Source organism: Schistocerca americana, chromosome 8 (assembly GCF_021461395.2).
Source record: "Schistocerca americana isolate TAMUIC-IGC-003095 chromosome 8, iqSchAmer2.1, whole genome shotgun sequence".
NCBI lineage: Eukaryota > Metazoa > Arthropoda > Insecta > Orthoptera > Acrididae > Schistocerca > Schistocerca americana.
In genome coordinates this window covers 489,964,524-490,108,702 of record NC_060126.1, presented here as the reverse complement: position 1 = coordinate 490,108,702, position 144,179 = coordinate 489,964,524, and the positions used below count along the sequence as shown (strand labels likewise).

The 144,179-nt window shown below is 44.0% G+C and overlaps 1 protein-coding gene across 1 annotated transcript; it reads left to right on the top strand.

The window, feature by feature from the left end:
• The first annotated feature begins 38,757 nt into the window (after positions 1-38,757).
• Positions 38,758-122,176, top strand: LOC124545431 (fibroin heavy chain-like). Its single transcript, XM_047124350.1, has 4 exons — positions 38,758-38,825; positions 89,889-90,183; positions 111,118-111,379; positions 118,362-122,176. Exons 1-4 carry the CDS (start codon positions 38,802-38,804, stop codon positions 120,520-120,522), a joined length of 2,742 nt encoding a protein of 913 aa, XP_046980306.1. The 5' UTR covers positions 38,758-38,801; the 3' UTR covers positions 120,523-122,176.
• The last annotated feature ends 22,003 nt before the right edge of the window (positions 122,177-144,179 follow it).

Genomic DNA, 144,179 nt, shown 5'->3' with positions numbered 1-144,179 from the left:
ACCAATATCCCAGAGTATGATTATTGTTTATCACAGGCGTGACTAGGATTATGACAATGATGACGATGTACAATTAGCATTGAAGTTGTACTGGGAATTTTATCTGTTATGCATCAACAATGAATTTTTTTTCGTTTTTAATTTTGACTATGTGATGACTACTTACTGAAGTATACACTTTTGAAACAGTACTAAAAGACTGAAATTTTGTCGATGCTACGAGCTGTTTAATTTCGGGAAATCATTAGTATTACCATCGAGTAACGATATGCATTCTCTGGAAATATTCTTGTTTACTCGGTGACTAATATTTTGTGGATAATGAACTGGGTTACTAATATTTCGCGGATAGTGAAATTTGACACCTTGCGTGTTGCTCTCTCAATAATGTTTGCACTCAGAACAATTTATTAACGTATTGTATAATTTATTAGGGATGAACTGAATTAAGCTGATGGCAACATTACATAAACCTGTAAGAAAAGCTTGATGGAATCTTACATTATACTATCAAAGAAATCTGGTGAATAATTAGAAATAAGGTTTGTTCATAAGGCTAATAAGTTTGACTATATATCAATAAAAGTAAAGGACCTAGATGAGGAGGAGGAAATGAGGAACCGAAATGAAATTTCACAGATTGGGTATACATGATGACATTTCAGTGATTACAAAATTGAGTCAAATTTAAATGGAACTGGACACAGCAGACCCACTTACAGCGCATCTACACCTGTGTGACTTCCTGTGCGCACAAGACGCATGTAGCCGTTGCATGAAGGGGGAAAGAGGCACATGCAGCTCTGGAAAGTCATGCAGGCCCATCAATTGTGCACATGGTTCACTGTGTACAGATGCTGGGGTCTCCCCATACCATACAGGGGCCTCTACTTGCGAGTGGGGCAAGCACAGCCACATGGTATGAATGCACCTTTAGAATGACACGGAGCACTCTAGATATCCATGATATACCGTTGTGCCATCAGAGTTCCCTCATCAGTACCAGCAGTGATTCGATGATAAATACGATGACTCCTTGTCCCTCCCTGCCAGTGATTGAAAGTGCTGCGTCTCTCCAAAACGATGGAAGAATGAGATCTCTCCCCAGGGTGCTGGCATACTTGCTGACAATTGCCATCTGGGGTTGTACAGAATAACGTTTCACTGTTGAACACAACACAATGGCATTCATCAGTAGCCCACGTCACACAGTTACACCGTAATATCAAATGCAGCTATTTTCAATGTGGTGTTCATGGGAACCTACGCATGGGACAATAATTCCCTAGTCCAGCTGTTTCTAATCTCTAACTGGTGGCGCAGGGTGGCATAAAATGCTGCAGAACTCAATTAGCACCTATCACATGGCGGGCACAGATGTGAGTGTTATGTTGTACTCGATGCACAATATGGCGAACCTCCCTCGTGTTTATCTGACCAGAACATTGACGACGAGCATTCCTGCCCTCATTTTCCAACGCATTCCAACATCAGGCAACTGCCACATGGAAATGCCTCACAAATCTAGATACTGCTCGATTAGACCAACCGGCCAAATGTACAACCACAATGAGACCCCTTTCAAACACTGTCAGGTGCGGATAGTCCTGACACATGAGCTCATGGGCATCTCTGCTCCTTCCCTCTGGCCCACATTGAGGATGGATGACATGAAAGTCCCTCAAGAGGCTGTGCTCTCAAGTTGTAAGGTCCAAAGAAAAGTTTTGGAGATGATGCCTTCGGGACAAACAGACCTGACTGTGGACACCTGCTGACTACAACCACCTCTTACAGTGAGAGCTGTGTTCAGACACTGCATTATCGAGGATCTACACAAGGCTAACACAAATGTGTCTGATGTTGCCAATTTTTTATCAAAGGCAATGTAATACAAAACAATATATATATATATATATATATATATATATATATATATATATGTGTGTGTGTGTGTGTGTGTGTGTGTGTGTGTGTGTGTGTGTGTGTGCGTGTGTGTGTGTGAAATCGTTAATTTCCCCTTAAGCGATGAAGTGGAATCAATTTTCAAAATTGGTTCAAATGGCTCTGAGCACTATGGAACTTAACTGCTAAGGTCATCAGTCCCCTAGAACTTAGAACTACTTAAACCTAACTAACCTAAGGACATCACACACATCCATGCCCGAGGCAGGATTCGAACCTGCGACCGTAGCGGCCACGCGGTTCCAGACTGTAGCGCCTTTAACCGCTTGGCCACACCGGCCGGCAATCAATTTTCATGGCATATTTTTCTGTCTCTTCTGAAAATTGGTTTGATGCAGCTCTCCATGCTACCTTATACTGTGCAAGCTTCTTCATCTCGAAGTACCTACTGCAGCCTATATCCTTCTGAATCTGCTTAGTGTATTCATCTCGTGGCCTCCGTCTACGATATTTACATCCACGCTGCCCTGAAATACTAAATTGGTGATCCCTTGATGCCTCAGAACATGTCCTACCACCGGATCCCTTCTTCTAGTCAAGTTATGCCACAAATTCCTCTTCTCCCCAATTCTGTTCAGGACCTCCTCATTAGTTACGTGAACTGTCCATCTAATCTTCAGCATTCTTCTGTAGCACCACATTTCGAAAGCCTCTATTCTCTTCTTGTCTAAACTATTTATAGTCCATGTTTATCTTCCATACATGGCTCCGTACAAATAGTTTCTGAAAAGACTTCCAGACACTTACGTCTATGCTCGATGTTAACAAATTTCTCTTCTTCAGAAACGCTTTTCTTCCCATTTCCAGTCTACATTTTAGATCCTCTTTACTTCGACCTTCATCATTTATTTTGCTCCCAAAATAGCCCAATTCATCTACTACTTTAAGTGTCTCATTTCGTAATCCAATTCCCCCAGCATCATCTGATTTAATTCGACTACATTCCATTATCCTCGTTTTGCTTTTGTTTATGTTCACCTTATACCCTCCTTTCAATACACTGTCCATCCGTTAAACCGCTCTTTCAGGTTCTTTGCTGTCTCTGACAGAATTACAATATCATCGGCAAATCTCAAAGTTTTTATCTTTTCACCATGGATTTTAATTCCTACCATAAATTTTTCTTTTGTTTCCTTCATGCTTCGACAATATATACCCGTAGATTGAATGACACCGGGGATAGGCTACAACCCTGTCTCACTCCCTTCCCAACCACTGCTGCCCTTTCATGCCCCTCGACTCTTATAACTGACATCTGGTTTCTGTACAAAATGTAAATAGCCATTCCTTGCCTATATTTGACCCCTGCTGCCTTCAGAATTTGAAAGAGAATATTCTAGTCAACATTGTCAAAAGCTTTCTCTAAGTCTACAAATGCTAGAAATGTAGGTCTACTTTCCTTAATATATCTTCTAAGATAGGTCATAGGGTCGCGCATTTCATCTTCATCTACATCTTCTTCCATTCCCATAATATTGCCCTCCAGTACATCGCCCTTGTATAGACCCTCTATGTACTCTGTCCACCTTTCTGCTTCCCTTTTTTGCTTAGAACTGGATTTCCATCGGAGCTCTTAATATTCATACAAGTGGTTCTCTTTTCTCCAAAGGTCTCTTTAATTTTCCTGTAGGCAGTATCTATCTTAATCCTAGTGATATATGCCTCTACATCCTTACATTTTTCCTCTAGCCATCCCTGCTTACCCATTTTGCACTTCATTTCAGTCTCATTTTTGAGACGTTTGTATTCCTTTTTGCCTGTTTCATTTACTGCATTTTTATATTTTCTCCTTTCATCAATTAAATTCAATATCTCTTGTGCTAGACAAGGATGTCTACTAGCACTCGTCTTTTTACCTACTTGATCCTCTGCTGCCTTCACTATTTCATCTCTCAAAACTACCTATTCTTCTTCAACTGTATTTCTTCCCCACGTCCTTGTCAATCGTCTCCCTAATGCTCTCTCTGAAACTCTTAAAACCTCTGGTTCTTTCAGTTTATCCGCGTCCCATATCTTTAAATTCCTGCCTTTTTGCAGTTTCTTCAGTTTTAGTCTACAGTTTATAAACAATAAATTGTGGTCAGAGTGCACATCTGCCCCTGGAAATGTCTTACAATAGAAAATCTGGTTTCTAAATCTCTGTCTTACCATTATATAATCTACCTGAAACCTCACAGTGTCTCCAGGCCTCTTCCACGTATACAACCTTCTTTCATGATTCTTAATCCAAGTGTAAGCTATAATTAAGTTGTGCTCTGTGCAAATTCTACCGGCGGCTTTCTCTTTCATTCCTTATCCCCACTCCATATTCACCTACTACATTTCTTTATCTCCCTTTTCCTGCTATCGAATACCAGGCTCCCATGACTATTAAATTTTCGTCTCCCCTCAATATCTTAATGATTTCTTTTATCTCATCATACATTTCTTCAATCTCTTAGCCATCTGCGGAGCTAGTTGGCATATAAACTGGTACTACTGTGGTAGGAGTGGGCCTCGTATCTATCTTGGCTACAATAATGCGTTCACTATGCTGTTCGTAGTAGCTTACCCGAACTCCTATTTTTTATTCATTATTAAACCTACTCCTGCATTAGTACTATTTGGTTTTGTATTTATAACCCTGTTTTCACTTGCCCAAAAGTATTGTTCCTCCTGCAACCAAACTTCACTAATTCCCACTAAATCTAACTTCAACCGAACTTCACTAATTTCCACTACATCTAACTTCAATCTATTCATTACCCTTTTTAAATTTCACGCTCCAATCCGAAGAAAACAAATTTTGTTTTCCAGACAACGACGTCCTCGTCAGTAGCCCCGGCCCGGAGATACGAATGGGGGACTATTTTACCTCCGGAATAGGAATATTTTACCCAAGAGGACACCATAATCATTTAACCGTACAGTAAAGCTGCATGCCCTCGTGAAAAATTACGGCTGTAGTTTCCCCTTGCTTTCAGCCGTTCGCAGTAGTAGAACAGCAAGCCTGTTTTGGTTAATGTTACATGGGCAGATCAGTCATTTATCCAAACTGTTGCCTCTCCAACTACTGAAACGGCTGCTGCCCCTCTTCAGGAACCACACGTTTATCTGGCCTCTCAACAGATACCCTTCCGTTGTGGTTGCACCTACGGTATGACTATGTGTGTCACTGAGGCACGCAAGCCTGCGCACCAAGGTCCATGGTATATATATATATATATATATATATATATATATATATATATATATATATAAAGAAAAGCACCCAGGGTTCCATGGTATATATATATATATATATATATATATATATATATATATATATAGGGTGAGTCACCTAATGTTACCGCTGGATATATTTCGTAAACCACATCAAATACTGACGAACCGATTCCACAGACCGAACGCGAGGAGAGGGGCTAGTGTAATTGTTTAATACAAACCATACAAAAATGCACGTATGTTTTTTAACACAAACCTACGTTTTTTTAAATGGAACCACGTTAGTTTTGTTAGCACATCTGAACATATAAACAAATACGTAATCAGTGCCGTTTTTGCATTGTAAAATGTTAATTACATCCGGAGATATTATAACCTAAAGTTGACGCTTGAAATCTCCGACGTTCAGTTGCGTGTTGTAACAAACACGGGCCACGGTCGTCGAGCAGCATCTGCAGGGACATGTTTACGATGACGACCGTGTTTACGAGTGTGGCTGTGGTGCACTGTTGTCGTTTGGTCTAGCTGTCGCAGTGTCCGCATGTAGCGCTTGCTGCTATTGTTATTCTGCATTCGTCTCCGCACGCAGACCAACTGTAGTACACCGTGTTACCAGACGTCTGTGATAGTGTAGTGTTGCAGGAACAGTGACCATGGTGTATTCGAACTCTGAAAAGGCGGAGATGATACTCATCTATGGCGAGTGTCGACGAAATGCAGCTGAAGCCTGCACGGTGTATGCAGAACGGTACCCGGACAGAGAGCATCCAACGTGCCACACATTGCAAAACATTTACCACCAACTGTATGCAACAAGTATGGTCGTAGCACGCAAACGCGTCTGTAACAGGCCCGTCACAGGAGAAGCGGGTGCAGTTGGTGTGTTAGCTGCTGTTTCCATGAACCCACACATGAGTACACAAGACATTGCGAGAGGTGGACTGAGTCAAAGTAGTGTCATGCGCATACTGCATCGTCACCGCTTTCACCCGTTTCATGTGTCGCTACATCAGCAATTACATGGTGATGACTTTAATCATCGAGTGCAATTCTGTCAATGGGCATTAACAGAGAATGCGTTGCAGTTCTACCTGTTTACCGATAAAGAGGGTTTCACAAACCACGGGGCAGTGAATCTACGGCACATGCATTACTGGCCCGTGGACAATCCTCGCTGGCTCAGGCAGGTAGAGCGACAGCTACCGTGGACTGTAAATGTATGGTGCGGAATCATTGGCGACCACCTCATTGGTCCTCACTTCATTGCAGGGGCCCAAACAGCTGCAACATACATCGCGTTTCTACAGAATGATCTGCCAACGTTGCTCGAAAATGTCCCAATGGATACGTGTCGACGTATGTGGTATCAGCATGATGGTGCACCTGCACATTCCGCAATTAACACTAGGCTGACCCTTGACAGGATGTTCGACGGGCGTTTCATAGGACGTGGAGGACGCATAAATTGGCCAGCCCATTCTCCTGATCTTGCACCTCTGGACTTCTTTCTGTGGGGTACTTTAAAGGGGAATGTGTACCGTGATGTGCCTACAACCTCAGAGGATATGAAACAACGTATTGTGGCAGCCTGCGGCGACATTACACCAGATGTACTGCGACGTGTACGACATTCATTACGCCAGAGATTGCAATTGTGTGCAGCAAATGATGGCCACCACATTGAACCTCTGTTGGCCTGACATGTCGGGACACACTCTATTCCAGTCCGTAATTGAAAACAGAAACCACGTGTGTACGTGTACCCCAACCCACATGGTAATGTACATGTGCGTCAGTGAAAAAGACCAATAAAAAGGTGTTAGCATGTGGACGTAATGTGCTGTTCCAGTCTCTTCTGTACCTAAGGTCCATCACCGTTCCCTTTGGATCCCTACGTAATTCGGTGCTCTCCGATACACCCGATCGAACAGCGGAGGAGTGGTACTCAAGCGTCAACTTTAGGTTACAATATATCCGGATGTAATTAACATTTTACAATGCAACAAACGGCGCTGATTACGTATTTGTTTATATGTTCAGATGTGCTAGCAAAACTAACGTGGTTCCATTTAAAAAACGCAGGTTTTTGTTAAAAAACGTACTTCCGTGCGTTTTTTTATGGTTTGTATTAACCAATTACACTAGCTCCTCTCCTCATGTTCGGTCTGTGGAATCGATTCGTGAGTATTTTATGTGGTTTACGAAATATATCCAGCGGTAATGTTAGGTGACTCACCCTGTATATAAAAGAAAAGCACCCAGAAGACACGGTCTGATATCATTGTAACTTCGTACACATCCACTGCGTATACAAATGAGAAAATGGGTAGGAGTTTCAATTATTTGTGAAAAAAGTGGTTCAAATGGCTCTGAGCACTATGGGACTTAACATCTGAGGTCATCAGACCCATAGAAATTAGAACTACTTAAACTTAACTAACCTAAGGACATTACACACATCCATGCTCGAGACAGGATTCGAACATGCGACCATAGCGGTCGCGCGGTTCCCGACTGAAGCGCCTAGAACCGTTCGGCCACTCCGGCCGGCTCTTTGTGAAAGGTAGAATGGATACCAGAATGTAATATTTGTAGATTCATGGATAGTGAACGTCAAATTAATGTAGTCTCTACCTTTAAAAGCTATTGAAGGTGTTAGAAAAGATGATGATAAATTAGTTAGTACTCTTTTTTGTTTATGATGTAAGGTACACCCTTGGGTGTATTCTTTATAATTAATATTCGTACACTGTAATGGCTGGACGACCCAAGTGTGGCCTCATATGCAAATAATTATTTCCTGGTAGTACAACAACAAACACTTTAATTCCAACACAGAAAAATGTGAATCGTAAAGAAGTATCCATGGGGATGCAAATTCCAAGAATCTTGAGGAATTCAGAAATGTTTTCAGCCTGAATAAGGATTCATAAAACAAATTGGTGTCACTGACATTACTAGGATGTACAGTGAGACGAGTAATGCTTGAATTTTAGTAAGTCTGGTCAGACACCTGTTACTAAAGGAAACTGCTTGACACAATCACAAAGTCTAAGTTCAACCAGCGTGTACCATCCCAGGAGCACAGTGTCCGTTACAGCCTTGGTCATTATAGGTAGTGACTCTAGTAGTGGTTGCTGACCGTCCTTTGCAGTGCTGCTGACGGTCGTCCATGGTTTTTACTACAGATGCTGTGATGAGCAGATCCTGTTGTGGGTCCACGAACAGAACTGCTTTGTTAGCGGCTGAATAGAGTGTTCAGTGCACTCCTGGCAGATGGATATCTTTTCTGCATTTAGTAAGCACAAGATCTGCATCGATAGGGGAGTATCATATACGCAGCACTGCTGGCTGCGACCCAGGCGCTGCAGGTGGTGACACTACTGACACTGCTCGTTTTTGTGGACTCAGTTGTAGGCTAACACTTTGACTGGGGGGGTGGGGGGGATGAACACAGATTGCCGTATTTATTTACATTTAGCGCTTGCTGGCCAGTGTTGTGATTGATAATGTATGCCTGCCAGTCCGTGTTGATCTGTAGCACGGCAACCCAAAATCTCGGCTGCAATGCCGAGTAGCTACAGTCGCAGGCGATATGGTGGAGCCATCTCGAAGTCGGATGAATGTCCAGAGTCCCTCCCATCGTCCCCCCAAACGAAGAGATGATGGCGCCATCTTTTCGACGTATATCTAGGTGTCGATAAGGGCGTTCAAATGGATGAGTCACTCTGGGGTCTTTGTAGATGATGTCCATGGGTGTATGTGAATTTTACAGCTGGATCGCTATCTCAGGTGTAGTGGCTCTCAATTCTTGAAGAGCCTGCTAGTGATGGCGTGGTCAGCCAGGATATGGCTATGAATCTAGGGCTGGCTTGGACGCAAATCGTTCACAGCTGTTTGAAAAGAGAAAAAGAGTAGAATATTTGCCAGGAAGACCAAACCTCGTCGTGCAAAATGGTTACCAGTCTTTCAAAAGGTTCAAACGGCTCTAAGAAGTATGGGACTTAACATCTAAGGTCATCAGTCCCCTACACTTAGAGCTACTTAAACCTAACCAACCTAAGGACATCACACACATCCATGACCGAGGCAGGATTCGAAGCTGCGACCGTAGCAGCAGCGCGGTTCCAGACTGAAGCGCCTAGAACCGCCCGGCCACAGCGGCCAGCTACGAGCCTTTCCTGAGATGGGCAAGCTTTTGTGATGAAATTTCATATGAGGTAACAACTGAAGCACCAGGAAGTCCTGCCAGTGGCCCTTGTACATTGTCCCGTGAGTAGCAGTAGCAACCATGCGTGAAGTGAGAGATTCCCATAGTCGACCATCATAGTGAGAAGTAATGATGAGCAGGCCATGCAGGTGTGTCCCAAGGAGTGGACAATTGTATGGCATGGTTCATCTTGCTGATTCTTCTCCCTGAAAATAGTGGATATACATGAGACGTATTCACTCGTGAAATACTGTGTAATCTGGGATAGTGTGGTCTGGAGCATCAGGAAGAATATTCGAGGGGCATTCCGCTGATTTTTGTTCTGGAATGCCTATAATACGGTCCTACAGATGGAAGGACAGGGGCTTTAATAAGTGTGCCTGGAATGTACTGATTCGACCACAATGTCCATAGTATCTGTGGTGAGCTGGAGGAACAAGAGTAAGCAGTGAGCTGAGGAAGCAGTAGAATGGTTGAGCACCACTGTCGAAGGATCTTTCTCCTCATCCTCAGTACCGTGAATGGCCATCATCAACATCAGTCTGTGGTTTGACCTACATGGTATCAAATAGACTCTTGCTATTCATTGTAGTGTGGGGACAAGACTTCCATTTGCCACCTTTGGGATGTATGGCCATACCCACATCGTGGTAGCTGGTTGGAAGCTGACATGAAAGTGTACGTCTGCCACTCATATTGCAGACATGCTCTGTGGGTGACAATATCAGGAGACAGGGCAGGCCACTGTAGAATCTGTATATTAGTTAAGGCGTTTGTAGTATCAATTGTAGTTTGTGGTGATAGCTACGACGATTGTTAAGTATCGTTGTTGGATGGAACTCGAGATTCCACACCTAGGATTTGTATGAGACAGCATTATTCTCAGAATCTGGATAGTTTCAAGCGTTCAGTCAAGGCGTCTGAGTGACAAACTGTCTAAATTTAAACACAATAGAATTTAAAACTAACGTAAGAAATACAGCTAAAAGCGATGAAATAATAAACAAAATTCGTTATTTCAGATGCTGATGAGAGATGTTTGCCTCGTTCTAACTAAGCACCGTGAACAAAAGTCTCATGCTGAGAAGTCAGATTTAAATGTTTCTCCAACACTTCCAGCGTCTCTTGCAATTATAGAAAGACCAATTACCGCGGACACTAGTCTGATGTGTGGTGCTTCAAACTGTTATGGGTATCAGTTGTTTATCGCCAGAAATGTCTAGATAAATGAGATGTGGTTTTGGGTTTGAGTGTGGACTGACGTAATTATGGAAAATGCAGAAAACATTTTCTTTCCCCGTAAAACAGAATTTTGTTCTCAGTCCAATCTCCAAAGCGTTTCACACCTTTGGTGCAGAAAAGTCTAATGCAGCATTAACTGCATCAGTTCTGCAAATTATATTCGAAGAGCAAAGCGAACTTCTGTAAAAGAAAGCTGTGTTTTATTTGATGGAAGAAGTTCCTTTATCTCAATAGGATTACTGCTGACGCGTGGCCACAAAAATGTTAACGGTTGTGATGTACTTAGACCGTGCCACATCGAGTCCTTCTGTATATCTGGATGTCACCTACTAACTGTTCTTCATTCAAATAGGAGAGTTTTTCCCTCTAGTAACTTCGATCTTTTCACATCATTATCTCTGTAAAAGCTAAACGACGACACTCTATTGAAATAAGGGGATCACAAGAGTTGTCAGTTATTATGTTATTAAGAGAATCACCAACGACGGAGTCAGAGAGGACGTTAGTGAAAGTGTCGTCGTCGTCCGCTGATACTCGTATATTAGTTTTCATTTCTCTCCTGAGATTTCCTTTGTCACGGTTCAGGTGTGGAAGTGTCGTTGAAGGCTTAGCAATCCAATCCTAGCGTGGAACAGGCGGCCGCGGACATTACAGCTCATGGAAGGTGGAGGACGTGGCTGAGCCTGGAGGAGTTCACATCTCCGAAGTTTGTCATTCTCCATTCTTCGACGTTCCAGCTCAAAGTTTTGAAGAGCATTTGAGGTAACTGAGCGTCAGCGACTTAGATCTTCTGATATTGTGGACCAGTTACTCGGATCGATGTTCAAGTTTTTCAGATTTTTTTGTACTGATCCTTATAACATTTGAGAGGGGCACCTCGTGGCCTTTTACCTATGCTCACTTCGCTGTACAGCATTTGGCGTGGAAGTCTGTCACTTTTCATCCGCTGGACATGTCCGACCCATCTGAGTTGATGCCCAATGATAAGAGCTTCCATGCTATACATTTAGTGAAAGTGTATGACACTGGAAGTCAGAGGAAATGCGTAACCAATACATAGTTCGACTTTTGAACGACTTGGGGTTTCTGAAACAGTTCGAAATTTTTGAGGATAGCCCCCAAACAGCTAATTACGCCTATAGTGATTCTGGCAGGAGGCGGAGAGTGATTTTGATGATCTCAGTCTGAGGACTGGGCATGTGGAAACCATCATTCCGGGTTTTGTTGAAGACTATCTTATAGTACCCTTGTTGGAGTAGGTTGGCTGGGATAAGTTAGAGAAATATTATTATGATGGGGATTAACAGATTTGGACATTGTTTCAGCAGATGATTTGATTTGCATTGAGAGTGGGTGGAATGGTCTCTACATTCTTGGGTTAGGTAACTCATTGAATATGAGGCACTTTGGCCAACTTTACACTAGGGGTTGATATCTAGACAGCTCTATAAAGTATCTGCGGTAGTAAATGATGACGCAATAGGTAATGAGGTTGTCAGTAGTTGATGGGGATTCTGAAAGTGCACAAACAAGGAATATATAGGTAGATTTATTGCACGTCTGGGATTCAAGAGTGGAGTTTCAATTCAAAGTCTTCAGCTGTTACGTCAGGGACTACTGTCTAGTTTATAGCAGTGAGGGGTCTGCATTTGTCGGTTGTATATGAGGTGAGAGAACAAAGCGGAACAGATATGTATTTCGATCATAGTTTACGTTAGGGAGTTGCATGACACTGTACAGTGGGTTTCAGGAAATCAAGACTTGATCATTACAATAACTTGCGTGGCACTAACGCGCAATGTTGTTGGCGGCAGTCGAATCGTTCTGCAGTCAGCTTCAAACGTTGGTTCACTAAATTTTCTCAATAGTGTTTCTCAAAAAGAACGTCGCCTTCCCTCCAAGGATCCCCAACTGAGTTCCCGAAGCATGTCTGTAACACTTACGTGTTGTTCGAGCCTACCGGTAACAAATCTAGAAGCCCGCCTCTGAATCGCTTCGATGTCTTCCTTCAGTCCGACATGGTACGGCTCGAAAACACTAGAGCAGTACCCACGAATAGGTCGTACCAGCGTCCTACATGAGGTTTCCTATAAAAGTGAACCAGTCTTTCCTAAAATTCTCCCAAAAAAAGCGAAGTCGACCATTCTTCTTCTCACACGCTCGTTCCATCTCATATCACATTGCAGAGTTACGCCCAGATATCTGAACGACTGCACTGTGTCAAGCACGGCACAAGCAATACTGTATCGGAACAGTACAGGTTTATATCTTCCTACTCATCCGCATTAACTTACATTTTTCCACATTTACAGCTAGCTGCCACTCATCACACCAACTGGAAATTCTGTCTAACTCGTCTCGTATCTTTCTAAAGTTACTCAACTTCGACATCATCAGCAAACAACCACAGACTGCTGGTTACTCTGTCCGCCAAATAATTTATGTATATAGAGAACAACAGTGGTCCTATCACAATTCCCTGAAGCACTCCTAACGATACCCTTCTCTCTGATATACACTCGCCGTCGAGGACCACACATTGGGTTCGATTATTTCAATTGTCTTAGAGCCACTCACATATCTGAACTTATTCCATATGGTCGTACCTTTGTTAACAGTCTGCAATGAGGCACCGTGTCAAATGCTTTCCGAAAATCTACAAGTATGCAATCTGCCTATTGCCCTTCATCCATAGTTCTCAGGGTATCATGTGAGAAAGGGCAAGCTGAGTTTCGCATGAGCGATGTTTTCTAAAACCATGCTGATTGGTACACATAAGCTTCTCAGTGTCAAGGAAGTTTATTAAGTTCGAAATGAGAATATGTTCAAGGATTCTGCGCGTCTTTACTTTTACCTTTCGTATGTGCTGGAGACACCTGCACATTCTTCCAGTCGCTTAGGACTTTGAGCTGGACTAGATATTCACGATAAGTGCAAGCTAGGTAAGTAGCCAATGCCGTAGAGTTGTTGTTGTTGTTGTGGTCTTCAGTCCTGAGACTGGTTTGATGCAGCTCTCCATGCTACTCTATCCTGTGCAAGCTTCTTCATCTCCCCGTACCTACTGCAACCTACATCCTTCTGAATATGCTTAGTGTATTGATCTCTTGGTCTTCCTCTACGATTTTTATCCTCCACGCTGCCCTCCAATGCTAAATTTGTGATCCCTTGATGCCTCAAAACATGTCCTACCAACTGATCCCTTCTTCTAGTCAAGTTGTGCCACGAACTTCTCTTCTCCCCAATCCTATTCAATACCTCCTCATTAGTTACGTGATCTACCCACCTTATCTTCAGCATTCTTCTGTAGCACCACATTTCGAAAGCTTCTATTCTCTTCCTGTCCAAACTCGTTATCGTCCATGTTTCACTTCCATACATGGCTACACTCCATACAAATACTTTCAGAAACGACTTCCTGACACTTAAATCTATACTCGATGTTAACAAATTTCTCTTCTTCAGAAACGATTTCCTTGCCATTGCCAGTCTACATTATATATCCTCTCTACTTCGACCATCATCAGTTATTTTACTCCCTAAATAGCAAAACTCCTTTACAAATTTAAGTGTCTCTTTTCCTAATGTAATCCCCTCAGCATCATCCGATTTAATTTGACTACATTCCATTATCCTCGTTTGGCTTTATTTGATGTTCATCTTATATCCCCCTTTCAAGACACTGTCCATTCCGTTCAACTGCTCTTCCAAGTCCTTTGCTGTCTCTGACAGAATTACAATGTCACCGGCGAACCTCAAAGTTTTTATTTCTTCTCCATGGATTTTAATACCTACTCCGAATTTTTCTTTTGTTTCCTTTACTGCTTGCTCGATATACAGATTGAATAACATCGGGGAGAGGCTACAACCCTGCCTCACTCCTTTCCCAACCACTGCTTCCCTTTCATGCCCCTCGACTCTTATAACTGCCATCTGGTTTCTGTACAAATTGTAAATAGCCTTTCGCTCCCTGTATTTTACCCCTGCCACCTTCAGAATTTGAAAGAGAGTATTCCAGTTAACGTTGTCAAAAGCTTTCTCGAAGTCTACAAATGCTAGAAACGTAGGTTTGCCTTTCCTTAATCTTTCTTCTAAGATAAGTCGTAAGGTTAGTATTGCCTCACGTGTTCCAACATTTCTACGGAATCCAAACTGATCTTCCCCGAGGTCCGCTTCTACCAGTTTTTCCATTCGTCTGTAAAGAATTCGCGTTAGTATTTTGCAGCTGTGACTTATTAAACTGATAGTTCGGTAATTTTCACATCTGTCAACACCTGCTTTCTTTGGGATTGGAATTATTATATTCTTCTTGAAGTCTGAGGGTATTTCGCCTGTCTCATACATCTTGCTCACCAGATGGTAGAGTTTTGTCATGACAGGCTATCCCAAGGCCATCAGTAGTTCTAATGGACTGTTGTCTACTCCCGGAGCCTTGTTTCGACTCAGGTCTTTCAGTGCTCTGTCAAACTCTTCACGCAGTAACTTATCTCCCATTTCATCTTCATCTACATCCTCTTCCATTTCCATAATATTGTCCTCAAGTACATCGCCCTTGTACAAACCCTCTATATACTCCTTCCACCTTCCTGCCTTCCCTTCTTTGCTTAGAACTGGGTTGCCGTCTGAGCTCTTGATATTCATACAAGTGGTTCTCTTCTCTCCAAAGGTCTCTTTAATTTTCCTGTAGGCAGTATCTATCTTACCCCTAGTGAGACAAGCCTCTACATCCTTACATTTGTCCTCCAGCCATCCCTGCTTAGCCATTTTGCACTTCCTGTCGATCTCATTTTTGAGACGTTAGTATTCCTTTTTGTCTGCTTCATTTACTGCATTTTTATATTTTCTCCTTTCATCAATTAAATTCAATATTTCTTCTGTTACCCAAGGATTTCAATTAGCCCTCGTCTTTTTACCTACTTGATCCTCTGCTGCCTTCACTACGTCATCCCTCAGAGCTACCCATTCTTCTTCTACTGTATTTCTTTCCCCCATTCCTGTCAATTGTTCCCTTATGCTTTCCCTGAAACTCTGTACAACCTCTGGTTCTTTCAGTTTATCCAGGTCCCATCTCCTTAAATTCCCACCTTTTTGCAGTTTCTTCAGTTTCAATCTGCAGTTCATAACCAATATGTTGTGGTCAGAATCCACATCTGCCCCTGGAAATGTCTTACAATTTAAAACCTGGTTCCTAAATCTGTGTCTTACCATTATGTAATCTATCTGATACCTTTTAGTATCTCCAGGAATCTTCCAGGTATACAACGTTCTTTCATGATTCTTGAACCAAATGTTAGCTATGATTAAGTTAGGCTCGGAGCAAAACTCTACAAGGCGGCTTCCCCTTTCATTTCTTCCCACCAATCCATATTCACCTACTATGTTTCCTTCTCTCCCTTTTCCTACTGACGAATTCCAGTCACCCATGATTATTAAATTTTCGTCTCCCTTCACTACCTGAATAATTTCTTTTATCTCGTCATACATTTCATCAATTTCTTCATCATCTGCAGAGCTAGTTGGCATATAAACTTGTACTTCTGTAGTAGGCATGGGCTTTGTGTCTATCTTGGCCACAATAATGCGTTCACTATGCTGTTTGTAGTAGCTAACCCGCACTCCTATTTTTTTATTCATTATTAAACCTACTCCTACATTACCCCTATTTGATTTTGTATTTATAACACTGTAATCACCTGACCAAAAGTCTTGTTCCTCCTGCCACCGAACTTCACTAATTCCCACTATATCTAACTGTAACCTATCCATTTCCCATTTTAAATTTTCTAACCTACCTGCCCGATTAAGGGATCTGACATTCCACGCTCCGATCCGTAGAATGCCAGTTTTCTTTCTCCTGATAACGACGCCCTCTTGAGTAGTCCCCGCCCGGAGATCCGAATGGGGGACTATTTTACCTCCGGAATATTTTACCCAAGAGGACGCCATCATCATTTAATCATACAGTAAAGCTGCATGTCCTCGGGAAAAATTACGGCTGTAGTTTCCCCTTGCTTTCAGCCGTTCGCAGTGCCAGCACAGCAAGGCCGTTTTGGTTAATGTTACAAGGCCAGATCAGTCAATCATCCAGACTGTTGCCCCTGCAACTACTGAAAAGGCCGCTGCCCCTCTTCAGGAACCACATGTTTGTCTGGCCTCTCAACAGATACCCCCCCCCCCCCCCCCCGTTGTGGTTGCACCTACGGTACGGTCATCTGTATCGCTGAGGCACGCAAGCCTCCCCACCGACGGCAAGGTCCACGGTTCATGGGGGGAGGGCCGTAGAGTACTCTTTCCAGAAATTGTTCACACTGAAGAATCGCACAATAATACCGTCATTTGGCCACTGGACAGACTCCCGTATGGACATCATAGTAATAAGCATCTCTGGCTTAGAGAAACAACTGAAAGATTTGAAAGTACATAAATCACCAGGCCCGGCTGGAATCCCAGTCCGATTTTGCAAAGCCGTAGAGTACTCTTTGCAAAATCGGACTGGGATTCCAGCCGGGCCTGGTGATTTATGTACTTTCAAATCTTTCAGTTGTTTCTCTAAGCCAGAGATGCTTATTACTGTGATGTCCATACGGGAGTCTGTCCAGTGGCCAACTGACGGTATGTTTGTGCGATTCTTCAGTGTGAACAATTTCTGGAACGTGAAATTTAAAACTTTGGTTTTCATTTTGTTATCTTCAACTGCCGCACCACATTGGTCCACAAGGGAGTGAATGGAAGTCTTATACCCGCTTAACGATTTTTCATAAGACCAGAATTTCCTCTGCTTCTCTGCCATGTCTTTTGCTAGGGTGTGATGGTGGTAGTTTTACGCTTAGCGCATAGATCTTTTCACAGAGTCCCGAATCTCTACTAACCTTCTCTTGTCGCCATTTGTGCGTTCCCTTTTGAACCTAGACTGCAACAGCCTCTGATTACTCAGTATCCTCCGAATTTCGTTCCTAAACCATGGTGGGCCTTTTCCATCCACTTACTAGGCACATAGCCCACAAGACTACCATTTACACTCTGTTTAAACTTTGCCCATAATTTCTGTACGTCCACGTTACTGGAATTAACTGATGCCAGTTCACTGACCAAGTGAGATGCTCGTAACTGCTTATTTTATCTGTTCTATCTAGCAGGAACACTCTCCTAATCTTCTTGACTGATTTATTAACTTCCATAATCAGATTTGCTATAATGACATCATGTTCGCTAATCCCCGTTTCTATACTGACATTGTCGATAAGGTCCATCCTGTTTGTAGCTACTGGGTCTAAGATATTTCCATTGCGTATGGGCTGCCGAGCTAGCTGTTCAAGGTAGTTCTCAGAAAACGTGTTGAAAAGTGTTTCGCATGACTGTCCGTCTGAACCCCCGCAGTGAGTACTCGGTAGGTTAAAGTCGCCCCCAACTAGTGTAGCATGATCTGAGAAGTTACGCGCTATTGCACCTAGACTTTTTCTTAATGACTCTAGAACTGTCACAGCAGAATCGGGTGGCCGCTGAAAACACCCAACAATTAAATTGATTTCACCTACATTTGTTACATGCGGCCAGATAACTTCACTGTCACATTCAACTTCGACCTCTATGGAGACGCTAGTTTTGCCAACTGAAATGAACATTCCCCTCCTATGGCCTCTAATCTGTCTTTCCGATAAACGTTCCACGACTCGCTAAACATCTCAGAGCTTTCCATTTCAGCCAACTCTGGGTCGCAAAAATAATTTGAGAGCGAGAGCTTCCTTGGGGACCAGTAAATTCTGGAACTTTATCTCGAATACTTCGACATTTTACTGACAAGCAGTCGAAGCGTCTTTATTCTGTACAATGTTTGACTTCCCTTGATGCTGTAAGAAGTGGCTGTCGGTACTCTTGAAAGTGTTGTTAATAAAAATATTCTATTTAGACTAGACTGAACTGCATGTGACTGCTTTAGTCTTTAATAAGACTTGCATCTGACTGCGTATTTAACTGAACTGAACTTTATTTGACTGCATGAAAATATTGTTGGAAAGTTAATACTCAAAATACACATCTCACTGCATGAAAGTTTAGTGGTAAAAATAAATGAAAGTCACCAACCTGCATCTGACTGTGTCTGCGGACTTTGCTCGTGCACTCCTTCCCGTTTAGACGATAATAAAACACATATTCAACTCAGCCGTAGTGCAATGGCATAAAATTGTCATTCTAGATAACTTTACTCATTTTGGCCCTATTTGTTACTTAATAAAAATTCTGTCCTGATCTGAATAATTTGCCAACTGTGCAATGGCATATAGATTATTTTACTCTGATAAATGAAATTATTAGCTTTACTCATGGGAACTTTACTTTAATGTACCTTTTGGTTCAATGCAAGCACAGGATGCGGAGAACGACGTAAGGTGTGAGGTGAAACTCTAATTTTATCTAAAATATATTTATTGTTCAAACTTTTAAGGCACATGTGAAAAACAAAATACAAAAACCTTCTATAGCATCGATTTACAAGAAAGTTTCACAAAACGCTTATTGCATTAACAATGGGATTTCTATCTAGCTTTTATACATTATTTAACCAAAGAAAACCTATTTTATTAATTATTCTTTCTAGTTTCCCCAGGTATGTGCCGAGTATCGCTCAATATATAGCTTATCTACATCTACATCTATACTCCGCGAGCCACCTTACGGTGTGTGGCGGAGGGTACTTATTGTACCACTATCTGATCCCCCCTTCCCTGTTCCATTCACGAATTGTGCGTGGGAAGAACGACTGCTTGTAAGTCTCCGTATTTGCTCTAATTTCTCGGATCTTTTCGTTGTGATCATTACGCGAGATATATGTGGGCGGTAGTAATATGTTGCCCATCTCTTCCCGGAATGTGCTCTCTCGTAATTTCGATAATAAACCTCTCCGTATTGCGTAACGCCTTTCTTGAAGTGTCCGCCACTGGAGCTTGTTCAGCATCTCCGTAACGCTCTCGCGCTGACTAAATGTCCCCATGACGAATCGCGCTGCTTTTCGCTGGATCATGTCTATCTCTTCTATTAATCCAACCTGGTAAGGGTCCCATACTGATGAGCAATACTCAAGAATCGGACGAACAAGCGTTTTGTAAGCTACTTCTTTCGTCGATGAGTCACATTTTCTTAGAATTCTTCCTATGAATCTCAACCTGGCGCCTGCTTTTCCCACTATTTGTTTTATGTGATCATTCCACTTCAGATCGCTCCGGATAGTAACTCCTAAGTATTTTACGGTCGTTACCGCTTCCAATGATTTACCACCTATGGCATAATCGTACTGGAATGGGTTTCTGCCCCTATGTATGCGCATTATATTACATTTATCTACGTTTAGGGAAAGCTGCCAGCTGTCGCACCATGCATTAATCCTCTGCAGGTCCTCCTGGAGTACGTACGAGTCTTCTGATGTTGCTACTTTCTTGTAGACAACCGTGTCATCTGCAAATAGCCTCACGGAGCTACCGATGTTGTCAACTAAGTCATTTATGTATATTGTAAACAATAAAGGTCCTATCACGCTTCCCTGCGGTACTCCCGAAATTACCTCTACATCTGCAGATTTTGAACCGTTAAGAATGACATGTTGTGTTCTTTCTTCTAGGAAATCCTGAATCCAATCACAAACCTGGTCCGATATTCCGTAAGCTCGTATTTTTTTCACTAAACGTAAGTGCGGAACCGTATCAAATGCCTTCCTGAAGTCCAGGAATACGGCATCAATCTGCTCGCCAGTGTCTACGGCACTGTGAATTTCTTGGGCAAATAGGGCGAGCTGAGTTTCACATGATCTCTGTTTGCGTAGAGCCAATTCTTACTTTGATGCTGTCACGACCCGGCTGCCTCCTGCAGGCATCTAGCTTTGACTCGGACCACGTCTGCTGTATCTGCGCATCTCCTCACCACTGATCAAACATTTACCGCGTGCACCTAGCTCTGTTAGCTGTCAAAGATCTTACTACTCGAAGATGTACTACTCGTCCAACCTTGCGGTTGGTAACTATCGACATTTTTCACTGGCTCTATCCTGATCGAATCTCAGCACATACCTTTCACTCTGCTTCGTGCGTCTATTTTTTAGAAGAGATTCTTGAAGAATTTGAGCTATCGTTGGACTGAGATTTCCTGTGGCTAGGTACCTTATCTGGAATGTGGCTGAAGTGATGAGATAAAATCGATAGTTTCGTTGAGGTTTAGATGAGGCTGATATCATTATGATTTGTGCAGACGAGAGTAGAGCGATGATGCCAGATGAATGTAAAATCACTGCTGCTGTGGCAAACATTGATTTTGTATGACGCTGCTGTTTGTATGATGATGCTGAATGCTAAAGTGATGTTGGCAGTGATAATCGAGCCGTCACATATAGTTGTTTATCGACTGCAGAAAAATTAGAGAGATCAGTATTGTGGTTGTGGACTAAAGACTGGATTCCTCACTTTAATGGTGGAATAAGTGGTAATGGTGGGGAGATCGATTGGGAATATGGTATACAGGGGGAATGTGTAAGTCAGGAAGAAGTAAGAAGTTTTAAATCAGTAGGAGTGATGCGATGGTGGAAAGGTCCATGGCTAATTCGGTGCCCTGCAGTCGGAAGGCGACCGAAGAGGCATAACAAGTGAAACGAATAAAGGGTAAGTCGACGAGGACAACTAATGGCTGCTCAGAAGAGCTGGTAACGTCAAACAGTGATAGGAAAGGCAGACCACGCAATGACAGGCGGCAATCAGTTCAAGCGATGACGATAACAGCTGGCAACAAAAAAGATAAACTACGCCAAGATGACGACGGTGATGGGCGATCGCGTGGAATTCACTCATGACAGGTGAAACATGGATCATCGACAAACGGGGAAACCTCATCTCCTCGGGATCAGTGATCCAAAAGTGATCTCGGCTCACTATTTGCAAGTGTTGATGAGCGGTTCCAGTCCTTGGATGATCACATTTAGAGCAAGCCATATCTGAAGGGGTGAGGAAGGATGACTGGAGAAAAACCATGTAAACATGGTATGTATCACTCTTTAATTCCAGCTGTCATTGTGTATTATATTACCAAGATAATAAAAGACATCGACCTAATGTCCTTTAAAATACCTTGGACGATTTACGCATTCAGTAGAATAACGTTATTCGCGCGCTGCAGTAATCCGTTCTCCAATGCTTGGTTCTGTAGTTTCACCAGTATGCCACGAGAGTGTAGGATTGTCAATATATTCTTGGGGCAGATCCCTACCGTTCTGAGTTTGTCCATACCGTACGCCTATTCAGGCGTACGTAGTAAGCGTTCCGTCAAGCTTGATCATTGCTGTTAACAGATACCTCAGACAAGAATAGCTCCAGCCGCACACGGCTTTTCAGGCAAGTTACATGCACTCACGTCACGGCGGGAAGGACGCAGGACCCCTACTCAGAGGCGTTCGGCGTTCCTAACGCATGTCAACTTGCGCTGGCGAAGGCCTTCCGCTGCAGGTGTATCAGCCGCGAACATGAGCCGCGCGGCCTAGAAGGTCGCCCAAAGCCAGTCTACGTCTCTGCCCGCAGCACAAGTAGGGGCAACCGATTTCCAAATATAGGACCAGTTGCGGGGCGTGTCCCCGAGAACAATGAAACGGTCTGTTGCGTGAGAGGTGACTGAACAACATAACTGTTACAAAAAAACATGTTTGAAAGTCAACATATTTGTATTTAGTTCAGTGTATGCAGAACAACGCCACGCTTAGGATTCGAAGAGTACTCATATGTAACTGCAGCAGTCACGCAATTATTCTGATAGTGATGTTTGAGGTGTTGTTGCTATTTTTGTCCTCAGGCTGAGATAATGGAGTTCTTCACGCTACTCTTTTTCAAGTCTCTTCATCTATGCACACTACTTACTACAGAGAATGCTTCGTCTCCATCTACAATTTTTACTTGCACACAAATCCTTCGTTACCAAGTAAACTATTCCATTGAAGTTTCATGATGTGTTCTCCGAGTCTGTTTCCCCTTTTACTAAATTTCCTATCTTCTCGATTCGATTCAGTACTTCTTCATTAGATATTCGATTTACCAATATAATTTTCAGGCTTCACCTACAACGCCACATTTCAATACTTCCTAGCACTTGAATTTGTACACCTAGGTGCTGTGTGACAACAAAATTGAAGTAAAGGCGGATATGTTGCTAACTGGATTGTGTATGTTGAGAACTACATTTTCGATAACCTTCCCTTTCTCTGAGTTGCTAAATGACTGCGAATCTGGGAACCTACTTTCTATGTACAGCAGATGCTACAAAATCTCTTCTTCACTAGCATTCGCACGGCAGACAATCTCAAACTGAGTTTCTGTGTTTCGAAATTTTCGTTGTCTGTTGCGATAACGCCCACGATAAGTAAGCCATTGTGGCACACAGTGTAATCCAACGAAAACAAATTCTCCATTATACATAAAATAACGTTCTCACGTGGATCACATCATCCTGGATTACGGAGGTCTGAAATACATTTAAGAATGGTGACGTAAATAGAACTGTCCCCACCAAATATTCCTACACAAAAAATACGTAGCTTGTGAAAACAGGCAAAGCCCTGAAACTTGTCAGCCACGAAATAAATATCAGCTTTGATATTAAATATATAAAATTCTTTCTTCGTTATTTGAGAGCTGCGAGACACGACCTACTAAAAACATTTATATGTAAAGGAGTGTGTTCGAATTTGCAGTTTCTTCTTTTGTTCTACTTCATTTGAAAACGGGAGAAATTTTTTATACTAAGGCAGTAATGTAGCATCCAATAACGTACTGGAAGGTCAGTCCTTTTGGTATGATAAAAGTCCCTACATTTCAAACTGCCTACTCAGCATCTCAGTAGCGCATGGCCAGTCATACACGTTTTCCTCTCTAACGGAAGATTCTGGCCCTGTGCTAAACGACATTTTCTTCCAATGTTACTTTAAATGATGAATCTACATTCATCTGTGACTGAAAATACTATTTGTTGTGGTATTCTGATACAGTAGTTTTAAAATTATAAATAGCCATGGCAGTTTTGATTGTTATGATTCTCTTCTTGACCCCTTGATAATGTCTAACATTTTCTCTGAATAGCTATTTTACATTTTCTAAGTTTTTCTGTCACAACATTTTCCTCTCAGCTGCTTTTTCAAGTGCACAGTTATCTATTCCCACCGTAAGGTAGCAGGTGCCTCGTTAGCCTGTCTCCTGTAAACTTACTTCCCTACAATGCTGCGCTACGCTTTCTCATGTTGATGCAGGATGTCAGTGGATCAAAATCGTCCAAGAAAACTTTGTTCACTAATGAGCTGATATCATTAAATTTAATTAAGTGAAAGGGATTTTTGGCGTTAAATAACCAACAAGTGACCTGTACGAGTACATTAATGCTTGGCTGTACATGGTGCGCCACGTAAATTTCCTATTTGGAAATAATATTTGCACAACTGAAGAAAATGTGATTCTTTAATGGTGACATACTGTTATGTAGTTTATACCACACTGAAATCTTTATTTTCGTACAGCCAATTATTAGTCACAATTCCACTGACGCCTAAACATGGCTTTGACCTGAATAGATAACAGAGGCAAAATTACAGAATTTTGCAAAAAATTGTTCTTTTTTGTCACGTCGAGTGTCAGGATTTCTAAGAGATATACCCTTTCATATAGAACTCACGAGATCTTTTCATCATTGTGAACTATGTTTCTTAATAATAACCTATTATCTCAATAGCGACCTCCGTAATCGGTGGATTAGATGAGATGGTTGCATATACCCTGAGCACCAATGTCCCATAGCCATAATCCGTTAGATCGTTATTTAGGTAGACGAATGAATGCTTCCGGCTACGACATTGTAGATATCTTTGGCTCAGCAAAGGAATTTTCTGAGGCTCTTAGGGGATCAACACTTCTCCAGGGAGATAAAAGTGTATTGAAGCAATTCGAGCTAGTTTTAAAGGACATTAGTATCCACAACGTTTGTAAATCATGCTGTGGATAACGTCTGGAGGCCCACGAGACTGTTCGTGGATAATACTGTCATATACCGGGAACTGCTCTGTCAGAACATTTCCGAACTGCAAAGGATCGAAATGTGGTGCAGTGACAGGCCGTTGACGCGCAACGTACGTGAATGTACCTCTTTCCCAGAGTAGCACACACAAAGACAGCATATCTCGCTCAAAGAGTTCTATAAGTATCGGCTTAGTTCTTAATCTGAGGAAGGAATATTTGAGAAAGACCTTGCGCTGCGCTGAATTATAGCGAAGTGAATCATGGACTCAGATAACACAGGGAAAGAAGACGGTGGAAGAGTTTGAAATGTCGTGTTATTAAACTATGTTGAAATTAAGTGGGCTTTTAAGGTGAGAGGAATTGCTCGGAAGGAATTATGAGGAGGGCAATTTGTGTAAAACACTGACAAGAAGAAGGGATATGACGACAGATCATGTGTTAAGTTATTATGGAATAACTTTGGTAATGATCGAGTGAGCAGTGGAAAACAAAAACTGTAGAAGCAGACAGAGATAGGAATATATGCAACAACGCAGGATGTTACCTATACGCCGGCCGGGGTGGCCGAGCGGTTCTAGGCGCTACAGTCTGGAACCGCGAGACCGCTACGGTCGCAGGTTCGAATCATGCCTCTGGCATGGATGTGCGTGATGTCCTTAGGTTAGTTAGGTTTAAGTAGTTCTAAGTTCTAGGGAACTGATGACCTCAGAAGTTAAGTCCCACAGTGCTCAGAGCCATTTGAACCATTTGTTAACTCTACTCTAAGAGGAAAAAGTTGGCCCTGAAGAGTAGGTTATGACGGCCGTATCAAAGCTGTCACAAGACTGATGGCCCAAAACATAAAATAAACTTATAATAATAATAATAATAAAAATAATAATAATAATAGTAATAAAGTTTTGAAATCTCCGCCACTGTCGGTCCCAAGCCCGGGGCCACATCTCGCAAGCGATGAGGAAGGAGGAGGGGGAGGAGTAACACCTCGTAAAAGAACCTGGGTCCATCTGGCTCCAGATGGAAGCACCCTGTGAGGACCCCTACCTAGGGTTAGAGGTGAAGCCCGGTCAATCGTCTCAAAGGCGGAAGAGGAATCCTAACTCCCAACGGCAGAGAGAGCGGATGAACCCAATGGAGAAAACCATGAAAAATAATCATTTCGGACTAACAATCCGATCTTACCTTGGAATTTATTTCCTACCATGTACAATGCACAATTTCAATTGCAGAATGGAAAGTTCACTAGAAGAAAGCACTACCCCAGGTGGTAAATCGAAAAAGGAATCCACCATTGCTTTATGCAATGCATCGGGACCTAGGGTTCTGGGGGTCCCAACATCTGCATTAAGGATGACTCGGTGCATCCTTGGTATCCTTCCAAACTCAAGTACAAATGGAAATTCTTTGCAGGCACCTTGAACGTAAACTCATTACTAAAGATTGTTAAACAAAAAGAACTTGAATTTCTCTTAGGTAATCATGAAATACAAATTTTAGAAGTTCAAGAAACAAGGTTTTTGGATGAAAATGTTACAGAAACCAAAAACCACAGAATTTTTAAGAGTAAACCAGCAATAAAAGTCATGAAAGGCATGACAATACTTGGTTCCGCTTTCTATGTTCGTAACAATTTAGTAGATAACACTACAGAATTCAAATCTGGTTCAGAAAGACTATCTCTTCTCACAGTTAAATGCAAAAATAAACAGTATACCTTTGTTAATTGTCATGCTCCAATCAATGATGACAATAAGAAAAATGCAAGTAAAGTATTTCTGGCAATTTCTAGAAGACGAAATATCAAAAATTCCAAAATCAAATGTTTTTATACTAATGGGGGATTTTAATGCACAAATATGGAGGCGATAATCGTTTGGAAAAATAGTAGGATATTATCCAGCTCATAAAAGAACAAAAAAGGCACAAGACTAATCATTCTTTGTAGAACATTTCAGTTGAAGGTAATGTCAACCTCCTTCAAAAAATTACCAAAAAATGCAAAAACATGTAGCTCTCCGAATCCAATGTTAGGTAACGTGGCTATTTCTAAATGCAATTTGAAAGAAGTCATGAATGTAAAAGTAGCAAGAAACAGTGAATTTTATTCTGATCATTACCTGACTAAGATTAAACTGAAACGTCTCCGCAATAAAAACCAATGAATTAAATATAATACAGACAGGCTCAACATCACCAAAAAGGTAATAAAAATTTCCAGGAAGAAATTAAGGGAATAAATCACGGAAATGGGAAGAAATATCTAAAGAAATCAACAGGGCAGCGAAAAATGTAATTGGAACAGCAAAAATGAAGAAGAAAGTCTAGTGGAATGAAATCTGTGAATAAACACTTACAGAAAGAACAAAGCAGAGGGAGGAATGGAAATGTTCTGGGAAGCCTGAACACCTTTATGCAGTTAGAATGCAAAAGAAAGAAACAGCAAGGATAATAAAGAGTGCTGAAAGATCTTTTGGAAAACAAAACTTCTTGATATGCAAAACAACTTTAACTCCCGGAATTTCTATCAGATGATTAAAAGTCATGTGAAGGGCTACCAAGCTCCAAGTATTTGCTTCAGAGATGAAAATGGTAACGTAGGCCTAAGCAGCAGCCAGAATTATGAAACACTAAGAAAGTACTTTGAAAAATTATTAAACTGCGAAGAACCAAACTCAAAGCCAGAATTCCCAGATCTCCATGAAAATACAGAAGCAGATCCACCACCTACAGCTGAAGAAATTAAAAAAGCAATAAGTAACCTTAAAAACAGCGAAGCCAGTGGAGAAGACTCAATTACAGCTTATTAAATGGTCTCAACCAAAAATTATTATAACTAACCTTCAGCTCATGTTTGAAGAAATACGGGAAACTGAAAAGATACCAGAAGACTGGAAAGTGGCTCTCATCCATCCCTTGCACAAGAAAGGTGATAAGCAAAATGTAAATTGCTACAGAGGTATATCTTTGTTGCCAGGGGGCTCCAAAGTATTTTCAGCAATACTACTAAGCAAGGCATAAGCAACACTTGATAGCCAATTGGGAGAGTATCAGAGTGGATTTACAAAGGGCAGATCTTGCTCAGAACAGATTTTCAACCTAAAGTCCATGATTCGTCACAGACTTACAAACTCCAAAGATAAAGTTGTAACACTTATAGATTTTAAAAAGGCATTTGACTCAGTTGATAGGGAAACACTAGATAAAGCGATCGGAGAATTTGTCATCAAATCTCAATTAGCAAACCTTATTCGTGAAACGCTCACAAACACCAAATCGAAAGTAAAGTTTCAGGGTGAAATATCGAAGGCATTCAGCATAAAAACAGGTGTAAGGCAAGGTGATGGCCTGTCTCCACTCCTCTTTAACTGGGTACTAAAGAAAATAGTGAGAGAATGGAAACAAAAACTAAAAGAAGAGAAGCTACCAACACACAGACTGGGCACTAAAAACAAAGGTATTGATACTCACTGTTTAGCATTTGTGGATGATTTTGCCATTCTTTCCGAAAACCTAACAAATGCTGGAATACAAATCAATCTCTTAGAAGAAATAGCCAGCAAAGCAGGTTTAAGAATATCTGTAGAAAAAACAAAATTTATGCAAATATAAAATATGCTCCGGAATACCTAGCGACAGATATTGCCCAGATAAATTTAAATATTTGGGGGAAATTATCCAAGAAAATGGCTTAGAAAAATTCGCTATAGAAGAAAGACTACATAAAATGGAGAGAGCTTATGGAATAACTAGGAGTGTCTACAACAAAAGATGTCTGTCTAAAAATTTGAAGATACAGCACTACAACACAGTAGTAAAACCAGAATGTCTCTTTGCAAGTGAATGTTTAGTACTGAACTACAAGTTACACTAACCTGAAGTCCTAGAAAGAAAAATCATTCGAAAAATGCTTGGACCACGAAAAAATACAGAGGTATGGAAATTAAGACGCGATGAAGAAGTTTATCGCAACACAGAAAACATAAATGAAACACTACGAAAGAGTCGACTGCTATTTTTTGGATACTTATACAGAATGAACAGCAACAGGTTAACCAAACAGATTTTTAAATACCTTTGGGACAATAAGTCAACAATAATAGCCTGGATACAAGAAGTTAGGGAAGAATAAGATGCAACAAAAAAAGAGTTTCAAGAGGAAAGTGCTAAAAATGGAAGGATTCAAAGGCAAGAGGGAGAAGAAGACAGGGTCAGAAGGGTCGGAGGAGAGAAAACGAATACACAGTGAAAAGATGAAAGAATACTGAAGGAAAAAGAAAAAACAACAAAGAAGGAAGCATTGAAATTTGTGTGTGGTCCTTAGATGACCCAAACGAAGAAAGAAAGAAGTAAGTTCTGAAATAGGCGGAAAGATCTATCACTGTTGGAGTTCAATATTGACGGTAACTACATCTTGGAGCAGCCTGAAATGGAACTACGGCATAAAACTAGTTGAAGGCAACATACAGGCAATGTACAGTCTGAGAAGCTTGTAAAGTTGTTGCAGAGTAGGTTGCGCTGAGAAATAATTCTTGTGAACGAAATTCGATACGGTGCACTGCTTCCGAATTAACTATCATTAAAATTAGCCAATCAGGCCGTTACGCTGGCAAGTTCAAGCGGCCCGCTGGGCACGGTGTCGCCAAAGATATCCTTCGAAGGAGATAGCGATACAAAAATTGGACATGAGACGGTAGCAGGGATATAACCCGAGCCAAAAGCTGTGCAGTCTCGTGAGCTATCATCCACACTATGAGAACAACGGACACTAATTGTATCTGGCTGCCCGCTTAAATTTGTGCGCGCAACGACCTGATTGGCTGACTTCAATGCTAATTAACTCGGAAACGGCGCAACGTATAGAATTTTTTTCTTAACAATTACTTCTCAGCACAGTCTGCCCTGCATCAGCCTTACAAACTTTTCAGACTGTTTCTGACCACCCTGTAGATATCAGTCTGCTACTCATAGGAAGTAACGTAAGAAAATTTAATTCATCAATGAAAGGACAGATTTTCCAATCACTCGTTCACTGATGTTAGTTACAAAGTTTCTGATCAATCTCCAGTGACAAACGATGCAAGACAGGCATTGTGCACGACGGAGATATACCATTGAAACTGTATAGCGTACGTTCCGAGGAATGTCGGGCAACAAATTAAATCCTTCCAGACCTAAGTCGCGACATTGCCACGACTGAAAAGTACGAGGAAACGGAGTTTAAACGACCGATAATTTTTCACCCGAGCACCATTCGTGCAGTGAACGGGACAGGGGAGCATGATAATGTTGCAGGTACCTCCCAACACACACTACTGGGTGGCTTGTTTAGGATAGATGGTGGTATAGAGTACTGAGAACCTTTTTAATACGTCTTAAAATCCCGCAGTTTTTTCAGCGGAAGTGTGATAATCTAAGAGGGAAAACAGCTGCGCTCTCATTAAAACAAATATTTCTCAATCACTCTTCATGAAAGAGTATACACAATAAATACAGTTATTCTTGAACATTCCGTGTATTTCAATGTTTACTTTAGCAGGTTCTCGTTCGAAGTTGGCGCTCTGGCAGCAGCTACAGCAGTTACGGTTGAACGCAAGGTAACAGGAGGAACGCCTGTGTGACTCCTGGGGACATGGCGGCGCATTATATAGGCTGCCGTGACGTCCGCCATTATAAGCAACGACGCAATCTGTTCTGCAAAACGAGTAATTACCACGGGAGATGGCTCTCCGTAGCGCCAGATCCACTTTAAATAAGCGGATGACCTCGGTATAAAATTGGAGTGACCAAATGGTGGGAGAAGAAGACCTTTCTCATTTTATTCTTCCCCCACCAACAGTCCAGTATTCGTTCACGGCCTCACGCTCCATATCCTGCCACAGATCGATTTTTGTTGCTCCTAGGGCCTACGGCTCATCAAATTTTTGCTCTGCTTCTTTTTCAGTATTGTCTCGTGTTATTCTTTGTTCGTCTTCTTAACTGGTAAAAATTCTTTCATCGAAATACGTAATGCGTACTACAATTGACTCGTTAATGTGAGTGAAAATGGGTATCGGCCACCTCTGAGGTGGGCAACTTTTTTACTCAATCTCATTAAATCGGCGCTTCGACTTCCTTATTTTCGTCCATTTATCGACCGCTCGTTGTAATCCCAAAATCACACGGTGTCATTAAGCACTTTTCCCAACTGCTCCTCCGACTACGTAATTTTTCTCAGATTCTGTCAGTGTCCTGAGAACAAAGGTAACATTTTCAGGAGTTTCATTGTTGTACCGAAGTACGTATAATCATATATTTACCATAACTAAGTTTTACTCCTGGAATGACACTAAACGTATTTATTTATTTATATATCATCACGACTCGACTATTTTGTCATTTTCTATAAACAGCTGTAGCAACAAAAACTGCTAAAAGCACCCGATACAAATTTAAACGATCTTCCTCGCCTGGAAGGAATACCAAGAACTTTATACACTACTGGCCATTAAAATTGCTACACCACGAAGATGACGTGCTACAGATGCGAAATTTAACCGACAGGAAGCAGATGCTGCGATATGCAAATGATTAGCATTTCAGAGCATTCACATGACGTTGGCGCCGGTGGCGACACCTACAACGTGCTGACATGAGGAAAGTTTCCAACCGATTTCTCATACACAAACAGCAGTTGACCGGCGTTGCCTGGTGAAACGTTGTTGTGGTGCCTCGTGTAAGGAGGAGAAATGCGTACCATCACGTTTCCGACTTTGATAAAAGTCGGATTGTAGCCTATCGCGATTGCGGTTTATCGTATCGCAACATTGCTGCTCGCGTTGGTCGAGATCGAATGACTGTTATCAGAATATGGAATCTGTGGGTTCAGGAGGGTAATATGGAACGCCGTGCTGGATTCCAACGGCCTCGTATCACTAGCAGTCGAGACGACAGGCATCTTATCCGCATGGCTGTAACGGATCGTGCAGCCACGTCTCGATCCCTGAGTCAACAGAGAGGACGTTTGCAAGACAACAACCACCTGCACGAACAGTTCGACGACGTTTGCAGCAACATAGATTATCCGCTCAGAGATCATGGCTGTGGTTACCATTGACGCTGCATCACAGACAGGAGTGCCTGCGATAGTGTACTCAACGACGAACCTGGGTGCACGTATGACAAAACGTCATTTTTTCGGATGAATCCAGGTTCTGTTTACAGCAATATGATGGTCGCATCCGTGTTTGACGACATCGCGGTGAACGCACATTGGAAGCATGTATTCGTCATCGCCATACTGGCTTATCACCTGGCGTGATGGTATGGGGTGACATTGGTTACACGTCTCGGTCACCTCTTGTTCGCATTGACGGCAATTTGAACAGTGGACGTTACATTTCAGATGTGTTACGACCCGTGGCTCTACCCTTCATCCGATCCCTGTGAAACCCTACATTTCAGCAGGATAATGCACGACCGCATGATGCAGGTCCTGTACGGGCCTTTCTGGATACAGAAAATGTTCGACTGCTGCCCTGGTGAGCACATTCTCCAGATCTATCACCAATTGAAAGCGTCTGGCCAATAGTGGCCGAGCAACTGGCTCGTCACAATACGCCAGTCACTACTCTTGATGAACTGTGGTATCGTGTTGAAGCTGCATGGGCAGCTGTACCTGTAGACGGCACCCAAGCTCTGTTTGATTCAATGCCCAGGCGTATACCAGAGGTGGTTGTTCTGGGTGCTGATTTCTCAGGATCTATGCACCCAAACTGCGTGAAAATGTAATCACATGTCAGTTCTAGTATAATATATTTGTCCAATGAATACCCGTTTATCATCTGCATTTCTTGTTGGTGTAGCAATTTTAATGGCCAGGAGTGTATTAATTTAATAGGCCGGGAAAGATCACGAGTTCATTTCATTGCTGCATACCTTGCTGGACAAGCAGTGCTACAAGAAGTACACTGACGATTACTGGGTTAGCTACAGTCTATGGGATTGCTTCCAGAACGGATATTCAAAAATTATATCAACTACGAAGTGAAGAAATGCAGACCTTTTTGAAATGAAATGGAGCTTATATGGAAGTCTACCTACAGTAATTGAAAATTTTTCAACATCTGTGTCGTTTCTTTTTGTACCGTCTCGTGTTCCACATTTTCTGGACGAACCAGGAACACATCTGCAGTAAATTGCTCTCATACTCTGACTGAGTTAACTGATTTTGGTGAAACTCGTCCTGACTCTAGAACACAGTCCACGTTCAAAATACCGTTGTCCGCAAATAGGACGCTACGAATGATACCTTAGCACAGTGAGCAGAGTCGGGTTATTTTTCTCGGACCTTGTACGGTACGGAACGTAAGCCTATGGTGTTGTAATTTGCTTCTTGAAGAGTTTCCGATTACATTTTATGCATAGTATATAGCGGACACTTGTATTCATCTTCTTGGAGTACTCTGAATGGCAGTCATACACGGATGAGCTGAAACACGACGGGCGTTCAATAAATAATGCAACAAAACAAGTTGGTTTTATTCGGGAGTCCAATAACCATAGTATTCCTCACTCTATGAACTTTATCCATAGTTAACGCTGTTGAATTCAGTGACTGTTCCTTTATAGGGTGTAGAAAAATTTCCGTTACCAGTCACAAGTTTTTCTACACCCTGTTCCTCACGCTTTTGTCTTCAAAGCTCTGTCTTTCAATATAATCCTACGCCATCTAACCAGGAGGTCCTGTATGTCCGAATGGTAGGTACCATTCTACCAATCGAGGTCGGGGCCAGCGTCTTGCTTCATCAATAATCTCCCCGTCTCCAGGTACTGCTCCCCGCACTGTGCATCCTTTACTGAGTCAGGCACATGGAAATCGTAAGATGAGAGATCCGGGATGTAGGGTGAATGAGGAAGAACTGCCCAACGACGTTTTGTGAACACTGCCAACAGAGAAGTCCAGTTCTGCAGCGAGATGTTTGGCTGTCATCCGTCGATCTCCTCCAGTGAGAGTGTCCGCACGTTCCAGCACTGCAGGAGTCACAGCTTTGTGCTGCCAGCCGTTACGCCGGAAATCGAACAGACTGACGCGACCGTCATGCGATGAATGACAGACGCCTCGATCAACGAGTTACCGATCGCTACGAGGTCTTCGTAGACATTCTGCAGGCGCCTATGAATATCTGAGATGTTCAGATTTTCCTCGAAAAGAAGCTCTTTGACAGCTCTCTTGCTGGAACTCACGTCCGTTATAGACGCCATTTTGAAGGCTAAGTATAGCGCCGCCACCTACCGGTTTTTCATGAAACTATAGTGGCTGTAGCGGGGATCATTCGACAATCTCTCACAACAAATTCGGCATTTCTTTAAACCGAAACTGGCCGATAGCAAAATTGTTTAGCTACTTATTGAACGCCCTTCGTATTATAATCAACTTCATAATAACAGCTACCTGCTTAAAACTGTGGTGATTAACCTTTGGAATGGAACACAGCTGTGATGCTGTGTGGAATGGATTCAACACCTTGGTAGGTTTCTTGAATTAAGTGGCACCGGATGTCTACGCCATTCCACAGCTGGCAACCGATAGTGTCCCTAAGTTCAGATCAGGCAAATTTCGTGACTAAGACGTCATCGTCAGTTCACTGTCGTGCTCTTCAGACCACTTTACCACGATTCCTTCATTGTGATAAGGAGAGTTACTCTGGTGGACGATACCATCGCTGTCGGGGATGTCATCAAATATGAAAGGATCCATAATCTACATCTACATGGATACTCTGCAAATCACATTCAACTGCCTGGCAGAAGGTTCATCGAACCACCTTCACATTTCTCTATTATTCCAGTCTCGTATTGGGCGCGGAAGGAATGAACACCTATATCTTTCCGTACGAGCTCCGATTTCCCTTATTTTGTCGTGGTGATCGCTCCTCCCTATGTAGGCCGGTGTCAACAAAATATTTTCACATTCGGAAGAGGAAGTTGGTGATTGGAATTTCTTGAGAAGATTCCGTTGCAACGAAAAACGCCTTTCTTTTAATGATTTCCATCCCAAATCTTGTATCATTTCTGTGACACGCTCTCCCATATTACGCGATAATACAAAACGTGCTGCCTTTCTTTGAACTTTTTCGATGTACTCCTTCAGTCCTATCTGGCAAGGATCCCACACCGCATGGTGTAACAATAACGTCAATGTCTTGGATTACTACCATACGTTCCGTGGAACCCCAGGTGAACGACTTCCGTAGCGTAATACAGCCCCATCTACTAGCTTCCGTCACGCGATGCACATTTCCAGCAACCGTTAGCATGGATGACAGAGCACTCGGACATGAGCGTCGGCCTTGTGTAACACGAAACATGATTCAGACGAACAGGCATCACGTTTCCACGGAAAAACTGTCCAATATCCATGATTCCGTGGCCACTGCAATCGACAATGCCCGCTCAACACGAACACCCAATGAGCTTTAACGTTCCCTAGGTGCTCGTTTCCAGGCCTCTGACCATAATCAGCTTTGGGCCAAAATTACTTACTTCAGTGGTTTTCCCCCACTTGCGGCCAGTTTCGTCGCTAGAATGATTCCTCATTCGTGCCCCACTCCACCTATACACTTTCATTACCGCGTCACTGGCCGCAGCTCCATCAGAGGCCGTACAATCTCGCGGTCAGCGGTGACCACAGTATTTTGGCTCATCATTGTATGTGATCAAGGATGCAGCACCTCTTACTGAGCCATGTTACAAAGTGATAAGGCTCTGGACTCGATTTCGTGAAAACCAGAGTGGTATTCCCTTCTAAATATCCTCCGCTAGATTCCACTTGATCTGTCTAATTCGCTTAAGGAAAACGCTAGTATAGTTCCTATGAAAAGCACACGGGTGACTTCCCTTTCCAACGTTCCTCTGTCTGTGATGAAATCATAAGCAATATATTTCCTTCTCCTTATGAAGTTTTGGGTACCGATAGGACGATTCAGCTAAGTAGAGTGTAAGAAGTGTGTGTGCGAGAGCGTGTGCATTCGCTCCAGTATGTCCTCGACGCGTGGATCAGTTTCATCCGAGCTTGGAAGATATATGACTTAACTTAAGGAAAAATATACTGTTGGGCTAACATACTTCTTGTGTCTTTAGCACGTGGATGTTGGTGACGAGGAGTGATCTGCCAAGTAATGGAAAACAATCTTGTCAACGCCGGCCGGGGTGGCCGAGCGGTTCTAGGCGCTACAGTCTGGAACCGCGCTACCGCTACGGTGTGTGATGTCCTTAGGTTAGTTAGGTTTAATTAGTTCTAAGTTCTAGGGGACTGATGGCCTTAGAAGTTAAGTCCCATAGTGCTCAGAGCCAATCTTGTCAAATCCACAGTTTTAGTGGTAGCCATTATTCAGGGACTGTTGGAGGAATTTCTCCGAATCGTTGGGTATTTATGACTTGGTACAAGCAGACGACTGCCATGGGACGCAACACCTTGAGCGCAGCTATTTGTTTGAAAGGGAGAAGGAGGAGGAGAAGGAAGGGAATGGGGGAGGATAGTGGTGTGAAACAATAATGATGAAAAGCTCGTATTAATTTCAACCAAGATAGGTGTAAAAATGATTAGTTTGTAAAAAAAATATTATGGAGCCAGGGCATCCATATCACGCTTAGATATGAGGGTTGAGGTTGGGGTTGCAAGTGGGTGAGATGTAAGTATAGCTCTAGAGTATAAATTTCCACCAAACGTGCTACGCATACGGCTTGCTAGATAGGAAAAAGCTCGTGTGGGTGTAAGGCACTCCAAGTAAGGCTAGACTTCAGATGAGACTATCCAGAGCGACGTTGAGTGGAATGACCATATAAACAGATAGTGGGAAAAGCAGACACCAGACTCAGATTCATCGGTGAAATCTTTAGCAAATGTAACTCAACCACGAAAGAAGTGGCTTATAAGGAGCTTTTCACCCGATTCTTGAGTATTGTTCATCTATCTGGGTTCCCTATCAGGGAGGATGATAGAGGAGATAGAGAAGGTCGAACGAAGAGCGGCGCGTTTCGTCACGGGATGGCTTAGCTGGCGAGAGAGCGTTACGGAGATGCTAAACAAATCTGAGGCTGAGTCTGACATTACAAGAGAGGTGGTGTGCATCACGGAGAGATGTAGTATTGAAATTGCGGGACATCGCTTTTCAGGAGGCATCGGACAAGATATTACTTCCCCTCACATACACCTCGCGCACTGACCACGAGGAGAAAATTCGAGATATTAGAGCTGGTACAGAGGCTAGCTGACGATCATTCTTCCCACGCACTATGCGCGAGTGGAACAGGATTGGAGGGATCAGATAGAGGTACCGAAAGTACCCTCCGCCACACACCAATAGGTGGCTTGTGGAGTTTGATGTAGATGTAGAAATAAGTGATATGTGAAAATATCCTTTATATCCTTTAACTGTACCATACAAGTGTCACTGGGATGGTGTTGCTAGGACAATTTGTCACAAATCCGATATAGGTTCATTATTTCATTCAGTTTCCTTTCTAATATCAATTTATTTATGCAACCTGACCTGAATAGAGCCTTTAGGCCCTCTCTTACATCTGACCTGCGTTTCAGTCGTCCAGTGCCTTTTTTGCATGATAGCTACATGAGAAATAATAATTTTAATATGAGAAACAGTACTAAAATGCTTTGAGTGTCTATAGAGACAATATGAGTTAATACTGACTATGAAATAATGAAGTTAATACTCGCAGTACTTCTAATACTACTGCTGCCACTAATAATGATAATGATTTTAATAATAATAATAACTGTAGCGGATACGAAAAGAAATAATGGTTGTACAGAACAGATGTTTTCTGATATAGCGAGTTCTGGAGAAAGGAAATTTGAGGAGACTCTACCCGCTAAGAACACTGGAATATCAGGAAGATCCGTCTGGAAAGAAATACGTACAGGGGTATAAGGTGGGTACTGGGAAAATGATAAAAATTAATTTTGCTTCAGTAGTCATGTAATCAACTGTCGTCTGAATCTGAAGACGTTATTCAGTCGTCTAATGCGGGAGGTGATTTCAGCGCCGGGTTTCTGCCATGTTGTTCAGACGACATCAGTATTGATATAAGTTGGTAACTGGGCGAAGTGAGGTAATCAGGTAGTTATTAACAGTAGCAATGACAAAAAATGGTTCAAATGGCTCTGAGCACTATGGGACTTAACTTCTATGGTCATCAGTCCCCTAGAACTTAGAACTACTTAAACCTAACTAACCTAAGGACATCACACACATCCATACCCGAGGCAGGATTCGAACCTGCGACCGTAGTGATCGCGCGGTTCCAGACCGTAGCGCCTAGAACCGCTCGGCCACTCCGGCCGGCTATTAGCAATAACAAGAAGAGTTTGTTTCTTGAACTATGAGACTTAATCATTGTGTGTATTAGAAGTTTAATGGACACAGGAAACGTGAAGTTAAGAGACTAATGAAAGTGACAATGAAAGGAGTCCGCGAGAAATTGTTTCCAGAGAAAGGGAAAATTCGACGGAGACGACTTAATACATCCGGGACCATCTAGGCTGGCCATGGGTAGAGAAGTAAGGAGTAAGAGAATCGTAAGAATTTGGGGAAACGTAACTGAGTAGCATGCTTTAATTGGTATGCCGAGAGGATGAGAGGGGTCCAAAGTGGAAAGAGATAGGAGTTAGCGTCAGAAGAGTGGAATGTGTAGCAGTATTGGGAAAAGTACAATTTCGTAGTCGAGTTCACCCCACACGATGCTGCGATGGGGTCGTGAATCTCTTTAGACAGCTCGAACGGACCGTGTCGGCAAGTCAAAGGGTACCCCTAGCGCCCAGAACGATCATCCGGAGCACTTAACGGTGAAGCCAGTCACAGTTTGCCGCCGCCTCATTCCGAAGTGACGAGTTACGCTGCCGGCCGGGGAATGCGATCCGGCGCTTACGCAAGGTAAGGCCGGGGTCCCCGCGGTGCCAGCTGCCCCCAGAGGTCGCGCGCGCCGCGGCTGCGAGCGTCCTTGGCAGTGAATCCGCCGACCGCGGCACCCCGCGCGCGCCGGCCCCTCTCTGGTGGGAAGCACCCCCCACCACGCACCGCGGCGCGCATATATATGTCGACGGCGGCCGGCGCCGGACACTCGGTCACTCGGCGGAAGCCCCTCAGGACCGGCCGGCGCCTACCATGACAGCCGCCCTCGTAACTCTCGTGAGTACCCAACGTCTACAAACAAATACAAGGCTTTCTCTTTTTTTTACGGATAGAATTGGAAAAGGGGACGTCATCAGTACACTGTCTGATTTGATGCAGCCCATCACAGCCTCTTCATCTCTGCCAAATCCTCCATCCTTAATTATTTGCTAAATACATACCAATCTCGCTCTTGTCCTACATTTTTCACCAGCTCTGGCTCACTATAGAACTGTGAGATTTATTCCGAAGTCTTGAAACAAGACATATCATCCAGTCCCGCAGTTTGCTTAGTGCTTTGTAAATGCTCCTTGACTGGTTTTATCTGACCACTCTACTTTATTTTCCACGTCAACAGTAGACTTCAAATGCTCCGAATTCCTTATTTTCTACATCTATAGACCGTGGTTCACTTCTGGACAGTGCAATGCCGCAAATGAATATTCTTAGAAACTCCTTTCTAAATTAAGGTTGATATTTAATGCTATACACTAGACCAATACATCTCTCATTCTTGAGAAGCACTAATGAAGCTTTTATCAGCACAATCAACACAATCAATATTTGTCTTAGCATATCGTACTCAGCAGGCAGTGGAGCTGACCGTGATGACGATGATGTGGTTAAAATTCATACTCATATCTTCTACAAATTTATAGTTATGCCCATACTGTACTGTAGTCAAATGACGACTACTAACACGATTACTCATCAGTCATTGCTCAATGGTATTTAATGTGATTTTCAAAAGAATTTGCTCGTGCAGTTTACAACATTCTCCTAAACAATACCAATTATTAAGCTGCCAGAGATCTTTTTGCTAACCAGTTTCCATCCTGACTAACTAAAAGAATGCTGAGTGTCAAAAAAGGAAAACGATGGAATACATTAGTGGAAACGGAATATTCAGATTTGAAATAATTACTATGGGCGCACTACAAGGATCACTATTCGGTCCACTCTTTTTCGTGGTATATATAAATGATCTCCCATTGTATACCCAATAAGTTGAAACAGTTCTCTTTGATGACTTTTCAGCTATTTTAACCAAGCCTAATTGAAATATGTCAACACTTGAAAACAGATTCATTTTTTGAACATTATTAACTCATTCTGTGCAAGTGTCGCTGAAATTTGATAATACACAATAGATGAAACTCCGTTTTCCACTAGTCTTGACCACTCCGCTAGAACTAAAGCTCGAAGTCAAAAGAAACAGGTTAACGCAAATTCTTGATGTTTCATAAGAACGTGAACTGGTTGATAATCATTAATGTTTAAGTTCTATAACTTTTACATTAACGGTAGTAGCATACTTTCGTGACTAAAATTTCAAAAAGTTCACTTACTTATTCCATTTCCACTCGCTGATGTCTCGTGATATTCTATTTTTGGGCAACGTTTCATTAAGATAGAAATGGTTCACTACAAAGAAACGTGTAGTAAGGATACTATGTAGTGTTCATTCTAGGGCTAGTAGACAACTCTTCAAATAGTTGGACGTACGGCCAACAGCTTCACTGTACACTTACTTCCTTATAGAGTTTGTTATCGAAAATCAGTCACGTTTCGCAAAACACCAGTGACATTCGTAAACGTAACACCAGAAGGAGAAATGAATTACATTATCGTTCACTCGTCTTCATGTGTTCACCAACAAAAATTTTAAACTATAAATTCAAACACATACTGAAAACGTATCTGCTGAACAACTTTTACTAGACTTTACAATTTCTGAGTATATAATACGTATGTGTGTGTGTGTGTGTGTGTGTGTGTGTGTGTGTGTGTGTGTGTGTGTGTGTGTCTGCGTGCAAGTGACTGCACATCTCAGAGCACTCTACTACTTTAATTTAAAATTAAATAAAAAAACTGAATATAGCCAAAACTTCGCGTAAAGGTCAATTTTTCAGTGAGAAAATATTGTAAACTAAAAATCGCTCCACACCATACTGAAAGATCGCAGTTATAGAACCTGCAGATAATTAAGTAACCTTTAAGATCTACTGTTAACTTAACAGAAACACACATACCACATCGAAACATGTAGGAACATGTAATCTTTAACCTCCACTTTTAACTTAACTGGTACACACATACCACACATAACGTTGTTAATACACTGAGACAAAGCTTCTTCCTTCAACGTCGAACACTCCCCTTGCATGCGTTGACGATGGAAGGATGGAAGACAGGGTTTCATTGTCCCGTCGACGACTATGTCATTAGTGACGGAACACAGGCTAGGATTTGGGATCAAAGGGGAAGGAATTTGGTCGTGCCGTTTCAAACCATTCACCTTTATCAGTTTAGGGAAGTCAAGCGAAACTTAAAGGTGACTGTTTGGGTGGGTATAGGAACTGCTGCCCGCAGAATTCCGAGTCTAATGTCTTAGCAATACGCTTTTCACTATCCTTTCGAAAATTCTCAGTCGTAATGTTTCCCACATGAATGTCATTACCAGTGTCATCTGATTTCTTATGGATGCTTGAGCTCATTTCAGCATCTTCCTTTCTCGCTTAGTTAGCGATGTTTAATGTCTTCCGTGACTCAATCTTGCAATTGCACCCTAACAGGCGTTAACCTGTATTTTCCTGGTGCTTCTGTACTTGATACGTTTTCATACGATACTGTTTACCGGAAAGCTTTACAATACGTTGTGATATGTTCATGCCAAAAACTTGTTTCCATTTCTGTCGCGTGATTTTCATTAATTACTATACGTCGCTTCAGATTTGACTGAAGGCGCTTCCCTGATGATATTGTGCTGTGAATCTCTTTCTGTATTGTAGAAGAATAAAGGAAGACTCGGGTTTAAAGTGTCTTCGGTGATGAAATCATTAGAATTTAACACAAGATCGGAATGTATTGGATGGAGAGAGAAATGGGCCGTGTACGTCGTAAAAGTAAGCTCCCCGGAATTGCCCTTGATGTGGTACACCAGGTGATGTCCAAGAAACTTAGCAAGACATTTGCCTTAGTTCAAAGTCTCCTATTCATATATTTTTTGTTTTTTTGTAATGCTTTTGTCTCCTGAGAATTTTGGAGTTTGCCGTTAGCGTTTTTTTTTCTTTATTTCATACAATAATGAGCCAAACTAGACCCCCTGTTTAATAACTTGTTTGTCCGCCTTTGGAACGAAGTATCCGACAGTTTTTTGGTAGGTTTGTGGAAGTATATGACATTACATGTCTACGCACAGGACATGAAATTCGACTAAATAATGGGCCGCTGACTTGCGTACGCGGTGATGGTGTCCGATTGCGACCCAGATGGGTTCCATAGCATTTACATCAGGCGAATTTGGTCGCCGAGATATCAATGTGAGATCACTACGATGTTCCTCAGACCACTGCATTACGATTCTGGCTACGAGACATGAAGAATTAAAGTGCTGAAAAGTGACATCGCCAAGTGGGAAGACATGAAGCATGAAGGGATTCAGGTGGTTTTTAGCTATCAGCACGTCTTCGTTTTCTACCATAATTCCCATCCAAGCGCAGGAGGACGCGACCCCTAACATCATACTGCTCCCACCAGGCTTCGTTCGCGGCACTCTGCACGTTTCGCGCCGCCGTTGCCGTTCCCCACGGTGACGGCATTTGTGGAGACGACCACTGACCTAGTGTAGCAAAAATGCTATTCATCCAAAGAGCCCACCCGTTTCCACTGATCCACGGTCGAATCCAGATGATCCCGTGCCCGCTACAATCGTACTTCACTATGGCATTGGGTCTTTGTGTGAACATATTTCTGCTGCGAAGCTCCACGTTCAACAGTGTGCGATGAACGGTGTGCCCAAAACACTTGTGCGTGCACCAGCATTGTGCTCTTTAGGCAGAGGCGTCACAGATCACCAACTATCCCACTTTACAGAGCAGACAAGCCTCCGAACCCCACGTTGTGTGAAGTATCGTGGACGTTCAACCATTTAGCCCCTAGTGGTAGTTTCACTGTCCTTCAACCTCTTTCCGAGATGCTCACGACAGTTTCACGTGAACATTCAACCAGCTTCGCCGTTTTCGAAACACTCGTTCACAGGCTCTCCATAATAATAATCTGCCCTTTGTCAGAGTCGCTTATCTCAGTGGATTTCCCCACTTCGCTAGGGTGATCCCCGATCCGTGTCTGCTACGCTTACACACTTTTGCTACCGCGTCACGTGCCTGCAACGCCATCAGTTGGCATCCAACGTCGCGGTGGGCAGTGGTTCAAAATATCTCTGACCGCTATGGGACTTAACTTCTGAGGTCATCAGTCGCCTAAACCTAACTAACCTAAGGACATCACACACATCCATGCCCGAGGCAGGATTCCAACCTGCGACCGTAGCGGTCGCTCGGCACCAGACTGTAGCGCCTAGAACCGCACGGCCACTCCGGTCGGCTGGGCAGTGGTCATGAAGTTTTGGCTGATCAATGTATTATTACTTGGAATCGTCGATAGCAAGTTTTTAAACGCATATAGTTCCGTGATTTTCGATCGCATATTGTTCTGACCTGGTGCACGAAAGCTATTTGTGCAACCAGGGACTGTTTACACGAAGCTTTACAAGGGAATGACGACACTGAAAATATGTTCCAAACTGGGAGTCAGACCTTTATTTTCTGCTTTATGCCAGCGGTCACCTTAACCGCTTTGCCTATCCGTGCCCAACTCACAGCCAGAACCAAACTTCCATGTGTCGTTGCCCCTGTGTCACAACGAATGCGTATTCATACGTATATATTAATTGTCGCCGGCCGAAGTGGCCGAGCGGTTCTAGGCGCTACAGTCTGGAACCGCGCGATCACTACGGTCTCACGTTCGAATCCTGCCTCGGGCATGTATGTGTGTGACGTCCTAAGGTCAGTTAGGTTTAAGTAGTTCTAAGTTCTACGGGACTGATGACCTCAGAAGTTAAGTCCCATAGCGCTCAGAGCCATTTGTACCATTATTAATTGTCGTGTAGGGGAGGACATTTTAATTGAGTGTCTTTGCCTGGTAACGGGGGATAAACACAATACCGCGGTGCCTGTGTTGTTAAGAGGAACGACGCATTGTTCCTTCGGACATACATTCACAGGCACAGGAATATTGTCTCAGAGAGAAGTTTTTGCACTGAAAACGAAGCTGCAATGCTTTCAAAAAATGGCTCCAAGCACTATGGGATTTAACATCTGAGGTCATCAGTCCCCTAGAACTTAGAACTTCTTAAACCTAACTAACTTAAGGACATCACACACATTCATGCTCGAGGCAGGATTCGAACCTGCGACCGTAGCGGTCGCGCGGTTCAGACTGAAGCGCCTAGAACCGCTCGGCCACACTGGCTGGCTACAATGCTTTGTTAAGTTCTGCAAAATATATTTAGTGCCTCAGTCGTGGGACATCTTTTCGTCCTGTGGTTAGCAAACGTAACTATATCGTATCATTAAAAGGGTAAAGGAATCTGTTGTTCAACGAAGAAAATTTTTTCTCATTTTTTTCGTGCCCCATGCAAGTGAATTTAATTCCTGTACCATTTTATCTCCTTCACTTCAATCTCGATGTATTTATTATGTTTTACATGCTATTGACCAGCAGCTATTGAAAATTTACGATGTATTTTTAAATTTTGTAACTGTTACATGTGTTTCTGTCCGCCCCAATAGCTGAGTGGTTAGCGCGGCGGTGTGTCACACCAAGGGGCCCGGGTTCGATTCCCGGCTGAGTCGGAGATTTTCTCTGCTCAGGGACTGGGTGTTGTGTTGTCCTCATTATCATTTCATCATCATCAGTGGAAGGCCACGGGAAACCACCACTGGAATCACTTCCGTAGACGCTCATGCGGTGGACCTCTCTGACGAGTCTACCCCCCATGACAAGACCTGCCGTAAGGCAGAACAAGTTAAAACATACGTTTCTCTGGTACTCACTGATCTAGGTTCAAAATGGTGATTATTACAGTTACATTTTGTAATTACAAAAACCCTATGTCAATGCGGAAGTAGTAAAGGAAAAATTAAAAAGAAAGTCACTGTACTGATGAACGCAATGTGCACCGTGCAGCAGGACAAGGAAAAGCTAATAATGCAAACTGTGTGGTAAGCATGTGGCACTCTTCCCTGAAGATTCTCGTGAGGACGCAAACTGTAACACTTTGCGATTTACTGTCTACTGTCTCTATACGCGAGGCGTTCTCTGCCAAGCGAAATTTTTCCTGTGATTTGCATAAGTGACACGTTGTGCTTTAGCACGAACAACATTAAGCCATCGTGAAATACTCTCACCGGAACGACCGCTGTTAAGGGCGACAATTATTGTAGAAAGTCAGCAGCAAATGGCCACTTCGAAACACTTAACTACATTTCAGGGATGCGAATGACGGGTGAAAGGGCCCGAGAAGCCATTCGCGACCTATATGTTGGACACGAAAAACAGAGGGGTTGCGAAAAAGCGTAGAAACCACTGCAGACGTAAAAAGTAGACTATGACGTAGTTCAGTCAGCCTCTAATTTGGTAAGATGACGAGGCTACTATTGTGTTGCTGAGGCGCATAAGTCAAGGAAGGACTATGGAGTTATTTAAACGCTCAAACTTCGGGTAAACTAATAGGTTGCAACTCCTATAAGGTCGTAGCGTATCTTACATTGGCTTGGTCAAAGATTTCATTGATATGTCGAGAATGGCGGAAGGACGTGAAAGTGAAGTTGTATCGCTGGTGTATATTTTGGTTATTTTGTATCTGGCTTATTACGAGATCATGATGGGAGAACTAGAGTCATTGATACTGCTCTTTACCTACTACGGCGCCGTACCCACCGTATCTTTATTTTGTTTTCTTCCGTTATAAATGTTCATGCGTGTGATAAATTCAGAACCAAAGAAGCCGTCAGGCTAGGAAATTCCTTATAATGACAACTATTCTGAGAAGTCATGGATCAAGTGTTCATTTCCGAATACTGAGCAAACGAAGAAGAAATACATTAAATGAAGCATATCTCCCTTTTGCGCACGATATTGGGCTGTTTGCGTGTAATACCGATACAATACAACAACGAATGGAAGGACAGTGGAGCAAACTTGAATGGAGCCTGTATATCAGCTGAAATAAGACTAAAGTAATGCATAGCCAGCACGTGGTATAGAAAGTGGCTGAAATTAACAATGAAGTCGTAGAACTATCTAATGAGTGGGCAGAAAAAGACAGAAACAGCAGAGAAAATCTGACGTCAAGTGCTCTTGGTGAGCTAGATAGACTCTTCAAACTAAGCCTACGATATGTTTTAAAATGTAAGTTTACCACCAGTGTACATTACCAGCTTTGAATTATGGCGGTGAGAAATGAACACAGAGAACAAATGAGAGACGCGTTAGCGGAAGTAGTACGAGGGATAAGAAAATAACAAATGTGAATTAGGAAACAGACTGGTGTGGAAGAAGTAGCTTTCATATTAATGAAAATAAGATGTAAACGGCGGATCGTGGAGCCAGGCTAATGGATGATAAACGGACGAAATAAATTCCTTCCAAGACATGAGACGATGACCCACTGGAAGGTGTTTTATTTTATGTGTTTTGCAGTGTCTTAAGATGACAATGCTTACTGACAGATGCTTTACAAGAGATAGTGAAAGGCAAAAGGAGGGGTAAAATATGACAGTTAATAGGTAAGGTAAAATTGCATAACAGTTAGATACTGAGAAAAGAATGGCAGAAGACGGAGACTGATGGAGATCCAATATTATACAAAGACATGCTTGACGAGCATAACATAACAAAATCCTTCCATTAGTACATCGTCTCGGTCTTTTCTCATCTCTTTGTGTCCAGTAAAGAACGAATGAGAAAGTCTTAAACATTCAGGTTCAATTACGTGCTGTGACGGCACTTGTGAGGACGATATGGGGACCGAAATAGCTATGCGTAAGTGAGCGCCGAAGTTACTACATCGCCTTTTCTGAAACAATAGTATTGGTCATCAGATAGCAAAAGGATATTACACAGTATTAGTCGAGAATATATTTACTTCTGGTGCGGAAATGTGGCCATTTACAAATAAAAGAAGCGACAAGATTAGGACAGTAGAACTAAATTATATGAGAAGATGCCTGTAGGTTAGCCGTGAAGATAAGAGCAAAACATCAGCAATATAGGAGAACATGACAGTGACACACACCATAATGAGTTGACTGGAGAATAAAAGTTTTCAGTGGTTTGGACATGTTAAAAGAATGAGAAATGACAAGTGGCGCAAGAAAGCGTTAATGTGGGCCCCAAGAAGAACTAGCAGGGGAAGGCCACTTTTGTTATGGAAATTATATATTAATCGAGAAATGGATAAGAAATGGTTAACAGCTTACAACATCTCCATCTATATCTACATCGATATTTCACAAGCCATCTGACGGTGTGTAGCGGAGGGTACTTCTGGTGGCAGTAACTGATTTCCCCCCCCCCTCCCCCCCTCCCCCCCCCCCCCCGGAATTGGAATAACTGAGATTACTGGAAGGAGAAACAGTCTAATCTCTAATCGGAAACGTCTAAGAAGAAGAAAACGTCCATCCAGTTGCTTGCCCACATATTCCACCGATCTGCATTTTATTTTCCTTACAGTCTACAGGCTAGGTAGGTGAAGTGAGAAAAACATGCAAGAGCAATAGTAATGGCCGGCCGCGGTGGTCTAGCGGTTCTAGGCGCTCAGTCCGGAACCGCGTGACTGCTACGGTCGCAGGTTCGAATCCTGCCTCGGGCATGGGTGTGTGTGATGTCCTTAGGTTAGTTAGGTTTAAGTAGTTCTAAGTTCTAGGGGACTGATGACCACAGATGTTAAGTCCCATAGTGCTCAGAGCCATTTTTTTAGCAATAGTAATGGGTTTACCTGAAGGTCGGAGTGCACGATAAAATATCTGGAAGGGTGATTGTCCAATACCGGTTGTCAAATGGCTGATAATGGTGATTGAGGTGGTGGTGGTGGTAATGATAACCTAACAGTTTTAACGACTTTGTAGCTTTTTTTAAAAATTTCATGTTTAGATACCACCCATTCAGCCAGCCTTCAACAACAATAGCTCGAGTATTCGGTGGATTATTTCACAATATAATTAAAAGTTACGCATAGTATCGGCACGTTTAAAAGCCACGCCAATGTTCGATTTGGTACTGGAGCCTGTGACATCATCTTTTCTAAGCAACCATACTACGTCTGCACCAAGGTGGTCGATCGCCGAGTCAGTATTTTTAGTAATCCTGTATAGGACAGTAACGTGACCATAAACTGTCCTCAATTAGACATTAAGACACTTCTAAGAGACAGTAACGTAACCAGAAAAGCAACTCATTTGGACGTGACACTTAGTAGTTACCAGTGCTGCTGTTATTACGAAATACTAGCTCCAGCGACGTCTCCAGCTCATATCTGAGTGAGCGTCTATTACACGTTACACAACTGCCCTCAGTGCAGGAAGCATACACGTAGAAAGCGCTGGAGCAGGACCTTGCCTCCGTCAGGTATGAGGAAGTGGAGCGACCGTTTTTGTTATTTTCATTACCCGGAGAAGGCAGTCTCTTCATCTTGAAGGACAGTTCGCGTACAGCGCCACGTGTTGCACATCGCTTCACAAATGTAAAGCAACAGGGTCGTCTACCAGGAGGTTTGTTTCCACTGGGCGTAGCTTTACTAGTCTTGGTCCCATTTCGGAAGAGGCAAGATCAGAGCGTACTTTGTTTAACTCTAAAGTTGTTTTGGATACTACGGTAAACTTATTTATTTTCGACGATGAGAGATGGCACTCCTCAGAATTTAGTGAAGAAGTTGTAAGTTGCTTTGGTGAATTTCTCGGATTCCAACGTGCCAAGTACTCGAACTCCCGTGGAAGACGTCCTTTCTCATTTGATATGAGTTTTGGGAAACCGTCTTAATACACATGCGAATCACATATTCTGTAACCCCGGATTAATCTGGAGAAGAGTTCAAGTGTGTAATGGTTCATATTTAGTTTACAGTCTAGTCCAGTCGAAACTACTTCTGGCGTCGTTTTCACATGGATTCAGTCCACACAAACGAGACATACTGAATCGCACTGTCTTCCTAGGCAACTACGAGGTGTGGTTATAAAGTAATGATAACGGGACTGATGCTGTCACAGAGTAAGTACGCTTGCGCCAAAGGTGAACGACCAATAGCTGCGAAGCATGAAGCCTCGAACTCGGCGTCTCTGGCGTCTGCAGACAAATCAATGAAGCAATGCGGTCGTGGCCTTCGTTTGTGTGAGAGCTATTATTTTCTTTTGTCGGAAAAAATCTTAAACGTTATAACAGAGCAGAGAATTGTCATGAAGTTTCACATGACACTTCGAAAAACTGCTACTGAAACTTATCTGTTGCTAAAAGAAGTCTCTGGCGAAGACAATTTTTGAGTGGTTCAGGCGTTTCCAAGATGACAGAGAAGACGAAGATGAATCATCCTCGGGACGCACTTCAACATCAAAGAACCACGAAAATATCTAAAAGTAAGTATCCTGATTAGATCTGACCGCCTGTTGAGTATTAGATAGATTATTAGGAGTGTAGGACTTGACAAGGAATGCGTAAGGCAAATTTAGCATAATGAATTTGACATGACAAATGAGTGCGTGAAACTAGTGCCGAAAGTTCTCACGATCTAACAAAAAAGAAGCTCGTAAAAATGTTATTACTGACACTGGAGTGGCCGAGCGATTCTAGGCTCACCATTGTATGTGATAGACGCAAGGATGCTGCACGTCTTACTGACTGATGTGACAGAGTGATAAGGCTCTGGACTCGCTTTTCACGAGAGCCAGAGTGGTATTCCCGTCTAACCATTCTCCGCTAGATTCCACTTGGTTTGTCTAATTCGCATAAGGCAAATGCTGGGATAGTTCCTATGAAAAGGACAAGGATGATTTCCTTTTCCAACGTTCCTCTGCCTGTGATCAAATCATAAGCAATATATCCTCCTCCTCCCGAAGTTTTGGGTACCGATAGGACGATTCAGCTAAGGAGAGCGTAAGAAGTGTGTGTGCGAGTGTGTGTGGATGAGCTCCAGTATATCCCAGACGCGTTGATCAATTCCATCGGAGCTTGGAAGATATATCACTTAACTTAAGGAAAAGTATACTGTTGCGCTAACGTACTTCTTGTGTCTTTAGCAGGTGGATGTTGATGACAATAAGTGATCTGCCAAGTAATGGAAAACAATCTTGTCAACGCCGGCCAGAGTGGCCGAGCGGTTCTAGTCTGGAACCGCGCGACCGCTACGGTCGAAGGTTCGAATCCTGCCTCCGGCATGGATGTGTGCGATGTCCTTAGGTTAGATAGGTTTAACTATTTCTAAGTTCTAGGTGACTGACGACCTCAGAAGTTAAGTCCCATAGTGCTCAGAGCGATTTGAACCATTTGACACTATGAATACCAGTGGAAATGATCTTCATTTCTTGGAGGCAGTGATGACACGTGACGAATCTTCGTTTTTCACTTAAGATCCCGAAACGAAGGTCCAATCTACGCATTAGAAGAGCGAAAGTGACAAAAGCTCCAATGAGCAAACCTAGATTAAAAGCTATGATGATTTTTTTTTCGATCTTCATGGAATTGTGCACTTTCACTGGGTTCCTGAAGATGACACTATTTATGAGTATTATTATCTCAAGCCGGCCGTTGTGCCCGAGCGATTCTAGGATCGTCAGTCTGGAACCGCGTGGCCGCTACGGTCGCAGGTTCGAACTCTGCCTCGGGCATGGATGTGTGTGATGTCCTTAGGTTAGTTAGGTTTAAGTAGTTCTAAGTTCTAGGGGACTGATGACTTCAGAATTTAAGTCCCATAGTGCTCAGAGCTATTTTTTATTATCTCGAGGTTCTTATGCAAAATACAAAAAAAAGTCCCGAATAGTTTAAGAATAAGTCATGGGTTCTGCATCAAGACAGCCCACCGGCACATACCACACTGTCTGTTAAGATGTTTCTAGCAAGTAGAGCTTCCCAGTACTAGACCTTGCACCTTATTCGCCTGACCTAGCACCATATGACGTATCTATTACCCAAAGCCAAATCTGCGCTAAAAGGAACAAAATTTACATCCGTTGAAGCAGCGAAAGAAAGGGTGGCAGGCGTCGTCAAGGATCTCACATAGGGAAACTGTAATGTGTGTGAAATGTTATGGGATTTAACTACTAAGGTCATCAGTCCCTAAGCTTACACACTACTTAACCTAAATTATCCTAAGGACAAACACACCCACCCATGCCCGAGGGAGGACTGGAACCTCCGCCGGGACCAGCCGCACAGTCCATGACTGCAGCGCCTCAGACCGCTCGGCCAATCACGCGCGGCATAGGATGACTACCGGCACTATTTTCATCAATGAAAAACTCGTATGGGGATAGAGGAGGGGAGTATATTGAAGGTGACTGTAAGTAAATAAGTATGTTTTTGAAATGAAAATGTTTAACACCAATAGGCAGCTGGTTTGAAATCTGGTGATGGAAGGGGCTTGGTCAGCATTTGGCCGGCAAGGGGAGTATTGGTGAAGAAGTACAGCTATTGAACTCCGAACTATGCTCCAGTACCGCTGTTTAAATTACGAACCTGCCCACAGTAACCAACGAAGTGATAGAACATGTCACGGTTGGTAGCGACCCATTCGTCGGATGGAGGCGTTAAGCTCAGCGGCGCAATTCCTTTTGTTCCTTTACCTCAAACAAGAAATGCATGGACAGTGATTTTCGTCATCCCTGGAGACCCAGTTTTGAGGTATAAACATCAGAATGGAAAGAAGTGTTATGAGAACTACTTGGAAAGCAAGAATGTATAAATTGAAAAGGTGTGTGATTCGGGAAGCAATGAAAATAATTGTACAGTTTTTGTTTTTGTAAAAACTAGAAAGACGGTGCTGGCAAGTGCTTCCGCTGAAGGACTCTGGACACTGTACTCGTGGACGCAGCCCGCCGCTGTGACGGAGAGCGGCCGTCAGCTTTCGCTAGGCGCGCGCCGGCGCCCCAGCGCCAGGCACGAGCCACTTTCCGCTTAATCGGCCGGAGGCAGTCGCTGCTGCATCTGAGACTGTCCGCGTGGCCACTTTCACGCCGCGGCATCTCCGCTCCGGGCTGCACCCGCTCTGAGGCTGGCCATGACATAGTGTTCACCAGCGCGAGGTGGAGCGACACTGAGAAATCGAGTCTCAAGTCTGATGACCGACAGAGGAATGTAAACGGGGTAGGATGTGAGTCTGGTGAAATACTAAGTAATGGCTCTGAGCACTATGGGACTTAACTTCTGAGATCACCAGTCCCCTAGAACTTAGAACTACTAAGGACATCACACACACCTATGCCCGAGGCACGATTCGAACCTGCGACCGTAGCGGTCGCGCGGCTTCCGGACTGTAGCGCCTAGAACCGCTCGGCCACACAGACCGACTTCTCGATTTCATTTTAGATATGCGCGCTCAAGTAAAGGACCGTATGAATGAGCTCACATCACCTGCAAAGCAGCGGTCTACGAGAGCTGCTAAACGTATCGAAGTTCATGGTGGACTTCCTGGAGGAGGAGGAGGAGATTAGCGTTTAACGTCCCGTCGACAACGAGGTCATTAGAGACGGAGCGCAAGCTCGGCTTATGGAAGGACGGGGAAGGAAATCGGCCGTGCCCTTTCAAAGGAACCATCCCGGCATTTGCCTGAAAGGATTTAGGGAAATCACGGAAAACCTAAATCAGGATGGCCGGAGACGGGATTGAACCGTCGTCCTCCCGAATGCGAGTCCAGTGTGCTAACCACTGCGCCACCTCGCTCGGTTGGACTTCCTGAACATCTTTTGTAAAGAAAGGTAAACAATTAAACAATAAATTAGATCACTGTGTTCCATTTACAGTCACTTGCATTTGTCCTGCTCCCCACTGTCTTCATTAGTTTTCTCGGAAACTATTAGAAACAGGACATAAGTTTGCATGACGAGCTTTTTCTTAATCACTAATAATGTCAATCCCTCAAAGATGTACCTTTTCTCCTGAGTCATGACAAGGAACCCTGTCACAAAACTGCGTCTGTGAGGCAATGGTTTGCGGGCAGGTAACGTTTGGGATGCGTTATAATGTCAGCATCACTGCAGACCGCTGCGTCTAACATCAGTTTCGGATCGTGAGGAAGAATGGTGTGCCATTCCTCCACAGACATTCAGGCACCTCAGTGAAAAGTGTCCCCGGCAATATTCAAGCCACCATAAAGGCGAAGGATGGGCACACCCCCTCTTAATGTACACTAATACAGTGACAGTATGCTTTTATCAGTTGTGTATCTCTGGAATTTACTATCAAGCCCTTAATTGCAGAATTCTAATATTCAGTTCCTGAGATCCTGTGTGCGATTATCAATTAACAATACTGAATTAATAACTTGATTTCCGCGCTCGTTTGTCTATAGGCCCAAGTCACAATGCCAGTACGAATTCGGCAGCAGAAGAAGATATTATATTCCGCAGATATTTATTAACCATGCTGGCTTTCGTCTTTCCTTCGCGTGAGTGATTAATAGTACACTTGCTGGTAGTCATCCGACTTGTTTTTCCCACCTGAACTCAGATGAACAGCCGCAAGTGTACCGGAATTCATTCCCTGTGGTTGCTAGTCACGTGCAGTAATTTACCTAGCAAGCTGCCACCTTTGGTACAACGTTATGTAGGATACTCTAGAGAGGGCCATAGTTTTATCAGTTGTGGCGCACACTCGCAGTGAAAGGAAAGTGGTAGGTGTGCAGCACTTCACGTTAAACACAGCACCGGCTACGAATTTGTCTCTTGTCTACCGCCTTCGGCACCCAGCGCCGAACAGGCTCCGCGGAACGCAGCACAGCAAGAAAAAGTTGCTCCCAACAGAGTCGCATTAAATTAGCAGCTGGTCTGGAGAGTTTCACTTTCTTTTGAAGGAATCATCAGTTTTTCATGCAACTGTTCTTCTGAATTTTTTGGTTTTTGGCTTGAGTGGTTTGGATGAGCTTTGAGCCCAGCTACCCGTTTGTCAACTGTGAGGAATTTTTCCAACTTTCTTTTGTCCTCGGGTACTGAAGGTGAATGTCAAGGCGGAATGCCATGTACGGGAGTGTGTTGGGGGAGGGGGAAGACTGCCTGTTCGTTGTCGCCTATCTAATAAATGCACGTACTTTATAGGATGATACGTTGTTACAACTTCGTCGTGCAACAATTATGAATTCTAACAGTTGTCAAGAAGTTTTATACAGAATGGGGCAAATAAGGGTAGTCCGGACGTTCTGAAACCATTTGTAGCGGCATTAACGGAGGAGGACGAGGCCTACAGTTTCTTCCAACAAGATGGAGCAACTGCCCATACAGTCGGCTGAACCTCGGATCACACTTACACAGTCTTCAAGCCTCACGGAGACGTTAGCAGAGGTCAGGCTGGTCGTGGCCCTACCTAGCCGCTGAGGTCATCTGATCTGTCAGCGTACGATTAGTTTGTGTGGGGAGCCCTCAAGTCTAACAACCCTCATAATTTTCAGGAATTGCAGTAGAACATTTCGGATGAGACTGCAGCAATTCCAGCCTGCCGGTATGGTCGAGCGGTTCTAGGCGCTTCCGTCTCGAACCGCGCGACCGCTACGGTCACTGGTTCGAATCCTGCCTCGGGCATGGATGTGTGTGGTATCCTTAGGTTAGTTAAGTTTAAGTAGTTCTAAGTTCTAGGGGACTGATGACCTCAGATGTTAAGTCCCATAGTGCTCAGAGCCATTTGAACCATTTTGCAGCAATTCCAGCAGCCAGCTTCGATCCACCTCCAGTAACTTGCTAATCAGGGCCCAAAAGTGCCGAGATACGAATGGTGGTTACTTTCAACAACTGCTAGTCAGGTCTGCTTCCTTTCCTCTGCTGTGTTTCTTTGTACTCTGGGACTCTGTTCTCCGGGCCCCTTTTATTTGTCCACCCTGCAATAACTCTGGAGAGTTCAGAATTTCGTAGGTTCCGGTCAAAGAGCGCTCGAGTCTTGCCGACATATCTTGCAAATGATGCGTAACCGCAAAGCCAATATCGATTTTAGACGTAACATTGTCTCCTACCGGTTTCGATAATCTGCTTCCCGCTCATTTATCACTCCCCTCCATTTCCTCCTTTTAATTTCGTTTCTTCGTCTTTCCACATTGTTCCTTTTCTCAAAAGAAGAATTTAGTGGTAATCAACAAATTGCTTGCTGACGTAATTCATATGAAATGTGTAATCCTTTGCCGCAGGTCATCTGAACTACCGCAGACAAAGGCTCTTGGACTTTGGAGCAGTGAATAATAACTTCGTTGACCGAGAGAGATGGCACAGTAGTTACCACACCGTACTCGCATTAGGGAAGGTGACAGTTTAAATTGCCTTCCGGCCATTAAAACTTAGGTTTTCCTTGATTTTCTTACACTAATTAAGACAAATGCCAGGATAATTCTTTTGAAAGGGGAATGGCCGAATTCCTTCCCCAGGCTTCCCTGATCCGAACTCTCCATTAACACTATTGTCTATTGTCGTCGACACGTCGAACTCTAATCTTACTGCTAGTAACTTCGTTATAAATCTTGTGAAAATAATGTTCTTCTATACGTTTTTGTACACTAAAAATTCGATCTCTCTCGTCGTTTTAAGTGCAAGAAGGGCACTTTTACTTCGAACGCCATAAAGACTTCAAGTCCGATTGAATCATGACTATAGGAGGCTGTGTTGGCAGATCACATCCATGCTACGGAGAAGGCGCTAGATACACATGCAGGAGAGGGTTCAGAGCGACGTCTGCCCATTCACGTTTTGGTTGGCCGTGGTATACTTAAATCTCTGAATGTGGATCTCGGGATGGCTCCTTACAGTTCGAAAACACCGTGTTCCACGCTCTTATTTGCTAATCCTTGGGTACACTCCATCTCGTACCGTCAGCAACGAGATGTTAAGCCTTAGTCTTTAATCCTTCCTTTTCCGTGTTGTGAAGCACATCTCTTACCGATTAAGATATGACTCGATGGTAAATAAATTGTAATAAGGTGTTCTATTCAACCAAAGAACTACTTTGTGATTTGGCACGTAAGTCGGAATTGAAGGCAAGACGTCATTGTTATAAACTGTTATGCTACACTACTAAGCTCTCTGCAAAATAAATATTCCTATAATACCTTCTACAGTCATATTTAGATCATGTTTACTTTTCGCCTTAACCGCTTCCGCTATCCAAGCACTCTTCGTGGCCTACCGAAACGTTCAACTCGTCGCACACTACTTCCGCGGCGCTCCTTTGCCCATCATATTCGTTGCTCACAACAGACACCTCACACATATTAGTAATATCTATACACATTGACGGTATTTCATAATTATATATTCAATGTGTATGCACCCGAGGTGCGACCTCTCGTGTGAATCACGCTGAATGCTGCGAGCAAATAGGAAATTGGGCAGGAGGCGCTGCGGAAGTAGTGTGCGACAAGAATGAGATTTTCACTCTGCAGCGGAGTGTGCGCTGATGTGAAACTTCCTGGCAGATTAAAACTGTGTGCCGGATCGAGACTCGAACTCGGGACCTTTGCCTTTCGCGGGAAAGTGCTCTACCAACTGAACTACCCGAGCACGACTCACGCCCGGTACCCACAGCTTTATTTCCGCCAGTACCTCGTCTCCTACCTTCCAAACTTCGCAGAAGCTCTCCTGCGAACCATGCAGAACTAGCATTCCTGGAAGAAAGGATATTGCGGAGACATGGCTTAGCCACAGCCTGGGGGATGTTTCCAGAATGAGATTTTCACTCTGCAGCGGAGTTTGAGCTGATATTAAACTTGCTGGCAGATTAAAACTGTGTGCCGGACCAAGACTCGATATGGATCTGAAACTTCCTGCCAGACTAAAACTGTGTGCCGGACCAACACTCGAACTCAAGACCCTTGCCTTTCGCGGGCAAGTGCTTGATATTTTGGGCAGACTGTGAAACACGCTAGGATAATCCAAACAGTTAAAGTGACCGCTGTCTTAAGAGTGGGAATTCCGGGTTCGATTCCTGTTACGGCGCTAGTTTTCACTTGTCGCCACTCAGTTATTTCAATGACGACATGCGGCCGACGTCTCTATTTCTTGTCCATCACGTATATATACGGCCGCGAGGTCATGAATGTGTGGTGGCTGTTGTTCGAGTCACGCCTTAAAGAGCAGATGGCATACATGTAATTGCTAAAGGGTATGAGCCGTACACATTTCAGTGTTGATCCTGCCGGCCGCGGTGGTCTCGCGGTTCTAGGCGCGCAGTCCGGAACCGTGCGACTGCTACGGTTGCAGGTTCGAATCCTGCCTCGGGCATGGATGTGTGTGATGTCCTTAGGTTAGTTAGGTTTAAGTAGTTCTAAGTTCTAGGGGACTGATGACCACAGCTGTTAAGTCCCATAGTGCTCAGAGCCATTTGAACCATTTTTGTACCATTCTTTTCCAGTCTGAAATGAGAAACTGTTAGCTGTTAAAATAAAATCCTTTGAGTAGTCGGATATTGTAGTGCAAAGGTACCAAAGTGGCGGAACTGTGAGAATTTAAATTGGAACCGAAGTTACGCTGATCGGAGAAGTTATAAAAATTAATTGCAGTTCGGTTACCCCTGAAAACCAATTGTACCACCTATGTTGTTTCTCGATACGTCAAAAGTCCCGTGAATGATTTGTAACACGGAAACTGCACATCGGCCGTGTGCTGCGAACTGTGGCCCGCGTAACAGGCTCGCCGCAGTCTAGCGCCCAAACCAAATTACCTTGTACAACGCAGGCTATTGTGCGGGATCCTGACAGCGCTGACAATTGAACGCCAAACGCCAGAGGAGCGGCTATCCCGAGAACGTCGACCCACTCTGCGGTTGGCGGACGACCTTGCTTTCTCCACGACATGCGGAAATCAACGTGATACGCCGCTCCCAATGAGCCGACACCAGCGACTCCCAAACCGCAGTTGAGAGACTGGCCTCTCCAAGCTCAGAACTGCAGCCTTTGTTCCCCTTCTGATTGTAGCGCGTGCCTTGTGTACCGTATACATACCGGGTGGTTATAATTAAGGTACAGCTACTTACGGATGTCCAGTATGAGCCGTCACCACCGTACGGCAGTCAAACTAGAAAGATATTTTAATGCGTTAATGCTTAAAAAAAAGTTTCAATTTATGTCACTAGCTGCAAGTATGGCGCTGTGAGTGCAAGAAAGACGTATAGAAATGTTTCCTCATGTAGTGGATTAGGAAAGGGATATGGGCAGAAAAGGTAAAACAAGCGAGAAAGGGATAATGTTCATTTTACTATTAATTTTTAATTATTTTGTTCGATACAGTTCCCCACAGTAGTTTAATGAACAAAGTAAGAGCATATGGACTACCAGACCGATTATGTGATTGGATTGAAGAGTTCCTAGGCAACAGAACGCAGCATGTCATTCTCAATGGAGAGAAGTCTTCCGAGGTAAGAGTGATTTCATGTGTGCCGCAGGGGAGTGTCGCACGACCGTTGCTCTTCACAATATATATAAATAACCTTGTGGATAACGTCGGAAGTTCACTGAGGCTTTTTGCGGATGATGCTGTGGTATATCGAGAGGTTGTAACAATGGAAAATTGTGCTGAAATGCAGGAGGATCTGCAACGAATTGGCGCATGGTGCAGGGAATGGCAATTGAATCTCAATGCAGACAAGCGTAATGTGCTGCAAATACATAGAAAGAAAGATCCTTTATCATTTAGCTACAATATAGCAGGTCAGCAACTGGAAGCAGTTAATTCCATAAATTATCTAGGAGTAGGCATTAGGAGCGATTTAAAATGGAATGATCATATAAAGTTGATCGTCGGTAAAGCAGATGCCAGACTGAGATTCATTGGAAGAATCCTAAGGAAATGCAATCCGAAAACAAAGGAAGTAGGTTACAGTACACTTGTTCGCCCACTGCTTGAATATTGCTCACCAGTGTGGGATTCGTACCAAAAAATGGTTCAAATGGCTCTGAGCACTATGGGACTTAACTTCTGAGGTCATCAGTCCCCTAGAACTTAGAACTACTTAAACCTAACTAACCTAAGGACATCACACACATCCATGCCCGAGGCAGGATCGGAACCTGCGACCGTAATTGTCGCGCGGTTCCAGACTGTAGCGCCTAGAACCGCTCGGCCATCGCGGCCGGCAGATCCGTTCCAGATAGGGTTGATAGAAGAGATAGAGAAGATCCAACGGAGAGCAGCGCGCTTCGTTACAGGATCATTTAGTAATCGCGGAAGCGTTACAGAGATGATAGATAAACTCCAGTGGAAGACTTTGCAGCATAGACGCTCAGTAGCTCGGTACAGGCTTTTGTTGAAGTTTCGAGAATACACCTTCACCGAGGAGTCAAGCAGTATATTGCTCCCCCCCTACGTATATCTCGCGAAGAGACCATGGGGATAAAATCAGAGAGATTAGAGCCCACATAGAGGCATACCGACAATCTTTCTTCCCACGAACAATACGAGACGGGAATAGAAGGGAGAACCGATAGAGGTACTCAAAGTACCCTCCGCCACACACCGTCCGGTGGCTTGCGGAGTACGGATGTAGATGTTGATGTAGAATCACCCCTTACACAATTTATTCATTGTGACCACCGGAGACGTCTATGAGATACTGTACAGTGCCAGACTTGCACCTCGTGTCCAAAATTAGCTTCATTTATTTGTTTATTGCAGAAAAAGAGTGGGCGCGCCCACATGTTGTGATGTTTGTTTCGACTGCACTACAGAAGTTTCGCTGGGTAGCCCTTTACACTTCCTCTATACAGTTCCTACCTCTTCCCATGTGATCTCCATACTTTTGGAACACTAAAGAAATACTTTCGTGGTCGTCGATTTGCTTCGGACGAAGAAGTGCACGCTTGGGTACTATCATGTTTCTGAAGACAACAGTGCTTTCGCATGAACGCATTGAACGCCTTGATTGACAGTGAGATAAATGCATTTACAGTTATGGCGATTACTTTTGAACTACTGAGCAGTTTACTCACATTTTTTTCCATGTCTCTCATTTTCATTTGGTTGCCCCTAATGTATGAGGCTGAGGGAATTAGATTAGGAAATGAGACACTTAAAGTAGTAAAGGAGTTTTGCTATTTGGGGAGGAAAATACCTGATGATGGTCGAAGTAGAGAGGATATAAAATGTAGACTGGCAATGGCAAGGAAAGCGTTTCTGAAGAAATTTGTTAACATCGAGTATAGATTTAAGTGTCAGGAAGTCATTTCTAAAAGTATTTGTATGGAGTTTAGCCATGTGTGGAAGTGAAACATGGACGATAAATAGTTTGGACAAGAAGAGAATAGAAGCTTTCGAAATGTGGTGCTACAGAAGAATGCTGAAGATTAGATGGGTAGATCACGTAACTAATGAGGAAGTATTGAATAGGATTGGGGAGAAGAGAACTTTGTGGCACAGCTTGAGCAGAAGAAGGGATCGGTTGGCAGGACGTGTTCTGAGGCATCAAGGGATCACCAATTTAGTATTGGAGGGCAGCGTGGAGGGTAAAAATCGTAGAGGGAGACCAAGAGATGAATACACTAAGCAGATTCAGAAGGATGTAGGTTGCAGTAGGTACTGGGAGATGAAGAAGCTTGCACAGGATAGAGTAGCATGGAGAGCTGCATCAAACCAGTCTCAGGACTGAAGACCACAACAAACAACAAACAAATGTATGAGGCATCTCTCCACTGTCCTGTTACAGATACAGTTTATCAGATAGGATCAACGGCGCTACATAATTCTTCGCTGACGATACTGTCGTACAGAGGAAATGTAAAAAGACTTGCACAAAATATTCACTTGTGATAAATGACAGTTCTTTTCAAACGTGCATAAACTGGAGATAATGCATACAGTAGAGAGAAAGAAACCTATAGTATCCTATTACAAGGTTAGTGGCGATTGTGCACTTAAAAACGCATAAGTTGTGGTAATATTAAGAAGAGATACGAAGCGGGATGATCGCGTAATTAGAGAATGTGAATGGAAGACTCAGACATACTGCAAGGTTTCTGAGGAAGTGCACTGGTTCTGTAAAGGAAATAGCTTGCAAGATTCTTGTGCGACCAGTTGTATTTATTCATCGTTTGAAGTTATTACCAGGAAGGAAGGCAACAGACATCTAATGTGCGTATTCAGACACGTGTTACTGCGGTCATATCAGACGTTTATAGACGACGCGAAACTGTAAAAGAAATTTTCGGGGCCCTTACATGACAATCCGTGGAGGAATCGTTATGTCCATACCTACAACACTACAGGAAGAAATGACCTCTGTTACGCATAATTAACGCTGTTACTGACTCCGAAAAGGATTCAATAAGCATCAAAAAAAATTTTTTTTTGTTCTTTGTCCAGTAACGTAAAATGCCTAACAGGTAGCAGAGTTTTTGATCTAGCTTAAAATAATTTCTTCTGGACATCTCCCTCTACTCGAAGTAGCCGCTCGCATCTCCGCAGCTCGTGGTCGTGGGGTAGTGTTCTCGCTTCCCACGCCCGGGTTCCCGGGTTCGATTCCCGGAGGGGTCAGGGATTTTCTCTGCCTCGTGATGACTGGGTGCTGTGTGCTGTCTCTAGGTTAGTTACGTTTAAGTAGTTCTAGGGGACTGATGACCATAGATGTTAAATTCCATAGTGCTCAGAGCCATTTTAGCCGCTCGCGTCAGCACGCCATTCCGGGATTCGGGGAGGCGCGCCGGTCACGGGTCGAATAAGCCCGAGGATTAACGACGAGGAGCGGTGTGGCTGGCCGACTGGATGTGGTTTTCAGGCGAATATCGGGCTGGTATCCACGTTCCACTTCAATTATAAGCCTACGATTCGCAAAAAATTCGAAAATGTTCTCGCACTTCCACGTAGGGTAAATCAGGATGCAGACAAACGGAGTTCACAAATTGAAAGGGGGAGGAGGAGCCAAGAGGATGGCAACAGGAAAGGTATGAGGCCGCCCTCCACTACCAACATTGTCAAATCCAGAATAATACGCCAGTCGCGTGAATACATCGGATGAGGCTATAAAAAAAGAACAACTTTTATCTCCAAATCACTATCCCGTAAAAAAAAGTAATTTAAGGCTGGTTGCAACACATTCATTAAAGTTAAAATTAATCATGTGTACATATACTGCACACTGATTCATTCTAAATGATTTCGATGAAATGAAATCGTCCCGTTCTTCTATGTAACGTGCAACTAACTACGTTGGAAAAAAGACAGCATAGTTCTTAGGAAACACAGTTGCGTGAACTTAGAGAACCACTACTTAAAGAGAACTGTGTGATTATTGTGTTGACATAACAGTGCTTTTCACGTACCGGTAGGAGAATAGGACAATAGAGATTGCAGTGCGTAGGACAGCAGATAGACAGTTATATTCCTGTCGATTAATACGCAAACTGAATAGCACATAAAATCAGCTAATATTGCTTCGTAGTGGCTGTATTAGCTATTCCTATTCACTCAGTGTTTAATCTATTTTAATTTCAGTAAACAATAGCCAAATTGCTCATAGCTATAAATGTCATATTAGTTGTGACAACTACAAAAACTACTGCAGCCTCGAAGGTGCTGAACATAAACGGTACTTGGTTTGCACCGCAATATCGAACTCTGTTGCACCATATTAACCCATTGTAACAATGTAAATCCAAACAAAGCTAAAAGACAAACTGCTTTCAACAGTAGCATTAATTTGATAGTAAAAATGTACAGCTTCAGCACCTTGCTAACCTGTTACGATGCAGGTCACAGGGGCTAGTAAAGCATTAGGTACGTGAACTGTTTCAGAACCGTAATATTTCAGTTTTCCATGTTTTTCCTTTTGTAATACATCTGGTACGCGAAAAGCTAGCTTTCAACGGTTCTGCGTTCTCTGCACTCCCCCGCAGGAAGCTCCCATTGGAGAGAACTTGACTTTCTCTCTGGAAGCGGTATCTGCAGTGCTGATACATCTCCGGATGGAGGAATTCAGGGCCGTGGAAGCCAATCTTAATTGCAAAGGATACTTACTGGCGATAAAACAACACGGCTCTCTCCTGCGGAACAGAAGTATTTCCTGCGCGGTCTGTAATTGTCCTCCACTTCTGCGCACGGGGAACGTACGCACGCATTTCACGAAAGTTTCGACTCAAACCTGAGTATAAAATGTATCAACAACTATACGACAGAAAAGGAAAGTGTTAGCCGTGAAGCACTGGTCCAGTACTTGTCAAACTTCTTTGACATGTTCAACACATAACAATTATGAAATGTTTAAACTTTCATTTCAGTCGGAACTAGTAACCATCATCAACGTCTGTATGACATGTGACCGCCACGGGCACGTATGCACTCTAGTATTGTTACAGCGCGGAAGCAAGCAGCATCGACCTCCATTTTGAGGTCCGCAGCTCGTGGTCTCACGGCCGCATTCTCGTTTCCCGAGCACGGGGTCCCGGGTTCGATTCGCGGCGGGGTCAGGGATATTCACCTGCCTCGAGATGAATGTGTGTTTGTGTCGTCCTCATCATTTCATCATCATTCACGAAAGTGACGATACTGGACTGAGCAAAGTTTGGGAATTTGTATGGGCTCTGATAACCCCGCAGTTGTGCGCCTCAAAAACCAACTATCGTCATCCATTTTGAGGAATTTCTTGCGATGTCTGGAACACATGCTGTGTAAGACAATGAATATTGCTGACAGGAGTCCGATATGATAGTCTGGTGTTTCAGTCACATTCCAGAGATGCTGTATCAGAGACAAATTAGGTGACCTGACAGGTTAGTCAAGGAACCATACGTTCTTTATGCCTCTTGCGGATAGAGGTACTGCAGTATTCTGCTGGAATGTGTAATGCAAAGTTTGAGAAAAGTCATGATATAGTGATATGTGTATAAACAGATGGCGGTAGTACCGTGTACACAAGATATTAAAGAGCAGTGTGCTGGTGTAGCTGTCATTTGTATTCATGTGATTCGTGCGAAAAGGTTTCCGATGTGTTTATGACCGAACGATGGGAATCAACGGGGATTGGTGGTTAGAGCTAGAGGAAAGGGACGTTCCGTTTCGGAAATTGTTAGAGAATTCAATATTCCGAGGTCCACAGTGTCAAGATTGTGCTGAGAATCCCAAATTTCAGGCATTAACTCTGACCACGGACAACGGAGCTGCTTATGGCTTTCACTTAACCACCGAGAGTGGCGGCGTTTGTCTATATGTCAGTGTTAAAATACAAGCAACACTGCCTTAAATAACCGCAGAAATCAATGTAAGTCATACAACGAACGTATCTGTTTGGACAGTGCGACGGAATTTGGCGTTAATGGGCTGTGGCGGCAGACAATCGACGCGAATGCCTTTGCTAACAGCACGACACAGAGTGAAGGACCCGTCCTGGGCTCATGACCATGTCGGTTGGACCCTGGACGACTGAAAAACTGTAGTCTAGTTATATAAGTCCCAATTTCAGCTGGTAAGAACTGATGGTAAGGTTCGAGTGTGGTTCAGAGCATATGAAGCTACTGGTTTAAACTGTCAACAAAGCACTGTGTAAGGTGCTGGTGACTCCATAATGGTATGTGCTGTGTTTACATGGAATGGACTGCGCCCTCTGGTTCAATTGAACCGATGATTGACTGGACCATGTTCCCAAACAACGATGGAATTTTTATGGATGACGAGCACCGTGTCACCGGGCAACAATTGTTTACGGTTAGTTTGGCGAACATTCTGGGCATCTCGATCGAATGATATGGCCAACCACATCGCCCGACATGAATTCCATAGAACATTTATGGGACGTAATCGAGAGACCAGTTCGTGGACAAAATACTGAAGCGGCAACACATTCGCAAATGTGGTCGGATATAGAGGCTGCATGGATCAATATCCGCGGGGGACCTCCAACGATTTGTTCAGTCCATGACACGTGCAGTTGCTCCACTACGGTGGCCAAAGGAGGTCAGACACGATGTTAGGAAGTATCGATGGATTTTGTTACCTCACGGTATGGTACCCCAGTCTTGACGGTGTGATTTCATCGGTCACATATTTACCACGTAAGTTCAAATGGCTCTGAGCACTATGCGACTTAACTTCTGAGGTCGTGACACACATCCATGCCCGAGGCAGGATTCGAACCTGCGACCGTAGCGGTCGCTCGGTTCCAGACTGTAGCGCCTAGAACCGCAGGCCCACTCCGGCCGGCGCACGCTAGAACACGATATCTACACTAGATAAAGACAGATGAGACACACAAATTCCTCCGAGGCTAGAGTTATGACGTCAGGAAGGGTACTCGGCCACCTAAAGCCTCTAGCACTGCCAAATCCGGTGTATGACAATGCCAACCGCAAATAAAAACTGGCAAAATCAAAAATGGAAAGAAGACAGGTCATGTAGACACTCTGTGTGTAACCAGCTCCTAGAGTTAATGACATATACTTGCATGTCATAACCAGTACAACTATTGTATGCTCTCGTGGTGTAGTTCTTCTCGCCACACTGTTGTCTTTTTTGTGTCAGCACGTACCAAAAAGCAAAGCGACTTACAAATCCTGGCAACTTTTGCCCTTGGTCGGAGCTCCCATAGACCGCTGCATACATATTAACTTCTGCGACCTTTGAGACTAGTACAGTTACTAGTCTGTCTTCCTTAATTCTCAGAAGACGGTGATGTGCTACACAGCTGTCTGCCTGTTGCTGTCCAGATGGAATATGACGCCGTGTTGGTCGACTACTCCCTGTCGAAATCCTCACTACTCATCATCTACATTAATAATTTTTGAAAACATTATTGGAATCTGATTAAATAATTTGAAGCAATAATCAGTCTTGATCGAAACTGTAATTCAAAAATTAAAAATCACTTGCCAGTGGTAACCTGTTTCGATGAACTCTAGATCATCGTAAGACCGTGTATCGTTAGGTGGTGAGCAATAACGACGAGCGCAGTACTGACAACTGTTGGACGACACCTCCGGCAACTGCAGTCGTGAAAACCTGAAATATTTACGGAGGACTGACATTTGGAACAGTGACTGACAGTTGATAGTCGACATGTGGCATATCAATAGGTGCGAAGGCCCTTTACTTTTCGATTACACTATTGGCGAAAAATCACTAGTAACAGTAACAATAGCAAAAAATTTGTACCTATCCTTCTGGAGAGACCTAAGGTGCTGGGATCATGTAAAACTACTTATAGGAAAACAGATGCCATGGTGATATTTGTAAACGTGAACATCAGCCAGGGATTAGGCGTTAGGCGTATTCCGACTTACCATCTACATGGCAGTACGAGGAACAGTCTACGATCGTGTAACATGTGATCGGCATGTCGACAATCCTCCCAGCCATTAGCACCACTCGATGAATCCAGGGTGATATTTAGTGCACGAATTGTCCGGAACTGTAATTCACCTACACAAACAAGGGGGTTAAGAAACAATTGTTTGACAGTATCTTGAGTAGTTATCGACAATCTGGGAGCCGTTACCACGCTGGATTAGTGGAGGAGATGGAGAAGCTACAAAGAAGAACGGCGCATTTCGTTACATATCTGATTTAGCAGTACCTGTGTTGTTCGGAAGTGTGATGCAATGTTTCTACAGACTTGCATGCGGGCGTGGAAAATGGTTCAAATGGCTCTGAGCACTATGGGACTTAACATCTGAGGTCATCAGTCCCCTATAACTTACAACTACTTAAACCTTACTAACCTAAGGACATCACACACATCCATACCCGAGGCAAGATTCGAACCTGCGACCGTGGCAGTCGCGCGGTTCCGAACTGAAGCGCCTAGAACCGCTAGGCCACCGCGGCCGGCAATGCGTGGCATATTTGTTTGTTAAGACAGGGAGCGTTACGGAGGTGCTCAATGAAGTCCAGTGCCACATGCTGCAACAGAGGCGTTGTTCGGTCGCTACAAATGGCTCTGAGCACTATGGGACTCAACATCTGAGGTCGTCAGTCAACTAAAACTTAGAACTACTTAAACCTAACTAACCTAAGGACATCACATACACCCGTGCCCGAGGCAGGATTTGAACCTGCGACCGCATCGGTCTCGCGGTTCCAGACTGAAGCGCCTAGAACCGCTCGGCCACCTCGGCCGGCTCGCTCGCTACATTCGACCGAGGCACTGTACAGTGTTGTCCTCTCTGGAGTTATGGGTGCTTGCGGGACTGTGGTCAGCAGGCTACTGCTCCAACTGCACCTCAAGATGCTCTCGCCGCTACGAGAGTAGAAGTACGGGAACAGAGTCTCGGTCGATGGGATGTCGTAAGTGTGTGCTTCGTTCGAGCCATGTTCGTTAAAAGGCGAATATGTATAATTATTTTGGTTTTTGAATATTATCTTAACTGCGAATAATAAATGAGTCTCCATCACATACCCTTATTCGTGGCATTCCGAAAGGTTCCGCACCATTGGTATCGTACAGTTCTTCTAAAGCCTTCATCGTCCGTTAACAGTTATCTTTTACATTTTCGTCTGTGGACAGTAAGAGGTGTTGTAGATCAACGAGAGTTTTACTGTTGAAATTCCGAGAGCACTCGTACCGTGACTTATGAGGCAACAAATTACTTCATGCATCATTCGCCAACTGAAGATGAAAAGGAAGACACGATGATGATACCATAATTTGTCCGAACCACACATCGAATGATAGCTTCCGGAGATTAGATGTAGTGGCGCACGTAGACTACGGTATGGCTACCAGTCTACGGACTGACATTTTACGAATGCTCGTTCAATAGTACACGGAAATTTGCGATGGACTGACGTCACAAGTCACCATTTATATCACAGAAATATTCCAGAACAAATCAGAAATTAAGCTGCACAATTTCTACTAGTAGACAACTAGGTCTTTCGAATCACTGTGCAGTGAAATTTTTGTCCTCCATTCGATGTGTACTTTTCATACCTAAGCGAAGCAAATGTTTTCTCAGACAGAAAACCAGCAATTGCAGCGATAGGTGTGGCTTGTGGTGTTTCATTGAGACTTGATACTGGAGAGTGTTGTAGAGGGGCGTATGAGGCTGGACCTGCATCCTACCGATATCACACTGGCGCTCTACCTGGGAGTGGATGCGGCTAACCCGTAATCAAGCCGGCGAGCACAGAGGGAATGCGGAGAAACCGTTCGATGGAGGAAAGCGGCGCTCGGTAGTGACCCGCGGTGCGGCTCCGTGGGGAGGATAGCTCTCGCCACATTAATTGCCGACGCCGGCGGACAGATGGTCTCGCCGGCACGCGGCGGACACCCAGGACGAAAGCAGGCGTTGTCTCGTCTCGTCTGGACGCGGGCGAGGTCAGCGGCTCACGGTCGGCGCAGCAGGGGGAATCAGGACGAGACGAGAGGACCCCGTCTGTAATGGGGGCAGCAAGCAACCCGACCCGGGGGACAGGGGACGGAGGACGGGGGGGGGGGGGGGGAGGCGTCCCCTTCTGGGCAGAGACTTCTATTTTCTTCCGCCCGTCGCGGCTTCGCTTTCATCGCTGCTCCAGCTACAGCCCAAATACAGACACACACACACACACACATGGGGACTCCGGCATCCGCTCTGGGTGAAAAGAAAGAGAGAGATGAGCACAGGGGGGAGAAATACACACGACGGACAGGGGGACGACAGGTTCTCCGGCTTATTAGAAAGTGAGCGTTCGGAGTTTCACTGAGGAATATCGTACTCCCTTCGGGTGGTCACAGCTGCTTAGACCATCGTGCCGATTGGGATTATAAACGTAGATGGCACTGGTAAGAGAAGTCTCGTGTCTCATTACACACTCTTTTATCTGGTTGGCTCCTGTAAGTAACAACCGTCAGGACAAGATAAGGACGGCAAATAATATAATTACCTGAATTACACTACTGGCCATTATAATTGCTACACCAAGAAGAAATGCAGGTGATAAACGGGTATTCATTGCAGAAATTTATTATACCAGAACTGACATGTGATTATATTTTCACGCAACTTGGGTGCATACATCCTGAGAAATCAGTATCCAGAACAACCACCTCTGGTCGTAATAACGGCCTTGATACGCCTGGGCATTGAGTCAAACAGAGCTTGGATGCCGCGTACAGGTACAGCTGCCCATACAACTTCAACACGATGTCACAGTTCATCAAGAGTAGTGACTGGCGTTTTATGACGAGCCAGTTGCTCGGCCACCATTGGCCAGACGTTTTCAGTTGGTGAGAGATGTGGAGAATGTGCTGGCCAGCGCAACAGGCGAACATTTACTGTATCCAGAAAAGCCCGTACAGGACCTGCAACATGCGGTCGTTCATTATCCTGCTGAAATGTGGGGTTTCGCAGGGATCGAATGAAGGGTAGAGCCACAAGTCGTAACACATCTGAAATGTTACGTCCACTGTTCAGAGTGCCGTCAATGAGAACAGGAGGTGACAGAGATGTGTAACCAATGGCACCCCATACCATCACGCCGGGTGATACGCCAGTATCGCGATCACAACTACACGTTTCCAATGTGTGTTCACCGCGATGTCGCCAAACACGGATGCGACCATCATGTTGCTGTAAACAGAACATAGATTCATCCGAAAAAATGACGTTTTGCCATTTGTGCACCCTGGTTCGTCGTTGAGTACACCATCGCAGGCGCTCCTGTCTGTGATGCAGCGTCAAGGGTAACCGCAGCCACGGTCTCCGAGCTGATAGTCCATGCTGCTGGAAACGTCGTCGAACCGTTCGTGTAGATGGTCCGTTACAGCCATGCGGATAAGATGACTGTCATCTCGACTGCTAGTGATACGAGGCCGTTGGGATCCAGGACGGCGTTCCATATTACCCTCCTGAACCCATCGATACGATATTCTGCTAACAGTCATTGGATCACGACCATCGAGAGCAGCAATATCGCGATACGAGAAACCGCAATCGCGATAGGCTGCAATCCGACCTTTATCAAAGTTGGAAACGTGATGTTACGGATTTCTCCTCCTTACACGAGGCATCACAACAACTTTTAACCAGGCAACGCCGGTCCACTGCTGTTTGTGTATGAGAAATCGGTTGGAAACTTTCCTCACGTCAGCACGTTGTAGATGTCGCCACCGGTGCCAACCTTGTGTGAATGCTCTGAAAAGCTAATCATTTGCATATCACAGCATCTTCTTCCTACCGGTAAATTTTGCGTCTGTCGCACGCCATCTTCGTGGTGTAGCAATTTTAATGGCCAGTAGTGTATGTTATCACCTTGTCACCAGGAGTGTTAGCGCTCCAATAAACCACGTGTACTCATCCACTTAAGTTTACTACTTGTTCTTTACTGACGCTATTACAAGCAGCCAATTGAACACGGTTCTAGCGACAATATACACAAACATCTTGCAACTGTAGGAGAAATATGAGCATGGCGAGGTAACATAACCACCTGGTCTTCAACTCGACAAGCCTACATGAGAAATGAATATCACCAAGTCTCTGCCAGAAGAGCACTTTAGGAAGTCTGCCTGGGAACTGACCTTCATCAAACACATCGGTAGACCTACCGGATGTCAGGTATAGTTACGGGCAGACGGTACATTCTGCTAGGCTCGCTTCCCCCCCTCCCCCCAACCTCACCCCCTCTCCCCCCTCTCCCCCCTCTCCACGATTCCCTCGTCCTCCTCCAACTGCCTAGCTTTGCTGTTACATTTTGGTATTTACTAGTTTTGAATTCTTGTTTCGTTGTGTCAGTCAGTTCTGCGTCAGTCATAACTAACAATTTATATTGAATAAGCGTGCAAAATGGCTAAGCAGGGATGGCTAGAGGACAAATTATCTCACTAGGGGTAAGATAGATACGCCTACAGGAAAATTAAAGAGACCTTTGGAGAAAAGTGAACCACTTGTATGAATATCAAGAGCTCAGATGGAAACCCAGTTCTAAGCAAGGAAGGGAAAGCAGAAAGGTGGAAGGAGTATATATATAGAGGGTCTGTACAAGGGTATGTACTTCAGCACAATATTATGGAAATGGAAGAGGATGTAGATGAAGATTAAATGGGAGATACGATACTGCGTGAAGAGTTTGACAGAGCACTGAAAGATCCAAGTCGAAACAAGGCCCCGGGAGTAGACAACATTCCATTAGAACTACTGACAGCCTTGGGAGAGCCAGTCCTGACAAAACTCTACCATCTGGTGAGCAAGATGTATGAGACAGGCGAAATACCCTCGGACTTCAAGAAGAATATAATAATTCCAATCCCAAAGAAAGCAGGTGTTGACAGATGTGACTATTACCGAAATATCAGTTTAACAAGTCTCAGCTGCAAGATACTAACGCGAATTCTTTACAGACGAATGGAAAAACTGGTAGAAGCCGACCTCGAAGATCAGTTTGGATTCCGTAAAAATATTGGAACGCGTGGGGCAATACTGACCTTACGACTTACCTTAGAAGACAGATTAAGGAAAGGTAAACCTACGTTCCTAGCATTTGTAGACTTAGAGAAAGCTTTCGACAATGTTGACTGGAACACTCTTTTTCAAATTCTGATAGTGGCAGGGGCAAAATACAGGGAGCGGAAGGTTATTTACAATTTGTACAGAAACCAGATGGCAGTTATAAGAGTCGAGGGGCATGAAAGGGAAGCAGTGGTGGGGAAGGGAGTGGGACAGGGTTGTAGCCTCTCCCTGATGTTATTCAATCTGTATATTGAGCAAGCAGTAAAGGAAACAAAAGAAAAATTCGGAGTAGGTATTAAAACCCATGGAGAAGAAATAAAATCTTTGAGGTTCGCCGATGACATTGTAATTCTGTCGGAGACAGGTACTGGGAGATGAAGAAGCTTGCGCAGGATAGAGTAGCATGGAGAGCTGCATCAAATCAGTCTCAGTACTGAAGACCACGACAACAAGAAGCGTTCATTTTATTTTTTGTTGTACAACTCTAATTTCCTCCAGGAGGATCGTTAGGTGTTCTTGCTGTTTCTGCACCAGTAGCTCGAACTGCCAAAGACACCCTTACCGCTCATCACAGAACACTCAAAGCAAAGGATACAAGTGCTCAACATTTTTTATTTACTTTTAAATACCTGCGGGGGACGACTGTATCGTTACAGGGTGCTGAGTTACTACTGTAAAGTCTGTGAGTAATGCAGACTGGTTCCTCGTTAAGCTGCTTGATATAGAAAATTTCCCAGAAGGAGAAAGGCTGTTCTGTGAACAAACTTGCTATCTCAGTATAAATAGGAACATTAAGGTAAGAATTAAAAATGAAGCATAAATGGTTATCATCACCTTTTACAAATGGGCACTATATTTCGTACCAGCTAGGTGATTACAAAAGGAAATGCAGTCGAGGAACACAAAATTTGGTGTGTGGAACATTGATCCCCTCCTATAGTAATTGTCATTCTAAAACAAACTTAAATGAACCACGAGGCTGATTTCTCACGTTGTGGTTCGGACGAGGAACATCGACAATGAGCAGCAGACAATACGCGATTTCTAAAGTGCTGAGATCTCGAGAGAGTGAGCTAGCACCTGTGTGAGAGGGGAGAAGAAAGACGGGATCCTTGGTGGTTACCTGATGTAGCCGTGAACGTAAGCTGCTCCAACAAGCGGCGGGAGGCTTCACTGCAAGCAGCGTCATGGCGAACGGTGACTTAACGAATGCGTGCGCTAGTTTCAGAGGCTGTTACTTATGTACAACATGAATATGGTCAGACGCTAAATTTCTACCACGTTCCAGGCCACATGGTGGTGTAAGACGAAGCCGCATTCGCCTAATATATTTCGAAACTCATCTACATGTTGTAACACCCCCGGGAGTACAAGTGGGTGGGGTACCTTAAAGCGGTTGTCATCCCTTGACCATGCGCCCTGCCCACACCACGTACCTGGTAATCCCGCGGCGGTCGTACTGTCCTGCTCCACACTGCTGCTGGCTAGCTTGAAATTATCTATCGAAATATGCAAGCGGGTTTAGTGGGGCCACTCAACGTTAAAACACAACACTGTTCGACGTCTGGTATGAACAACTATATTCTGAGACGATTAAAGGAAATCGCAGGTTGCACTGTTTACATTCTTATTCAGAAGTGTTATCCCAATTAATGGATGATAAACAGTCCACAATAATGTTCGGACGAGTGCACGCGTAACCGACACGACGCGGGTGGTTGTTGATGATTCGGAGGCCGAATCATCGCACGACAGTTCTTACGCTCGTCACGCATACACAGATATTTGGTACCAGTCCTCCTTGGCATTAGTATTGATATGGCACTGTTCGTAGAGTTAATTTTTCAGTTCTCACTTGTACGAGCGTGCGCCAACCGTCGCGGCGCGGCTGATTGTTGATCATGTGGAACGCGATGATCGAACGCACGTCCTCACGCTCGCTACAAGACACTGGCACTCTTTTGTGGTAACTAATTTCAACTGATTCACATCAGCTCATTCTGAGAGGCCGAACACTGCGCGGATGATCAATGCTGTGCAACACGCAACGAGAGGATACATAAATATGTTATCGACGGCACTGCTCATTTTTTAATTACATCTTGACGCACTTCCCTCTGAATCACTTCCATATGTCATCACCTTACTATAATAACACTTGTAGCAACACTTCAACCTGAATACTAACAAAGCCTCTCCTATGCAGAGCTACACACTACACAACATAACTGTTCCGTGTCCCGCGCTCGACTCTCTACAGACGCGGCTGCCCGCAAAGATACTCCACAACTAAGCGAGCGATATGACAATACGCTTACAATGTGAGACACTAAATACCCGGATACCATTGAGCTCCAAAATGAGAATTATGCACCGTCCGGAGCTTCGGTAGACAGAGTTCTTACATCTCGTTGAAGTGGGACTAATTTATGGTGAAACCTTTTTGGTAGGTCCTAGAAAGCTACCTCCTTGAGTAGTCAGTGGAACAACAGCAGAATATTTTTTTTTTTTCATTTTCTTCCCCCAAACGTCTGATTCCCAATTACATTAAGTAAGAACTTAATCAACAAAGATCTTTACTTGCCTGAAAACCACAACACCTATGGCTCACGATGATAGCACCGTTGTTCCCTTCTTAGCTTTTATAAATACAATCTACGAAAATTAACCTTTTGTCCGAATCTCTTCACAAATTTGGACTTCCGACGCTAGCCCTCCGTATGAAGCTGAGTAGGAACGCACCATGTCTCGAAGGAAGCGCAGCACATCAGTACACAGGCCAGCATCTACAGCCTTAAGGTTAAGGCGAGAGCGTGAAATGTGTAGGCACGCCGGGACCTAACCTCCAGGTCGGTCCTGCTGGATGAAGCAGCACCTTTCACCACAGGACGCGGCTCACGCGGCGGAAGGCACATGCTCCGCGGTTTCCGTCTTTCACTCCCATACAGTAGTTAAGTGCAACGTGATGATCGTGAGTGTTCCTTTGGATATGGCAACATTTTTGCTTCTATTCGTGCAAAATCTCTTTGAATAAATTCAGATAACCGATGTTCATGGCACACCTTTTCGATAATTCTGCTGTCATCATCCTGTAACTCGCTTTCGGGTTACGAGAGTAAGGCAAGAGATGACAGAGGCATATAGACAGCCATCTTGGCCTCGCCCAATGCGCAAATGCAATAGGACATAAAATTGCTGATATTACTGGTACAAAGTACTTTCCGCTGTACACTGTGCTGTTCATGACCATCGGTCGCGGCAGTCGCTCTTTTCAATTCTGAGCGTAATAGAAATGAGCGTTTGGCGTTATTGGCCGGGAGGCCCCTTGCGGGGCAGGTCCGGCCGCCTTGGTGCAGGTCCATATTACATTCGATGCCACATTGGGCGACCTGCGCGCCGTATGGGTATGAAATGATGATGAAGACAACGAACACAACACCGAGTTCCTGAGCAGAGAAAATCTCCTACCCAGCCGGGAATCGAACCCGGGCCCGTAGGACGGCAATCCGTCACGCTGACCACGCAGCTATCGGGGAGGACAGCGTACAGCGAGCGCGTAAATATGCCTAGAATATAGCGGCTCCCGCCAAGTATGAGAGTCTGGTGAGAGATTTCGCCTTATGTGGTGCAGCCTGTAACACAATTGTCGTGCGTTTCGTTCTTCATGACAATTCTCGGCTGGACTCTGCAGGGGTAATGAAGATGCTCCTGCTGCGTTTTCGATGGGAAGTGTTTGCTCACCCACAACAGTCTCGTCCTGAGTTTCATCTCTGCTCACATGAAACTGTGGCTATGAAGATAACCTTTTTGGCATAGACAACGAGCTGTAAGCGAGCGTAAGGAATTGACGGAAAACATTGACGGCTGCGTTCGATGACGAGGGTATTGGAAAGTTAGTATAACGCTACGACAAAGGTCTAAATCGGAGCGGAAAGGTGTAGCTAACTGCCGCAGATAAAACAGTTTTGATTTTCACGGTGATTTCCAATTCACGACCGATCGGACCTTACCTTACAGGTATCTCTCGAATATACGCTAAAGAGCCAAAGAAATTGGTACACCAGCCTAATATCGTGTAGGTGTAGGTCCCCTGCGAGCACGCAGAACTGCCGTAACGCGTCGAGGCATGGACTCGACTAATGTCCGAAGTAGTGTTGGAAGGAGCTGACACCATAAATCCTGCAGGGCTATCAATAAACCCCGAAGAGTAAGGGGGGAGGAGGTGGAGATCTCTTCTGAGAAGCACATTGAAGGCATCCCAGAAATACTCAATAATGTTCATGTCTGAGGAATTTGGTAGCCTGCGAAATTGTTTAAACTCAGAAGAGCCACTCTGTAGCTATTCTGGACGAGTGGGGTCTCGCATTGTCCTGCTGAAATTGCTCAAGTCCATCGGAATGCTCAATGAACATGAATGGATGCAGGTGATCCCACAGGATGCTTACGTACGTGTCATCTGTCAGAGTCTTATCTAGACGTATCAGGGGTACCATATCACTCCAAATGCAAACTCCCCACACCATTAAAGAGCCTCTACCAGCTTCAACAGTCACCTGCTGACATGGAGGGTCCATCGATTCATGAGGTTGTCTCCATACCCGTACACGTCCATCCGCTCGATACAATTTGAAGCGAGACTCGTCCGACCAGGCAACGTGTTTCCAGTCATCAACAGTCGAATGTCGGTGTTGACGGGTCCAGTGGTGGTGTAAAGCTTTGTGTCGTGCAGTCATCAAAGGCACGCGTGAGAGCTTTCGGCTCCGAAAGTCCGTATCGGCGATTTTCGTTGAATGGTTTGAACGCTACCACTTGTTAATGACCCAGCACTGAAATCTGCAGCAATTTGCGGAAGGGTTGCACTTCTGTCACCGTTGAACGATTTTCTTCAGTCGTCGTTGGTCCCGTTCTTGCAGGATCTTTTCCCGGACATAGTGATGTCGGAGATTTGACGTTTTACCGGATTCCTGATATTCATGGTAGACTCGTGAAATGGTCGAATGGGAAACTCCCCACTTCATCACCACCTCGGAGATGCTGTGTCCCGCCGCTCGTCCGCAGACTGTAACACCATGTTCACACTCACTTAAATCTTGATAACCTGCCATCGTATCTTGATAACATGGCATTGTAGCAGCAGGAACCAAACTAAAAACTGTGGTAGACACTTGTCTTACGTAGGCGTTGCCTGCTTACGTATCTCCGCATTTGAATACACATGCCTATACCAGTTTCTTTGGGGCTTCAGTGTATATATATATATATATATATATTAGGGATACAAGTGCTGACATTGTGATCATTCGTACATTAGAATGATGTACCCACTTTAGTGTGGTAGTTATTTTTTCTCTACCTCACCGTCTTAATTGTTGCTCCACCAAGTGGACAGCGCGTGTCAGGTCGTAACTGCATCACTAAGTGGACAACGCCTGGCAACCTGTCAGCAGAAACTAATCGTTTTGCATCAAATCGTCCACACATCGAACTCTGACCTACTGATAGGAGAACATAAGCATTAATGGGTTGCTCTTGCCCCATTTACTTGGAGGTAATAACAACACCAAAAATATCATCTAGTACTACTCATGTTGTCCGCAGCTCGTGGTCGTGCGGTAGCGTTCTCGCTTCCCGCGCCCGTGTTCCCGGGTTCGATTCCCGGCGGGGTCAGGGATTTTCTCTGCCTCGTGATGACTGGGTGTTGTGTGATGTTCTTAGGTTAGTTAGGTTTAAGTAGTTCTAAGTTCTAGGGGACTGATGACCATAGATGTTAAGTCCCATAGTGGTCAGAGCCATTTGAACTTTGAACTACTCGTGTAGTTACTATTCTGCAAATGAAATAAATATTGATGAAGTTTTGTTTAGTACACCGCCCCCAACCACCAATAAAGATATCTGCACTTACATCCCTAACACCCTACATATATGTGTATGGGTGTGGTTGTCTATCAGGTACAGCAGCAGACTTCTGCCTTGGAAGTTCCAGGTTCAGTACTGGGTAGGGGCAGGAACTTTTCCTCGTTCCTGTCTCTGCAGGATGGTTACAGGTCCATTCAGACAAGTATAAAACTGGTATCGGGGATTTATGTCGGGGACAAAAGGCGGTCGGAGCGATGGACGCGTTGCCGTCCCCGTCCTAGTGCTACGCGGATAAAGGCTACACTCTACGATCTGTCAAGCCTATAGCGCGTCACGGGCTTGTGCTATACTACACACATACAGGAACCAAGATTTCCGTCCCTCGAAGCAGTGAAAGAAACAGCGGCAGGCGTCGTCAAGTAGCTCTCAGAGGAAGACTTCCAGCCCTGTTTCCACCAATGGAAAATTCGCGTAAGATTTTTTAGGGATAGACATGGGGAGTACATTGAGTCTGACAGTAACTAAATATATATATTTTGGAAATAAAATGATTTACAGCAATAGGCACGTAGTTCTATGGGCACACCTCGTCTAGTGAAATGTACAAAGGCCGGCGGAAGTGGCGGAGCGGTTCTAGGCGCTACAGACTGGCATGGATGTGTGTGATGTCCTTTGGTTCGTTCGGTTTAAGTAGTTCTAAGTTCTAGGGGACTGAGGACCACAGCAGTTAAGTCCCACAGTCCTCAGAGCCATTTTTTGAAATGTACAAAAATATGTAAATAGCGATAAAATGAAATATCTCAATCCTGTTAACATAATTCGTGAACGTTTACACTTTTCAAGTGCTTAAGAGTGAAAGAAAGAAACCGTAATTCCGTAAGCACCCAGGCTCTAGTAATAACAAAGTGATCTCGAAAACTTATGGCTTAGGCGGAACAGCAGTGGAATGGGAACTCCTAACAGCTGCTTGGAGATGTTTTTATTCACGCCGCAGAGCCTCGTTCCAGGCGCTCTTATTGCAGCTTTTCTTTGTCCGCAGTGACAGTGACAGTGAAGTAGCCACTGCGAGCTGCTGCCAAACGAGCTTCATTGCTAACACCTGCCGTCCGTTCTAAGCCTCCTGAGCCGTGACGAACGCGAAGGAGCGTGTTGTGCTTCCGGCTTTCGGTTTACTTATAGATAATTTGGACCAGCATGAATCGTTGGATGTTCTCATGTCGTTATAAACTGTGCTTACTTTAATGTTAGAAACGTTATCTGAGGAGCGTTTGTTAATCCGAATAATTTACTTTTGGACGCAGCACACAGGCACTCGCCGTAAGGCACTCGCTTCTGTAAACTTTCCTTTCGAATCAAATACCAATTCTTGCCGTACTGGAAATGTATAAACAGTTTTCTTTCTTAAGAAAGACTGGCAGTATCATTCCGCTGTACATCTAACTTCATATCCAGCGTAACTAAAACGCTCAGCGATAGTAGGTCAACTCTACAATGGACATCTGTCAAAAAATGGTTCAAATTGCTCGCAGCACTAACACCTGAGGTCATCAGTCCCCTAGACTTAGAACTACTTAAACCTAACTAACCTAAGGACATCACACACATCCATGCCCGAGGCAGGATTCGAATCTGCGATCGCAGCAGCAGCGCGGTTCCGGACTGAAGCGCCTAGAACCGCTCGGCCACAACGGCCTGCTGGACATCTGTCTACGCCTGATTTTTCTTGATTCAGTTGTTGTATTACATTTAGCAAAAACTTTTTCTGGTTACTACACAGCGGCCCGATTCTGGAAAGAGACCTATGTTCTCTTCAGAATACCTCATACGATTAAGATAAAAATCATATGAACAAAAAAAGATCGTAAACTGGGTTTTTCGAACTCACGAAGTTGTAAATTAGAATTTCAAGTGGAACATCGACTTGAATAAGGGATGGGTCTGAGGAAGGTGTTTGTAAACCTATTTCGTAATAAATATTCGTATGCTGCATTGACGTCGTAGGTGACACCTTGAACGGCAATACATCATTATCTGTGATGTTTTCATAGTGTTGGTTTTGAGGTTACGTGATGTCGTCGATGTACGAATACCCAGTAAAAACTAAAGAGATACTTATTGGTAGGGTCTTAACAGCCTGTCCCTTGTGTAAAAAAAAAAAAATTACCTGGGCCCGTGGGAGAGGTGTGAGAAACAATACGCGCCATTGTAATGCATATATTTCGACTGATTTTCATTACTTTGAACATTTGATACGATATTAGGACGGTTCCTTGTCTCGGGGCATTAATTTCACTATATTTTGTACAACTTTAATTCCACGTAGTGAGACAGTTCGCCATATTCTGAGGTAGTGAAGCTGAGCTCCGAACTGTCAGTCGGATGTTACCGTCAAACTGAGTGTATGCGCAATACAATGTTGGCTGTGTATTCTGTGAGGATCAGAATTCTCACAGTTAATATTTGGACACAACGAACAATCGTAGTTAATTCATTCATTTATTTTTCACGTTTCGTGGATTACGTGGATAAGGAAAAATATTGGAGATATGGAACGGTTTCCCTATGAGGTTACGTGATGTCGTCGATGTACGAATACCCAGTAAAAACTAAAGAGAAACTTATTGGTAGGGTCTTAACAGCCTGTCCCTTGTGTAAAAAAAAAAAAAAAAAATTACCTGGGCCCGTGGGAGAGGTAAGAAAATTATAAAAATTTCTTATGTACCCTGTATTATACATACGCTGTCAGTTTACTGTCTAATACTGTTTGCACTAACACTTTCTAAATTTTACCTGATTAATTACGACGACAACTGGCACGTCGTAAAAAAATGTTGACCGGTTAGTTAAATTAAATTGTTGTTGTTTATACGGTAACGGAAGCTTGATATTATCTGACAGCATTTATATATAAACTTTACTGCTACCAGTCACGATTATCTTTTATTCATAGTTTACATGACGCGTTTCGGGAAACGATTCCCATTTTCAATTGTGTTTTCTCTGTGTACTATGCCATTTTTACATACTGTCTTAGATGTGCGAAGTTCTGCTTTGTTTTGTTGACTTTATTAACATACACAAAAACGCGCAATTTAGTTAATTATCGATTTTTATATGTAGTTAGTGGCGAAATTTGGAAGAACTTTTACATTCAGTTGACTTTCAAGAAACCATACATAATGGACAAAATCTAACTGCATTGATTTATTTAAAGAAAATTGCTGCCTTCTACATCTGTAACAACAATGACATACCTGTCTGGTGGACATGTAACTTCAGAATTATCATTAATACTTGTCATGTAGCTAAGAGGAAAGTCTAGTGCTTTAATCTAGATTATCAGATAATTTACTGAAGATACTGCTGATGGGACACGTTTCTAATTTTGTATTGAATTGGTTGTGGTACCCAAATTGATACACACTGCCATGAACAGATGAAAATGCTTCAGGCGTTTTAGCTACGCAGCATAGTTACAATTCTTTTCTCATCAAAAGTAAAAAGGGCATTGTCGTAAGTAACATACGTAAATCCAACGTACAACTCTATTTTTTCCTGTAGAAAGATTACACTTGCAGCCAATAGCATCTTAAAATTGATAATATTTGCCAAGGTAGCAAGGTGCAACAGCAAGTGGTAAGAATTTATTATGTAGTATACACCTCTTTTGAATATTACAATTTACTGACGACAGGTTTCAGATGACAAGGAAGCATTACCAAGTCCCAAACAGTGATTTGCAACTAGAAAATGGATGCTTGCCATACAAAACTGTTCGAATATAAATGCTAGTATTCAAATGTGACTCAATATTACGTACAATGAAACATTATTTCGTCACTTACATCTACCATTGTACGTCTTGCGACATTAACCTGATTTGAATTTATAGCCAAAGAAACCATTTCGTCTTAGTTATGGAAGTGTGAGAAGATGGTTCTTTGGAGTAGGTACTGGTATTCATTCTTGCAGGAGAACATCGAAGTATTTATTTCACCTTAATGATTGCAGTGAAATCATCTAAATAATCAGACAATAATTTGATAATTATTGGTTTATCAATACAGGGATGAGGGCAGTGTTATACGCTTTAGTTTTCTCCTTATATTTTGTAAAATGTTATTTTGTTGATGACCAATCACTCGAGATGTTAATGAGTGACAAGTGAGTGGCTCAGTGTTCAAGTGCAAATTAAAAATCCAAAACTCTGGGCTTCGATACCCAGCATGTCCTAAGGTTTTATCCTTTCACTTACTGCTTCTTTCACATCTAGCAATGATTGATGTGTGTGAACAGTTCCGAATTGCAGCCTGCTTCGGAATCAACATGAAAGTGCAGCTTCCCAAACAGCTGGCTGCGTACGTCTGTTGCAAAGTCGGAGGAAGGCAAAGATGTACCCTTGCCGAAGCACAGTGCCAGTAAAGCCTTCGGTGTTCAAACTAACCGTCGGGCTTATATTAACATTAACATTTTAGTACGAGCTACGAAACGGGATGAATACTTCCTCACTCTACGCTGGAACTGAAGGTGGAATCAGCCATGGCTCGTGAAGAAGCCCACAGAGAAAGAGTGGGTAGTTGGGTCAGGACGGTCGATCCGTAGTGAAAGCTAAAAGAGAGTCGGGAACGGTACTGTCAGCCGCCAAGCCGACAGACCGGCAGGTGGTAGCGCTGTAGAGGGACGTCCCAGCCGCAGCCGCAACCGGTCACGCAACAATGCCCTGTGACGTCACAGTGTGCGGAGGGCAGTGGGCCAAGGTCAGGCAGGCTACGGGCTGATAGGAGTAGCTGTGACGTGACCTCCCCGGTCGTTTGTTAGCCGCGGAAAACTGTCGGCTCCACTAGTGGCTGTGACAACACTCTATGTACATTCTGCAAGTTCACTCTAAATCCTAGATGACCCACAACCGTAGTCGGAATCACCAACACACACCTGGCTCATAGGTCTCGACTCTGAGGTAAGCCGGTTCGAATCCCGGTGGTGGAAAATTTTCACTGGCTGTATTTGGCCGGCAAGGGGAGAAGAAGTGGTGGCATCAATTTCCTGATCATCACTGTTTGTGACGTGTCGTGCATTAAATTCGAAACCTCTTTGCAGTGTCTCGTGAGGCGAGGGCCTGTGACACTGTTGATGGTGAACTGTCGGATGGGCTGCAGTTCGCGAGGCGTATGCTATGTGCTGGCATCGGGGTTTCATGCTCACCTTTCCCTTCATCCATAACAATACGAATCCAACACTAGACTGTATCAGCACTCACCAGTGTTATCTATACGACACAAATTCACGTTTGACATTTTATAACAGGGCAGAGAAGGCAATGAAAGGATCATGTACACCACGACCTTGCCTAGAACAGCGATGCAGCTACATTTTCTCATCTATTCTCATTCCCTTAGTATGCGACTACTCTGACTTTGATACCTTAGACAATGAAGCAAAATCTATAAGAAAGTTCCTTTTCGATATTGTTTTGTGACAGAGAAAAAACCTGTTCAGTTAAAACAATTTTGTATTATCATCGCCGGCCGAGGTGGCCGCGCGGTTCTGGCGCTGCAGTCTGGAACCGCGAGACCGCTACGGTCGCAGGTTCTAATCCTGCCTCGGGCATGGATGTGTGTGATGTCCTTAGGTTAGTTAGGTTTAACTAGTTCTAAGTTCTAGGGGACTAATGACCTCAGCAGTTGAGTCCCATAGTGCTCAGAGCCATTTGAACCATTTTTTTGTATCATCATCAACAAATGCCTTTACGGGGTAAATGCAGTGTGAGACAAGTGTAGGAATTCAGGCATCCTACTGCTCGTTTCTGTTGAACTAACATCTTATTTACTTCAGATGCGAATATAATCTCTTAAGAAAACAGGTACTGAATAAATGCAAATAAACGAACAGGTCAACACACTGAGAGCTATTTCTAAGCGCTAAATAGGGTGAAATGAGCTTCTTCATTAGTTTATTTATGCATTAGCTCCATTTTAACTAGATTCCAGTTTGATCAGAAGTTATGTTTTGTTTATCTGACGACCATTAACGTCTCGTTCTGGCATAAGTACGTGATTATTTGGTCGTTTGAAATTGATTAACATAAGACAAAATCCACATCTACAGCTGTACTCTAAAAGTAACCGTTCGGTGTGTGACGAAGTGTACAAAGTTTACCAATTATAAAACCCCTATCACCAACCCTGACGAAGTCTCCCCTTCGTATTCTAATTGTGAACGGTACCCAGGAAGTAAAGTAGTCCGTATTCCGCAGCATGAACCAGAGTCTAATTTTAGAGTCGTGGCTATTAGTCGAAATGTAGGGAGAAGCAGTTTGTATGTAGCTTAATTTTGGAACGCGAGCTCTCGGAATTATGTATGTTTTTTTTTTTGCGATAACAGCGCTTCTTATAGTATTTCACAAACCACTGTCATGCTGACTGTGGAAACCAGTGGGGAACTATACTGCTATATTTCTCTTTTCTACAGCTTTGGTTAATCCAAACTGGTAAGTGTCCCAGACTGACGAACTGTACTCCAAATGCGTTGAACAATAATGTTATAAGCGACCTCCTTCACGTAGATTACACTTTTCCAATAAATCGTTCCGCCTTCTATTATAAGCTACCTCCATCATACATATTACACATTTTTTCCTTCCAACTTCTAGTGTCCCCTAGTCTAGATTTATGAAATCACTCGGCATATTCTCTTAAATGGTTCAAGACGCGGCTGATAGCATTGATTGGTCGGATATTACGGCTTATTTCCTACAATAAATTACATTACTTGTAACGTTGGCACCTCCCTGTGTTCGACTGTATCATCTGTGAAAAGCCTCAAAAGGCAACATCAATTATCCAGCATGTGATTTACACAGATCATGAACAGGTGCTGCTCTATGATGCTATCATGAGAAATGACAGACTCAGCCTTCGCTTCTGTGTTAATACCGAAGTACTCGGCGTATTCCTGCTGCAGAATCGTGCGCGATCACAAGAGATTTGCCAGAAGTATTGGTGATATTAGTTCTCTACACGAGTGAAGAGAATCTTCCCAATAAGTTACGCTCTGAACTAGAAGCTGGGTTCAAATCGCCTGTTCTCACGGCGACATATCCACATGTTTCCCAGTCCTCTCCCAGTACGGTGTCCCTACACTGAAATCTGTGCCCCGAAAGAATGTGTGATGGACGGTATTTAGGGATATACCATTACTGTTATGAAGAAGAAGTGACGAGGAAGTGAAATGAACTCACTGTTAGACAAACTTGGGGCCAATCGCTGCTTATCCCTGGGACATAGTGTCCGCTGCAATTGCAGCCAAGTGTGAAGCGTGTAGACACTGTTTAGGTGCTGGAGTTCCAGGCAACGTCAGCTCGATGCAACGTACAGTGCTGAGCGTTAACATTGCAACATGAGAACTGTTTGTAGCAAAGGTCGTATTGGCCGAAGTGTACTAAATGTTGGGATATACGAATGATTAACGTCTCAGCACAACCGCATTAACCAAGTAACAGTAATGCCATCGACATTGCGTATACAGGGTGTCTCGGACTAAAGGTCAATATTGTGGGATATAACAGGAACTATCTTTCGTGCAAAAAGCATAGGTTCTAAAATGCATACTTTAAGAGACATGAGTGCTTGTTCAGTTCAAGATATGAGTTTCACAGTAGTGAAGATGAACAAGCGCTCATAGCACTTAACGCATGCACTTAAGAGCCCATGTTTACTGGACGTTTTTTCCTTGCTTTGGTCCATACTACTTTCTCTTAAGTATCTGAAGAAAAGATCTTTCAGTAGCAGATATTTGTTTCACAGTATCGAAGATGTAGGAGTGTTGATAGCTGTTAAGGTATACAGTTTAGAGTTCATTTTTACTAGACTTTTTATCTAAGAATCGTCGTTCTCACCATAGCTCTGAATACTGACCATTCCTCCAAGGATACCCTGATGCAGGTTTCTCATTGAGAAATCGCGTCCGAATGATGGATGTTTTAGGAAGGGCGTGTTGTACCTCGTGTAAGAAGTACGAAAAAGTGTATTACCACTTGTCGGAATTCGACACAGCAGGGCTATCGTGAGTGCAGTGTATTGTTTAGGAATAATGGTGTTTGCGTTTAACGGGATCCCCCGAGTTCCATTTGAATATGGAATCGACGGGTTCGGGAAGGCCATACCTAACGTCAAGTAGGACACAGCACCCCGTGGGAGTAGAGCACCGCTGGTAACCTCGGCGTTGAGCGCCCGTGTAAGTTCCTCCTCCTGCTGTTAGCTCACTAAATGACACACATATTGTTCGCTAACCCGTGCAGGATCCTACAGCAGACCACGTAACTCGAGTTCGAATTCAACAACGTAACACAAGACTGGCTGTTGCCTGTGCTCGCCTGGCCTACCTCTACGCAGAGGATGTGTGTCTTCAGCTCTTTTTCCAGGTCTCGCACCCACTGAGAACATCTGGTGATGGTGAGGCGCGAGACTGGCAACCCACCAGTCGCCAGCCACTGCGACTGATGATCACTGTTTTATAATCGAAGCAGCATGAAGTGATGTACCGGTATCGGTCATCCAAGGTCACATCCTCTCAATGCCCAGCCGAGTAAGACGTTGTTGCAGCTATGGGTACTGAATTTCGCACCCTTTATCTCCAAAATATCACAAATTTATCATATATTTCTCCCACTATAGAGCTAAGTAGGTTAAAACCGTGTACCTTAATGTTTAATTCTGATGAATTACTTTCAATGATCAGTCAGCATCCCAATTACGGATAATCATACGTCTTATATATTTAGTAACATCATAAAACATATAAATCATTGAAAATACCACCACGGGATACCACAAACCTGTTTTTAGCACCAAAACTGGTTTTTAATACAGAATACATTTTCAAAATAGTGCAGCAATATAGGCAAAATTCGCAGTAACTGTTCACTATAAAAAAAACAAAAACACACGTTATTAAGAGTCCAGAACACTCAGGCTCTATTCCCCCTTCCACAATGAGCCTGAATACAAATTTGTTTCAAAACATGATTGCTCCTTCTCTGTCCTCCTCACATGACGAAGTCGAAAAATCTTGTTTTTTTTCTATTTCTTTAAGCCCGTCTAGTCTTTCCAACGTTTTCTGTTTCTGTGTCTTCTTTACTGCTTGGCCCTTTGGTTCTTTCCTCTAAAAAAGTTTTCATCCTATGCTTTTCTTTTCTTCATTCTCTTTCCTGATTTTTCTTCGGGTACGAAATAATGTTTCTATGGAGTGGAGGTCAGTATTACCGTTTTGCGTGGTTGGTTGTATTGTCCATCAAGCCAACCTTAGGAGAAGGCACTGGAAGCTTTGGTGACACAGAGAATGACAGAGGCGTACCATAAGTTCCAGCAGCCGCAGTTAGTTCGCCAGATGTCATTTCCGAAGTACCAGCAACAGCTAACAGCTCATCCTGTGGTTCTCGAAATTTTTTGGTAGTACAAGATTGAGAAAGTTTGCCTTGCCCCACCTTAACTTAAGGGACGTAATCTGGAAATGTCTCACCAACCTCTTGTGGGGCTTTGCCTTGTGGTTTTATTTATTTATTTTTTTCCTCTCTGTCTGCTGTACCCATTTTTGTCCTAGAGTGCAAAACTGAACAAAACATGGCGTCGGAAAATTAGTATTCACATTACTTTAATCCCAGGAACATTGAGTCACACTGAAAAATATGCTTCATCGAATTACCTACTTACCTGTTCCGAAGCAGATAATGTTTCACTTCAAAACTCTGCTTCCAGGACGTCATCACCGGACAAACTTTCAGCACTAACATTAAAAAGTCTACAAGGGACAAAAACAGGCTTTCAATACTCAAGATTTCCTACAACTTCCCGAAAAGGCCGCTGCTACAGTCAGATTAAAATTACTTGGTAGCTGACATCCGTCACTTGCCGCTACATTGTCGCCACATCCGCTGCCGGCTACAGCTGATTGTAGGCGACATACAAACACGGCGGGTCTCTTCAGAAATGCTGTTAATGTGTAACGCGGAGCAGCGTTGGAAGCGGCTAACGCGACGTATGACAGAAACGGGAAATGCTCGGTCCACAGGTGATTTTAAATGACCAATGACTGAACTGCGGCAGACAGCGGGTTTCGTAACCGTTAATTTAAACTCGTGTTCTAACCTTACCACAATCTTGTGATGTGCAATCTCACCGAGAAACGGCGATCAACAGTCTGCGGCAGACCTAAACTCACAATTGGTTTGTTCAGAGCATTTAAAGCTAATCCTTACGAGCAAACTCTAGATAGAAAAATTTCACCATGTTGTTTGTTTGCATAGCCATCTTCCACAGCAGCATTTCAGTTGTAGCGGCAAAACAAAACTGTAATTATCCCCGTCATTGGTTTCCTGAAACTACCCTCACAATGGCGACATGGGATGCCGCGTTATCAGCTGATGAGAAGTTCCGGTTGGCACTTTCTTGCTTATTATAGGCAAAAGCAGATTCCAAACGAAAAAAAGATAGGAAGAAAAATAAGAGCAAATATAAAGGTCTATACGATAATGAAAGTGACGCAGCGAAGTATTAGAAACAAAGAAAACGTATTTAAGCAAGTTAACTTAAGATAAATTATAATCAAAGTTTTCTTACAAGGTTAAGACAAATAGAAAATTTAGCTGCGTTGGACGAGATTCGAACCTTGGTCCTCCTACAAGTAACATTTGTACAGAGATCACTACGCTACTCCATTACAGTGCACTTGCTCATGTATTTATGAGTTTGGTTTCTGCGTTGCCACGACTACTTGACAGCCTTAAAAAATTCGGCTTCGTGCTATGTCGTGTGAAGCTTATCTAATATAAGCCGATCTCTTTGATTATAATAGCTGTATAAATGACGCTGAATAGCGTCCTGGGTGGAAGGATCCAGTAGTGCTGTGTATTTTGTTAGCATCGTTGTGCATGTATGTATCTGTGTGTGTGTGTGTGTGTGTGTGTGTGTGTGTTGTTTTTGATGTGGTTTCCATGTGTGATGAAATACGAAGTGAAAAGGACAGACCCAGGATTCGGGAGCCAAACACGTCAAGGAAGAAAGGATAAGGAATTGGAAGTGAAGTAATTGTTGTGGCAGTTTGGCAACAGTGAACGGATCCGCGTGACGTTGAGCAACCTGATTGGAGGGAACCAGCTACAACTCGCGAAATGTCAACTTTATCTCACCAATACCAGCAATAATGACAGAGATGTTGAGGTACAACATTTGCCTCGCATACTTGGTTCTACTCAGCTGTCCAATACTTTGTACGCACAATGCCATTTTAATGATTAGTGGTGTACAACTCTATTGTTTTGCTCAATACATCGGCGGTAAAGACGACATTTCTTTTTTTTCTTTTTTCCGACTTTCGTAATGGGTCTGTTTGGACTCTTATCGCTAGCTCTCGAGCTGTTTGGCTGTTCTCGTTCTTGATCGTAGTGCGAGATTCCAATTTTGGTGCCCCTCCCACTTTCATTGAAATTTCCCCCGTATCAACTCTGATCTTCGCCTCCCCCTCCGTACCTCTGTCCTTTTCCTGGGCTCCCTCTTCTCCCCCTCCCACCCATCCTATTTTTCCATTTTTCCCTCTTCCCGACCTACCCTCTCACTGACTCCCTTGTCTCCCCTGAGCCCATTTGCAATCTCCTCCTCTGCCTTTCCCCACTCACTCACATGTCTGCCCTGCCCACCCCCCCCCCCCCCCCCCTCCACCCATCTTATGAGTCCTCTCCCTCCTTCGGCGCCCGCATCTCGTGGTCGTGCGGTAGCGTTCTCGCTTCCCACGCCCGGGTTCCCGGGTTCGATTCCCGGCGGGGTCAGGGATTTTCTCTGCCTCGTGATGGCTGGGTGTTGTGTGCTGTCCTTAGGTTAGTTAGGTTTAAGTAGTTCTAAGTTCTAGGGGACTGATGACCATCGATGTTAAGTCCCATAGTGCTGAGAGCCATTTGAACCTCCTTCGGCTAGGCGCTTCAGTTTGGAACCGCGTGACCGCTACGGTCGCAGGTTCGAATCCTGCCTCGGGCATGGATGTGTGTGATGTCCTTCGGTTAGTTAGGTTTAAGTAGTTCTAAGTTCTAGGGGACTGATGGCCTCAGATGCTAAGTGCTCAGAGCCATTTGAACCTCCTTCGGCTCCTTCCTCCTCCCCCTTTTGCTTTTTCCTCTCCTCCCTGCCCCCCCCCCCCCCCCCGCTCTTCAGTCCGGGCTGCCACCCCTCCCCCCATCTGACCTAGGCGGTGATGTGTCATCTCCTTGCCAACTTTTTAGTGCAGTGTTTTAAATGAGCTGTAAGTGTTGTGCGTCTTTTCCGAAGTGCAGCAAATAGAAACCATGCTGTCGCTGGGTGTGATTTTTTTTTATCTCTTGCGAAGAGAAACCAATCTGTCGCCGTGTATTTTTTTTTATTGTCTCTCTACTATTGTACTTATCTGCTTACTGTGTTTTTAACTTAGCATCGTCAACTCTTGTTTTATATTTTAACTTCCTCACTTTTAAGCAATTTTACAATTTGAAAGTCACCGTTTTTATCACCTGCTTTTATTGTTTCATATCTTATTATGTTTATAACACTTTGTAGGCTGAAGAGCGGCGTACTAAGCTGCTGCCAGCCGCTCCCCCCCCCCCCCCCCCTCCCCTCCCCTCCCCCCCTCTCCCCCGAAGGTACGGAGTTCGAACTGAGAGGGAGCTCTGCTGCATAGTGCACCCTGGGGACGGTCAATGATTTTGTATCCGCCTCGATAGTAAAACTATCATCGTCATTTACCACACACATTGAGGCAACTGTTAACGGGCTGCGGTCTCGCTGCAGGTGCCGGCGTTGGCGCTGATGGCCCTAGCGGCGGCGTCCCCCGGCTACCGCCACGTGCCGGGCATCCCGGCAGGCCGGCGCGCCGAGTACTACCTGCAGAAGGCGGCCGGCGGCTACCTATTCGGCTACGACACCGGCGACGCGGCGGCCCACAGCCACGCCGTAGAGGCGGACGCCGGCAACGAGCTGCGCGGCCGCTACCAGTACACCGACGCCGCCTCCGGCCGCCGACTCGGCATCTCCTACACTGCGGGCCGGCGCGGGTTCCGCCCCACCAGCGTAGACCTCGCCACAGGTCAGTAGCTTGCGCCATGCACTCACAGCACATTGCGCAACACAGTTAAAGAGTCACTTTTTCGATACCCCGTAATTTTCCCCCATTGCGTGGCCGAGCGGTTCTAGGCGCTACAGTCTGGAGCCGCCCGACCTTTACGGTCGCAGGTTAAAATCTTGCCTCGGGCATGGATGTGTGCGATGTCCTTAGGTTAGTTAGGTTTAAGTAGTTCTAAGTTCTAGGGGACTGATGACCAGAGAAGTTAAGTCCCATAGTGCTCAGAGCCATTTGAACCATTTTTCCCCATTGCAACGTGGAAGTTTGAAATTTGCCTCAAAAGTGCCTACAGACATCTTCTATAACGAAACTTCCTGGCAGATTAAAACTGTGTGCCTGACCGAGACTCGAACTCGGGACCTTTGCCTTTCGCGGGCATGTGCTCTACCAACTCAGCTACCGAAGCACGACTCACGCCCTGTCCCTACAGCTTTACTTCTACCAGTACCTCGTCTCCTACCTTCCAAACTTAACAGAAGCTCTCCTGCGAACCTTGCAGAACTAGCACTCCTGAAAGAAAGGATATTGCGGAGACATGGCACAGCCACAGCCTGGGGGATGTTTCCAGAATGAGATTTTCACTCTGCAGGGCAGTGTGTGCTGATATGATATGAAAGTAGGAGACGAGGTACTGGTAGAAGTAAAGCTGTAGGGACAGGGCGTGAGTCGTGCTTCGGTAGCTGAGTTGGTAGAGCACATGCCCGCGAAAGGCAAAGTTCCCGAGTTCGAGTGTCGGTCCGGCACACAATTTTAATCTGCCAGGAAGTTTCATATCAGCGCACACTCCGCTGCAGAGTGAAAATCTCATTCTGGAAACATCTTCTGTAACACTGAGCAAGGGTGGCGCCATGCGACGTCACCTCGCCCTCGACAAAGCTTCAAACAAGTTGTCGATACATGTGAGAAATGAATAAAAACACTAGAGCTCTCAAGTTCATATGAGTTGTAAGGTAGGTTAATGACGTCACATTGGCAACAAATTTCTCCAAAATTATGCTAAACATCTCCGTGGACATGTCAGGTTATCGGAAGGTCTCATGTTATGAAGTTTTCCTTGAGACATTTGAATCTCAACTCTATATACGATAAAGACGGCGAAGAAATGAATTAAAATTTGAGCAACAGCCATGACTTGCACCCAGGTCTCCTTGCTTACTAGGCAGGTGTGGTAACCACTACATCACCACAGCAGAATAGGTAACACAGATGCATGGACTACCCTAGGCCACTGTCTTCCCTAACACCAATTCATGTTAGGGTTGACACTGGACTAGGGCAGGCCATGCAGCTGCAATAGGTATGCTGCTGGGGTGATATAACGGCATAGTAAGCAAGGCGACCTGGGTGCAAATCCTGGACCTGGCTCAAAATTTAAATCGTTTCTTCAGCTTCTTAACGTAGATGGGAACGTCACCATACTCCCTCTTACCCACGTTCGTATGACGCTTCCGTGAAGGAAGTTAGATACGCAATACCCTGCGATGAAATCACGACATTTTCTTATGAGGGATCGAGGAAAATATTTCAGACAAACCGCTGCTCAGAATCGACATGCAAAGGTCTTGGGAGTTGTCAATGAAATTATGCCCTCCCTTTGCCCGTTGATTCCCACACATTTCGCTATCTAAACCAACCATTCATAGTGCGATGAGCAACTGGATGAAGTTCTTGCCAATCTTTGACATTACCGGCACGGCACAGACGATTCAATCCCTCTAAGGACAGCGTGAGCCTTCATCCACACTGAACATGATGTCATCCCTTCGCAGTGTAGCGCGAGCGCAACTAATACTCTGGTGTTTAGGCTGAAATCACTAGGGACCGTTCGAAACCACTGGACGAAATTTGAACGTACTCCGAAGCAGCAAAGAATGTTAACCTTTTTCAGCCTGAAGGCGACGTCGCAGGATGCTCCACCTCTGCACCGTTTAAGAGGCAGCTTTGAGACAAATTTCAGGCTTTCGTGCCGCATTGGGAGACAAGTACGGGGCTTCTAAGAACTGACGTATTAATCGTGTTGCCCAGTGTATATACAGGTGCGGTCTCACTCCATCGCAGTCCTCTGCATAGGCTGCATGCACACCAGTGTCAGCGTCATTTTCTCGCTCGTTGAAGAGCCACGCACACTACGGCGGTGAAGCTGCGAACTGTGCTCGCAGCGATCTCACATCGTCGCCAATCAGTTGACTTTGTGGGACAATAGGGCTGTGTACAGGCGTTCACAACCCTAGAAGCAGTTGCTGTCACGCCATCACAGTTGCATAGGTTTGGATGTGACATTGTTTATTGAAGAGATGAGCAAATACCTTGAAATGTATTAAACGTCTTCCAATGAGTATGTCGATAATATTAAGAATAGACTGGCATGGTTTGAAGTTTGTGAGGTGTTTTACAGGAATACAATGAATCACAGACAACTGTGTAAGTCAGAAAAGGAAGAGACCCTACAGTAATGGGTCAGAAGCCTAAAAAGTAACTTCCCGAAACGTCCGAAACAAACAGAATTTCCCTTGTATGCTCGTACAAGCATAGGTTACTAAAAGTTTTCCCAATACATGATAGTTGTGAGTGCCCACTTTGGTTTTGTATTGGGTAAAATTTGACGTTATCAAAGTTGTGAGAGTTCCTTGTTGTTGTAAACCTTAAATTACTTGTGTGACGCAAGCACTTCATCAGTGTGAAGACATATACTTTTCATAGGTGACATTTTCCTATGTTACGTCAATGTATTATTCACAAATATAACACAAATATAATTATTACTTTGCATATTTTATGTTAATTAAACGATTTATCAATACTACACCAACATGTTTTATATATGATACAGTAACTGCTATTGAAATCGTACAAACCTCAAACATGACACGCATCAGGAGTGAAGCTGACGGCAAGTTATATTTGGTGGTGAAAGGGGTGGGGGGGGGAGAGGAACTGCGGGACCGGTAAGAGAAAGACACCGTAACACACAGCGACCCCCATAACCGAATCCTGGATGCTCGCCTGTCTCTGATCACCCAGTCGCTAACTGTTGAGGTGTAGTAAAAGTGGGAAAAGTAGTAATTCTATGTATCTTTTCCCGTTACGGAACAAATTTTCATTACTCTTGAGATATAACATTTCAAATTTACCACACCTGACTAGATTTCACTGATGTAATTTCATGTCACTGCATGTTCATAGATTTTATCCCTATAGATTCATTAACTTTATTTCATTGAATTTAATTCATTTTAATTTGGAACTGACGTAATCATTTATTAAGAATCAGCCGGGCAATTATATACCTTCAAATACAGTGTTGACCACCATCAACAGAACCAACATCCATTCCTAGCATGGAATACGGTCCCATTCTGCGACTACACAACTTATTCACCCAGTCGATGGTCAGTCTTTCCTAAATCTCTTTCTTTTGGGTAGTTACTGGCGTATTTCATAGGCCAAACCAGTCTCTGGCACTACAAAAACGTGACGATGCCATTTAGTAGATTTGTTCTCGTCGCGCGGTGTAGCCCAGTGGTTTTGGGTGCCTTGTCACGGTTCGTGTGGCTCCCCCCCCCCCCCACCCCCCCACCTCCCGTCGGAGGTTCGAGCCTTGTAAGCCTAGGAACCGATGACCTCAGTAGTTTGGTCCCATAGCAACTTACCACAAATTAAAAACAGAAAAACGCCTGTGCTCTTGCACATGATGTACCATTTCATCTATATGCAATTGTTGTCTTATATTTTAACTTCTCACTCTGTCCCTCAACGTTACATCACTGAGAAAACGCGTAAAATTCTCATCGGTGCGCTATTTCTTGTGCGTCTGTCATTCTCGGGAAGAATCCGACATTCACTTCCATACAAGGTGGTCGAAAACAATCAGAAAAGTTTGAAAGGGTTATGCACGGTAGCTTGCGGTGAGAAAAAATTGTTAAGAACAAAAATTCCACACGTTGCGCTGTTTTCGACTTAACTGGCATTGATGTTAGCGAACGAGGCCGTTGAGCGCACAGATTGAAATGGCTTGACAGATACAATTAGCGGTTCGCATGGCGTAGACGATAGCGCATGAGACTACTCTGAATTTGGCTCGGATTCATTAAACAATGTTAGCATAATTTTTCCTGCGGATGTCCGTCGCTGTATTAGGTCACTGTAAAATTCGCAGACGGAATAGACGACTGCAAATAGGCGTGGGTTTATGAACCAATAGCGAGTAGCACAGACAAAAGAAGAGACTGACAGTCAGTACGTTTACACGCGACACATCTTAACGAAAGAGAACCGAATTTCGTAAACCGTTTTTTGATTATGTGTTTACAAGTTAAGGTCTGAAGCGGATTTTCTAGCCAAGAAAAGTATGGCGTCTGATTTAGTTAGCACAATTGGCATTACTCTTCACTTAAATATCAGCGAGAGGCAGCTTCATGCTTAGTCCAATATTTCTCCTTCTGTTTCACTGCACAATAAATCACTCCGTCCATATTAGCCGAATATTTTGAACACAAGACGTAACCTGACGACCCAGGCACATTTCAAAAGCAGTTGCGCGTCTACGTGGGAGCGAAAATCGAGTGTGGAAGTGGAAAACAGGCAGCTAGAAACGGGTTTCCAGAATCGATTTTGGAGTGTTTACATGACCAAATAGAAACGTTATTGTGAAAACGGTTTACGAAATCCGGTTTTGGGAGCCCCATGTAAACATAGTGAGTGTTTCAGAGTGGAGCGCCTGAGGTGAGCGCCGTAGCGGAACTGCAATCCGGAAGCAGCCCGGCACCAAGGTGTGGACTAGAAAGCGGGCACCGCTCTCGGGACGTTCAAAAAGGAAGAGTGCGGAATAGAGGGCCGAAGGAGGGGGAGGGGGGGGGCGAGGAAAGCCGAGGCAGGTGGATCACCCGCCAGCGGCGACGCCCACATACTGTGTTCGCTGGCGCCTCCTAACAACACTGACGCAGCACTTCTTTCGACACCTGCAGTCAAAGCGAGCGCTCGTTCCGCGCCTCAACACGTTGCTCATTACGAGCGACATCGTAATAATTAACCGGTAGAAAAAGAGAAGGTGCAAGGGTTTTATCACGTATGCTGTCTGAGTACTGTGACATGTAAACGATCTGACAAACAGTGTGAGCAGCAAAATACCATTGTCTACTGGTGGTGTTGTAATGTACGCGAAAGTATCGTTTTTGAGAGACTGTACGAGGAAACAGGATGACTTTGACTGAAGTTCTATTAGTTGTGACGAGTGGCAGCTTGCTCTATATGTGGAAAAAATGTAAGTTAACGCAGATAAGTAGGAAAAATAGTCGTGCAATCTAAGAGCATAGTACTTAGTGGCGTACTGTTTCACGCTGTCCCATTGATTTGTCGGCTTCGATTTATTGGAATTTGTAGCTCATCTATAAAGCAGACAGCAGATGGCGAACAGTACACTTGTGCGACACATTTTGCGACGCTGCTGAGTGCTTGGGATTCCCTGCTAAGCTGAGTTAAACGAGGACACAGACGGAATTCATAGGAATGCTGCTTCTATTTGATACCGGTATTATCAGTCAACACGCTAGTAGTACGGAAATGCTCTGTGAACTCGAGTGGAAATCCCTGGAGGAACAAGTCGTTCTTTCGCCAAACACAATCGAGAAAGTTAAAAGAACCGGCATTTGCGAAAGAATGTGGAACTATTCTAGTAACACTAACATACGAGGTTTGTCCGCATAATACGTATAAAAGTTGAATAATGTCTTTATGTTACAAGTTGCAGTCACCACCAGATGGGACTACTGCTGTAATCAATCCCATCAACGCTCAGTTCGAGTCAGAGCACTCTGCGTGAAGGTAGGAGTGTGCGGCAGCTTGTTGAGAGTTACTCTTTTTCACCTGCCGTCGGCATGGAGCTCTCTCTGATTGAGGAACAGCGCGTCAACATCAAGTTTCTTGCAAAGCTAGGCAAGAATGGCCGTGAGATTTTTGAGTGTTTGAAACAGGTTTACGGAGACAATTCTCTGAAGGAACCAAACGTGAACAAGTGGTTAAAAAGGTTCCCGGATGGCCGAGAAGAAGTGAACGATGACCCTCGCCCAGGACGCCCGTCGACATCGAGTTCCGATGCAAATGTTGAACGACTTCGGGCTTGTGTTCTTCAAGACCGTAGATTGACAGTCAGAATGATTGCTGAAGAGCAGTCAATCCCCAAAACAATCGTTCACGAAATCCTGACACAAAAACATGAAATGAAGAAACTGTGTGCGAAAATCGTACCGAATCTCTTGACGCCAGAACAGACAACAAAGAGGTTTGAGTGCAGTGAGGATTGGTTGGAAGCAGAGGAACGAGGGGACTTTCTCAACCGAGTCATCACTGGAGACGAGTCCAGGTTTTACGAATTCGATGTGGAGCTCAAATCGCAAAGCAAGGAATGGAAACTAGCAGGAGAACCGAGAACAAAAAAGTAGCGAAAAGCAAGGTCCAATGTGAAGACAATGTTGATTGTTTTCTTTGATCCTAGGGGCATTGTTCACAAGGCGAAGAGAGTGAACCGAAATTTTTACGTTCAAGTTCTGACACGTCTCAGAGCTCGTGTGGCCCGAGTTCGACCGGAGTTGGCAAAAGGGGGCAGGTGGATCCTTCATCACGACAATGCGCCCGCTCACACGTCGCACGTTGTGCGCGAGTTTTTGGCCCGAAGCTCGATCACCGTGACAGACCACCCGCCTTATTCACCCGATTTAGCCCTGTGTGACTTCTTCATGTTCCCGAAATGCAAAATGGTGCTTCGGGGGCGGCACTTGGGAGATGTGGAGGCCATCAAGGCGGAAACGACACGCCAACTGAACAACATCACAACTGAAGACTTTCACAATGTTATCAACAGTGGAAACGGCGTTGGCAGAAGCGTATCGCGTCTCAGGGCGAGTACTTTGAAGGAGACCGTATTGTAATACCTGAATAATTGTAAAATAAGGTTATTATTCAACTTTTACACGTATTTTCCGGACAAACCTCGTACACCTCACGTGACGACCGCGAAGAGAAGATAAGAGAAACCAGGGATTGTGGGGAAGCATGAAGATGTTTCCTCCTCTCTCTATTAGCGAGTGGAATAGAAAAGGCAGTGAGTAGCAGTGGTACAAGAAACCTTCCGCTACGCACTATATGGTTGTTTTTAGGGTATGTATCTACGTGTAGATGTGTATGTATCACGGCTCTTACTACATGAACGTTCAAGATATCGCGGCCAACAGCCTTGCCTCAGTGGTGACGCCGGTCCCTGGCAGATCACTGAAGTTAAGCGCTTTTGGGGTGGGCTAGCACTTAGATGGGTCACCGACCGGTTCTGCCGAGTGCTGTCGCCAAGCGAGGTGCTCTCAGCCCTTGTGAGGCCAGTCGAGGAGCTACATGACTGAGAAGTAGCGGCACCAGTCACGAAGACTGACAACTGCTGGGAGAGTGGTGTGCTGACCACTTGCCCCTCCGTATCCGCATCCAGTGACGCCTAAGGTCTGAGGATGACACGGCGGCCGGTCGGTACCGTTAGGCCTCAGGGCCTTTTCAGTCGGTGTTTATTCTTTTCAAGATATCGCAATGAGGGACTTGAAAAACATTGCGGAAAGGGGCGCTTAATTTCTTTACATGAGTTTCTATTTAAAACAGCACAATCAACTGAGGCATTGAAACATGTATTATTTTAAGGAATGGGGTATTTTTAACGACATTCGAAAGCTCTTGAGAAGTCTGTTACAGTAATATAATGCTTGTCAATATATCTGTTGAAACTGCTCGCAAAATAATCTGAAAAATGTGTCGATATTGAGCGGCCGGAATCCTTTATTATAGTTTAAACTCCTCTAATCTTCTTGCTGCATGTGATGATGGAGGTCAATGTGACAGACCGCTTCGGCCGCGCGGAGTGGCCGCGAGGTTTGAGGTGCCATGTCACGGACTGCGCGGCCCCTCCCGCCGTAGGTTCGAGTCCTCCCTCGTGCATGGGTGTGTGTGCTGTTCTTGGGGTAAGTTACTTTAAGTTAGTTTAAGCAGTGTGTAAGTCTAGGGACCAATGACCTCAGCAGTTTGGTCCCTTAGAAATTCACACACGTTTGAACGTTTAGACCGCTTGACACAATACGTTTTCCGTTTATCGGTTGGTTGGTTAATGGTATTAAGCATGGAACAAAATTACACCCTTTCTGCGTTGTATCATTAACCGTAAGCTTCATTACATCTTGAACCATTTACCGGTTAAAAGGGGTACCCTCTGAATATATTGTCATTTCCTATATCCTATCTGATGTCTACCCATAACCTCTTAAGGATTTTTCCACCCCATTCTGAGCTCTAGACTGGAATACTAAGTCTGTATGGAAATTAGTTTTATTTTTAATACTCTGGTCGTGAAGAGCCTTATTATTAGCAACAAATAGCTTTAGGAACAAAGTTTTGAGATAAGTGTAACAATCTCAAGGTCTTTAACCATCTGTTATTGTTTACTTATTTTTAGAGGATTTAAATTCTATTCAGTATAATCAAGAAGTTGTCTTTTAAACTGAAAGGTCCGTCCTCTTTGTCTACGATAGTTAAAAATGGAATAGTAGAATTTATACATATTTGTGTCTTCAAGACAGTGAGTGCTCAGGAGGAATGAAAACTATTTGGCCGACGAGATTGTGGTGACAATTCGCGGCACCGTACTCAGTGGCCTCGAACTGTTGGTAGCCGACCTCAGTGAGAGTGCAGAGATCTCGATATTCCCTGTCCACCACGTTCTCCAAGAACTTTTGGGTCCCTCGATATGGCCCACGACTGTTAATCACCGACCAGAAACTCGTTAAAATTATCTTTCGCTATGCGGTACTTAAACTTAGTTAAAAATAACTCCGGTCACTTCATCAGAGTAGATGAAACAAGGAACCATTATTACAACGCACCGACAAAGGAAAAGTCTAAACAGCGGGTGACGATTTTGAAAGAGCAGCGAAGAGCACATAACCGCTGTGTCGATAGGGAAGTTATAGCCAATGCACGCGCTTTCTGTACATTAAAATAAATTACTCCTACAACTTGTAAAGGGCACCACATAAATATTGGCTACATAGAGAACCCTTTCTGAAAACGAATCCACTTCGAGCAACAGGAAAAAAATAGACTATGTATAAACAAGTTGTTCCTCGTACTTTTGTCTGTGTGAAAGAATAATAGTAATTTATTATGATTCTAGTCAGGACTACATTTTCATTCAATAAATAACGCGATAACAATGCCCATAGGTAATAATCACATGAGACGTGCAGTATTCACTTGTAATATTAGACTATCCGTACAATATTCGGTTAGCATTCTCTTACTACTACTTCAGGACTGCCGCCACGTTAGAAGGTCAGACACAATAAATTACGATTGTTTATTCGTCCAGCACATTCGCGGAACGAGAACACAATGTTTTACGTTAAGGATCTTGCAGCACCAGAATGAAACGACTCTTTACTAGGGGTTTTATTTCGAGGCGTTATGTGCTGAGCTTTTTCTACATTCTTTGTGAAGTTGTAAATGAAATTTAGAAAGAGCCAGTTTTCAGACTAAGTCTCAAAATGCTTCGTAGCATAGATAGGTCTGTAAGACGAAACTTAGTCTCTTAAGGAGACACGTGATACGAAACTTTTGACAGGAAAATTATTTGTCTTCATCACTTCATAAATAAGTAGTCATACAGGGTGAGGGAAGTAAAAGTGGCCCGGAGAAGTAGATACGATTGGTCATGAATAGCACTACTAACGGAAAAGGAAAACACCTACAGTTACTTCCAACTGGATGGAGCGACTGCCCATACAACTGGCCGAATCTTGGAGCACACTTACACAGTCTTCACGCCTGACAGAGTTTTCAGCAGAGGTCAGTACTTTCGCGGGCCTAGCTGGCCGCCCAGTTCGATTGCTTTTGTGGAGAGTCCTCAGATCTAATGTGTATCGCAACAACCAAACAGTCTTCAAGAACTGTCGCTGAACGTTTAAGATGAGACTGCAGCCATTCCAGCAGTCCAGCTTCCCTCCGCCTTCAGCAACTTGCTAATCAGGGCCCAAACGTGCAAAGAGATGAATGTCGGTCGCGTTCAACATCTGCTATAGTTAGGTTAGTACTGTACTTTCTTTTCTCTGCTGTGTTTCTTTGTACCCTGGAACACTGTATCCCAGGCCACTTTTATTTGCCCCACGCTTATAAACGATTTCAGTTGTTGAACAGCCATCTTCAGGTCTACAAAAAGTAGAGAGAAATAGTTACCACTAAGGAAATGCCACTGGTGGAAACTGAAGATATAACAATTTAAATTTCTTAAACAGGATGATCTACCTTAGCTAGTAATGCAACTGGTATTGCGAAACAGATTGTGAGATGTTGCGAAGTGCAGGGGCTAGCAGTGTATTTAACAATAAATTCTTCTAGAGTCTTCATATGGAAATGGTGCTCTAAGCCCCCTCCCTTTTCGAACTCCGACTTTTGCTGTTGCAGATGGATTAAGAAAAATAGCGAACTGACTGTAATCGACCCTGCAAGTGGAGTAGAAAAGAGTTTACCACCTGCAATAATTTAATTTGATAGAAATTAAATTGATAAAGGATAGTTTCATTAACGAAGTGAGAAATCAAAGGGTTGCTTTACCGGTCCACAGAACGAAAGTTCTGTCCAAAATAACAATTTGATTTATTATGACTAAACTCAAAATAATAAACAAAACACATGAAACATTTACAATACATCAAATTGGATACTCAAATAAATGTTGTGAAGGTGAAGTTGTCCATAAACTAGCTTGTGACGTTTATGACCAAGTGGTATGTGGAGCCAATTCCTTGCAACTCAAATCTTAGGAGAAACACCCAGCCAACCCAACATTAATTGCTTCTACAGTAGTGAGAACTCAGACAATGAACATCCAAGACAGAACCACGCAAGAAAACACGGTAACAGGCACGCTCTGCTGAGCTCTGATTATCACAGAGTAAAATTCCCTAATCTGCCGGTGCTGCAGACATACACTACCAAGCTGTCTTCTTAACTGCGAGGACACGATCTGACGTACCGCAGGCGATGGCTGGTTGCTTCGACGTCCCGTCCGAAACAAATTATCCTGGTCTGGTTGTTCCAGACTAAGGACTTCCTATCAATACAAAAGCGTGTCTGAGGGAGATGAAGAGGGCTCGCCACACAATCACTGACGGTACAGTGATTGATTTTAACAAGCGAAGTCACACAGTAACTCTGATACAGTCAACTTTAGCCAAAACTGCTCAAGACGGACAACATAGGCCGCTTGTACGCAGAACGCTCAATTGCCAACTGTACTCGGAAAGTTAAGTTGAAGTCGAAACTTCAGCCACTTCGTCAAACTGTTACAATTAAATGAAAGTATATTAGACAGCCAAGGGAAGGCAGGCTGTCCAGAGCAGCGAGAGCTCAGTCTTGTAACCTACTCCGACCGAAAGGCGAGAGCCGACTCCCTCAAGAGCACCCGTACAAACCGAACACAGAACATTCCCGCCCCCACGACAGTGACCGTGGTTAAATGTTCCAATCAGCAACTCGAAAACCGGCGTAAAATTCCACTCTATTGCCGACGCACTACTATTCCACCAATGGAGATACTTGGCGCCAATTTCTGCGCCGATTTAGCTACGTCACGGAACTATCCCCTGAGCAAGCCAATCACAGTTATGATTTGGCAGAAAACGCGGGAATTTGCCCGCCAAGACTGCCTGGGAACATAAGTCATTCCCACGCCTCGCTGGTAGCCTGCCAGAAAGTGTTTTCACTAAGTTTCTGTGAAGTAACGGAATCTCTAGCCCAGCCGCTCCGTCAGGCCCCTGTGGGCGTGTCGCCCCCGCTCTTATGACAATGTCGGCGTCTGGAAAGCATCCACTCGACTCCCTCACACCCGTCGGCTTAACCCTTTCAAGATCAGGAAGAACCCGCCTGTCACCGGACCACCCGAGAAGTCCCCGTGTGAAGGAATAGCAACTTTTCACCGCATGCAATTAGAGAGGAAAATCGAATTACTCAGAGTAAGATAGAAATATGAGAGGGATTGCAGTGATACTGAAACAGAAAAAACAGAAAAACATAAACGGCAAGAGTGATATGTATGGACATGTAGCACAATTACTGCATGTGACTAAATTGTAAATATCCCTTGTATTAATGGAAAAGATGACAGACTGTAACACGTCTATATCTGTCAACAGATAATGGTCTTTTCTATGTTTCTTCTATACCATGTTATGGCAATTTGTAGGGACTGTGTACAAAGTTGCTTGAAATTGTTAGTTAAATTATAACGTTAACTAAAAGGATATCAATGCTGCCTCTATGTTCAGTTTTTCTACTGTGAAACTGAGTTGTTGGAATTAAAAGCAGAGGCTCTGTAGTGGAACTGTCAGCGTGACTGAATACCTGTGTTTGGTGTCTAGTACTATCCGTAATGCCGCGCGGAGTGGCCGTGCGGTTAGAGGCGCCGTGTCACGAATTGCGCGGCCGTCCCACTGGAGGTTCGAGTCCTTCCTCGGGCATGGGTGTGCGTGTTGTCCTTATCGTAAGTTAGTTTAAGCAGTGTGTAAGTCTAGGGACCGATGACGTCAGCAGTTTGGTCCCTTAGGAATTCACACACATTTGAACCATCCGTGATTTTTCTCTGGTGGAATGACTGGAACAGAAATTAGCGAGCCCGTGAGGGCATTTGAGGAAGTACTTGGAAGAGAAGTAGCTGACGGCAGGCAGAGGACAACGCGGTGGTCGGTCAGCATCGCGTGGTTCTCTCAGCTTGATGGCGGAGTTACGTTTTCCTTTCAGTGGACTTGAGAAATGTTCCCAAACAATTCCCAACTTGCCCTATAGTAAGGTTCAGCTGAGGTGGTGGCTTTCGATCCGCAGAAATTGGTCGTTTCTCTGCTTCCAACGGCTGGAAACAAGACAGTAAGGTCTATCACACAAGTTTTCACAGTCGTGACGAGATTTGTCGTGAATTCGTGCTGCGGAATCTGTTTAAGAGGAGAGTAATTTCACGCTACTGATTGCCTTGGGGAGGACCGAGCGCTAACAGCGAAAGTGGACAGGTTCACGCACGAATGGTCCGCATACCGCCGCCGCGCTGGACGTAATCTGCAGGCGGCTTTCACTGCCGGCGGACCTCACTCGGTCCGTGCGCCGTGTGTGTCCGCGGGCGCTCTGCGACCGCGTCGCGCCTCTAAACTGGTCGTGGGTCGCTTTCCTCGTAGCGGCGCGCATCTCCAGCTGGACCGTCACCCGGTAGCGGCGGCGTCAGCGTACGGTACCTGGCGCCGGCCACACGTAACGCGCCCAACTGGTTCTGCTGACCAGTCCGCCAGCAGTAGGTCCAGCTCCGGAAGTTACGCGAGGACCAGACAACTGGTAAACAGGTGCCCGAGGCAAGACACTCACCTCTCTCATTTCATTCACCGTGTTTATCTGTGAAGTAACGACCCGTTGCCCTCATGCTTGTCCTACAGACTGATGTAAGGCTTCTGTCCGAGATTGAATGCTTTAGTCGACGTTTTTGTCAAAGTGTTGTGTGAGTGCTATTTAAGGGGGGGTAGGAAGTCAAATGGGCCGACTTGGAGCAGGAGAGTCACCACAGGTCATTTTAATTTCTACTGTCTATACTTTCAAGAATAAATTCATAAAACTCTGTCACCATGACCAGTAAGGATTGAGGACTCACACTCATCGCAGTGGAAGTTCAAAAACGTAGCAAAATACATTTTTTTTTACATGGGAAATTTCATCATTTTTTCCATTATTACTGGCTGCATTTGTTGTTATAGGTACACTTTTCTTCCTAAGTAAGAGAGATTCTTCGATGAATTTTTCATAGCATACAAATAGTACTTACAGGTGTATGAAACTCAAATTTTCCAAATCTATTAAAAAACTGTGGAAAAAAATTGAGATAATTAACTATAAAACTTGAAGTTTTTCTAAACATGAAATTTAAAATGTAACAGTTCATTTATTTTTTCATAAATTAAATAACTTCTTTAGTTTCATACAGCTGTAACTATGGTTTGTATGCTGTGCAAAAGTCATCGAAGAATCTCTCTTACTTAGGAAGAAAAGTGTACCTATAGCAACAAATGCAGCCAGTAGTAAGTGAAAAAATGATGAAATTTCACATGAATCCTTCCTGGTGCCTGCCGGAGTGGCCCAGCGGTTCTAGGCGCTTCCGTTTGGAATCTCGCGACCGCTATGGTCGCAGGTTCGAATCCTGCCTCGGGCATGGATGTGTGTGCTGTCCTTAGGTTAGTTACCTTTAAGTAGTTCAGAGCTCTAGGGGACTGATGACCTCTGATGTTAAGTCCCATAGTGCTCAGAGCCATTTGAGCCATTTGTCTTTCCTGGTCATGCTGCTAAAGTTTTATGAATTTATTTGTAAAAGTATAGACACTGGAAATTAAAATGTCCTGTGGTGCCTCTCCTGCTCCAAGTCGGCCCGTTTGGCGTCCTACCACCCTTAACATAGAGGGACACAGACAACCACGAACGTTTTCACAATCTAATAAAACTGGACCTGATAATGGAAAGAAATCTGATTCATAGTAATTGTAATCCTACAGCTTTGTCATTTAACAAACATTGATGGCATTAAAAAAAATCACGTCCTTTTGTTAGAGTAGTTCTCTACGAATGCCGCGGGTATAGCCGCGCGATCTTCGGCGCATTGCCACAGTCCGCGCGGCTAACCCCGTCGGAGGTTCGAGTCCTCCCTTGGGCATGGGTGTGTGTGTTGTCCTTAGCGTAAGTTAGTTAAATTAGGTTAAGTAGTGTGTATGCTTAAGCACCGATGACCTCAGCAGTTTGGTCTCATAAGAACTTACAACAAATTCCCAATTTTTCTTTTCCTGTACGAATACAATCGTGAAATCTGCTGTTGAGATTATTCATTAACCGCTGCAGCATCTCAGCTGGGATACTGTGAATTGCATCCAGAATTCTCTGTTTTAACTCAGCCAGGGTTCTTGGTCGAGTCGTGTAGCCCGACATGAAAAAATCACAAACGGATAAATCTGGCTATATAGGGGGCCGAATCTCGAGATCACACACGGTTGCCAAACAATTCTCGCGCATATGCCATTGATTACCGTGCAGTGTGTGATGCCGCTCCGCCCTGTTCAAACCAGACTTCTTGAACGTTTGGAAAGTTGTTTAATGCAGGTGTAACGAGAGTTCGTAACATCTCCACGTAACGATCGGCACTGACAGTTATTGTGTTTCTCTGTTCATTTGCGAAAAAATACCGTGCGGTAATCCTATGTCATTAAACACCACAGCATAGTGTCACTTTACTAGCGTGTAAAGAACGCAAAAAAATGGTTCAAATGGCTCTGAGCGCAATGGGACTTAACTTCTGAGGTCATCAGTCCGCTAGAACATAGAAGTACTTAAACCTAACTAACCTAAGGACATCACACACATCCATGCCCGAGGCAGGATTCGAACCTGCGACCGTAGCGGTCGCGCGGATCCAGACTGTAGCGCCTAGAACCGCTTGGTCACTCCGGCCGGCCGTAAAGGACGCACATGAACGTCATTAGGATTTGCGCTTGCCCAGTAACGGTAGTTCTGTTCATTCACATAACTTGTGGGATGAAACTGTGCCACATCTGACATCCATAACCTGTTTAGAAATTCATCGCTATTGTTTATTTTTGTTATCATTTGTTGACAGAGTCCTAATCGCAATCGGTAATCGTTGGCCTTCAACTGTTGCACCATCTGCATTTTGGACGGATGAAATTTTAAATCAAGATGAAGAATTCTTCGAACACTTACCCGGGACGTTCCAATCACTGCTACTTGGCTACGAATTGAACGCCGTGGCCTCCATACGACAGACTCGCGTACAACATCAATGTTCGCTGGAGAACGCACACTTCTTTATCGTTCTGTTCAAAGTTATTACTCGAACATTTAATCGCGTATTTGGACGGAACGTCATCATGACGCCCGAAATTATAAAAACGTCGAATTTCTGTCTACGCCGCTACCAAACTATCATTGTTTTATAAAACATTTTTATGGCTAACGCACGCTGTTGTCCGTTCCACTGATCCATGATTACTGAAATGGGCCTCCCGTCGAAGGTTTGAGTCCTCCCTCGGGCATGAGTGTGTGTGTTGTTCTTAGCATAAGTTAGTTTAAGTAGTGTGTAAGCCTGGGGACCGATGACCTCGGCAGTCTGGACCCTTAGGAATTCACACACATTTGTAACGAATGAATGAGGGAAATGAGCTGTATATGAAACCTAAACCTTCCAAAATGCTAGTGTCCTTCGTATATTTAGTACATCGGTAGAGACGTCAGTCTTATGTTGAGTAACTTCCACAGCTATTTTTTCCGGAAAAATTCACTGCTAAAGTTGACTTACCTTCCCTTCAAGGAGCAATCTAATGCAAATGTGCAGCAGTCACATAAAATTTAACACAGACGTTCTAAGATCTTCGTAGTTAAAATATACACTTATCGTCTATAAAGGAAAAAAGTGCATCTCTTTGTAGTAACAGTGGTCGAAACAATTCTTGATAAGTTTCTGAAATAGTAGGTCCGTGTATATTACCATATACAACGTTTTTTTCAGCCACTTTAAGTCTTAATACCAAAGTATCCCTAAGAATCGCGTCGAGTTCGTTGTAGGAACACATAGAACACATACAACAGTTTTTCTTTCATCATACTACCATCAACCGCAAAATTTATGCTGAAAGACTGGGACCAGATTCTCGTTTCACACTGAGAGCACGCCTTCCGGCACATTCCGGTTCTGACCCGTAGGTGTGTACCAAGCACGCGAGAGAGCTTCTCTGCTTTCGTAGAGGACCGGTTCCGTTACTGCTTCTCAGATCGTCCAGCCAAGGAATGAGATTCGCCACTCATAAGCTGCCAGATCGTTAAAATAAATTATTTTCATGCACCCGTTTCATCTAATGCATTCGGGGTATACGACACTGCTGATCACGAATTCAGCCGGTTTCTGACATCGTCACCCGCTTTCTGTATGAGACTTTCGTATTCGGTTAGTTTCTTCTATGATGGAGTCTTACTAGTGGTCGAAAGCGTTGTAACATAAAGTTAATCCGTCTGGAAGTCTGTCGTGCAAGGTGTAAACCTGTCGAGCGAGAATGTTAATGGGATTACATTTCATTAACTGCCATCGATATACAACTGAAAGACATCACTTCACGTTAATTCAGAAGCATCCAGTTCTGCGTGCAGAAGCACGATGGACGCGAACGTGTGTGGAGACTCCGAGGGGAACAAAAGTCGTCAGATCGCACTCCCCTACGACATACGTATAATTTTGACAGCGGACATTACATTTCTCACGTTTCTAGGCATGTGGCTTGACCGCATCTTCGAGGTCTACGTGACGCTATCTTTCAACAAGATAACGCCACATCGTATGTTACCAGTACGGTGGACGATCTCGGTACAGAGGCTGTTTGACTTCTGACCTAGCCAGCACGTTCTCCAAAGCTTTTATCCATTGAAAACATCTTGCCATCAGTTGCCAAGAGGTTGGCACGCCACCACTCGCAGTTGATGAACTCTGGCATACAGATGATACAGCATGAAATGATATATACCATCCTGTCTTCCAAGCTCGTTTCTACGCTATTTTATCTAGAACATTTAAAGCAGCTTGTAAACACTGCGTAATGGAAACAATAGTTACGTAGCGATGCAGATTTTTGCTTCATAACTATTTATTAATTTCACTCTCTCGGTCTACTTAGCCTCGATAGCTATTCATTTGGGTGTTACGACCGACTTGCCCATTCCCAGGGGCATCGACACGTGGAGACTAATCCTAATTCTCTACTAGGAAACATTCAGTCTAAACTCTTCATTACCGTATGTCATTACAGGAAATTCTAACTCAAAAACTGAAAACGAAAGAAATATAACATCGTAACTAGTTATGATAAGAGATGTATGTACATATGGTACACGACGGTCTCGGAAGTACCTTAAGTGTTTCCTCTATCATAAACGCAACTACATATAAACTACCTGCGGTGATCGTACCATGCCAGCCGTTCTGGTGTGACTTGGAAATACTCGAGTCACCACAACTCCAGATTTAACTATTGTACTTAAAGAATACAATTTGTTTCTACTACTGCAGCGTGAGACACACATGGTTTCTCTAAAACGACACCGAATTTATGTGACATGGGAAGGCTCCAGTCCACACAAAATCTTTTCAGCTCTGTTCTAAAAGTCTGATTCATAATAATGACTGAAGAAACTACATATTTCCATACAGTGAAAAATCAGACTATGTGTTCCCAAACTAAGGCACACTTAAATCTGCTAGATATATTTGTAAGTTTAAACTGCGCAGATTACAATATTCCGCTATAGACTCTTCAGATAGTCGTCTTCACAACTGAGTCCATCAACAATGGAGTCCGCATCCTCAACAGTACCAGGCGGAGTAAACGCGCACGCTTTGTAAGCGAAACCCGTAAGAATCCTTTCAGGCACAACACCGCCAGTGATTGCTTTTGCGGCTACCGCCGGCACTTGTTTCGTTTGGCTGCATTTCTGTGTGATTCTTTCTTGATGAGACTACTCTGTCAACTAACCCACCTAGTCTTTTATCTCCTAAGTTTTGTGTGCCACGATTCTCATAATATTTGAAGTGTTGATATTCTGTTTGCTACGTTATGTACTATACTGCACAAATTTATGTCTTTCATTATATCCTCTGCCTTTGTATCAGTGCTGTTGTTTGCCCTGTCTGTGTCATAACTGTGTCATAAATGTGCTTCGGGCTATCTACATTGCCACAGTGGCACAAGTCTGTGGATCGCCTCTGATTTCAGTTCGACTCGTTGCGCAGCCGGTGTAGAACCATTGTTGCTGTCAGAGGTGGCGAGATTGTATACTAAATTTGGCATCCTGTATATCCCAAACAGTCTACAAATTTTCTCACGTGTTGTTCCCACTATACTGTATACGGATAACAAGTAAAATTTGGTTATTGGGGTTTCATGCCTTAATCTGTATAAACGGACCTCTAACCGAATTGCTTTGTTGTCCGTCTATCTTTCTGTCTGTCTTTCTGTCTGTATTTCTCTCCGACTGGTAAGAACGCTTTTTGTCAGGATCGGGTAGACGTACCAAGATCAAATTCACGACACATTCTAAGACCTCTGCTCCCTTGGCATTGTACAAATTTTAAGTTTCTACGTCAATACCATCAAAGGATACCGATATTCAAGTCACATGTTTTATTATTCGAAAACTCACTCATCAAAAGCTATAGGGTCTCTCTCGCCAACATAGAGTCACAAAATTTAGTAATAAACGGGGTTTCACAGTGTAAGTAAACTAAAATATCCGAAATCGGTTAATTTGTAACCATATAACACGAAAAAGAATTTTTTGGTCACTTTTTGACCGTCTGCCTATCTGTTCGTTCGTTAAGACCCTTCCTTTCTCTCGAATCGATTGGCTTATCAAGTTCAAATTAATATCACATACTAAGGTATACGGTCCCTTGATTACGTAAAAAATTTAAGCTTTTAAGTGCATGCAATGAAAAGATTCGTCCACTTGTGTCACACATTCTCAAACTTGAAAATAACTCATCGAAATCTATGGGGTATTTGTCCTTGACCGCAGCGCGGGATTAGCCTAGCGGTCTTAGGCGCTGCAGTCATGGACTGTGAGGCTGGTCCCGGCGGAGGTTCGAGTCCTCCCTCGGGCATGGGTGTGTGTGTTTGTCCTTCGGATGATTTAGGTCAAGTAGTGTGTAAGCTTAGGGACTGATGACCTTAGCAGTTAAGTCCCATAAAATTTTACACACACATTTTTTTTTTTGTCCTTGACCTAGATTCATGAATTCTGCCAAAAATAAGGTTTCACAGTACAAGTAAAGTAAGAAATTTGATACTTGTTAAACTAACTACGTCACAACCTACTCTGTGAACATACTCTGCATTCACAGCAGGTCAAAAACCTACATTATTGCATGCAAAGATAAAAAGTAAGTTTTAGCCATATTTCACTAAGTAAATAAAAAGTGTTTTTTGAAATAGTCTCTCTCTACATAATATATATACTGAAATCCACTGCCTCCTTCTTTTAGTATGCCCGGGCTTGTCTCAAGAACTCCTTCAGTGATTTTGAAACAGTCTTGGAATTCCTGGGACCAGTATCATGCCAGTATTGGTATCGGTAGCAGGCCAAAATGCTTGAAATTCTCGATTCCCGGGATGAATATAATAAAGTTCGTTCGGAAACCTCAATTTGCGAGTCCTCCTCGGATTTGAACAATTTTTCCCGAAGTTTCGGGTGTTGTAATAAAAATTTCGCAATAATAGTAAGCAGTGCATTTCTTTCTTTGTAAGGGCCGTGTTCGAAATACCCTACGTACATCAGTTTACCTTCCATTAGGAGCGTTGGTGCACTCAGCGACTGTGATATGACTTTGAAATGGTAGAGCACAGCAATCAGTCGTCTTCCCTTGGCAGATTTCATTCGGCAAAACTAGATTTCGGCTGGTGCCTAGCCAATTATCAATGCACCATTTTATGGTACCAATACATGTTCTAATACGTCAGTCCCGTGTGGTTCGGGCTTCTGTGACAGAAGCCCGAACAGTGACGTATTTGAACATGCATTGGTACTATAAAATGGTGCATTGATAATTGGCTAGGCACCAGCCGAAATCTAGATTTGCCGAATAAAACCCGGAAGAAAAGGACGACTGATTGCTGTGCTCTATCATTTGAAAGCGCTACGTGCTTGTATTTAGTAGGTGTTTTTTATCCAGTACATTTGGACTGCTTTCCAAGTGTGCGAGACGCCTTACATACCACGCAAGCTAACGCGGCTGTTTGTTTGCAGGCAGTGCAGTGTCGGGATCGGCCGCGGGCGGCGCCGCAGTCGCCACGCCTCGGCTGGACACGGCCGGCCCAGGCGACGCCGCCCACGTGGACGCCGACTACGACGCCAACGCGGATGCCTCGTACAGCTTCTCCATCGACACGGACTCGTACAAGCGCACCGAGGCGGCCGACCGGCGCGGCAACGTGCGCGGCCGCTACTCCTACTCCAGCCCCAGGGGCGGCAGCCACGGGCTCGGCTACGTCGCGGGGGAGGGCACCGGGTGAGTCACTCGTTTCCTCTCTCTGTTGGTCCACTGAGGCTGGTCAGATATTTACCTGGGAAACTCGCCGGACAGACATACGTTTTGGGAAGTTATTTTATTTTATTCTGACAACCAGTTTCCGCATCTCAATAATGCAACCCTCAGGCCATGTATGCATTTCATGTATAGACAATCAGATGTATCGATACTAGTCGTCAAGTCTTAAAAGGAAACGCTCGAGTAACGAATTCATAGCATTCAGATACTAATGGCATCGTTGGCCCGACCGGTTGGCCGTGCGGTCTAACGCACGGCTTTCCAGGAGGGAAGGAGCGCCTGGTCCCCGGCACGAATCCGCCCGGCGGATTTGTCTCGAGGTCCGGTGAACCGGCCTGTCTGTAGATGGTTTTTAGGTGGTTTTCCATCTGCCTCGGCGAATGCGGGCTGGTTCCCCTTTTTCCGCCTCAGTTACACTATGTCGGCGATTGCTGCGCAAACAAGTGCTCCACGTACGCGTACACCACCATTACTCTACCACGCAAACATAGGGGTTACACTCGTCTGGTGTGAGACGTTCCCTGGGGGATCCACCGGATGCCGAACCGCACAGTAACCCTAGGTTCGGTGTGGGGCGGCGGAGGGGTGAAGTGAACTGCGGTAGTCGTCGTGGGGTTGTGGAGCACTGTGGCTGGGGCGGGGACGGAGCCTCTCCGTCGTTTCTAGGTCCCCGGTTAACATACAATATAATACAATGCTAGTATCGTTACATCTCGTTGTCTATGCATGACGTGCATATGGCGCCTGAAGATAGCATTATTGAGATGACGAAACTGGTTGTCAAAATAAAATAACTTCTCGAAACGGACGGTTGTTTGGCGATTTTCCTTGGTAAGCGTTTCCTCTCTGGCTCACTCTGCATAACTTTCTTTCACTTCTTTTGATCAAATGTCTGAGCACAACGAAAAGAACACTCCCTAGAAATTACACAGGGCATCGCTGTCAGAATTTTCATAGTCAGACTAAGAGTCTGAAATGGTCAAATATGCTACTAAATTAAATAGAATGAGATCTAGGTTTGCAAAAAAATAAAAAAAATAGAAAGCACTTGAAAGTAATCAGCGCAGTGATCCGAGGTAAAATTGAAATATTTCACGAACAGATCCTGCTGGTTATGTGAATGAAGTGCCAAGAAGTTCCTCTCTTCAAGACCTATCTATTTTGAGCGTAAACAGATCCAAATTCAAATCTGTTCCACTTGTAATTCAGGCTGTCTGAACAAGCTTGGGAAAAGTTGAAAAAAAGGTCAAATGTTTGATTCCTCTAAATGCAAGAAATAAAAAATTATTGAACTACTGAGCTTTTTAATGTAACACGTTTTCAAAACGGACTAAAAAAATGGTGCGAATGGCTCTGAGCACTATGGGACTTAACTTCTGAGGTCATCAGTCCCCTAGAACTTAGAGCTACTTAAACCTAACTAACCTAAGGACATCACAAACACCCATGCCCGAGGCAGGATTCGAACCTGCGACCGTAGCGGTCGCGTGGTTCCAGACTGTAGCGCCTAGAACTGTCGGCCACCCCGGCCGGCTCAAAACGAACTAAAAATATAAAATAATTTCCCCTAGGCCAATAGAGATTCCAAATCCCATACAGAAAAATCGCAGTATCAAGAGCGAATTGTGCGATTTAGACGAAAGCAGGGACGCGTGTTTATCTGGAAGATGATGTCTATTCAGATTTCGCGCTAGTCCCGTTAAGTTCACATGGTTCAAATGGCTCTGAGCGCTATGGGACTTAACATCTGAGGTCATCAGTCCCCTAGAACTTAGAACTACTTAAACCTAACTAACCTAAGGACATCACACACATCTATGCCCGAGGCAGGATTCGAACCTGCGACCGTAGCGGTCACGCGGTTCCAGACTGAAGCTCCTAGAACCGCACGGCCACTGCGGCCGGCCAGTCCCGTTAAGAGTGGCACTAATAGCGGCACTATGAGAATGCATATCAGGTTTGCTTTAAATACTCGTCTTAATGGTCTTGAGAGTTACTTACCGTTGAGATTGACCAAAGTGAGCTGATGTTAGTCAATAATGCCTTTAAGGCGACAAAAATGCCGTCACGAAAACCTCGCTACGGATTTTGAACAAGGTTACGAGAAGCTGTATGTTCCTTCTGCGATACTGCAAACAGACTTGGTAGGATGTAGCCACTGTGCATGACTGCTGGCGGCGGTGGTCACGATAATGTACGTTCGCCAGTATACAGGGTTCCGTACGGCCATGTGACACTACCGAGAGGGAAGACCATCTTGTTCGCTGTGGGATTGTGGCAGATCGAACGGCATATGCAGCAGAAATCGGAGCAGCAGTTGGCACCACGTGGCACAACGAACGGTTACAAATCGGTTACTTCAAGGACAGCTCAGGCCAGACGCCTAGTGGCATGCATTCCACAGACCCTAACCCAAAGCCATTTGAAAATTCAGTGGTGTCAAGCAAGAAGTCGTTGGAGGGCATGCTGGAGGTCTGCACTATTTTCTGATGAAAGCAGGTACTGCTTCGGTGCCAATGTGTTGGTTAGAAGGAGACCGGTTACGGCCTGCAACCAACCTGTCAGTGTCCTACCCACACTGGACGTACCACTGAGTTATGGTCTGAGATGGGATTTCGTATGACAGTAGGAGTGCTCTAGTGATTATCCTGCGAACCCTGACTGTAAATTTGTAAGTCTGTTTGGTGATTCGACCAGTTGTGCTGCCATTCATGAACAGTATTCCAAAGCATGTTTTCAACAGGTTAACGCTCGCTGTTGTAACCCAACATGCTTTACAGAGTGTCGAGATGTAGCCTTGGCCTGCTCAATCACAAGATCTGTCTCTAATCGAGCACGTTTGGGACTTCATCTGACGAACAACCCCAGCGTCAGCCACAAACACCACTGACTGTCTCTGTACTGACCGACCAAGTGTAACCGGCATGAAACTCGGTCCCACAAACTGACATCCGGCACCTGTGTAACTCAATGAAAGCACGTTTGCATGCTTGCATACAAACTTTTGGCCGCTAATAAGTTATTAATGTATCAGCATTTCACATTTGTAATGGCTTATCTCGCGCTTACATTAACCTGTGATAATGCACGTTAATCACTCAAATATATTACTTAGACAAATATATTAAAATTTCCTTCCTCTACATTAATTATTTTTCATGTTGCGATTTTTTCCGTGAATGTAGTTCTGAAAATTGGTGTTTGTAAATTGTTAATGGCTACGACAATACGTTAAAAACACTGTTCTAGAACCGTTGAAACCACACACGACAGGTTGTTTCACTAATAGCGTTCTTACCATAGTACTTGAGATCATTTGATGAGGCTAGCCACTATTTTCTTCATACTGAAACAAAACAATAACGCCTCCCGCTAATGACGAGAATTAGTCTCGTAAACTGACATTTTCAATCAAGAACAACTTTATGATGCACACACAAATCGACTAATGTTTGAACGAGGTTATGTTGACCGAGGTTCAAGTTAAGTGCCTGACATCTGTGATCTGTTTCTTTCGACCGATACTTACCTTTGTCGCCACCTATCGGCAAACGGCGGAAGAAAAGTTGTACACGTCGTAATTTTTAAATTTTTGTTCGTTTTTAAGAAGTTTGCTATGACAATGTTATTAAGTAGTTATTTTCTGCTTTTTAGTCCCGATTGTGTGTGAAATTTTTCAATCGTTTCAGACATTTTGACGAGATTACGAGGTCCACCAACTGTGATCAACAGATTTGAGTGTTCTATTTGTTGTTGTAGTCTGAAGACTGGTTTCATGCATGTCTCCATGCTACTCTATCCTGTAGAAACCTCTTCACCTGTGAATAATTACTGCAACATACTCCCTCTGAATCTGCTTACTATATTCATCTCTTGGTCTCCTTCTACGTCCGCCCCCCCCCCTCACTTCCAATACTAGACTGGTGATCCAGTGATGTCTCAGGATGCATCCTATCGACCGATCCCTTCTTCGAGTCGAGTTGTGCAAGTTCTTTTCTCCTCAGTTCTATTCACTATCTCCTCATTAGTTATATGATCTACCCATCTAATCTTCAGCATTCTTCTACAGCACCAAACTTCAAAAGCTACCAATTTCTTCTTGTCTGGATTGTTTATCGCCCGTGGTTCACATCCATACATGGCTACAATGCAGACAAATGCATTCAGAAAAGACTTCCTATTTCCTAGCACTTAAATATATATTTGATATTAACAAGTTCCTTTTCTCGAGAAACGCTTTTCTTGCCATTGTCAGTCCACATTCTATGCGCTCTCTACTCTGACCGTCATCAGTTATTTTACTGCCCAAACAACAAAACTTATTGTTGTGACTTGGCAAGACAACCAAGCCACTCTGAGGAAGCCGAAAGCCACGCGTTTAAGCTCACGCAGGCTGGCGTGAGGTCTGGAACAGTTAAAGGAATAGAGACTAGCAAAAAAGGTACGTAGCTTCTGGAATACTTAACTTTAATCCATAATTGGTGAACATCGGTCTGGCGGTACTTGCATCACAAGATAAATAGCAAATGGTACTGGCGCCTTGCTAGGTCGTAGCAAATGACGTAGCTGAAGGCTATGCTATCGTCTCGGCAAATGAGAGCATAATTTGTCAGTGAACCATCGCTAGCAAAGTCGGCTGTACAACTGGGGCGAGTGCTAGGAAGTCTCTCTAGACCTGCCGTGTGGCGGCGCTCGGTCTGCAATCACTGATAGTGGCGACACGCGGGTCCGACGTATACTAACGGACCGCGGCCGATTTAAAGGCTACCACCCAGCAAGTGTGGTGTCTGGCGGTGACACCACACTCATCTACTACTTTAAGTGTCTCATTTCCTGATTTAATTCCCTCGGCATCAACTGATTTAATTTAGCTACATTCCATTATCCTTCTTTTGCTTTTATTGATGTACGTCTTACATGCCCCTTTCAAGACACTGTCAGTTTCGTTCAGTAGCTTGTGTAAGTCCTTTCCTGTCTCCGTCTTGTCTCTGAAGTTCAATTTATACTCCAAAATTTTGGTTTCCTTTGGTTTCGTACGCTGCTTGTTCGACGTACAGACTAGATAACACCGGGAATAGGCCAGAACCCCGTGTAACTCCCTTCTCTGTCACTGCTTCTTTTTCATGCCGCTAGGGTATTAATTGAATTAAAATTCGCTTCAACTGTAGGTAACGTGTCTTTTAATGTATGACTAGATTAGGAGGCTTAAAGCTTCATCATCAGGAGCCATTAAATTATTTGTTAAGTCATAAGTTTATGACAGGTGGGACAGTCAGTCACAAGGGATGAAACATACGCCTGACTTGGTTAGTTATTGGGTGGTACCTGATGACTGAGCTACAAGCCTCCGATATTAGTTCTGCAGTAAAGGATACATTATTTACACTACTGGCCATTAAAATTGCTACACCAAGAAGAAATGCAGATGATATACGGGTATTCATTGGACAAATATATTATACTAGAACTGACATGTGATTACATTTTCACGCAATTTGGGTGCTTAGATCCTGAGAAATCAGTACCCAGAACAACCTTCTCTGGCCGTACTAACGGCCTTGATACGCCTGGACATTGAGTCAAGCAGAGCTTGGATGGCGTGTACCTGTACAGCTGCCCATGCAGCTTCAACACGATACCACAGTTCATCAAGAGTAGTGACTGGCGTATTGTGACGAGCCAGTTGCTCGGCCACCATTGACCAGACGTTTTCAATTGGTGAGAGATCTGGAGAATGTGCTGGCCAGAGCAGCAGTCGAACATTTTCTGTATACAGAAAGACCCGTACAGGACCTGCAACATGCGATCGTGCATTATCCTGCCGAAATGGAGGGTTTCACAGGGATCGAATGAAGGGTAGAGCCAGGAGTCGTAAGACATCTGAAATGTAACATCCACTGTTCAAAGTGCCGTCAATGCGAACAAGAGTTGACCGCAACGTGTAAGCAATGGCACCCCATACCATCACGCCGGGTGATACGCCAGTATGGCGATGACGAATAGACGTTTCCAATATGTGTTCATCGTGATGTCGCCAAACACGGATGCGACCATCACGATGCTGTAACAGAACCTGGATTCATACGAAAAAATGACGTTTTGCCATTCGTGCACCTAAAGTTCGTCGTTGAGTACACCATCGCAGGCGCACCTGTCTGTGATGCAGCGTCAAGGGTAACCGCAGCCATGGCCTCCGAGCTGATAGTCCATGCTGCTGTAAACGCCGTCGAACCGGTCGTGCAGATGGTTGTTGTTTTGCAAACGTCCCCATCTGTTGACTCAGGGATCGAGACGTGGCTGCACGATCCGTTACAGCCATGCGGATAAGATGCGTGTCATCTCGACTGCTAGTGATCCGAGGCCGTTGGGATCCAGCACGGCGTTCCGTATTACCCTCCTGAACCCACCGATTCCAAATTCTGCTAACAGTCATTGAATCTCGACCAACGCGAGCAGCAATGTCACGATACGATAAACCGCAATCGCGAAAGGCTACAATCCGACCTTTATCAAAGTCGGAAACGTGACGGTGCGCATTTCTCCTCCTTACACGAGGCATGATAATAACGTTTCACCAGGCAACGCCGGTCAACTGCTGTTTATGTATGAGAAATCGGTTGGAAAGTTTCCTCATGTCAGCACGTTGTAGGTGTCGCCAGTCTTGTGTGAATGCTCTGAAAAGCTAATCATTTGCATATCACAGCATCTTCTTCCTGTTGGTTAAACTTCACTTCTGTAGCACGTCATCTTCGTGGTGTAGCAATTTTAATGGCCAGTAGTGTACAATTGAAGCCGCTGTTTTAACTCAGTGGATATGATCCTCAGTTGCGCATGTTCTCCAAATTAACTTTTGTGTACAACAGAGAATAAAAAAATGGTAATTTTCAGAACTTGTTACGTGCTCCATTTTGTCTACGTTGCTTATACGTGTCTTCGGATTTAGATTCGTGGTGACGTCAGGAGCGGCCAAGTCCGATGAGGCGGAGAGCGGCAGCCCAGCAGCCTCCGGCGTCGTCGGCTCGTCGGCTGGAACCGGCGGCTACAGCTTCAGCTACAGCGCGGACGACCACAGCCGGCAAGAAGCGGCCGACGCCGCCAACAAGGTGCGCGGCAGCTACACGTTCCGCGCCAAGGGGGAAGCCGCGACGCGCAGGATCGACTACGAGGCGGGAGCCGAGACGGGCTTCGTAGCCCGGGGCAGCCACCTTCCCGTGGCGCCCACGCTGGCCACCATAGCGGGCTACCCCGTCCCCCTTGTCCCCGCGGCGCCCGCCGTCCCGGTGGTCGCCTACTCGGCTCCAGTAGCGCCAGCCCCGTACAGCGGGCCCCCGGCAGACGTCAAGAGCGCAGTCCATCCCGACGGCTCCTACTCGTTCTCCTTCAGCACCGACGAGCAGAGCAGGCAGGAGACGGCCGACGCCGAGAACAACGTCCGCGGCAGCTATTCCTTCAGGAGTAAGGATGACGGCGTCACCAGGAAGGTGGAATACAGCGCCGGCGCCGCCACAGGTTTCGTGGCGTCCGGCGATCACCTGCCCGTAGCGCCGCCGCTGCCTTCCGCTGCGGCTCCCGCGGTCGTTTCCTCGTACTCTTCCACCGGAGCAGAGGCTGCCGACGTAGCTGAAGCGGAGGCGCCGGGTGACGCCTCGTACGAGTTCTCCTACGACGCCGGCACGCACTCGAGGCAGGAGTCCTCCGACGCAGCGGGGAACGTACGCGGTCGCTTCTCTTTCGTGGCTACCGACGGTGTCTCGCGGCACGTCGACTACGAAGCTGGTGCCGAGAAGGGTTTCATCGCCAAGGGAGCGCACCTTCCGGTGCCGCCGTCTGTCGGCGACGCTGCGACGACGTACTGCGCCAGCTGCTCCCCGGCGGCACCTTCCGGCTACTCGTTCAGCTACTCTACTGACGACCAGAGCAGGGACGAGCAGGGTGACGCGGCCGGGAACGTCCGGGGAAGCTACTCGTTTACGGCCAAGGACGACGGAAAGGCCCGCCACGTAGACTACAGCGCTGGAGCCGCGACTGGGTTCCTGGCACGTGGGGCTCACCTACCGTCAGTCGCCAGCGTCTCACCTGCGTCGTCGCCAGGTAGCGAAGCGCACTCTGCGCACGGCGGTGGCGCCACCGCTTCTGACGGGTCATACTCGTTCTCGTATAGCACGGGTGACCACAGCAGGCAGGAGTCGGCAGACGCTGGCAACAACGTCCGCGGGAGCTACTCCTTCGTGGCCAAGGACGACAGCAAGAGCCGGACAGTGGAATACGAGGCCGGAGCGACGACGGGCTTCGTCGCGAGGGGTTCGCACCTCCCGGGAAGTGGAGCGGCAGCAGGCCCGCTGGCGTATTCTGGAGCGGCCGAAGAGGCGGCAGCACAGGCGGCGGCGCCGTATTCGTCGCAGAGCGGCGCCGGCGCAGGAGGCTACAGCTTCTCGTACAGCACTCCGGACCAGAGCAGGGAAGAGACGGCCGACGCCCACAACAACGTGAGGGGCAGGTTCTCGTTCGTGGCCAAGGACGACGGCCAGCGGCGCAGCGTCGAGTACGAGGCGGGCGCCGGGAAGGGCTTCGTCGCCAAAGGCGCGCACCTGCCGCAGCCTCTGGCGCCGGTGCCGGGCGCCGGTCTGCCAGTCGAAACCGCTCCGGAGGCGGCCGACGCCCGCGCGTCTGCTTCGGGAGGAGACGCCGCCGAGGCCGGGGGCGACGCGAGCTACTCGTACAGCTACGAGACGGACAGCAGCAGCAAGACGGAGAGCGCCGACGCCAGGGGCAACGTCCGCGGCAGTTACTCGTACAGGACGCCCGGCGGCGCGAAGCGGACCTTCCGGTACAAGTCGCACGGCGCCGAAGGCTTCGTCGTGACCGGCGTCGAAGACAGCGGCGCCGCCGACGTCACTGCTGCGGCGGCTACGGCGCACGCGCCGGCTGGGGCTGCCGCCACTGTGCAACCGCAGACGCCTGCCGCGGCGGCGCTGGCGCAGTCGCCCGTCTCCAGGATAGTCGCCGGCGTCGGCTCGGGTCCGAGGTTGGTGGTGCGCAAGTACCTGCCGCCAGAGAACTCGCACAAGTTCGGCTACATCATAGACACGCAGAAGCGCCGGTGAAAAGTCAACACTCTCACAAAATTAACGCACTAACTAACTCTGTTCTGCAATTAAGCAAGTTTTCAGGCTATTGCGCTGTGATCGAATGAAATTTCTTCAGAAACCAAATGTTTCGTCTCGATTTCGGTAGGACAATCTTAAGTGTAAATGCAGCGATGTACTCCCGTACAGTGAATCGAACCGAAAACTCGTTGCTACCCCATCCTCAGCTCCGCAGAAGATGACCTGTGCGTATAGGAATGAAATTTTGGTATGTGCCATGAAAATCCGTTCGACCACTACATAATACCCTGGAATACTAAAATACAATTTATAACCCTATTCTTTCATTTATTTCCACCTGATCTTCTCAGGGACCAATGTGAGATCAAGTTTGTGTCAGTGGACGTTTGATAACACTAAGAAACGAGATATAGTGACATGAAGTGTTGTTCTCTTCTCTCTGTGTTTATTTTCTTCTGGGTTCTGCAAAAAATACTTATCACTACGCTCGTATCTATTACGTATGCGCTGGTTGTGTCGTAATTACTGTGTATATTTGTCCAGGTGCTCTTAACTGTTTCTTCTCCTACACTTCCCTTTCTGTACAGCTCAGGCTCTCGAGAAAGAGACTGGAAAAGTAACTCGCTCACTTAATCCTTTTGTTACTTTTTTGCCAGATCTTTTTATTTTCCCCTTATAAAACCTACATATCTATCTAAGAAATAGAACTTTCATTCTAAACTATGTAATGCTAATATTAACAATGCGGTATCTACGAAATATAGTGAAATTATCTTACGGTCCTTTCGTAGACTTTGTAGATACTGTGTGGTCACAGGGCCTGATGTAACATAATGCCTGTACAGCCTGTGGACGTTTATCAGGTAAAGTGTTTTTATTGAAGAAGAATCTGTGTGCCGTGAATTCTTGTGGATAATCTCTCGAGATCACCATTATTTACTTGCAGCAGCTAGGCTATAGTAACACTGAGTTTGAATGGTTTTACATTGAAACTTAGGTGTTTGAATTAGTGTTTTGTACATGTCTCTTTCGAAGGAGTTGCATAGTCATTTATTTTAACAGAACCTTAGAGTAGAGATTCCGTTCTTTGCACAGCATTTAAGATTTACGAGATCCATAATGTGTAACAGGAAGTTTTGAAGTGGTAATGTGTGAGGGATTGTATGAATCTTGTTTTTGTATTGAGACTGATTCTGTTGTAGTATGACGACCTAGCAATGTTTTTCGGACTACCGTATGACTACGAGAACCACTTACTGACGACACTAGCAAAGTACACGGACTTGTGACGACATTTATGTCTTAACAATGTGTTCATGTAACAACAAAACGGCGCGTCGTATCAAACACGATTCGGTCGCCGAAAAAAATATAGAAGAAACAAAGAGTTAAGTTCATTTATAAATATCGCTGTGAATTTTTGTTACATTTTATTAAAAAAAAAACTTGGAGCAAATGCACAAAAATATAAAAAAAAGTAGGATGTTCCCTTCATGTAAAGTATCGATTGTACAAGGCGTTACATTATCATGAAATATGTTGTGTGTTATGTACAAATCTGTGATAATGCAGCAATACTCATTAGATTAGGAATATTTCATGGAGTTATTTGTAACGCAAGTGTTCAATAAAACATTTACATAAAACTGTATTTGTGTTTTCTGTTTCCAGCATCAACCTTCCACAACGTTTCCTCATAGTTCAAGCTTCATTTAATGTGTACCGTACGCTTTATGTTGGTTTGTTTACGAAGCCAGTTATTTGACACTCCTTAAAATCACTCACCAATCGTCTTGTACCATCTCTACACCAACATAAAAACAAAAATTAGGAAAGTAAACAAGCCCTCGCATTCCAGAATCTGATACAATGGAAATGGTTCAGAAAAAAGCAGCATTCAGTTTCTGCAACAAGAACTTGGACGTGATACTTCCATGAAAGCTTTTCAAGTACCTCAGTTCCTATAATTTAAATCGGTCTACTCGCTAACTTTGTGACTACCTTAGGACAGTAAAATTACGTTTTGAAAGAGTTCGGTGTCAGAAGCTGCATGCAATGCGTTCCGTTGTTGTTAACTGTTAACTTCGCATGTGACGGCCACGTCCTGATGCTACGAACTACCTTTCCAGCTAGATAACACACATTCCATCGTACGTTGTTCATAATAACACTTCTGTCATCTCCAAAGAGAAAATTTTTTAACACTCTTTCATGTTCAGTATTAGATTGTTCATATGTAATAAGAGATGAAACGGATGCAGGACAGAGCTCAGTGGCACCCTCCACTATACGTAATGCCAAGCAGATTCAAACCCCGTCCTTGTGCCAGTCAGATTCAAATCTCTTCACTGTTCTTTTGTCAACAAAGCACAATCTTCTGTTTCCTTCTTTACAGGCAATGAATTGAACCATCGTTGAGCAGTTTACTGACCCCACTATGTTTCAACTTATGCCAAACTTTCTGCAACAATTTTTAATGCTGTGTGGCTTTTACCAGCTCCGTGTGCATTCATCAGCTCAACTGATTACAAGACCCACAAAATAAATAACTTAGGAAATAACCTGTTACTGTACTTCTACCCTCTATCGTAGTCAGTGGCCGACGCGGAAGCAGCGACGCTGTGCACACCGTTTGCACCAGGCTCAGTACTTAACAGTCGGCAGGAGGAAGCGTACATACTGGTGGCTGAAGACAACAGCTTGCAAGTAACGCTCTTCAACTAACCATGGAGTCATAAAGAGATGGATAGAGGGGGAAGGGGTGGACAAGTATACAGAAAGACCAAACACACTACACACTACCCTGCCTGATACCGCCAGGAAAACTATTGCCATTCTAAACAGCTTCCTGTCGTCTGTCAATGGATAACTACACGTCCTGCATGGCTTTAAGGGAATCTTGTACCATGCACCCTGCGAAATAATGGCAAGGTCAGATGACATGACGGAGGTGTATAGCGATCACTCATCCTATCTCCAAAGTAGACCACAAAGGCTCAATAATATTGAGCTCTGGTGACTACGTTGTCCTGGGCAGATGTGGCAGTTGGTCCTCGTGGTCTCCAAACCAGTTCTGATTGATGCAAGCTTTGTGAGCAGGGGCCTTGTTGTCTGGGAACTCATCCTCATCATGAGGGAACAGACATTGTACCATGGAATGGACCTGATCAGCCTTATTGCTGACTTGGCAGTAATGGGACACTGCAGAGTAACCATGGGGCACACGGAATACCATGATATGGTTGCACAAGTCGTCACCGAACCCCCGCGATGTTTCACTCTTGGGCCAGAAGTTGGAATTAGTGTGAAAGAAGACTCATCGGACAAATAACATTCTCCCATTGCTCCATAATTCAGGGACAGCGGATGATGTTTCTCCGTTTTCCCTGTATGCAGTATAAATCTTCGGTATAGTGTCTCCTGAAACATAAAATACTTCGGCTCCCTTTGTTACAGAAGCAAACTGCATACAAGTATCAACAACTTGCTCACGTTCGGATGCACTGAGTTCCGTCACAAACCACTCACAAAGACACAGAACGTAGTGAGGACACTGCAGGGGTGCCATTCCTAGTGAACTTGAAGGCTTGCCTCGCATCTCATTTTGCATTCAAGCATGCATATCTCACTGTGTTTCCATATATTTGTCCTCGTCTTTCACATTCCAAGGAATATATTGAGGTTTGCATCTGACTTTCGTAGTACTAAACCGGTAATTAGTGAGATACGTACGGGATTGCAACGACTATGGGTTTCACCCCTGAAGATGTATAGGGATTACAATTTTGTACCTTGTAAAATGCGGTATTCACAAAAATAAATTCGAAAACCACGTGTGAAATACTCCTTGATCATACAAAAGGTAGGTACATTTTAAGATCTCTTTGGTAGTAGTGATCAAAGGAACTGTGTCTCGTGCAGTATTAAGTTTACGAACTATGTGCGTTTAAAACTTACCTTTTGAAACTCCAGCTGATCCAAACGGTGCTGCAAAACTGCGGTGAAGTGTTTGTAGTTCGACAGGAGCACTGGAGCACAAATGCTCGCATTAACGTTCATATCGGGGTTAGACCCCTGTAAGCCGATCCTGCGAAATAATGTTATGGGGCATCGCGCTCTCGTCACTTATGACGAGCCGCCGCGAACAGGCGCATTATGCGGTGACACGGGTCATCTGGGGGCAAAGTGTGATCAGCTGCACGTACCTAATCAGTTACAGCGAATAAGCACAGCAGGAGGTTCTCAGAGGAAACCTGCCACTAGATCTTACGTGGCGGCCCTGTCATACAGGTAAATCCAGTCAGTGCATACACCTGCTGAAGCTCAACCTAGTCCGATAAAACATTTTGCTCATATGAAACAACAAACAGAAATAGTAGTCCCATCCCAGATCGTGACGCCTCATGTAGAAAAATGGCTGTGTTTACAATCTGAAACTGAAGATAACATATCCTTACCACACTAACCTCAACCAATGCAAACTAAACTAGAAAATACCGGGAACGACGCAGACATTACGCTGAGTCTCACATCCGAACAACCAACACCGATAAAGATCATTAATGAAATTATGGCAAATGTCAGTACGGAAAGCGAAAGGAAATAGTTAAGCCCGTGAAAACGTCACAAAAAAGTGTCAGTGTCACGACTGGAAACAAAGCCAAAATGTAGCCGTATCATCTCAGCCACTCAGGAGTGGCGAAAGGTTAAATACTGAAACACGGAATGAACAAGTAACGATACAGAAAGACTGAGTATAATCATGGCCTGCTGTGGTCTCGTGATCACACACTGAAGCACCAAAGAAACTGCTATAGTAACGGATATTCGAATACATATATATGGAAACAGGCAGAATAAGGCGCTGCGGTCGGCAACGCCTATATAAGATAAGTGTCTGCTGCAGTTGTTAAATCGGTAATGCTGTCACAATGGCAGGTTATGAAGACACAGTGGCAGGTTATCAAGGTTTAAGTGAGATTGAACGTAGTGTTATAGTCGGTATACGAGCAATGGAACCCATCTCCGAGGTAGCGATGAAGCGGAGATTTTCCTGTAAACCATTTCACGAGGGTACCGTGAAATTCAGGAACTCGCAAAACATGAAATCTTCGACATCGCTGCGGCCGGAAAAAAATTCCTGCAAGAGCGGGACCAACGACGACTGAAGAGAATCCGACGAACTTGGGCAATTCCAGCATGACAAAGAAACACCCCAAACGTCCATAATTGCTACAGAATGGCTCGAGGAACACCTGTCTGAGTTCAAACACGTCCGCTGGCTACCAAACTCCCCAGAAATGAACATTATTGAGAATATTTATGGATGCCTTGCAACGTGCTGTTCAGAAGAGATCTCCACCCCCGCGCAACATGGGTTTTGGTTAAATGTGTGTCTTATAACTGGTACGATGTTCTGGTACCTGTATCAAATACAGGACGTAAAGACCCCACTTACGTCGTAAGTAATACTGTAAGCAGACTGCACAGCTACTGCACATACCAACTAGCGACATTCTGTCACTTAGCTTTTCTGACCTTTTTAGCTGTCTAGAGGTAAACCAAACGAAAGACATTGGTATATTTTACATGTTTTCATTCAAAATGTCGTCTGGAATAAGGTTATTAAAGAAAGAAAATCTTAATTCCACAGAAACTTGTTATAACCATAATATATCATGCTAACCCACGATCATCTTGTAGACACTATTTGAGGAGTTGGGCATTCTGACTACGGCTTCAGAGTATAGTTATTATTTCATGACGTTTGTTGCAAATAATCCACACCTGTTAAAAAGGAACAATGATGTACAGTCGTGGACAAAACGAGCGAGAAGCCTCGCCTTTTCGTTATGCTGATCCGCACAGCTTTAAAGTCTGCTACACAGCATAACGAGCAAGGCCACGGAGTGCTACCAACATAATGTGCACAAGCGTGAAATTGAAAAACTATCCGCACTTTGTCAGACTGTTTTCAATCATGTGTGAATCTGATTAGTGCGTTAAATGCGTAAATATAAGATATAAATGAAAAAAAAAACGCTAATTAATATGAACTGTACTAAGAAAAATGTATTTCAGCTTATAGAGATAACAAAACTGTTTTAGTAAGAAAAAGTACACCAGATCGTTAAGAATTAGCAAAATATTATGCGCATTCGGACGCGAAACAGTCTGCGTCAACGTTCAGACCAGTCGTACTGGATTACCGTTGCTGAGTAGGGGGAATTATTTATGCGGCCCTCATCTTCAGTAACTGTCGTTGTTAGGATTTCGTCACCTAAATCGGTAAAAATGGAACCCTACTAGTCTCACGTTCTTGGCTGTCTATCTGTCTAGCCAACCGTTAAAACCAGCTTAACTCGAGTAGGGGTGGACATAATAAGCGGAAATGTATCGCACTTCCTGCGGTATACGGTCCCTTGGTGGTGTGAAAAAGTGAGCTTCTATGTCAACGTAATCTAAAGATATGGACGTTTATGTACAGAGAATTTACGCGAAAGGTCAAAAAATGGCTCTAAGAACTATGCGACCAATCTGCTTAGATCATCAGTCTCCTAGATATAGAACTACTTAAAACTACCTAACCTAAGGACATCAAACACATCCATCCCCGAGGTAGGATTCCAACCTGCAGCTGAAGAAGCTGCGCGGTTAGTGACTGAAGCGCCTAGAACCTCTCGGCTACCAAACCCGGCGAAACCCTTTTCACCTAATGTATAACAATAATAATAATAATAATGGGGGAAAAATGGTTCAAATGGCTCTAAGGACTATGGGACTTAACTTCTGAGGTCATCAGTCCCCTAGAACTTAGAACCACTTAAACCTAACTAACCTAAGGACATCACACACAACCATGCCCGAGGCAGGATTCGAACCTTCGACCGTAGCGGTCGCGTGGTTCCAGACTGTAGCGTCTATAATCGTTCGGCCTCTCCGGCTGGCAATAAAATAATAATAATTATAATAATAGTAACATTATGTCTAGTGTGGATAAACTGTATTCTCCATCAACTCTGATCTTTTCATCACGGAACTTTTACGAAGCTACATTCAAATTTTTTTCGAAGTCGTCTGCAGTATTCAGTTATAAACACCCTAGGAACGTCGTATGTGATATCCACTTCTGAAGACGCTGCCATATACTGGAGTACGATAAGAAGTAGTTAATAATTTTTTGTTATTGGCCCATGCATGACACTTTATTTCAGTATCAATTTAACGCACCTAGGTGTTTGTCTATGGCTGCAAATAATGAACAAAAACTAAATAAACAGCAAACAACTTCGATGTTCAAATCAAATGCGACTCACATGTCGCAATTACAACATAATTTCGTTTTTACATCTACATGACTACATCTACAGGATTTCTTTGCAGTCCCGACATACGTGCCTGGCAGAGGGCTCATCGAACCTCCTTCGGACCATTTCTTTACCGTCCCAGTCTTTAACAGCGTGCGGGAAAAAGGACCACATAAATCTTTTCTCACGGGCCCTCAATGACATTATTACTATGGTCATTTCTTCGTGTGTAAGTTCGCGAGGAAATAATGTTTTGGCATTCGGAACAGTTGTTGGTGATAGAAATTTCGTGAAAAGATCTCGCGGCAACGGAAAACGCTTTTGTATTCATGAATGGCACCCCAACTTGCTTATCAAAGCTGGGTCTCTCTCTCCCCTATTTCGTGACATTGCATATCGTGCTACCGTTCCTTGGACGTTTTTGGCGTGCACTGTCAATCACTTCTGTCAAGGATCCCATACCGCGCAGGAATACGGACAAACGTAGTGTAGGCAGGGTTTTCAGTAGACCTGTTGCGTATTCTTAGTGTGCGGCCAATAAAACGTAAGCTTTCGTTTGCCTTCCCCACAAAAGTATGTTTGAGATCGTTCTAGTTTTAAGTTTCACTGGGTACTGAGATGAACTGACAGTATTTCGACTTGTGTTTTGTCATGTAACCGAAAGCAAATTATTGTTACCGGACGCAGCTTTCGTGTTTAATGTATTCCTCATTCAACACAGTACACTCCTCGTACACCACACGCAACTGTTTCAAAGCATTAAATTGTTACTGATGTTACCAAATTGCAGTGGTCATCTAACTCGCCGTTAGGAAACAAAGGAAAATATTATAGGGAAATATGACAACTAAGAGGCGGACTATCCAAATAAACAAACATTTCCGGTTCAAGTCGTTGCAGTAGATCTACTACACAGTAACGTAAATTAGGAGTAAAGTATAGAAACTGTTATGTAGGCATGCTATTCCTATTTTGTGCTAAAGGATTTCCTGTCTACTCCATTGTTATTTATTTACTGTTCAGTTTTTACTTTTTCATTGCAAAGATGTTACTTACTGTATGTATCTACTTCAGTCTAGATGTGTTACTTCTCTTCCAATGTTGGCTGCTAACATTTAACTTCTTTGGTGATAATACTCAGTAAATGTCTGAAGATGACCTTGTAAGCCGAAAACCGGTTAACAATAAAAGTAATATTGTAGAACAAAAGCAAACTGGTGCTTTTCATTTATTATAATGATGTTCTACTAAGAACCGACGGAAGATTCTGTTAATATGATAAAATGTGCCACAACAGCACAATTATCCGTCTTTTATAGTAGATTACTGAGACAAAAAGCGAAGTCAACATAACACATTTGATTTAACAAGCAGTGTTTGCAACGCAAAATTACGCCAAAATACGTCTCCATAAAGTCAAGAGGAACATCCACCGTTGCAAACAAAGCCGTTGACGTCGCAAGATACACGTGGATAAAGGAAGAAATGGTATCGTGTTCGTGACAACGTGTGTACACTTCTAAAAGTGGTACATATGGCAATCACATCTAAGTTACATCCCTGTGAGTCCGACGTTTTCGATCGAGAAGTTCATCAAAGTGTACGTGATCTTATTCACGACGTATTTTTGCGGCAGAACAAGAAATTATCTGTGATTAGGAAGGTGAGTGTACCTCTAACCTCAAACTGTAAACAAAATTTTTGAGAACGCGTAGTTAAATTATCGAACTTGGTTCTCTCTCGAAACGAACAAAAAGTGCTCGAGAAAGGTTTTTATATGCTCCTCCCCACCCTCCATCAGAAAAACGACTGTATGTAATGAAAGTTGATATTGAATGTGCCCTAACGAAAGACACCACTGCAAAATACATTGTTGCCAATGAACTAAAGAACGAATCCAAATTCGTGTATAACATCCCACGGTCTATTGACTTTCACACCCTCAAGTCCTTAAAACAGAAATTGCAACACCAAGGTATCATTGCCATAAAATCTGATAAAGGCAACAGTATTGTGCTTTTGAACTAATGTGATTATGTGGATAACGTTAATGATTTCCTGAATACCACACGCTTCCAAGTCCTTTCTAAAGACCCTACTAAATCGTTCAAAGAGGATGTTAAATATGCAATCAATTCATGCAAAAGCATATTCTTTGAATTTGAAGCAAAACTGTTAACTACATGAACCCAGTGCCTCCTAGAATATATGGCCTTCCTAAACTGCATAAACGAGATGTTCCTATTCGTCCAGTTGTATCATCATTCACTGCTCCATCTTACAAACTAGCCAGTAAACTGGGCGTCCTATTTAAGAACAAGACTAAATTCAAACCAAAGCATGGTATTTCAAACTCTGTGGACCTAGTAAACAAGTTAAAAGGTATATCTGTCTCACACAGTGATAAATCAGTATCCTTTGATGTCAGCAGTTTGTTTTCTAACATACCAGTAGTAGAATGCATTGATATTCTGACAGAGCTGATGCACAAGTCTAATGTCAATCCTGTAGAATTGAATGACTTGAGACAGGCCACACAGACATGCATCGCACATAACTATTTCCAGTTCCAAGGGACTCTTTATAAACAATTAGATGGCTTAGCTATGGGTTCCCCTCTTAGTCCACTGTTGGCTGAAATATTTATGGACCATTTTGAACAAAATTTTCTAAAAACAGAACCTTTGAGTGCAAACATCAAATACTGGTTTAGATATGTAGATGATGTCCTTTGTATGTGGACTGGTACTACAAGACAACTCAACACATTCTTGAAAAACCTAAACAATCAACATAAAAATATGGAGATCGGAAAAAACCCATAAACTTCTTAAATCGCACCACTGACATCAGTACACACACACGTTGTTTCAAAATTTACAGAAAACAGCAACTATAGACACAGTAATAGTATCTTGATCACAACACCCCATTGCTCACAAACATGCAGCTTTCCACTCAATGGTACGCCATCTCATATTTATCCCCATGTCCAGAGATGATTTTAAAGCAGAGTTTATGCAATAAAATTTATTGCCACAGCCAATGGCTACAATCCAATTCTTATTGACCACATCTTGCACAAGAAACAAAAACGGAAAATCATACCCCTCCTCTATGCCCCACCTACTTCTCCATCCACTGTCTGCAAGAAATGGTGTACACTACCATTTCTAGGTTAGGTATCACAGATTGTAGCCAAAGCACTGAACTCCTGCAAGTATAGGGTTTTCATTTATTATAATGGTGTTATACCAAGATCCGACGGAAGATTCTGTTGATAGGAGTAAAGTCCATTAGTAGATCGTTATCAGGGAAACCAGCCCTCATAATGTAAACTGCCACTACAAGAACGAAAGTTTCCAAACACGTCAATGAAGAGTCGAGGAAAGTGGACGCATTCTGCCTATTGAATCGCAACGCACGCCACTTACGAGGGGACCCACCAAGTGTCATACCCCGATCTTGCTGAAATAAGCGAACACGTTTCTCGGCTTATCTGCACACACTTGACCGCAGTAGGGGGACAACCAATGTACCATGACACGCTACATTGTTGCCAAATTTATTCAAGATGACGACAATGACGTCATCCGAGATGGCGGCATGTAGACTTGGCAACATCGCATGACGTCATCCAAGATGGCGGATTTTGGCGGGAAAATAGTCCAATTGTGCTACATCCACTAACCTACCGTCAAGAAAAAATGGCGGGAAGTTGGAATTCCAACAGGATAATGCATGCAAAGACCGTACTTGTCTTTATTAATATTATTGATTATCATTAATTAACATTCATTATCATTCATTATCATTTATTAACATTCATTATCACTCATTGTCATTCATTATCATTCACTATCATTCATTATCACTTATTATCATTTATTATTATTTATTATTATTGACCTACCTCCACTAGAAAATTCCCTCCAAATTCAAATTGCAACATGACAATGGCTGCAAAACATTACTTTTGTTTATTATTCATTATCATTCATTATCATTTATTATCATTCATTATTATTTATTGCTATAGGCCAACCTCCACTAGAAAATTGCGCCAAATTCAAATTACAACACGATATTCTCTCGAAAACTGTACTTCTATGTATTATTATCATTTATTATTTATTCAAGATGTCCGATTTTCTCGGTGAGAAATCTATTCTCCTTACATCCATAACAAAAATTTATCACATGTTCAAACCCCCAACACCATAATTGATCACATGTACGAGCCTTCTCCGTCACTTATCTTTTTTCACTGGTAGCCTATCATAATTGCGTCAAATAATAAACTGCACTTATAGTAACGTAATTCACGTCCTTTGATTTTGCAGGGGGGAAGGGACTGAAGACTTTATTTCAAGCAGTATGGTCATCACTTGTTCTCCAACACAGTCAGTACACACACCTTTGATATCGCAGTGCACTCACCACGACGTCCGCGCTCCAACTGAATCAGTTCAAATCGTCGCCACCCCTGGCCAGCATGCTGAGACACTGCCTACGCCTGTCACGTGAGGCGCATGGCCACTAGCATGGGAGCGAGCCTAGCGATCGCTCCCATGTCGTAAACATCCTCATCCGCCCGCAAGCACTTAATGCCGGAAACGCTGGAACTTGTCGAGTTTGACGTCACAGTGGCCCCTTGTCTGCTCACCACGTGTGTTCGTCAGCTCCACACGTTTCCCGCCAAAATTGACTCCCTCGGAGCTGAATCACACAACAGTCGGCCGTTTCCCTGCAACACTTGCGGCACCATGTTCAAACCTGTCGATGCCAACCTCACACAGCCGTTCGCCACGTGTCCCTGTGCGAGCGAGAACGCAGTGCTACACTTTTGGCGGCAAAGTTTTCTCGACGGTGGAATCCGCCATGACTATATAACAGCACCTTTGGAACGCACTAGAATGCCCGCTAATTGACTCGCTCTCGCACGTGCGTAATAACTGTATAATCGCTGCGCCACTGCCCTGCTCACGTCACACACCCTCCATACACGTGACGGACATAGCCTTCTGTAAATACCTAGAAAATGACTCTTTATTTCAGACATTATGGACATGCAGGTGTGTCCCAACTGACTTCTCCATGCTCACACAGCGAAACGATGTTTCCTCTCGACCACGTGCCATACAAATGATACGTTTGGCACCAGAGTTTGACCGACAGTGGAATCCACCATGACCATATAAGAGCGCTTTTGCTCGTCGCAACAACGCTAGCTAATTCACTCTCACCACCCCGCTATATTAAATAATTCCATTTACAAATTCATATACATATTGAAACATGTTCAACTCCCTAATATCAACTAATTTTCGAGGACCAGAACGCCACCTCCTCCTCCTAGGAACCAGCGCCAAGTTTGAAATCTGCCAGTAAACAAAGCTCAATTGTGCTTCCGCCACCAACCTAAGAAAATTGTTTCAAACTAAGCCACCAGCACTCAACCCCATCCTACACGTTTCTGGTAAACGGAATGTTCTTTCTACCGAGTTGGAAACTTCCTTGACGTCACAACGCGCGATCGACCACGTGGCTCTCTCAGACAAAGAACACTCTTACTAAGTTAACTGATCACCTAATTCTCATTATTCAGCTCACATGCTTCGATTATCTAATCCAGGATCTTGACGAAAACACACGTCCGTACACATGAGCCATCGCACGCACCTAGCTTAGTACCTCCGCAAGTGAATGTAACAAATTCCGCATGACTATTTAATTAATCTGATCAATTAATTAACATCTCTGATGTGGAAAACTGCCACGTCCACCTAGACTTGGAATCAATTTTCGCCACTGCAACACCCACCTGGACTTGAAATGAAATAGTTAAAGTCCCTACCGACCACCACGTCCTTTTACCGACCCATGTTCGTTAGCTAACATGTACTAATGCTTGCTTCCGTTTACTAACGTGCACTAACGTGTACTAACCCACATTAACTTATATCACATTCTGTCTATACAAATAAGCCAAGCTTCAATTTTGATGGTCAGTTCGTGTTTCCCTACCAAACACAAGAAAATTGTGGCAAACGAAGCCACTAACCTAAGACACCTGTGAATACTCAAAATCGTCTGCTTTGCGTCTCTCACACACCACGAGCGCGAGACCGCCCACATCACAGTCTGGACCTTTATACTAGCGTCGGACATACTCCTGTATTAATATTCTAGCTAAACTATGACCCAAATACTGTTGTTCAATCCACACGGTCTAGCACATGGCCAGAGCACACCCCCAGTACCTAAGTCGAGAACATTGCTCGCCCCATCTTTAGTTAACTGCTGAGAGATGGAGATATGCTGCAATCACATCCCTCGCGCTCTCGTAGCTACTCACCTCAGCAATTAGATCTAACAAACCCTCGAAGTAGAAAAAATAACAACCAACTCGAACTCTCTCATATTCTATATTGTCCCACAAATACTTAACGTACCTTTTTTTTACGCATCGAGTATACCTATCACTCTCATGCAAAAAACACTCGTCCTGATATACCTGGTATCATGTTGCACAATCGGCAGACACGCAAACAGCTCCTAATTTCAGTGCACAATATCAAACTGCTCCTAAATAATGCAGTACACATAACTGTAAACACCATCAGTACTCGTAATCTGTCCAAATAACGCACAGCAAAGTAACTCAACAGACGTGCGCAATCAACCTGTCCCACATTAAGTCACACGTGCGACAGCTCTCAATTCGCTCAAAGGCTTATTTACAATTATTATAACAGGGTGGGTAGCATATAAGTAGAACAAGTTCCGTGAAAGCGTGTGTAGAAGGAGTGAGCGAGTGGATGACACGACTCATCTAAGACTGTATCATTAGGACATGTAAATAAATGTCGGATAAACTAAATTGAGGTCATTTTTTTTTCTTTTTAATTATGTATGACTTCTGCTTGGAGTTATGTTTGTCTATTTGTTCTAAATGAATACTCATCTTTGCTTAGAAAGTGAGTTTTGACAGAATCGACGGCGCAACGTGAATGACGACGGGTTTGCTGGCTGGGGGAGTTACTGTTTACATGTCGAGTTGGAGATGCAGGGGAGGACAGAGATCTGCGCTATTCAGGAATCCGTCTGTGCAGTGTATGTCGTTAGAGCAGGTATAGAGAAAGAGCCCACTACGGCATGCTGGTCCTGGGGCTTAGTGGACGGCTGTTTAGATGTACAGATATGTGGCTTTGGCATTCCGCTGGCGGCGCTTGAATTTCAGGCGAGCGGTCAAGACAAGGTCCTGTTGCAGTAACTGAGGTCATTCTGCTTGTAGACAGGCTGCAGAAGGTAACTGGTATGTCTTTCTCCGACTTAAATTGCATATATCAGATGCGCAAGGGTCTGGAAATGGGATCAGCTGAACGATGTGTAAGGTGTCACTAAAGCCAAGTTGGAATTTTAATGTAGCATGCTGGTTTGGGAAAGGTGACACGTTTCGCACTGGGTGCAGCCGTCTTGAATAATGGTAATTGCGTAATCAATGACGTGATGACAGAGCGCTCTTGTGGTTGTCATAGAAGCTAAACACAGTTGAACTTGGAACCATTTTTGTTAGGTAACATGATATAAATACTGATAAATAATAAATCATAATAAATAGTAATAAATGATCATAAATGATAAAAAATAACTGGAACAGCTGTCCGAATGCAGAGACCTGTTGGGGTGTATGGATCTGTAAGAGCGAACTTTGATGTCCTCTAGACGACCGAATAGTGAAGTAATTTATGAGTTGGGCAACTTTGGTGATCAAGTCAGAATTTGAGGAGATGATTGATTTGGGTTGGAGTGTTATTAGATGGGATGTAGATTTTTCTGTTGACTACTTCTGCAAATTTGCTTCCTTTATTTAGCTGAGTGAAGATCGATTGTTGTGTGTTGGATACAGGCTTGTCTGTTCTCTAGATCTGGGACAGACCTTAGTTGACGTGTGAATTATAGCCAAGATCTCGAAAATGTTACATGACTGAGACCGGTATTCGAGAGTGCAAACATCATTTTGCGTATGTTTGTTTCTAGTTAGTCAGTGGTTTACAGCATGCTGCACATAGATAAAGTTCGGCGTTTGTAGAGGATTAATTTGAAGTCTATATCTTGGGAATTATGATGAACTAGTGATCGGTAGGATGTAGCCTAGTGCATGATATTGAGAAGAACAGCTAAAATGGTGTAATTTTATGGAGAAAGTGCATGTGTTCTTGCAGTCTATGAGTCTGAGGATGTTTGTAGAAAAGCGAACAGATAAGGAAGAAGAGAGAGTAAGGCGTTTGTGCTGAGGAGGGGACGATACCGAATTTGTGAAAAAGAGTTCTGAGGGTGACTTAGGTCCGCTGATGTAAGAGGGAAGATTAGCTCTGAGTGTCGGGTCTGTAGAGAGAACAGGTTGACGGAGCTTTCCTAGGATTGGGGAGCATTGCTGTATATAGACGCTGTAGGGATAGGATATTTTTTCGCATGGTGTAGAGATATACTGGATAAGTGCACTGTTTTGTGTCAAATGTGTATATACTGTATTGTGAAGTTAATGTGGTTTACATTGTGTAGCGTTTGTATATACTGCACAGTAAAGTTAATATTGATTATGTTATGTGACGAGTAGAGAAGAAGTCGTAAGGACGGTAGAGATATTTCCAGAGTAACAGCGGTCAAGAGAGAGTATTTCCGATACTTAGCTCATCGTGGAATGCCAATCAAATGAGACCGCGATCGTAGATTTAACTCTATAAGTATAATGAGATCAACGACTTCGGTATTCGAGAGTGCGAATATAATTTTTTGGTCTGTTTGTTTCTAGTTATTCATTGGTTTAAAGGATTCTGTACTTAGTAAACAAATCGTGTGTTCTTGTAGTCTATGAGTCCGGATAAGTTTGTAGAAAAAAAGCGAGCAGGCAAGGAAGAAGAAGAGAGAGTAACGCATTTGTGTTGAGGGGAAGCAATCGCCGAATTTGTGGAACAATTCTGAGAGGGACTTCCATCCGTTGATGCAGAAGGGCTGATAACCGCTGAGTGAGGTGTGTGTAGAAAGAAAGAGCAGGTTCACAGTGCTTCTTTAGGAATTGAGAGAATTGGGGCATGTAGTGGGTATTGTAAAGTTAATGTGGCTCACATTGTATAGGGTTTGTTTATAATGGATTGTAAAGTTACTATTGCTTATGTTATGGGATGAGTAGAGAGGATGACCGTGTGTGTGTGTGTGTGTGTGTGTGTGTGTGTGTGTGTAGATTGAGGGGGGGGCTGTGGAGTAATTTACCGATCTCTGTAAAAGTAAGCACAGGAGGCATCAGAAAGAAAAGAAGGATGGTACTTCGATAACAGGTCCTTAGGAAATTAGGCCAGTAAATTCGATAAGAAGGAATAAGAATGATTAATCGGTTGTACTGGGATATAGGAGGGTTGAGAACATTTGCGTATCTTGAGAGCTGGAAAGGTAGGAGGTGGGGAGCGCATTCAGTATTATTTTGGTGAACAAGTTGTGTTAGGGTAAGAATTTGAATTTACAAATAAGCTTAGCAAACACGAAAGCGAGCGTTAACTATTTTTGGGGGCACGATACAATTTCGGAGAGGTTGACTGTGCTCTTTTTTTCTTTTTTTTTTTTAAATTTTCAAATGATCGTTTTAGATTGAGAGGGGAGAGAAGCGCTGGGTTGTGTGCGGACGGTGTGTGTGTGAACTCGCTCTCAGGTATTCTGGCAACAGACGTGAAGGTGGAGATGTGTCGCATATAGGCCGGCAAGCAATGGAATGCGGCCTTAACATGTGTGTTGGACCGCACTCAGTTAGGACGGTGAGATGCGACTAGCGTGGCCTGGCTTGGATAGTCATGTTCGGCGTGTAGGTGACATGAATTTCTCAGGTGGTAGGTGTGAATGAGGCTGCCATCAAGTCATGTTTGAAGGGTTGAACAGAGGCCTTTGAGCGAATTGAGAGCTGTCGCACGTGTGACTTAATGTGGGACAGGTTGATTGCGCACGTCTGTTGAGTTACTTTGCTGTGCGTTATTTGGACAGATTACGAGTACTGATGGTGTTTACAGTTATGTGTACTGCATTATTTAGGAGCAGTTTGATATTGTGCACTGAAATTAGGAGCTGTTTGCGTGTCTGCCGACTGTGCAACATGATACCAGGTATATCAGGACGAGTGTTTTTTGTATGAGAGTGATAGGTATACTCGATGTGTAAAAAAAAGGTACGTTAAGTATTTGTGGGACAATATAGAATATGAGAGAGTTCGAGTTGGTTGTTATTTTTTCTACTTCGAGGGTTTGTTAGATCTAATTGCTGAGGTGAGTAGCTACGAGAGCGCGAGGGATGTGACTGCAGCATATCTCCATCTCTCAGCAGGTAACTAAAGATGGGGCGAGCAATGTTCTCGACTTAGGTACTGGGGGTGTGCTCTGGCCATGTGCTAGACCGTGTGGATTGAACAACAGTATTTGGGTCATAGTTTAGCTAGAATATTAATACAGGAGTATGTCCGACGCTAGTATAAAGGTCCAGACTGTGATGTGGGCGGTCGCGCGCTCGTGGTGTGTGAGAAAGGCAAAGCAGACGATTTTGAGTATTCACAGGTGTCTTAGGTTAGTGGCTTCGTTTGCCACAATTTTCTTGTGTTTGGTAGCGAAACATGAACTGACCATCAGAATTGAAGCTTGGCGTATTTGTATAGACAGAATGTGATATAAGTTAATGTGGGTTAGTACACGTTAGTGCACGTTAGTAAACGGAAGCAAGCATTAGTATATGTTAGCCAACGAACATGGGTCGGTAAAAGGACGTGGTGGTCGGTAGGGACTTAAACTATTTCATTTCAAGTCCAGGTGGATGTGGCAGTGGCGAAAATTGATTCCAAGTCTAGGTGGACGTGGCAGTTTTCCGCATCAGAGAGATTAATTACTTGATCAGACTAATTAAACAGTCTTGCGGACTTTGTTACATTCACTTGCCGAGGTACTAAGCTAGGTGCGTGCGATGGCTCATGTGTACAGACGTGTGTTTTCGCCAAGATCCTGGATTAGATAATCGAAGCATGTGAGCTGAATAATGAGAATTAGGTGACCAGTTAACTTAGTGAGAGTGTTCTTTGTCTGAGAGAGCCACTTGGTCGATCGCGCGTTGTGACGTCAAGGAAGTTTCCAACTCGGTAGAAAAAACATTCCGTTTACCAGAAACGTGTAGGAAGGGGTGCTGGTGGCTTAGTTTGAAACACTTTTCTTAGGTTGGTGGCGGAAGCACAATTGAGCTTTGTTTACTGGCAGATTTCAAACTTGGCGCTGGTTCCTAGGAGGAGGAGGTGGCGGTCTGGTCTTCGAATAGTAGTTGATATTAGGGAGTTGAACACATTTGAATATGTATATGAAATTGTAAATGGATTTATTTAATATAGCGGGGTGGTGAGAGTGAATTAGCGGAGGTTCTCGCGACGAGCAAACGCGCTGTTATAAGGTCATGGTGGATTCCACTGTCGGTCAAACTCTGGTGCCAAACGTATCCTTTGTATGGCACGTGGTCGAGAGGAAACATCGTTTCCGGTGTTAAGTGCTCACGGGCGTGGCCGACCGTTTGTGGAGGGGCCCTCAGGCGCCGCTACCTGGCGCGCAGGCCATGGGGGCTGTGCGGGCACCGTAAAACCGCTTGACGTCAGCCGGCCAGCGAGCGGGCTCAGCCGGCCGCATGTACGTCAGCTGCGCTCTGGAGTTTCGCTGTGTGAGCATGGAGAAGTCAGTTGGGACACACCTGCATGACCATAATGTCTGAAATAAAGAGTCATTTCTATGTATTTACATAAGGCTATGTCCGCCACGTGTATGGAGGGTGTGTGACGTGAGCAGGGCAGTGGCGCAGCGATTATACAGTTATTACGCGCGTGCGAGAGCGAGTCAATTAGCGGGCATTCTAGTGCGTTCCAAAGGTGCTGTTATATAGTCATGGCGGATTCCACCGTCGAGCAAACTTTGCCACCAAAAGTGTAGGACTGCGTTCTCGCTCGCACAGGGACACGTGGCGAACGGCTGTGTGAGGTTGGCATCGACAGGTTTGAACGTGGTGCCGCAAGTGTTGCAGGGAAACGGCCGACTGTTGTGTGTGGCGGGAAACGTGTGGAGCAGACGAACACACGTGGTGAGCAGACAAGGGGCCGCTGTGACGTCAAACTCGACAAGTTCCAGCGTTTCCGGCATTAAGTGCTTGCGGGCGGATGAGGATGTTTACGACATGGGAGCGATCGCTAGGCTCGCTCCCATGCTAATGGCCATGCGCCTCACGTAGGCGTAGGCAGTGTCTCAGCATGCTGGCCAGGGGGTGGCGAGGATGTGAACTAATTCAGTTGGAGCGCGGACGTCGTGGTGACTGCACTGCGATATCAAAGATGTGTGAGCTGACTGTGTTGGAAAACAAGTGATGACCGTACTGCTTGAAATAAAGTCTTCAGTCCCTTCCCCCCTGCAAAATCAAAGGACGTGAATTACGTTACTATAAGTGCAGTTTATTATTTGACGCAATTATGATAGGCTACCAGTGAAAAAAGATAAGTGACGGAGAAGGCTCGTACATGTGATCAATTATGGTGTTTGGAATTTGAACTTGTGATAGATTTTTGTTATGGATCTAAGGAGAATGGCTTTCTCACCAAAAAATCGGACATCTTGAATAAATAATAAATGATAATAATACACAGAAGTACAGTTTTCGGGAGAATATCGTGTTGTAATTTGAATTTGGCGCAATTTTCTAGTGGAGGTAGACCTATAATTATAAATGATTATGAATGATAATGAATGATAATGATTGACAAGGAATGACAATAAATGGTAATGAATGTTAATAAATGATAATAAATGATAATGAATAATAAACAAAAGTAAGGTTTTGCAGCCATTATCAAGTTGGAATTTGAATTTGATGGGAATTTTCTAGTGGAGGTAGGTCAATAATAATAAATAATAATAAATGATAATGAATGATAATGAATAATAATGAGTGATAATGAATGACAATGAATGATAATGAATGATAATAAATGATAATGAATGATAATGAATGTTCATGAATGATAATCAACAATAATAATAAAGACAAGTACGGTCTTTACATGCATTATCCTGTTGGAATCCAACTTTCTGCCAGTTTTTCTGAATGTTAGGTTAGTGGTCGTAACACAATTGGACTATTTTCCCGCCAAAAATTAAAACTTCCCGCCATTTTTTCTTGACGTTAGGTTAGTGGGCGTAGCACAATTGGACTATTTTCCGGCCAAAATCCGCCATCTCGGATGACGTCATGCGTTGGTGCCAAGTCTACATGCCGCCATCTTGGATGACGTCATCGCCGCCTTCTTGAATAAATTTGGTAACAATGCAGCGTGTCCTGGTACATAGGTTGTCCCCCTACTGACTGCTTCTGAGAAAACGACGCTCAAAGTTTTCAATGCGCTGTTGCTATAGTGTAGATACCTTTTAGCGTGTAAGGATTCAATTGAAGCGGTGGCTCAGCGGCTACCCTCGCCCCTTCAGAGGTTTCTGCTGCAAGTTCGGAACCTGGTTGTTGCTTGCCCCCCTCACTCTCTGAATTATCTACATATGTTCATTCCAATTGATGTTGAAACAATGTTGTCGTTATTCGTCAATTAATTTACTGTGTAATGAAAGAAGTTAGAAAAATAAACGAATGAGAAAATGATGTGAAATATTTGTGAATGTCCTTGCAACCTTACAGGTTGTAAGGAGGTTCAAAAACATTTGACGTTATTTTCTTATTCGTTTATTATTTTTTTAATTCATAATTACACAGAAAGTTAATTGACGAATAATGACAACATTAATTCAACATAAATTGGAAAAAACATTCGTAGATAATTCCGATGGAGAGGGAGGAAAAAATAACAATAAACAAAACAATATGGTCTCGAACTCGGGAATCAAAGTTAAGAAGGAATGACGGTAACCGCTGAGCCACCGCTTCAGTTGCATTCTCGGTCGTAAAAGGTATCTACACTATAGCAACAGTGCGTTGATAACTTTGACCGTCGTTTTGTCGGAAATGGTCGAGTGTCTGCAGATAAGCCGAAATACATGTTCGCTTATTTTGTCCTCTCCTTCACTGAGCGAAGTTTCCGGACAAACAGCCTATGGCACCTCGCGAATTCTCCTCGTTAATCGAGTCGCTTCTTACGCCCGGCGAGAGCTGTTATGCCTCAGAGTAAACTGCGTCACTTGGAAACACGGCAAGCGAGGATATACACGTTTTCCTTCTTATAAGGCAACCTTCTACAGCTAAAATTCACGGAGTGTTCTTCAGGTTGCCTCAGATATTTCAGAAGTGTTTCTTGCGTTAGGCCTGCCGTGTATGCAAAATGTAAACATTTCATTCCATGTAATATTTATCAGGATAAGACATGACAAGAGCGGACCAGTCCCTTCTGAGAAATATTATAGATTCTAAGTTGCTCCACTACGTAATGACACGTGTACGGGCTTGCGATCTCTCGTTTGTGACATCGATTTCCGTGTTACACATACTTGGCCATTGCGTTGTGGCTGCAGTCGTGGAGGAGGCAGTCTGTTTCCTACTAGGGCTGTTTTCGCAGCAGATATTAACCGCGGCGAATCATTCAGTCAACGCTAAATGGCCCATCTGGCTGAGGCAGACAAGGTCGCCATAATAGCACTCCATGCAGAGGGATTTTCAAATGGTTATATAGCAAGAACTATGTGTCTTCACAAGTCGACGGCAGCCAGGTGGATTATTAGAGGAAAGGAAGAAGATGGTAACCTCAATGGATGGCCTCATGGCCGTCGCCGCACAACAGCAGCAGCTCAGGATCGGCAGATACGCCGTTCCAGTGAGAACCACCCATTTGTCAACGCACGACAAATTCAGCAGACTTTGGGTCTCAATGTCAGTATTAAGACTGTCACTGGTCGGCTAACGGAAGGTGGACTGAGAGCAAGAAGAGCTGCTGTGAAAGAGATATTGACTGTTTCCCACAGAAAAGCCCACCTTGCTTTTGCTGCTGAAAATGTCGACAAACCTCTCCAGTTTTGGAGCCGAGTGATTTTCACGGATGAAAAAGTTTTCTCTACGGCATCAACCGGAAATGTACTTGTTTAACGGCCAAAAGGTGCTAAGTATAGTCCAAAATATATTTACAATTGCCGAAGGGGTTGCAGGGAGTCGGAACGGTATGGGTATGGATATCGGCCGAAGGGTGTGGGCTCCTGTGGGAAGTGGAAGGAAGACTCGATGCGCGCAATAACGTATAAATTCTGGAGAACGTGATGTTGCCTTCTGTGACAGCAAGATTTGGCGATGATCACATCATGTTCCAACAAGATCGCTCGTCTATTCATATGGAACGTGAGGTTAAGAAGTGGTTCGACGACTATAGCAATATTACTGTAATGGAATGGCCACCTGAAGGAGCTGACATGAATCCCATTGAGCATATTTGGGCAGATATGGTCAGAGTAATACGGGAAAGGGGACAGTCACCGTCGACTCGCCGACAGCTTTCTGATGTGATTCATGACGCTTGGAATGAGTTACTTAAGTCTCCTAGTTATGTGGCTCGAGTTATGGGCTCATTGCCCAACAGACTTCGAGCCGTTGTGGAAGCCGAAGGAGGCTATACGTGATACTAAGCAGCATCAGCAGAGGTGGTTTTCTTTCATTCCTTAACCAATCAGATGCAACAGATGTTTCAAGCTTTATTATTATTTTTTTTTTTTTTTTTACAGATGTACATTTTATATAATTTTAAGGAAACGCAGTAAGTGAAATCTGGACAAAGAAATTAATTCACAACAAGATATGTTATATTTAATTTGATGAGAGACGAAATACTCACGCGATATATTCATGCAGTCTCTAAAAAATACATGACAAACGTGTATATGCAAGAAGGGTAAAAAGCAATTCAGCGCAAATGAAAAATTATGAGCAGGAGCTCGCCGATGAAGGCGTAACTGGAGAGCGAAGGTTGGGCTATAAGGGGAGGTAAGGACGCCCGAAAAAGAAGACAAAAATCAAATACCCAATAGACTTCGAGTCGTTGTCGCAGCAGAGGGCGGTTGGTATGAGTGATTCGGAGAAACAGTAGAAGAATAGTTTTACTTACTGATTTTCGAGACTTTATTTTGTGACGGCTAATCAGTGCTGCTTCATGAGACCCACTGTTTGTCCACATGTGGCTGAACATCAGAGATGTAAAAAATGTTGAGAGATGCCGAAGTTCTCAGGAACAGTAACGTGTTTTAGATAAGGAGATGATTTTTAGTTCATTTCATTTTAACCATTCACAGTATGCTTTGATCTTCTAATCCA

Bases quoted from the DNA above. Each gene is read 5' to 3' on its own strand.
- LOC124545431 (XM_047124350.1), top strand. From the start codon at position 38,802: ATGACAGCCGCCCTCGTAACTCTC. The intron at 90,184-111,117 runs GTCAGTAGCTTG...GTTTGTTTGCAG, and splicing joins CAGCGTAGACCTCGCCACAG to GCAGTGCAGTGTCGGGATCG. The intron at 111,380-118,361 runs GTGAGTCACTCG...CTTCGGATTTAG, and splicing joins GTCGCGGGGGAGGGCACCGG to ATTCGTGGTGACGTCAGGAG.